This window comes from Nycticebus coucang, chromosome 9 (assembly GCF_027406575.1).
Source record: "Nycticebus coucang isolate mNycCou1 chromosome 9, mNycCou1.pri, whole genome shotgun sequence".
Classification (NCBI taxonomy): domain Eukaryota; kingdom Metazoa; phylum Chordata; class Mammalia; order Primates; family Lorisidae; genus Nycticebus; species Nycticebus coucang.
This window is the reverse complement of record NC_069788.1, coordinates 43,184,697-43,292,832: the sequence shown is the minus strand read 5'-3', so window position 1 is coordinate 43,292,832 and position 108,136 is coordinate 43,184,697. Positions and strand designations below refer to the sequence as shown.

General features: G+C 46.1%; 3 protein-coding genes, 1 long non-coding RNA gene and 1 other non-coding gene across 13 annotated transcripts; 1 reads left to right on the top strand and 4 right to left on the bottom strand.

Annotated features, from left to right (window-relative positions):
- Positions 1–10,147: 10,147 nt before the first annotated feature.
- On the bottom strand, positions 10,148–31,398 carry BNIP5 (BCL2 interacting protein 5). Of its 4 annotated transcripts, none has more exons than XM_053603693.1 (12): positions 31,038–31,398; positions 23,970–24,568; positions 22,980–23,099; positions 21,386–21,450; positions 20,891–21,140; positions 19,753–19,884; positions 18,597–18,658; positions 18,020–18,269; positions 16,990–17,121; positions 15,771–15,835; positions 13,867–14,121; positions 10,148–12,012 (listed from the first exon to the last, which is right to left on the bottom strand). In XM_053603693.1, the coding sequence occupies exons 2-12, from the start codon at positions 24,562–24,564 to the stop codon at positions 11,986–11,988; spliced, it is 1,953 nt and encodes a 650-aa protein (XP_053459668.1). In that variant the 5' UTR covers positions 24,565–24,568; positions 31,038–31,398; the 3' UTR covers positions 10,148–11,985. The 4 variants fall into 4 exon arrangements, with proteins under 4 accessions (XP_053459668.1, XP_053459669.1, XP_053459671.1 ...); XM_053603694.1 differs by having other exon boundaries at positions 18,597–18,655; XM_053603696.1 differs by lacking the exon at positions 13,867–14,121.
- On the top strand, positions 14,132–36,627 carry LOC128594845 (uncharacterized). Its single transcript, XR_008382637.1, has 3 exons — positions 14,132–15,171; positions 18,220–18,325; positions 36,199–36,627. It is a non-coding gene; the product is annotated as an uncharacterized LOC128594845 (long non-coding RNA).
- A 1,041-nt stretch (positions 36,628–37,668) lies between these two features.
- Positions 37,669–87,365, bottom strand: ETV7 (ETS variant transcription factor 7). Of its 5 annotated transcripts, XR_008382594.1 has the most exons (9): positions 86,971–87,365; positions 85,084–85,219; positions 69,723–69,887; positions 66,752–66,877; positions 64,113–64,187; positions 61,826–61,968; positions 59,547–59,647; positions 38,909–39,032; positions 37,669–38,079 (listed from the first exon to the last, which is right to left on the bottom strand). XR_008382594.1 is itself a non-coding variant. In XM_053603492.1 (8 exons), exons 2-8 carry the CDS (start codon positions 85,184–85,186, stop codon positions 39,008–39,010), a joined length of 738 nt encoding a protein of 245 aa, XP_053459467.1. In that variant the 5' UTR covers positions 85,187–85,219; positions 86,971–87,365; the 3' UTR covers positions 37,669–39,007. The 5 variants fall into 5 exon arrangements, 4 of the variants coding, with proteins under 4 accessions (XP_053459467.1, XP_053459466.1, XP_053459465.1 ...); XM_053603492.1 differs by having other exon boundaries at positions 37,669–39,032; XM_053603491.1 differs by lacking the exon at positions 38,909–39,032.
- Positions 47,019–47,082, bottom strand: LOC128595130 (U7 small nuclear RNA). Its single transcript, XR_008382799.1, has one exon. It is a non-coding gene; the product is annotated as a U7 small nuclear RNA (small nuclear RNA).
- A 2,902-nt stretch (positions 87,366–90,267) lies between the features above and the next one.
- On the bottom strand, positions 90,268–104,370 carry PXT1 (peroxisomal testis enriched protein 1). 2 transcript variants are annotated; one of them, XM_053602734.1, is made up of 3 exons: positions 104,202–104,370; positions 97,308–97,435; positions 90,268–91,522 (listed from the first exon to the last, which is right to left on the bottom strand). In XM_053602734.1, the coding sequence occupies exons 1-3, from the start codon at positions 104,368–104,370 to the stop codon at positions 91,418–91,420; spliced, it is 402 nt and encodes a 133-aa protein (XP_053458709.1). In that variant the 3' UTR covers positions 90,268–91,417. The 2 variants fall into 2 exon arrangements, 1 of the variants encoding a protein (XP_053458709.1); XR_008382512.1 differs by lacking the exons at positions 90,268–91,522; positions 104,202–104,370 and adding an exon at positions 102,003–102,084 and having other exon boundaries at positions 97,307–97,435.
- Between the last annotated feature and the right edge of the window lie 3,766 nt (positions 104,371–108,136).

Genomic DNA, 108,136 nt, shown 5'->3' with positions numbered 1-108,136 from the left:
AATGACAGGCTCAAACACAAACCAACCAGAGTATCATCTACAATTATTTCATTGGATTATGAAAGTATTCTCTGAATGGAACAGATCTACACTGTTTTTTAATTTGTTTGAAGCCTTTGTTGGTCAGAAAAATCTCTAATCATTCTAAGCAACATCCCTCCCTCCAGCTTGCTCTTGTTCCAAGTGGAGGTCCCTGGTAGGCACAGGGATTTATCAGATATACAAGGGTCAGAGGCTTACCCTGGTGGCCAAAGGCCCACCTCGAATTTGGGCAACTGCACACATGGTGGAGGGAAGCAGTACGGTGGGGGAAGAGCTTCTCAGAGCTGCTGCAGGAGGGGGGACAAACCCCATGAGACCCTTTCTGGACTGAAGGTGGAAAGGGGGGGTGTAGCATCTAGCGGCCAGTTGGAGGTCCCCAAGGACATGGTATCAATAATCCCATCCTGGGATATTTTTACTCTATTCCTTGGTGTCCAGCCCCAGGACTTCCCTTGACCTCTGAGTGTACATTTCTCTGTCTCTAGGAGCTCAGGGTCAAATTCATCCATGGGCAGCTAGGCAGGCCTACAGCAGGTGTGGGGAGCCTCCCTGGGACTAGGCGTGCTATCTGGGATCCAGGGCCAGATTCAGGTCCCTTAGTTCCAGAGCCAGTTCTCTTCCCACTACAGCAGGGCAGTAGGAACTCTGCAATTCAGCCACAGCCACCTTCCTTGATGAACCATCTAGAAATAAAGGTGCTCAATAAAGAAGCAGGGATTAATAAATTGTGGTATATGTACACCATGGAATATTATGCAGCCTTAAAGAAAGATGGAGACTTTACCTCTTTCATGTTTACATGGATGGAGCTGGAACATATTCTTCTTAGTGAAGTATCTCAAGAATGGAAGAAAAAGTACCCAATGTACTCAGCCCTACTATGAAACTAATTTAGGGTTTTCATATGAAAGCTATAACCCAGTTACAACCTAAGAATAGGGGGAAGGGGGAGAGGGAGTGGAGGGAGAGGGAAGGATGGGCAGAGGGAGGGAGATTGGTGGGATTATACCTGCGGTGCATCTTACAAGGGTACATGTGAAACTTAGTAAATGTAGAATATAAATGTCTTAACACAATAACTAAGAAAATGCCAGGAAGGCTATGTTAACCAGTGTGATGAAAATGTGTCAAAATGTTTATAAAACCAGTGTATGGTGCCCCATGATCGCATTAATGTACACAGTTATGATTTAACAATAAAAAAAAAGAAAGAAAAAAATAAAGAAGCAGGCTGTGATGAAAACAAACAATAAAACATTCATAAGCTATAGGAAACACTGTTGCCAGTGGGTCACACCTCTTGCACCAGGCAGGTGGTTGTCTGAGTGTTCTTTTATGGAACAGATGATGAGACTGCCTGAAGGCAATTTACCAACTGATGGTATTAAGCAATTCCAGGCTTTGAGCTTCAAAGGCCAGAGTAAGGGGTAGAAAAGAGAATCTCAAAAATATTAGGGATGGAGAAGGAGGCGTGATCCAGAAAGAGGAGAAATCTGCTCGTTTCCTCCCAAACTGAGGAACAATGTTGAGAGACATTGAGAGACAATGTCATGTCCATGTCCTGTGCAAACTCCTGGTCCCCAGCTGGTATCCCTGCCAACAAGAGGAGAGAAGCTAGAACAACAGCTGGATAACAAGGCAAGTCAGGACCTAATGACTGGTGTCCAGGCCTGTGTGGGACATTTGGGAAGGTTCTGGGATAGCTTGCAGGACTGGAACATCCAGAGAAAGGAGCAGAGGGGTTCTCTGAATGCATGGAGGAGGGACACCAAGAAGTCACCTCCTGTGATTCTGGATGGGGTAATTCCTGCATTAGCCCAGTGTACATATCACTTGAAAGAGATGTCATCGATATATTTTTGTTTTATACTTGCACTCTTTATAGAATGAGCAATTTTATTGCTTTTTCCAGCTTTAAAACCAATGTGCACATTAGAAAAAGTTCTTAAAATTTAAAAGGCATAAATAGAAAATAAATTCTCCAACACCCAGGTATCAATATTTGGGTGAATACCCTTCCATATTTTCCAAATATACATGTCCTTCTAAAAAATTTTTATGAAAATGGCATCATACACTTCATAAAAATACTGTTTTTTAGCCTGTTTTTTAACTTTAAATAGTATATTACGGGGGCAGCACCTGTGGCTCAGTGAGTAGGGCGCTGGCCCCATACACTGAAGGTGGCGGGTTTAAACCCGGCCCTGGCCAAACGGCAACAAAAAATAGCCGGGCGTTGTGGCATGCACCTGTAGTCCCAGCTACTGGGGAGGCTGAGGCAAGAGAATAGCCTAAGCCCAGGAAAAGGTTGCTGTAAGCTGTGACACCACGGCACTCTACCATGGGCAATAAAGTGAAGTGAGACTCTGTCTCTAAAAAATAAATAATAAATAAATAAATAGTATATTACAACTTCTTTCCGTGGCAAATACAGATTTATTGAATTTGTAATGGATCCATAATACTCTATTAGTGCAGATTTCATTTGTCCTTTATTCATGGACGTTTAGGTTTTTCCGATTTTTTACTACTGTCAACACTGCTAAGATAAATATCCTCGTTACTGGGCACAATGGCCCACACCTGTCGTCCCAGCTACACTAGAGGCTAAGGCAGAAAGACCACTTGGGGCCAGGGCACAACGATCCTGCCTGCCCTCCAGCCCGGGCAGCACAGTGAGACCTTGTCAGTATATTAAAATAAACAATTAAATAAATATCCTCATAAACACATCCTTGTGTACATATCCAGTTGTCTCCTTGGCATACATTTCCAGAACCAGAGTTTCTGGGTCACAAGGTCTGTCAGAGAAAAGTTTTGATACATGTTGCCAAATTGTCCTCAGGGGCCCAGCTACTCGGGAGGCTGAGGCAAGAGAATCGCTTAAGCCCAGGAGTTGGAGGTTGCTGTGAGCTGTGTGAGGCCACTGCACTCTACCGAGGGCCATAAAGTGAGACTCTGTCTCTACAAAAAAAAAAAAAATTGTCCTCACGGGGATTACAATGCTCTGCGCTCCTACCAGCAAATGAACTGGGGGGTGGGGGTGGAGTTCTGCCCACCACACACTCACCAACACGAAGCATCACAGGCTCCGCGTCCCTTGTCTGCAATGCTGAAACCGAAGCAGCTCTTAAAAAAGCAAAAATGTAAGGCTACTCACCTGTACAGACATGAGTTAAATAAACATGGGTTTATTTATGTCATTATTTATCCCTAGTATGAATTTTCATATACTTTCTTGCAGAAATGGTAATGCATTTCATTGCAGGGTGCTCCCCACACCCCACTGGGGGAAGTTACAAAACATGTGACAAAAGCATTAGCGTTATCTTTCTAAAATCTGAAACATTCTGGATTCAAGACACATCTGCCTCCAAGGGCAGATAAAAGATTGTGGGCCTATCTCAATCCTTTTATTTCAAACTGATTGGTGAGAACTAACATGCTTGCATTTTCCCTAAAATAGCCAGCCAGTCTTCTTGACATAATTTATTAAATAATCCACCCTTCCCCTGCTAATTTTAAATACTACCTGTATTATATACAAACTTTTCACTGCCATGTTCCATTGACCTGGCCATCCATTCCTTCATAAGTAGAGCAGAGATTTTGATTTTTTCATTTTTATTATTATCTTTTCAATGCCCTCCCTCCCTTGTAGAGGCATAGTATTTGAACCACTGAACTTTTTCTATGCTCTAATGTCTGGTAGGTCAGGTAACGTATTTCTGGTAGGATTAGGATTCAGAAAAAAATTTCTGAACTAATACCATGAGCCACAGCTCTGTTTCACATTTATTTTTTATTTTTATTTATTTATTATTTTTTTTTTTTTGGCCGGGGCTGGGTTTGAACCCGCCACCTCCGGCATATGGGAACCGGTGCCCTACTCCTTGAGCCACAGGTGCCGCCCTTATTTTTTATTTTTGAGACAGAGCCTCAAGCTGTCACCCTGGGTAGAGTGCTGTGGCATCACAGCTCACAGCAACCTCCAACTCCTAGGATTAAGCAATTCTCTTACCTCAGCTTCCCAAGTAGCTGGGACTACAGGCACCTGCCACAACACCTGGCTATTTTTTGGTTGTAGTTGTCATTGTTGTTTGGCAGGCCCGGGCTGTATTCGAACCCGCCAGCTCTGGTGTATGTGGCTGGTTGAGCTACAGGCGCTGAGCCTTCTACCATTTCTGCAAGAAAGTATATGAAAGATTTAATTATCTTTAAACCCTATGAGGTAGGCTCAGAGAAGTGAAGGCACTAATAAAATCACACAGCAAAGCCTCGTGTGCAGTAAAACATTCCAGGACATTGCTTCCTTCTGAACTAGGTTAGATGACACCCACAAGTACAAACATCGAGCTTGACAGGTGGTAGATACCCAGTTTTATCTTTGATTCAGGTCAAAAGTTGACTTTGACCTCCTGAATATATAATACCTTATATTTATTTTTCTTTCATAGCACACTTCTGTTCATTAAGCTTTAAATTTTTTAGAGTATTAAAGATGTATACACATTTTAATTACATAATTTGCTTTTGTACATTTTCAATCAAAGTTGTAAGTGTGTCCTTTGCCCAGAAAATGTGCATTGTACCAGTTAGGTATGAATTTACCCTACCCCTCCTCCCCATTCCCTATATTCATTAACTTGTATTTACTTAACCAACTTTCACTTAGTCCCTATTTTTTTTTTCTTTGAGACAGAACCTCAAGCTGTCCCCCTGAGTAGAGTGCTGTGGCATCATAGCTCACAGCAACCTCAAACTCCTGGGCTTAAGCAATTCTCTTGCCTCAGCCTCCCAAGTAGCTGGGACCACAGGCTATGGTGGTTGCAGTTGTCATTGTTGTTTGGCAGGCCCGGGCTGGATTTGAACCCGCCAGCTCTGGTGTATGTGGCTGGCGCCTTAGCCGCTTGAGCCACAGGCACCAAGCCTAGTCCCTGTTTTTTGATAGGCACTGGGGATACAACAGCCTTTAGTTTGCTTTGGAAGCAGAATGACATGTACACAGATCAGTTACGGAGATCTGCCTGGGTCAGTGGTTCACTAAATGTGATCCCAGGTGACTGGGAGCTTGTTAGGAATGCTAATTCTTGGGCCCACCCCCCAACCCACTGGATCAGAAACTTGGGCTGGGTCTTAGCAATGTGTATTTCTTTCTTTTTTTTTTTTTTTTTTTTTTTGGTTTTTTGGCCAGGGCTGGGTTTGAACCCGCCACCTCCGGCATATGGGACCGGCGCCCTACTCCTTGAGCCACAGGCGCCGCCAGCAATGTGTATTTCATAGCCCACCAGGTGACTGATGATGCTGGACTCTGAGAACCACTGGCTTAGGATAGGATAGAAGTACAGAGGACAGGCAGCCACTTTCCATCAGCTGGAGGGTCTTGGAAGATTTCCTGGAGGAGGGGAGGAGGATGAACAGAAGTTACTCAGACTGGCAATGGGAATACAGGAGGATATGCCAGGCATGTGGGATGGCCTAGAACCAGGAAATAGCAATCTATGCAAGCAGTTACTGCCATTGCAAAGATGGAGGTAGGAAGAGGCCTGGAGGTGAACTTGAAGACATGGCAGAAGGCAGGTGAGGCTGGTTTGGGTGCCCTGCTAATGAAGTTGGACTTGCTGTGCAGTGCCAGGGAGTCATCAGAGCTTAAGCAACAGATTGACAGATTTGAAAATTATGGAGATTTGAGAATTATCTAAGAATGTACAAGTCCACATACAGCATTTCTCTGAGGAAGGCTCTGTGGGTGACTTCCTCCAATTTCCCAGAGAGAGCAAGTGACTTGCCCAGGGTCACATGGTCAGGGATTAGAACTGAGGCTGAGATTTCCCTTTGTCTCCTTTCTCCTTTCACGAGCTTCCTCATTTTCTCCCATCCAGGTATGTTCCTCACCCAGTTGACTTCCCTCTGCATTCTACTTCCAAGACAGTTTGGGTCACCTATAGACCTCACCCCAGCCCAATCCAGGAATACAGCTGCCCTGAGGTGTGGAATTCCCTAGAATGTCTCTGGAGGGGACATACTACCTGTTCTAAGGATGCTGAGGTGACCCCTGGGTCAATTGGCAATTCGGCTCCATTTCTTCTCTCACTCTTCCCTTCCTGATCACAGTCAAGGTCAACACTAGGCTGTCCAGCACCTTGTATACTAAGAAAATAGCACCCCATCCTGGGGAACTTGACAGTCAGTAGCTGGAAATTGGTTATAATATACTGATTTTATTGACTGGCAGCTACTAGCAAACTGTACAAATAACATATAAAGACACACATAAGTCTGTGAATTACCTACCCCTGTCTTACGGCACCACACGCTGGTGTAGTGTACAATCTGCACAACTGCACTGGGCAATCTGGAGACCACTCTACTCCTACACCCTTCCTAAGAAAAACAAGTATCAATTGAACTTTTATAAACTAATGTTTCCAACATGCCTTTATCACCTCCCAGTGGAGAATTCCATTTGCTGAGCTGCAAAGGACCCTTGCATAGTAAAGTGAATCCCCTACCTCGCTTTTGGTACAAATCAAGATTTCCAATCTGCATGCATCAGTTTGGCTATAAAGGGGCCTGGCTACCTTCCCAAACCATGTGAAGTCATAAAGGACATCCTGAGTGGAACTGCGTGAGGGAGGCCCTAGATAAGGGACTCAGAAATGATGAATCTATGTCCTTTTCTAGGAAGCTGTGAGCCAAAGGGGAAAACCTGAGCTGGAACAAAAGAGACCCTGAGGCCAAGCCTGCTCCCCACTGCCCTCGGACATCCTCCCCTGACCCAACGCCAGGGGTGACATCCACTGCCAGTCCTGTTGATGCAGAGAGTTTCCTTGTAAAAACAGTCCAGTCTCTCCACTTCCCCACAATCCTTTCCACCCTTCCACTGCCCTGCCCTGGACAGACAGACAGACATCAATGCTGACCAGCACTGATGGGCCGTCCTCCCAAGCTTGGCCTGAGTTTGCTTCTTCAAGATGAGCCAGATCTTCCCTAGTCTTCCGGGGATCCAGTACACAGGCCAAAACTCTTGAGGCCCCACAGGACTGAGCCAAGGACAGTTTCCTATTTCCTTGATGTCAGGAGCCCAAGCTCTCCCACTTCTGTTTTGTTTTTAACTCTTCCAGGGTATAAAGGTGGACCTGGAACCACTGGATCACTCCTCAGTTGGTCACCGCACTCAACTGGTGGAGTTGGTGTGGCATTGGGGCAGCGGGATCTCTAAGAGCTCACAGGGACTGCGTGGCGTGGCCCCCATGTGTTGAGACAAGCTGAGCTTCCCCAGTCCTGGTGTGGATGTAGTGGGACGTAGAGGAAATGGAGGCCAAATGTCCCTTCTCCCCACTAGCACGAGTGAGGGCAGACTCTCTGTCTGCTGTTCACACCTCAGCAAAAAAACGTTCCATGAGAAAGACACCTTCAGCCTCAGATTTTCTAGCCTATCCAGAAAAATACTGCTGCTCCGCACCCCACAGAGCAGACACCCTCCTGCCCCAGCCAGAATGAGTGAGGAGGCCAGGGCTGCCGTGGGCCTTAGGCACATTTGCTTACCAAATGCTTCCATGCAAAACCCCAGGGGGGATGGGTTAAAAACACCACAACCCTGGACTCCAAGCCAGAGGAGGCCATATGCAAATTTAACGCCTGAGGTTGCAGGAGGGGGCTGCAGCAACAGGCCTGTGGAGCCTACATCTGACAGGGGCTTTCAGGGAACAAAACGTACCTTTGAGGGGCCTGAGAAGGACCAAAGTCCCAAATACCTCGCATTCTTTGCCCTTTCTGGTTGATTCTGTAGCCCAGATCAGTCAAGGGAGGAAAGCAGCTAGAGGTTGCGTGATGGGAAAGAGTTGGCCCTAAGAGGCCAAGTGGCTATGGGTCTTTTTCCCAACAGTGGTCCTCATGTTTGCAGAGGCCCAAGGCATATGGATCAGGACAGGGAGGGTTTCTCTCTTGCTTATTTCCTGGTACCCAAGGCAGACTCAAGCTTGATGATAATTACTCTTTTAACTCAAAGCTTGTATTTAGAGCCCAGATGCTCTTTTTTTTTTTTGGCCGGGGCTGGGTTTGAACCCGCCACCTCTGGCATATGGGACCGGCGCCCTACCCGCTGAGCCACAGGCGCCGCCCCTGAGCCCAGATGCTCTTAACGTTAGTTCTGCTACATTATCGATAAATTCCCTTGTGTATTCTCTTTCATCGGTTGCTTTCTCTTTTTCTCATTTTGATGTAATTAAAAGAATTGTTTTTACATTAGTTTCAGAGTTGCCAGATAAAATACAGGACATCTTGTTAAATGTGAATTTCAGATAAACAATGAATAATTATTTAGTAGGAATTTGTTGCCAATGTTGCAATTATTTATTGTTTATCTGAAATTCACATTTAACTGGGTATTCTGTATTTTTATTTTATAAATCTGGCAACCCTAAATTAGGTCCTTTTGCCATTTTTTTTCTCTCTCTCCCCTCCCCACTTCTCTCTCTCCCTGTTTAATCAGCACTAATGGATTATTTTTAGCGTGCCAAAATAAATTTGGCACCGCGCTTTGAAATTGGGAGTCTCCCATATGCCAAGGGCAAGGCCAGATCCCTCTCTTGCCTTCCAAACAAATGTATCTGAATGATGACAGCGTAGCCCTCCCTGTAACCTGGCAGGCACCTCCAACTCAACTGGTTCTGACCTCATTAGCTCTGACTCACCCACCTGGCTCCAGACTTCTCAGAGGGAGGGAATGAGGTTAATTATGTCCTGATGTCACTTGCCTACCTTTTAAAAGCCTTATAAAGCAGTAGGATCTCCAAGCACCTCAGTGTTCTAGAAAAGCGTCTGTGGTAGGAGTTAAGGGGGGTCTACCCTTACACACCCTCACATGGTGTCCCCTCGTATTCCTATCAACAAAAAAGCCCCACAATCAATGGGATCTATGAGCATCCTGAGGGCGGGGCTGTGTCTTTTGCATTTGTGTGTTTTATAGAGTTGGCATCATGCCTGGTACACAGTAAGTACTTAATAGATATTGGTTGAATTAGACAATAAGGGGCTGGGTCACTGGAAGAGGACTTCCCAGAGCCCAGTCCTGGCCTGGTGCTCTCTATAGCTGGCTGTGTAATCTTGAAGAAGGCACTTCCCCACTCTGAGCCTGGGTCTCCTCCTTTGTGAGAGAAGGGTAATAACACTGCCTTTCTGCTTTCTAAGGGGAGCATTGCAGTGGGCCCTCAAGGGTTGGGAAAGGATGCATTCCATATCTTTCCATGGAGAACACATTCTATGGGCTGAAAACCCAGCACTGCATTCTGAAAATTTTTACCCTGGTCGTAAGCGACAGAATTTGGGCACCAGAGTGTAGAGACTAATAAGAAATTATGCAGACGGCTCAGCGCCTGTAGCTCAGTGGTTACAGCACCAGCCACATACATGGGGCTGGCCAGTTTGAGCCCAGCCTGGGCCTGCTAAACAACAATAACAAGTACAATAAAAAAATAAAAAAAATAGGGAGGCACCTGTGGCCCAAAGGAGTAGGATGTTGGCCCCATATGCTGGAGGTGGCGGGTTCAAACCCAGCCCCTGCCAAAAACTACAAAAAAACAGAAAGAAAATAGCCAGGCATTGTGGGCTCCTGTAGTCCCAGCTGCTTGGGAGGCTGAAGCAAGAGAATTGCTTAAGCCCAAGAGTTTGAGGTTGCTGTGAGCTGTGATGTCACAGCACTCTACCAAGGGTAATATAGTGAGACTCTGTCTCAAAAAAAATAAATGATGCAAAATCAGGACTGGCCCAGATTTTTTCTAAGACCTATAATGAACTATCACCTTGAGAGTCAGAATTATAGGATGTCAATTCTGGAGGGTAGATATCTTGTTCCCAAGGTCACCAACCCAGGCCTCCTGATACTCAGCCCAGGACACGTTTTTAAACTGCCTCAGTGAGTTGGCACTCTCTACATCCCAAGTTCAGGTGTCCCCCCTGGAGAAAAACCAGACAGGAGCCCCAGGCCGAGACAAGAAGGCTGACCCCCAAAGCCTCGCAGGCACCAGACTCTCCTAGACGTGGCAGGAAGGCATCTGTACTGCTTCCATGGTGAATAAACCAGATCACATCTTTGTGCCAGTCAATTTCTTTATTTGTTCAAATGATACAGTACAAAATGAGACTCAGATGCCAGCATCGGGGACTCATACCAAATACTCATACAATTGAAAGAACATTATTCCAAATAAGAAACTGTGTACAAAAGGTTCCTGACCTTCGTTTCCAAACTTATTCCAATTCTTCACATTTTGGTGCTATGTTCCTGAATACTGCCTATAATAAATCCATAAATAACTCACCTCTCCCCCACTTCTCAGAAGCAGCAATAAAAACTAAATGACTTTCAGAATATGTTTAGGTGAGCTTCCTGAAACTTTGCTCTTGTTGGAGGACAGTCCCATCTAAGTGCCCAGCCTCTCTAACCTGGGCTTCTCCTCCTCTCCAGTGCTGACCACAGGTTCAGCATGGTAGCACCATACCCACCACGGGTAACATGATTTAGTTTGCCATCCACATTTTAACATCCTCTCCCCTATGACCACAAGTTCCAGGCAAAGTCCAAAGAAGTTGGACTGTCTATTTGCACTCTTGTCAGGCCTCCATGTAGATATGGACATGTGGTAAATTGTCCACCTGAGTCCAGCTGTTGAAACTGTTCAGCTATGTGGGAGGCGGAGCCTCTAGCACCCCGTACCTCACCTTTGTGCAAATACAAAAAAGAGCCCCTTTCTCAAGATACTTTGTTTCCATCAGCTGGAAAATTATCATCATAAATCTAGAAATCCACAGTGCCTAGAATGTGAATAGCACCCCCCCACCATCTGGTGCTCTTGAGCAGTGCACATCTGTGCAACCATCCATGGCAGTCCAGCCTGAAGACCTCCTCTACTTCCTGAAAACCATCCAGATGTAGCTATAATAAGAATTCCAACTGGCTGGGCATGGTGGCTCATACCTGCACTCTGGGGAGGCTAAGGCAGGAGTATCCCTTGATCTCAGAAGTCCAAGACCAGCCCAAGCAAGAATAAAGGCACATCTCTAGTAAAAATAGAAAACTAGCCAGGTGTGGCAATCCTGTAGTCCCAGCTACTTGGGAGGTGGAGGCAAGACGATCTTGAGCTCAAGAGTCTGAGGTTGCTGTGAGATGTGATGCCATAGCACTTTACCCGAAGGGCAACAAAGTGAGACTCTGTTTAAAAACATTAAAAACAAACAAAAAAAATACATGGAAATGATGCTAAGTAATTTTCAGAATTCTTCACATTCATTTTTTTAACTGACTAAGCAAACCCCACACAATGGGAGAGATGAAAGCTATCAGCTTCATTTCTCTGGTCATAGAATTACAGGACACGGAGTTAGAAGGATTCTGAGAGACCAAGGGTCCACAATCTGTAAATTGTTCCCAACCAGGACCTGCAGAGGTCCTGAGAGGCACCTGTAAACTGTGTGAGCATTAAGCGCTATTGACCATTTGAATAAATGATGCATTGTACATAGATGCAGATCAGTTTGTGTGTAGATGTTCTGGTTAGAGACTAAATAAAAGATTATTTTTAAAACTAGACTCAGTTAAAACAGCTGGAAAAATGTCAGTAGGCCTTCTGAATGATACCTAGAATCCAAGGTCTAGAGGGGAGAGCAGACATGAATGGCATCTTGCAGCATGTTTGGGGAGGGTGGAGCCCTGGTCTCTTCATTCCTAGTCCAGGGAGAGATGTCCCCTGGCACAGCCTCATGGAATAATGTGTTGTGCTTTCTCAGACAATGGTGCGTGGACACAGAATAGCTGTCCACTCTTGTCTTCAGTCATGTTGTGAAGCATGGTAATGGGACATCATGGAACGTCTTCATGGTCTCCTGGGTAAAGCTGCCAATTGTTTGGCCAGTTCAAGGGAACTTGAGCACGGGGCACAACTTTCAATCTGGACTTTGACTCGTGATATTCTGGGAGGAGGAAAATAACATAGGTGTTAGCCACAGCCAGTAGTTTGTGTGTCCCATTCCCCCACAACACCCCACACTAGCCCTGACCTCTGTTCATGCAGCATCTCCTGCTGACATCACTCTCCCAAACACTCCTCCCCACCAAATCGGTGTCTGCCACCTCCTCGAGGGCTCTTGGGCCCACCTTGCTTCATTGTCCTCAGCTACCACTTGCCTGGCATTGGATGGCTGTTTTTTTGTTGTTTTTTTGAGACAGAGTCTCACTATGTCGCCTTTGGTAGAGTGCTGTGGCACAGCTCACAGCAATCTCAAACTCTTGGGCTTAAGTGATTCTCTTGCCTCAGCCTCCCAAGTATCTAGGACTACAGGCGCCTGCCACACCTGGCTATTTTTTTTGTTGCAGTTGTTTAGCTGGCCTGGGCTGAGTTTGAACCCACTACCCTTGGTGTATATGGCTGGCACTGTAACCACTGTACTATGAGCGCTGAGCCATTGATGGCTGTTTAATTTGTCATTGGTAAACTGTTGTCTTTTCTATTAGCAGATGAAGCGTCTGAAAGCAAAACCTTCCACAAAGCCTCACTGCACTTTGCCCAGCTAAGAACATGGGAGGCTGTCACTATCTACCAATTGAGTGAACATGTAAGCGCGTGAATGAATGGTTAGTAAAACCAGAGATGGAGTTAGAGCACCTGCGATGCCAGGTGTTTCTGTGATATTTTTTGCAAAGAATTCAGATCACTCTGGAAGTTATTACTTAACCTACCCTAGAGGGCAAATTCTCCATAACTTTCCTGTTCTCCAGGAGAACAGAAAGTGGCTAAGAAAAGAGAGGTCTGTGGTCATGAGAAGTTCCCACCAGGAAAACAAGCCAAGGTGAAACAGAACATTTGAATGCCAAGGCAAAACTATCCTGAAATAAGACCAGTTTTCTTGAGAGACTTCTCAAATGGTTTGGAAAAGTAACTCCAGGAGAGGAAGACAGAAGTACTTTGGTGATAGTAACCTCACTGCAAAAAGGGTCTGGCTTCCCAGGGGACCACTTAGATGCAGAATCCTGGTCTTGTTTGTCCAACACCAGCAAACAGAACATTTCATTTCCTTAAAGTCACACTTTCATTCAGTAGCTTCTACACTATAGATCTGGGCCAAATGTTTGCAAGCAGCTTATCTCAAGTGAGTTTGAGAAGGATGGGGAAATCTTTTTATCAGAGACCACCAGAAAACATAAAAGCACAGAATTTAAAAGCAATCAGTGACAAGTATCATGTCTAAAGAGAATAGCTTAGAGCCTTAGGGGAGGGAGGATTATTATTAGGAAAAGTGTGCAAGCAACTGGAACAGTGAGTGTGACGGCAGGGGTGTGGCTGATCTAGCTCACCAAGACAAGGTCAGTGAAGGAGCACCGCCTGCAGGCCTGCCAGGACCAAACAGCCCATGGAGCCTTCTTGTCTACCTCAGCCACTTCTTACTTGATAAATAACTTTACTTTGTTACTTAGATTTTATGACAGCTTAGAATTGGGAAGCCAACCAGCAGAACCCACGAAATAATAGCAAGGCAAACTAAGATAGTAGGCAGTCCAAAGAAGATGGAATTAGAAACCAAAGCTGAATAAAGAGGATGGTATGATAATAATGGAGTAAAATCAGTGAGGTTTTTGAAAAGAAAATAATCACTGTGGTATAGAATTGTCTCAGAAGGCCTCAGCAAGGAGGTGGCATTTGAGTGGGCCCCAGAAAATTCTGTCCTAAGCAGGGTATGGGAGAGGACAGTAAGTAGACCCCACCGGAGACCGATCGTGAGCCTTGGTCACTGTGTCACACTGCCATTGCCCTTCCCGACCTCTCTCACCAGCTGGGACTCCCTGTATAGGAACTGGGTGGAACTGTAGTGGCTTCTTAGGCCCATGAGGATGGAGATGGCGTGGCTCTTGTGGCTGGCAAATTTGTTAGTCATGCCAAAGCCAAACTGGTAGGGTCTCTTGGCGAGGTTCCTATCCAACTCAGAGGAGTGGGCCACCTGGCTGCACAGGGTGGCTACCAGCTTACTGAGGGAGGAGTCGGAGAATTCGTAAAAAAATCTCTTAAAGCTGGGGTGTCGCCTGATCTGGAAGCAGAAATGAAGGCAGGTCATTAGTGCTGCTGGCAAGTTCCCCTCCCCCAACTCCTTGTCCCTTGTTAAATTCTTCCACCATCACTCCCGTGCCCCAGCCTCACAGAGTCTGTTCTGCAAGATCCAGCCCAAGTCAGGGTGAAGGGAGTGGGGGAGAGGAGCAGGTCTTCAGGCTGATAACTCAGAAACAAACAGCCCGCAGGGTCTTCTTTTCTCCCTCAGCCACCCCTTAGTTGATGCATAACCTGACTTTGCTATTTACATTTGTGACAGTGGAGAATCTGGACACTATCACTAGCTGTGTCACTTCCCTGAGCTTCTGTTTGACCACCTGTAAAATGGAGTAATAATATCCACCCACCCCAAAGATTGTTGGCAGGGGTGGGGTGGGGATTAAGTGTAAAATGTTTCATGTAGAGCAGATGGTAGATAAATTGGTTCCCACTTTAAGTCTCTTTAAGGGAGCTCCGTCCTCTTAATACCTAAATGTGTTACACTGTGTTTCCTCAGAGGCAGACCCAGACACAAGAACCTGGGTATGGTAGTTTACTTGTTAAGTGAGCCCAGGAAGCACTGCTGAGGGAATGCAGAGCTTTGGCAAAGATAGCACAGCAACCTCTGTAGGGTGGTGATTGGAGTTTAACCCCTTGAGGCACGCTGGGAGGCAGCCCAGAGCACCCTGCTCAGAGTTATGCTCCTAAGCATGCTAGGTCTTTATACACCAACTCCCTTTGGCCATTGGTTGAGGGCTTCTTTGGGGGAAGTGGAGGGTGTCAGTTCCACCTACCACTGAATGGAAAATGGCTCTGGCTCCACAGGCAGCAGGATTAGCCACACTGATTACTCATCTGTGACCCTGCCCTCTTCACATGTGATCTGTGTTTGTTCCTCCAAGGAGACTATGTTTTTCAAGGGCAAGGAACCTTGTGTTACAAGCTATCTAGCAGAGGAGGAAAATCAACAAACTTGACAGAATTGGAGACCAGAAAAATGCTGAAATGTGTGGCCAAGACTGAGAGTAAACAGGGAGACAGCAGAGGACAGGTGGCCAGACCTGGGCAGAGGAGGCCTCCAGGGAAGGGGAAAAGAGCTGAATTTCAATGGTGGGCTAGAAAGGGGGAGGTCCTGATTGGCGGACGGACCCTCATGCACACTACATTATTTTACTTATTTATTTTTTTAGAGACAGAGTCTCACTTTATCACCCTCAGTAAAGTACCATGGCGTTACAGCTCACAGCAACCTCCAGCTCTTGGGCTTAGGCAATTCTCTTGCCTCAGCCTCCCGAGTAGCTGGGACCACAGGCACCCACCACAACGCCCGGCTGTTTTTTTGTTGCAGTTTGGCCGGGGCTGGGTTTGAACTTGCCACCCTCGGTATATGGGGCCGGCGCCCTACTCACCGAGCCACAGGCGCTACTCATCACTACATTATTTTAAATTAACAGTTACCCCATCTGCTACATGGCTGGCATTTTCTACACATGCACTAAACTTGGTCAAGTAGATAATTATCCCTCATATTGCAAAAGAGGAAGCCAAGGCTCAGAGAGGGTTACAGGACATGCCCAAAGTCACCCAGGGATGCAGACTTGGCCAGATGAGTCCCCGCCTTTGGCCTGGGGAGGATGGCACAGTGCTTACCTGCTGCCCCAGTTGGCCATCCACTTCTTGGAGAAGCACCACCAGCTTCTGGATGATGACCTCCTCTAAGGGAGATAAAGAAAGACTGAGCCACAGTGATGGGGTGACACCTAGTCCCCTGTCAATGACAGAGTGCCACGATGACACATCCATCAATTAGACAGTTTTTTATCTCGCAGATTACTTATATGGACCAAGAAAAAAATCTTTCCTTAAACTGGAGCTGGAGAGCTTTGTTTGCTTTATAGAAACAGAAAGAACTGAGGCTTGTGTGCCTCACCTGAACCACATTCATCTCCATTTGACAGGTGAAAAACTGAGGCCTCCCGATGTCCCTTATCCAGGCCACCATGGGGTCCCATAGTCAGAAATGGGAGTTTGGACTCCCATTTGGACTAGAAGTAGCTAATTAGAATGCAAGGAGGGAGGCAGCACCCATAGCTCAGTGGGTAGGGCGCTGGCCACATACACCAAGGCTGGCAGGTTTGAGCCTGGCCTGGGCCTGCTAAACAACAATGACAACTGCAACCAACAGGCATTGTGGCAGGTGCCTGTAGTTCCAACTACTTGGGAGGCTGAGGCAAGAGAATCGCTTGAGCCCAGGAGTTGGAGGTTGTGATGTTCATGGCACTCTAGAGCAACATAGTGAGACTCTGTCTCAAAAAAAAGAATGCAAGGAGGGGACACAGCATGGCTAATGACACAGCAGGAAGGAACCCATCCACCTAGGTTATAAAGAGTGGTGTGCTGGGACTGGCTCAGACTAAGTTCCTTCTCAGGAAACTTGTAAACCTGTTGTTGTAAACTGTTGGCAGCTTGAAATAGACCAATGTAGAAATACTCATACCCCATAGAAATCTGCAAACAGTGTAGAGCAAGGCTTCCCCCACCTGTTAGCCAGCACACCAATAGCTAGGAGACCCAGTGCACACTAGGAATTTGATATGCAAAGTAATGGGGCAGGGGAGTCAATTTACATCCCACAGAATAGACCAGGTGTCCTCTGCCTGAAGGAGGCTCTCCACCTGCAACTCTATCCCCAACAGCCCTAGGTCAAAGGCCAAGCCTACCCCATCCCACCCCATTCTGAGTCTCCTGGGGTATTTGCAAACTCCCTTCCCAGGTCCCTCCCCAGAATCGTTCCCTATTCAGCCTGTGAAACCAGGAGGAAAAGAAGCACCCAGGGAGCCATCCAGGTAGGAGCAGGGGCAGTACTGACTGGCTTCACTTGCTCCATCCGGCTGAGGTCCCCCTTCTGGCTTGTGGCTTCTGGTCTTGGAAGGTGCTTCTGAGATCCCAACTGGTCCCCCTTCTGCAGGTGAGGGCTCTTGGAACTCGGAACATTCTGGATCTGAGGGCAAAAAAGAGTTGATGTGTTTTGCACCAGTCTCTAATCCCCTGGCACAGAGCTGAATCCAGGTCCCCATGAGAAGCTGTTCAAAGGCCTGAACCCCAGAGGGTCCTTGTCTCCAGGCTCCTCAGGGAGTTCCCCACCCAGCTCAGCCTCAGGAGAGTTCTCAGTGTTCTCACAGCCTTCTCCACAAACCTAACTCTGCTTTCGTCCACCACCCACCTCGCCTCTTCACCGGCTAGGAGAGGGGCAGGTAAAAAACAAGTATTCCAAAGGCCCTGCCAAGTGACCCCCCTCTCCCCTTTAACCCTTTGAGGCTTTCCAAGTCTTAGCCTGTCTGAACTTCACTCTTCCTACCTATCAAATGGGAGTAATAAGACTGCCCTCATAGGGTTGTGAGTTGGTTAAACAAGATAATACGTGCACTCCGCAAATGTCAAGGGAATTACTGCACACCAGGGTTTCAGCTTTAGTGTAGTAAAAAGACAGGCCCAGGGCAGTACCTGTGGCTCAAAGGAGTAGGGCGCCAGCCGGTATGCCGGAGGTGGTGGGTTCAAACCCAGCCCCAGCCAAAAACTGCCAAAAAAAAAAGAAAACCAGGCCCAGGCCATAGCCTACTTCTTTTCTCTTAGCTTTTCGGGCAACTATAACGCACAGATGCTCTGAACTCACAACACAGTTGTTTTTAAATGTTTATGTTTCTGGGTGGGGGTGTAGGGGGAGGGACAAGTGTTATAATTGGAGGGGTCCTGGTGGCAACCAGTTTCTCACCTCTCCCCGCCCTACCTCACATCCTACCCTGCTTCGAGGGGAAACCCATAGTCAGGGACATATCACACAGCAGCCACCCTAGCCCAGAGGAAGCCTCCGTTACCACGGCAACACCAGGCCTGCTTACCAAGGCTGCTGGAGGTAGAGGGCCGATGGCCACTGACACACGTGGGTAGATAGCTAGGCCTCTTAGGCCGCCGGGCCTCTGGGCTGGCAGCCCCTGCAGCCCCTACAGCCCCTGCCTTTTGGTGCTCCTTGGAGCTGTGTTTCTTGTAGGAAAAGCCTCTCTTGAAGCTGGACTTTTTCTCCTGGGATTTCCTCCTGCAGGGTGGGGCCACGCTTTCCACAGCTGCTTCTACCTCCTGGATGTGAGTTTGCTGTGGGGGAGATAAGAAAAACTGGATCAGGGCTCCTGACCTTGAGGAGATTGCAGGTGAGCTGGGGAAAGATACCCACCGAGGGCTAGTGCATGTGGCCGGGGGGTGGGGGTGGGCGCAGGGAGTGGAAGAGCGGCTGATGCTCAGGGCTGGGAAAATTTGTGTGGTCTGGAGCTGGTTGGGGCAGCTCCAGGGAGGAAGAGGAGGAAGACCTGGGCCAGGCTTTGGCAAGATGCAGAATTGGGGGTGGGGAAGGGCAGTGATTCCACCAGGCAGGGTGGGGGATCCATAGTGAGGTCAGGGTACACGGGGCAACATCTTCCTCACCTTCTCTCCCCTCTGTTCCTCTGCATCATGGAGTAGTGCGACAATCTTCTGGATGAATTCTTCTAAAAAAGATCAAAGTGTTGGCTTACATTCCAGTGCTTAGAAAAGCTCTGCTATGGTCACTCTTCATTCCTAAGGTGGCTCCCTGACCAGAGCTATGCACCCAGCCCCTCCAGAGTGCTGATGAGCTGTCAGAGGGGGCCTGAGGGCAGAGCTGGTTCCCTGGGACCCACATTCACCTAACTGTTCATCTACAAGGGCACACAGACACGAGGCCCCTAACTCCAGCAGAAGCTCCCTCAAAGCCACCCGGGGAAGGCCCAGGTCCCATAGATCCCTCCGCTGCCCCTTCTTCCTGTCTAAGTAGAACAGGCCCCTCCCCATTCCCCTTCAAGACATGTATTCTATAAAAGCAAACGAGGCAGAGTGGGGGCAGGGAGCAGAGACCAGACGCACAGAGCTGACAGGAGTACTTGATTCTAGGCCTGGCTCGGCCTCTTCCTATGCTCTGTACTTCCCTTGGGTTCTGTCCACAAGTGGGCCACCTAACAAGAATAATGACAACAAATACAGCTAACATGTCTCAGCTGCTGACAAGTCCTGCTCTGAATGCTGCATAGGTATTCATTCCTTTAGAGCCACCAACAATTCTAGAAAGTGGGTACTATTTTCACCCCCATTTTATAATTACACTTTTGTTTTTTTGGTTTTTGGCCAGGGCTGGGTTTGAACCCGCCGCCTCTGGCATGTGGGACCGGCGCCCTACCCCTTGAGCCACAGGTGCCGCCCTCACCCCCATTTTATAGATGAGGAAACTGAGACTACAGATGACGTAACTTGCCCAAGTTATACAGCTTGGAGGTGTCAGAGCTCAGATTCAAGCCCAGGCCCTAAAGATCACACCAGCCCCTACGGTGGGTCAGTGCCTTCCTTCCATGGCCTCATGTTGCCTCATGGGGGCAGGCACAGACAGAGTGGGTAACTGGTAGCCTGGCTCAGCCGGGCCCTGGGCCCCATGCTGCCTCCCAAGCCTGCTATACCCAGAGGGAGGTCTGGACAGGTCACAGCCTCTCTCTGGCTCAGTTTTTCTCCTGCAATTGGAGAGTCAGACCAGAAGTTTTCCAAGGGTCTCTGAGAAGAGGAGAGGGGTACTGACTGGATTCTGCGGCTCTGTCCAGCTGCAGCTCCTCCCAGGGTCCCTGGCTTCCTGGTTGGGTGGAAGGCTCAAAGGGACTGGGGCCCCCACCATCTGTAGACAGGACTTCTTGGACTTCAGGTTCTTCCAAGCCTGAGAAGCAAAATGAAATGGTGGTGTGTTATGCCGATGTGAGAATGTTGGCTGCACAGAAGCTAGCAGGCTCTATAGGGTCATCACGGCCGGATCACGCTAAGGCCTGGGAAGACTGGAAGTGAGCTGCTGGGCTAGGGCCTGTCTCCGATTTACTGCTCCAGACCTATCCCTTTGTATGTCCATAGAACTGGCTTTCCTGCTCTCCACCCTCCCTAGGGGACCCATCCCTCCAATATTTTGGCTTGATCCACAAAATAGTTAAAGAATAGATGCCTGATTCCATTGCATGAATTAATGGATCATGGCCAGAATCCCCTGGCATGAAAATATATCCCTGTGTAGCCTGAAATGCTACCACTGGAGACCTGCTTTTTGGTGTTAAGCACTGTGCCCTCCTTTATAAGCTGTAAATGCCCCTGTCCAGGATAATCAATTAGACTGCTCCTTCCTCTCTGATGCCCAAGAAGAAACTATTTGATCCTTTTTCCCTCTAGCTCTGGCTCCATCACTGATGGGCCATGTGACCTTGAAAACATTGTTTTACTTCCTGAAGCCTCAGTTCCCTCATCTGTAAGTGGGGATAATAATTGTACTTCATAAGATGGCTATGAGGGAAATGTCTTATTTTATAGGTGAGGACACTGAAGCACAGGGACAAGAAATGACAGGCAGGTCTCCTGCTTATTGGGTTCCAGTTCTTTCCTGCATACCTACCCTCCTCCTTGTGAAGAACATGTAACTACAGAGAGAGGTGGACGACTGGGGGAGCCCTGAACACAGTTTCCACCTAGGGCTTAGCTGGGCTGCCCAGACCTCAGTGAGGTTTTGTGTGTGGAGGTGACCTGCTGGCATTCTTTCTCTCTGCCCACAGCCCTCTTCACACTCAGGCCTGAGTGCAAAAGTCAGACCAAGTGGCAGCCTTTAAAATGGTCAAATCCAGCTCTGGGGAAGGTTCCAAAGCTAGAGGCAGCTGCAGTTGCTAGCAACTGAGGGGCTTGCTCACCAAGAGTGCTGGAGATGGAAGGCCGATGGCCACCCACACACTGGGGCAGGTGCAGAGGCAGAAAGCTGGGCCTCTTGGGTGGCCGGGCCTCTGGGGTGGAAACATCTGTAGCTCCCGCCCTCTTGGGCTCCTCAGAGCTGTGTTTCTTAGAAAAGGCTCTCTTGGGGCTGGACTTTTTCTCTTGGGATTTCTTCCTAGAGGCTGGTACTGGGTTTTGCATGGCCACCTCTGGCTGAGGGGCTCGAAGTTGCTGTGAGGGAGAGGAGAGAAACTGAGTCAGACCCCTGACCTTGATGAGAGGGGAAAGCTCCCAGAGAAGCAACTGAAGAATAGCCGAACTGTAGGGCGGCCCCAGAGTGGGGAGGGCTGAGCTCTGGAGCAGCAGAAGAGGGCTTCAGGGAGGGGAGGGACTGGAGCCAGGCCTGCAAGGACAGAGGGGCTTGACAGGGGGGAAGGTGTGAGCCCCAGGACCGACACGGGTAGTTTCCTCCTCACCTCTTCTTCCCACTGGTCTCCCACTTTTTTGAGCAATTCCACTATCATCTTGATGATAGCATCCTCTGGAAGAAAGCAAGGTACTCGGTTACTCTTTCTAAATACACTGACATTCTTTCTAAATGTTGGTCTTGGACTTCTCTTAAAACAGCTCCTTGGGCTATGCAAGGGCAGAAAAGCACCACATCCCAGGGACTGGTCTTCCTGGAGAGGAAGATCTGCATGGAAAGGGTTCTAAGTTAAAGCATGACATTTTATGCAGAAAGTTCCAGGTCAGCCCTTCAGACATCCAACTTGTGCGCCACTATTTCCTTTAAACTTCACAGATGGGTGAATATTCACTTGGGTTCAGTAGGCTGTGTGAACTTGGGGAAGTCTCTTACCCTCTCTGGGTTTTCATCTCTTTCCCTGTGAAATGTGAATCCTAATTCTTGTCCTGCCTCCCTCGGAAGACTGTCAGGACATCAAATAAGGGACAAGGCTTGGAAACACTTTGCAAGACTAGTGCTCATCTTTCAACCTGCAAAATTCCACCAGGAAAAATGGCGGATGGCCAGCTTGACTAAGGTAGAGGACAGAAGGACCTTGGCAGGCATGACACAGAGAGAGCCTGCCCTTGCCTCAACCACACTCCAAAGCATCACAGAGAAGCCACAAACAACAGAAATGGTTTCCTGTGACCTAGTCAAGGACAGTGTGCTCAGACTTGCCTCCCACTTAGAAATCGTCTGTCTTTTGCTCCTTGACTCAGTCTGCAAGCTGCTTCCCTCTTGTGTGAAAAAATGATTAGCTGTAAAATAACTAAACATCCTGAAGAATAACTGCATAGCTCCTCCATTTCATGTCTTCAAATATAAACCATTCTTGGTCGGGTGCAGCGGCTTGCACCTGTAATCCTAGCACTCTGGGAGGCCGAGGAAGGTGGATTGCCTGAGCTCAGAAGTTCGAGACAAGCCTGAGAAAAAGCAAGACACTGTCTCTACTAAAAATAGAAAAAACTAGCTGAGGGTCATAGCAGGCACCTATAGTCCCAGCTGTTCGAGAAGCTGAAGCAAGAGGATCACCTGAGCCCAAGAGTTTCCAGTTGCTGTGAGCTATGACATCATAGCACTCTACCCAGGGCAGCAGCGTCTCAAATAAATAAATAGCCATCTTTTTTACAGGGAATTAGATGAATAGGGTATTATTCATTCATTCTCATTCTCTTTCTCTCTCTCTGTTTTTTAGAGACAGGGTCTTGCTATGTTGCCCAGGCTGGTCTCAAATCCCTGACCTCAAGCAATCTTCCACCTCAGTGTCCAAAGTTAGCTGGGACTACAAGCATGCACCACCATGCTCAGCTAAAATAAATTAAAAAAAAAACTAAAAACAATAGTCCCATCCTCTTAACACATAAGGCAGGAGCATTTGCCAGCAGCCTTTCTAATTCCTAAGACTCCCTTCTGGGAAACTCTAAAACAAGTAAACATGGCCAGAAGCATCAGAAGAGGATAAAAGATCAAAGTATATATTTTGAGAGCCACTGTCCAAGGTCTCTGTCATCATGCAGAGCAATTTATCTCCTACCACCCCAGCTGTAGGCAAAAAGACTCACGGTCAGGCATTTTGATCTCCTCTTCTCTCTGGTGATCTGAGGCTTGGGGAGAAACATTCAAGGCTATAGCACCACCCTCTTCAACAACCAAGGGCTGGTGGAGATCAGAATCTTCCCTGCCTAGAAAACAGATGAAAGCCAGTGGGTATGTGGGTGTGTATGTGGGGTGTCAGTGACATTCTTCTAATTTTGTTGATCAACATAAGAAAACAACACAGAATTCACAGCACAACAGCCAGTGCTGTAGCCAGCTCTAGACTTAACCAAAGAGTCAGAAACCCACCAAGGTTTTTATTTGAAAAGAGGCTGCCTCAAGCTAGATGCCCCTCTTGGTCTCCCAGCCCTCATCCCGGATCTTTCTTGGGTCTCTTCTCCCCCATCAAAAGCACAGTGAGTTTTGAGTGCTATAGGGCAAAGCTCTATCCCCCTCCCAGGGCCATAGTGGCACCCAGCTCCAGGCAGAATAGGAAAGCACCCTGGGGAGCAGCTCCCTCATTTATGTAGAAGGAATCCAAGGTTCCAGAGGGGGCTGCTCAAACTCAAGGTCAGTTATTGGCCAATGGAGCAAAGAGTAGATCACTAGCACCCCAGCTGCCCTGGGGACCAGTGTGGGGGGCTTCCCCTTCCCTGCTCCCTGACTCCCCTTTCTCCTAGGTATGTGTTAAATCACAGCTACCTCCCTCCCCCAACTGAGCACATTCCATCTGGGCTATGGCCTCCCCAAGAGATGGAAATGGTTTTATCTTCATTTTATTCAGGAAAGATGGAGGCTCAAGGAGGAAAGTTTCAGGCCTCAGGCTACACAGTCAGTGAATAATGGAGCCTCAGGTGGTTTAACCTGGAGCTCTCAGCTATGGGGCTGTTCTGCCTCAGAGAGGTGTCACAGTGATGGTGTCCCCTCTGTTGAGAGGTGTGCACAGTGGGCTTATCACACTCTAGCCTTGGGGTAGGGCAGTGGGGTCCCCTCAGGAACGGGCATGGTCTGCTCACCCCTGCGAGCTGGGCCCAGGTCCACCTCCTCAGAGTGCAGGGCAGCAGCTGTCTTGGACAGCCCTGCCTCTGGGCCTTCAGCGTCCTCATCGGGAGCCCCCTTGGGTTCCTCAGCCATGTATTTCTTATGCCCATGTTTCTTCCGGCCAGCCTTCTTGTCGTGGGCTCTCTTCTTGAGGTCTGGCTCCCGTGGGGACTCTGGGGGGTGAAGGGGGCCCTCCTTCCCCTTTGTCTGCCTGCTGGCTTTTTCTCTGGGCTCCTCAGGGCCTGTCCTCAGGAAGAAGGTCAGCATTCTCTTTAACCAGCCCTGCTGGGCCTTGTCCTTCTTGGTGTCTTGAGGGGGACTCTGCTCACTGGAGAGAAACTCCCTGGTCTCCTCCGGAGTAAGGACTGCAGACGCAGGGCCCTGAGCCTCTGCAGAACGTCTGGCCCCATCGCTGGCCCTCCGACGGGGTGTCTTCCTGGAGGAGGCGGTGGCCACACTGAGGCACTGGCAGTCCCATGACTCTGAGTCCTTCCTGGGGGCTTGTAACCTGTCCAGAGACTTGGTTCTCCTATTGGCCACAGGCTTTCTTGGGTGCCTCGGATTCTCCATGGGGCTACAATCAAAACAAATAGTTCCTTTAGGAGAGGCCTATCAGAAACTGCCACAGTTGGCTACCAGTGCTGAGCAATGGGCTCTTTCATCCTGTCCACTAATGTGAAAAATGTCGAATTCTTGTGTTGGCACCCTCTCAAAGCTGTTGTCTAAATTGTCTAACAGCCCTGAGGTAAAGGGGGTGTCATTGTCCTCACTCTCCAGAGAATGAAACTGAACCACAGGGAAATTGTACTGCAATCTCACAGCCAGTTGGCGGCATGTCCGGAGCCTCTGGAAGGCACACAGCCCTGCCCACATGGAGGTTTTAGTCCACTGAGACAGACTCTGGACTTCTGATGTCTAGGACTGTAAAATAATCATTCATGTTGTCTCACGGCCTCTGCGCTAGTGGTATTTTGTTACAGCAGCAGTAGGGAATGAATAAGGTCCAGCTGGAGCCTGAGGCCAGAGCCTCCCTCTTCCTGGCCTGGGAACTTCAGCAGCTCTCAACACCTTTTCTGGCCTCTTGTTCCCATCCGAAATATGTCTGAGCCCTCTCCTGTCTACCTTGCAGGCTGTTAGGAATATTTCACGAGGGTGTCTGTAAATGGCAACTCTCGTTATCCCAGCTGCTCAGGCCAAAACTGCAGAGTGGTACCTGACTCCTTTGTTTCTCTCACTCCCACTTCTGAACCACTAGCAGAGCCTGCTGGCCTCACTTCCGCTGACCCTGGCTGCATCCAGGTCCCGCGCTCGCTCACCTGCGCTGTCCCCATCACCTCCTAAGTAGCCTCCCTGCTCTCCACTTGCCTTCCTTACAGTAAGCTGCCCCCCAAAATTTTGTTTCAAAAGTCCCCTTTGTCGGCTTGGCACCCCTAGCACAGTGGTTACAGCGCCCGTCACATACACCGAGGGTGGCTATTTCAAACCCGACCCGGGCCAGCTAATCAACTACAACAAAAAAATAGCCAAGCGTTGTAGTGGGCACCTGTATTCTCAGCTACTTGGGAGGCTGAGGCAAGAGAGTCGCTTAAGCCCAAGGGTTTGAGGTTGCTGTGAGCTGTGACGCCACGGCACTCTACCCAGGGCGACATAGTGAGACTCTGTCTCAAAAAAAAAAAGTCCCCTTTGTCTGTTTTGCTAGCTCTTGTATCCTGAGTGCCCTAGAACAATGTCCGGCACATCACCGGCATTCCGTGAGTACTTATTAAACGGGTGAGTAGATATGTAACACCAGCATTTACTGAACTGTACAGTGGGTAAGGTATCTTTGGATGTGTAGTTAACAGGGGCCCCTCATTCTCCATCCAGGGTGAAGCAGCTGCCAGTGGAAAAGGCAAAAGAACGACCTTCCCCGGGTAGCACTTTAAGCAGGCCTGGGTGTGGGCCGTGCAGTTGATTGGTATGGCTTTAATCTGAAACTCTTGGGGCTTTCCAATTTTTCCAAAGTTGTCAGAGACCTTTCGCCCTTTGGTGGATGGAAAAAGAAAAACAAAAGGTGGCTTTGAATCCTAAGTCTGAGTTCCCAGAGAATCTTACCAAGTTTAGGAATGTGGGCTGCCTACTCTAATTTGTCATTACAGGTTTAGCCCGCCTTGACTAAGTATTATTTAGCGGCATGAAATGTAAGTTACGCATTTCCGTCCTATCTCCTACCTTTACCAACTGATTCATTGACCCTAAAATGTATTCTGTTGCTATGTTCATCTTAAAGGCAGAAATAATCCATGATTGTGATTTCATGTGTATGGAATCCGTGGGAATGTGAAGAAGATAGAAGAAAAGACACGGGGACACAAAGAAAGATTTGACGGTGACAGTAACATTCGGGGTATGAGGGAGGACTGGACAACATTGCAGCCCCAGGTCACCAACACCAAAGGCTACTCGGTATCACCAGCTCAGCTGGGTGCCCACAGGCAGACAACCTTGGAGGAAATGAGAAGGGGCCAGGGAGGAGGCAGGCAATTCAAAAGGCTTTATTTGTTGTTTAATATTCCTTACGAGGAACATCTGGGCCACATGGAAACTTTTAGTGACACATGCTTGTACCTTATATGGAAATTCACTAGTGTTCTTGAAAGCCCCAGAGGCTGATTGTGCTTCTGAAGCAGGGTTTGGGGCGGAAGAAATCATAATGGTAAATATATGTGTTTGTTTTTATTTATTTCAACAAACATTTAATAAGCACCTGCTATGCACCATCATGCTTGGTGCTAGGGATATAATCATGAACAAGATGCAGTGTGCAGACCCAAAGAGAAAATTCTGGTCCTCTTCAGACACGCGGGAGTGGGGATATGCGGATGTGGTGATGACAGTAACACTCCACTACCCTGTGTCTGTTTTCTCTTTAGCACTTGGTCTTAGGAGAAGATAAATTTAGGTTGAAGGTCTCTCTGATTTTAAGACCAAAGTAAGCTGAGCCAGAAAAATTTACTGAACGGTGTCAGGGCTCTCTCTGCTGTTTCCGTATGTTCCTGTGGTCAGAGCAAATTGAATGTGGTTGGCAGAGAAACTGTTCAATAACAAAACCACAAAACCAGCTGAACCCACAGGACACCCTCGTTCAGCTCAGCCCCTCTTCTTCCTGTGCTAACTCAGCTCCAGAGGACCCATTGCACAGAGGCCCAGAGCATCCTTACCCAGTTAATGGGAAGAGAGGTGCGACGATCTTTTTAAAAGCTGTTGTTGCTATGGAAACGGTTTTCTACCATGCTGACGGTTGCAGTGTCCTCCTACTACATCTGAAGAACACACTGCTACTTCTCAGTCGTAACATCAATACAGTTCCACCAGCAAAAGGTTTTCCTTCCTGATGTTTTCTTAAGGAAATTGCCTTGATTTGGCCATCCCCTCTGTGGAATAACCATGGCCCTTGCCCAGGGGGAGGTGAGGGAAACTAAGGAAAGGAGCCAGCCACACAGCTTCTGCGACAGCCAGAGCAGGGAGGCGGCTGGGGACGGGCAGCCTCCGCCGTGCTAGAGTTCCCCCAGGAAAGAGAGATTCTAGTATCTCCCAAGGCCCCTAAGTCCAAATCCAGTGGCCTCTTTTCATTCTTCATCCTCCCTCAAGGTGGCTGCAGCATTTGATATGACCATAGATCATTATGAAAGTTTTGAGATACACAAAAATAAAGAAACGTAAAGTCTGTGTGGACAGAAACAAATACGCTCTCCCGGCAATATCGATAAGCCAAGCAAGTTGAAACTTGCTCACTAAATCAAAGGACGCTGTCAACTAGGTTTCTTGGAAGTGAAATAATGGACCATAACACAATCCGTCTCAAGACTTTCATAGTGACCCATATATATCCACTTCCTTCTTCTGTAAGTCTGTCCTCTCTGGGGAACCGGGGCTGCGCTCAGTCACCTCCTTCTTTGCCTCCCCTTCCCTCTCTGACTGCTCTTCCTCCTCTGGAATATTCCAAAGAGTGAGGGAGTGTGAGTGGCCAGGGAGGGCGAACCCACCACCCTCAGGAAGACTCCTGGAGAACCCTGTGGATGGTGTGTCCTTAGGCTTTTAAAATCTCTAAGCCCTGGGAAGATTGTGTTTTAATATTAACAACCTCCCCCATTCTATATGTGCCAAATTGAATCCTTCAAGACTTTTTTGAAGTGTAAAATTCTGCTTAACTGGGCGGCTCCTGTGGCTCAAAGAAGTAGGGTGCTGGCCCCACATGCCAGAGGTGACAGGTTCAAACCCAGCCCTGGCCAAAAACTGCAAAAAAAAAAATTCTGCTTCACTGGAATTCATCCAAATAAGACTTTCTTTTCCTTTCCTCTTTTTCCTTGTTTTATACCCAAGGTGCTCACTTACATGTGGCCAGACTGTCAGGAAGCCTCCCTCTGCCAGGTCATGCTCCCAGGCCAGTAACCTTAAGACTGAAGCAGGCTCTCACTACATGGAAATCCAGCTGCTCTCATAAACTTGTTTATTGCCTTGGTAGAGAGTGGATTTCAGAGCAAAGTCCAAATGAGCTTAGAAATATCTGAGTGATCTTCAGATCACAGGACTTCTGATAAGTTATGACAGCCAGCAGTGACGTGTCTAACAACAACACACACCCAGGGAAAGCCCACAGAGCTGGCCCTGGAGAGGGAAGTTTGCCTGTTTTTCTCAAGCATGCTGCTGTGTTTGGTTTATTTTCTTCTTATCTTTACCCACTGTTGCCCTGGCTAGAGCACCACGGTATCATCATAACTCAATGCAGCCTCAAATGATCTTCCTGCCTCCACCTCTGGAGTAGCCGGGACTATAGGCATGTGCCACCACACCCGGCTAATTGTGTTTGTTTTATTTTCTAAATTGTACCTGACCTAAGCTATATACCGTCCTCTAATTTATTCATCTGGTCAGTTATTCTGTAACTGCTCTGGTGCCATTTCATAGGGATATTTTGCATTCCCCCTATTCAGGCCTGTACTTCACACAATAGGTGTTTAGCACAGAGCCACGTGCACACACCCACTCCAACACTCTGAGGGAGAGTGTGCGGCACACACGTGTGAACCCACAGTCGACACCACAGATATCCGTGCACCACAGCTACACACTCGTGCGTGCCATAGACCTACATGGACTCAGGACACGTGAATTTGCTGTCCCAAGTACAAGGAAATAATTACACGATGGAGCTCCCTGCTTGCCAGGGCCTTCCCCATCCAATCCTAAGTTCCATGGTTGGTGTCTGTGGAGCAAATAAACAATACACAGACATGCACAAACACAAGCTCACCTTCTGCTGCCACAAGGCATCCAGAGATCCCTTTCACTTACATTACATTATTAATTTTCCATGGGCCTGTGACCCAAAAAGGCTAGTAGTGGGGGAGCCGAGCCTCTGAGCCATGAGATGTGCCCAAAGCCCCTAGCTAGAAGCGGAGAATGGAGACTTAAATCCACTTCTCCAGCTTCTAAATCCTGCCTTGTCTCTCCTGCGTCAAATAAATGGTCTCATGTCAGTACAGACACACATGTGTGCACACACCAACTTAGAGGGGAGCATGTCTGCTATTTCACATTCATACACATGCCTGCCATGAGCTGTGCACACAAGGTCCCACCCCATGTCCACATTACCCAGATATAGACACCGTACCCCTCACCACATCTTATCCTCTATCCCAAACCACTGGATAGGGTGGCGCCTGTGGCTCAGTGAGTAGGGCGCCAGCCCCATATACCAAGGGTGGTAGGTTCAAACCCGGCCCTGGCCAAACCACAACAACAAAAAAAAAAATACTGGATACAACATTGCATGAGCAGTGGGTCAGGGCAATGGGTTATACTCCCCCAGCCCCTTAAATCCTCATCAGAGAGAGAATTAGGACACCAGAATTCTTTTCTCCTTGTCATTGGACTAACTTCCAAAAACCTCAAAAATCAGATCTTTAATCCAACTATAGTAATAATAACACCTCTCATTTACATGGAGGTTCCCGTTACCATGACTTCATGTACAGTCTGTAACTCTGTAATGTCCTACAGGGAAGCTAGCAGGTGAGGTAGATAATGCAGCCTTCATTCTATAGATAAGGAAACTGAGGCCCAAAGAAATAAAATTCCTTGCTCAGGGTGGCAGCGAATCAGCTGATAAGCAGGATCATGACTGCAGTACACAACTTTTTTTTTTAATTTGGAAATGAATTTTAATTCACAATTTAGACCAATGAATCAATCCACAATTTCATAAACCTAGAGCACAAGTAAGAGCTTGGAAACCTTTTCTCCTTTGATTTTGAGGACTACGTAAACATTCAGAATGACCTTCCTATCCCTTCCACACATATACATATATTTCTAATAATAGAAATAAAAGTTATTGGAGTATCTTAGTTTGCTAGGACTTCCCTGACAAAATATGACTGAACAGACAAAAATCCATTTTCTCACAGTTCTGAAGACTAGAATTCCACAACCAAAGTGTTGGCAGAGTTGGCTTCTTTTTAGAATTGCCTCCTTGCCCAGTAGAAAGAGGTACAGTGCTTTTAAGACCAAGTTAGTTCAGAGCTCTTCAAGTAGCACTTAGCTGAGATCATGTCATTGAATCCCGCTCCATCTTTTTAGAGATAAGAAAACAGGAGGCCCGGGCGGCGCCTGTGGCTCAGTCGGTAAGGCGCCGGCCCCATATGCCAAGGGTGGCGGGTTTGAACCCGGCCCCAGCCAAACTGCAACCAAAAAATAGCCGGGCGTTGTGGTGGGCGCCTGTAGTCCCAGCTACTCAGGAGGCTGAGGCAAGAGAATCGCTTAAGCCCAGGAGTTGGAGGTTGCTGTGAGCTGTGTGAAGCCACGGCACTCTACCGAGGGCCATAAAGTGAGACTCTGTCTCTACAAAAAAAAAAAAAGAAAACAGGAGGCCCGGGGTGGACCCAGAAAGAACTGGGACTGGACTCAGCATCTGATCCCCAGGACTATCCTCCTTTGAAGAGCCTAAGGTACCTTACTTACTGCCCCAGAGCCCAAAGGAGAGCTATTATTCAACCAACCTCAGACCATGGAAGTTACTCCCGTCCTGGGACACTGGGGCTGAGATCTCTGTGTCAGGCACTGCTCCCAGTTGGCTAGAAGTCGAGTCTGATGAGGGATCAGAACCACTTTCCCAAAGAGCAGATGCTGCTATTTGCTATTGGCACTTTTCAGAGTGTCTCAGAAGATACTTTGGTCATATATAAATATCCTCCAAGGAGCTGAGCTCATAAACAACCAATCCAGAGAGCCAGGGGCGGGCCCACCTGCTTCCACCTGCTGAGCTTCTCCCTCCTCCAGTGATAGGAGGCTTAGCTCACCTACCCTGGAAAAAACAGTTTCACTGAACAACTTCCTCATTGCACTTAAACCCCAATAAGAAACCAATGCTCAGAAAAACAATCTCAGGCCTGGCTGGGGGAAGGCCAGTCTGTGGAATTGAAAACAAGCCTTTATGGGGAAAGCAGATGGATTGGAAAAGGAGGTAGAGAGAGTTTTATCACCTCCATACTCTCCCTCAGCTCTCACTGAAGACTGCGGGGGAGGGGAGGGAAGGATCTAGAAAGAAATGTCTGTGATGTAATAGAGACATTTCTTGACCTAGAGACAAAACCTGGAAGGAAAAGCTGGAAAAGGGCCATGTTTTCCAGATTCTGCTCCCCCTAGGTAGGGTTGCTATAGATATTGAGAGAACATTCTAAGAAGTGTTAAAAAGTTGCACTTCCACTTTCTGTGTAGTGCCTGATTGTTTTTGTCATAGAGAGCAAACACACATTTATAATCAGAAAAGATAAATTTGTTTTGTTTAAATGAAAGCAAAAAATGGGCAGTGCCTGTGGCTCCACAGAGTGGGGCACTGGCCCCATATACCAGAGGTGGTGGGTTCAAACCCAGCCCCGGCCAAAAACTGCAAAAAACAAAAATAAAAAAATAAACTAAAAAAAAATGTCAGAAATCTTACTTTGGTTCGTTATGATAGAGAGCCATTGAAAAATCACTATGGAAGCACTAAGCTTTGGAGTCTCCCAGACTGGCACTGTCTGCCAGCTATGTGACTTCTGGGAGGGGATGAGATGTCTCTAAGCTTATTTCTCATTAAGGAAAAGAATAGTCACCTCTGAGGGTAATTGTAGGGCCAAGTGAGATAATGCTTAGAAAGAAAAAAAGAAAATACATTGAGTGCCAGATACTTTTCCAGGTTCTTTCTGTGTACTGACAGCCCTGGCCCTTGGTAAGTGTTTAATAAAGGACCAGTATTTTATTATTGGTAGCAGAGTCATTAATGCTTCTGTCAAAAAACAGGTTTGGGGCCCACCTGTGTGTTAGACACTGCCTCAGTGCTGAATTTAGAGAACTTATCAGCCCAAGAGGTGACCCAGCTTTCAAGCAAGAGTTAAACAATATTCCATATTTTTCATATATCTCATGAAACTGTATTTTGTCAGCCGCCTCCTCCAGACCTTACGTGAACCATATGTGTTCTTTCTTATTCAGAGATGTCTAGGCCCAGCCTGGTCTGACCCTCATGGAGTCCATAGAACAGTTAGGAAGAAAGGAAAAAAACACACAGAAGAAATCATGAAAAGCAAATGGAAGGAAATGGGAAGTTATAGTTTAACGGGTACAGAGTTTCACTTTGGGAGGATGGAAAAGTTTTGGAGATGGTTGAATAGTGGAGGGGGTTGTACAGAAATGTGAATGTACTTTATGCCACTGGAGTGCACACTTAAAAATGGTAAATTTTGTGCCATGTCTATTTTATCACAATTTTTAAAAAAGCAAATGGAAGGAGTGGGGGCAGAGAGCCCCGTGGGACATTGTGTGGACACCTGCCTGGGACCCAGCATTCCCGTCCTCAGGCACATGTGTTTCCAGGTCTTCACAGCAGGGACAACCATCGTGGGCTGCTGTGGACATTCCATACCTTGGCCTAGCAGGGGTCCGGAAGGGTAACCTAACCCTGCCCTCAGTGCCTATCAAGGACCCTATCTGGGGCTGGAGATCTGGGGATAAAGTGATAGCTGCCTAGCCAAGAGACTAGGGCCGGCTACAAAGTACCCCTTGTTCAAGAAGTATTAAGAATTTCTGCATCTTACAAGGGTACATTGGAAACTTAGTAAATGTAGAATATAATTGTCTTAACACAATAACTAAGAAAATGCCAGGAAGGCTATGTTAACCCCTGTGATGAAAATGTATCAAACTGTTTATAAAACCAATGTATGGTGCCCCATGATCCCATTAATGTACACAGCTATGATTTAATATTAATTTTAAAAAAAAGAATTTCCAGACATACAGCAGAGCATTAAACCGAGTACCAGGCCCTTCTGAGTGCAGGACCTGTGCAATTGTCCAGGTCACGTGGCCATGAGAGGAACTCTGATGAGGACAGTTTCCAGACACACTCTGAAAGGGAAGAGGCAGAAGGAGGAAGAAACGGAGACTGAGAGGGGATGGTTTCTGAAATTTTTATTTAAGTATAATATGTAGAAAAGTGCACAGGTCAGGGCAGTGCCTGTGGCTCAGTGGGTAGGGTGCCGGCCCCATATACCGAGGGTGGCAGGTTCAAACCCGGCCCGGCCAAACTGCAACACCAACAGCAAAAAAAAAAAATAGCCGGGTGCTGTGGCAGGCGCCTGTAGTCCCAGCTACTCGGGAGGCTGAGGCAAGAGAATCGCCTAAGCCCAAGAGCTGGAGGTTGCTGTGAGCTGTGATACCATAGCACTGAGGGCAAAAAGTGCACAGGTCATAAGCATAGAACCTGATCAATTTCACAAAGGGAATAAACCTATGTAACCGACACCCAGATCAAGAAACAGAACATCTGGGCAGCACCCACAGCTCAGTGGTTAGGGTGCCGGCCACATACACCGGGGCTGGCAGGTTCGAACCCGGCCTGGGCCAGCTAAAACAACAATGGAAACAACAACAAAAAAATAGCTGAGGGTTGTGGCAGGCGCCAGCTACTTGGGAGGCTGAAGCAAGAGAATCGCTTAAGCCCAAGAGTTGAAGGTTGCTGTGAGCTGTGACACCCCGGCACTCTACCCAGAGCAACAGCTTGAGACTCTGTCTCAAAAAAAAAAAAAAGAAAGAAAGAAAGAAACAGAACATCTCCAGCACCCCCAGGCCCCTTGCCTATTTTTAAGCCACATATGAATGGGAACCAGACTGCATGTTTTCTGTTATGTCTGGTAGTTCTCACTCTACATCTCATGGGTGATATTCAGCCATACCCCTGTGTGTCGCTACACGTTTAATTCTCATACTGACAACACCAAGTGTCACAGAGGGAACTAGGCAACCAGAACTGTCATACCCTGGTAGGAGTAGAAAATGGTACAATGACTTTGAAAAATGGGGCAGCTGCTCTCTACAAAAGCTGAACAGGCACCTACCCCCCCGTGACCCAGCAACCCCAGTCCTAGTTATGCACACAACAGAAAGACAAACACATGCTCTGCTTAGACAACACTCATGAATGTTTACACCAGTGCCGTTTGTGATAGCCAAACACTCAGAAACTTACAACTACCCAAATGCTCATTAACAGGAAAATGAAAAAGCATGGCATATTTGCGAAATAGTGAGAATTCTTTTTTCCCTGAGAGTCCATATACTTGTTTAGAACAACCATTTACCATTTACCTTCTTGTGTGGCCTGGGTATACAACCCAGGGAGACAGAAGATAACCTTGCCCTTGAGTGAGAATGAAGGTTTCAAATGGGGACGAGTGGGTGGAAGAGAGGGCCCCTGTCTCAGGAGTGCTGGCTGTGGCAGTTCTGAGTGGCAAATCTAAGAGAATTTTCACTAGGGACACTCAAACCTCTCTGAGTATGGAATCCTGCTTCCCAGAAATGTGCCCTTGTCCTGGCAAAACAGTTTGCATATGGAAATGAGGCTCGGTCTTCGGTGACTCCCAGACCAAAGAGCAAGTTGGTGAACATTCCCTCTTTCCAGGGCCCACCCTCTGTCTAAAACCTGCCAGTTCAAGGTCCAGCCCCCACCAGAGTTTGTGGTTCCAACACCAAGCTTCCTGGAGCTTTCTCCTCTCCCCAGTGAGTAGCGTCTTAAAGACTGTGACTTCACCCTTTGCCAGTCCCTGTCTAGACTGAGGACCAAAGTCCCTAACCCAAAAGTAGTCTCAGAATATTCTTTCAGTTGCTGCTTAAATGACTGATTTAAGTCTCATGCCTGACGTGCACGATGGATCACAATTCCCTTCCAGGATTCCCTGCCTCATGACTCTTCCTATCTCTCCAGTGGCTTCCAATAGCTCCCCAAATCTCCCCTCCTTCAGTTGGTCCTGGGTCCCCACTGCAAGTGGGCTACTCAGGTGACCGTCCTGATGGAGTGGAAAAGCTGTGGCTTTGATACTGGGCAGAGCTGCAGGGCAACCCCAGCTGCTCCCTGCAGTGGGTGTACTCACCGAGATGGTGATAACAACCACCATTTGGGAAATGGCCCATGCTAAGAACTTCTACAATACCTATAATACCTATCTATTTTTACCCCTACAATAATGTTTATAAAGAATATGTTGTTATCTTACAGATCAGGAAATTGAGGCTCAAAAAGGTAAAATAAAATGCTTAAATGATACTGCTAGTAAATGGCAGGTTGAAAACTGCCAGTCAGTCTCCAAAGTGCCATTAACCATGACATGGGGGACATCTTGTGTACTGTGGAATGTTTAGCTGCATCCCTGACCTCTCCTCCCTAAAGGACAGTAGTACCCCTCCCAGTGGTGGAAAACATGTTGCCAAATGGTCCCTTAGGGCAGAATCACCCAGATGAGAAAGATTGGCTTCACCAATAATGACTTGTAATGATCTCGTGTAACTCAGAGTCCCCAAAAGTAGGCAGTTCCAGGCTTGGTACAGCAGCTCAGTGGTGTCAAGGACCAGTTTTATCCTGATGCTCCCCACCTCACACTCACAGACAGCTGCCACAGATCCCACCGTCAACGACTGCCATCACATTCAAGGGCAGGCAAGAGGGGGAACATGAGGGTGGGTTTCCCAGACATTGCTCAGCAGATCTCTGTGTCTCACTGGCCAAAACTGAGCTAGGGCCATGCCCTGCTTGGAAAATGACTAGGTGTCAGGGGGACATGGGCAGAACAGACACTCTTCATGCTTTTGGAAATGATTTTTCTACCTGTCTGCTTTTCTCACCAGACTATGAGCACCTTCAGGACATGGACCTTCACGTTCTCCTCTGTGAACTTAGTCTTGTGCTCAGCACTGAGAGGTGCTCAATCAATGCTTGTTGAAAGAAAGAATGAATAAATGAATGATCTAACCTCCCCCTTCCTTGTTATCACTGAGCTGTAAACAGCCAATTATTTACTCACATGCCAATTAACTTATCTAAATACAAACAAGCCTATGTCACAAGTGATAACGCAACATCTCCCAGTTTCTCTAACAAGCTCGAATCCCTCTGGCCACTGGATATGATGTTCTACTTGCATGGAACATTCTTCCTGGACCTCCAACCTCCCTCAACCTCTCTTCATCTGGCCAGCTCCTTCTCCCTCTCTAGGTCTCAGCTAGGACAGCCCTGCCTCCGGGGAGCCATCCCCAACCTCCCCAGAGTGGCTCAGAGTCTCCTGCGCGCTTCCTCCCAGCACTCATCACCCCGTGTTACGACTATCTGCCAGTAAATGTTCATGGGGACAGAACAATTTGTTTTTCATCAGTGGGCTCTACATAAACTTTATCATTTATATCAGGGGTTGGCAAAGCTCTTCTGCCAGGGACCAGATAGTATTTTCAGCTTTACAGGCTAACTACTCAACTCTGCGCTGAGAGCAAGAAAACAGCCATAGATAATACTTAAACAAATGAGCATGCGTTCCAATAAAACTCTATTAAGGGGCACCGAAATTTGAGTTTCATATAAATTTTACATGTCACGAAATATTTTCTTTAAGAAAAAGTTTGAAGCAGGGTACAGTGGCTCATAACTGTAATCCTGGCACTTTAGGAGGCTGAGGTAGGAGGATTGATTGAGCCAAGATATGGACGACATAGTGAGACCCCTGTCTTTTGCAACATATAAGAAAAATTAGCTGGGCATGGTGGTGAACGCCTATAGTCTTAGCTACTCAGGAGGCAGGAGAGTAAATTGAGCCTGTGAGTTTGAGGTGCTGTGAGCTATGGGTCTTGCCACTACACTCCAGCCTGGGTGACAGGTTAGAGCGAGACCTTATCTCAAAAAGGAAAGTTTTTTTTTTTCAACCATCTAAAAATGTAAAAACAATTCTTAAGGACTCTTGGGACATAGAAAAACAAAAAACATACAGACCATAGCATATTGATCCTGATTAATACTGAGAGTCACATGCTTTAGGTCAGTGGTTCTCAACCTTCCTAATGCCGCAACCCTTTAATACAGTTCCTCATGTTGTGGTGACCCCCAACCATAAAATTATTTCGTCAAGGAATCACATGAGGAACTGTATTAAAGAGTCACGGCATCAGGAAGAGCCACTGCTTTAGGTTTTCCAGGTCATTCTCAGGGATGCCGCGGGATCACCTACAGCAGTAATGCGCAGTATTTCTTAAAATCAAGAAGGAAGTTAAACTTGAAAGCACATTAAATGACTTAGCCATCCACAACCCAAAAGACTACATCTTAGGAAATTAAGATTTATTTAAGATGAGGAAACCGTTACTATCAGGAATCACATCAATAGCTTTAAACAAAAATGCTTCACAATTTCTATATGTAGTCTTGGTGGAAATTTTTAAAACTAGACATAGAAGGACATTTCTTGTCCATGATAGAAATTATTTACCTTAAATAATGTGCAAAGATTATTTAGATTGGCAAAAGTAACTTCTGGAAAGACTGAAAATATTAACTGAGACTGGTTGCCCTCGTGGACCGGGAGTGAGGGTGGGTTTCCTGTAATGCAGTTTCCAGGTTTTTTTTTTACCAGGTTTCATGTATTGCTGTGATGTGCTGACCAGCCATCCATGAGGACTTATGACCTTCCATGCAGTGCCGGGGGGCAGAGGGAGGGAATGAACATAAAGCCTGGTGCAGCCATTCTGGAAAACAATCAGGCACCGTTAGTCAAAATCGGTGGATACATTCCCAGGATCCAGCAACCCCACTCCTAGACATATGTTCCAAAGAAATTCTTATTTCCTGAAGAGCACTTGCACAAAAGTGACCACAGCAGCACTATTGTGGCCACAGGGAGTTGAAAGATCCTAGAGGTAGTGGATGAGCACCCACACATTAGAGGCGTCCAACTGGATAAACACACAACAATGTGGAAGTATCCTAAAAACATAATGTTTAACGAAAAAAAAGTAAGAAACAGAATGAGATGTACCCAATAACATCTATGTAAACTAAAAATACAAACTTGCAAAACAGCACTGTCCTGATGGTAAGAACACACTGGAAGATACACATGAAGCGGGTTACTTGGGGAGAGGAAGACACGTGATAAACATACACATAACACCCACGAGAGGGGCCTTCACGGGCCACGGATGCCGGACAAGGAACTGCACCAGAGGTTCTCCAAAAAAACTCAAAAACATGCAAAACAAAAGCAAACAAGAAAATGATAAATCGAGCAGTGCCTGTGGCTCAAGGAGTAGGGCACTGGCCCCATATACCAGAGGTGGTGGGTTCAAACCCAGCCCTGGCCAAAAAAAACTGCAACAAAAAAAAAAAAAGAAAAGAAAATGATAAATCATTTAAAATAACAAACATACACAATAGTGAAATACCAGAGGTATTCCAATGGAAAAGAAGAAAGCCAATTATCTCATAATAAGTTAACATGGTTATGGGACTATAAAATGGGGCAGCCACCATGGAAAATAGTATGGAAACTCCTCAAAAAAATGAAGAGAGAATTACTACGTGACTCAGCAATCCTATGTCTGGTGTTTACCAAAAGAATTGAAATAAGGATCTCAAAGAGACAACCTCACTCCCATGTTGATTGCAGCATTATTTTCAACAGCCAAGATGTGGAAACAACCTGAATGATAAAGAGAGATTAAAAAAAGATCTTACATATATACAACATAATGTTAAATGAAAAAGAAAGAAATCCTACCATGTGTAAGAACATGGATAAATGAGAACTAAATGAAACTAGCCAGTCACAAGAAGGACAAATACTTCATGGTTCCATGTAACTAAAATAGTTGAACTCACAAAAACAGAAAGTGCAATGGTGGTTGCCAGGGGTTAGGAAGGGGGAGGAGGACATGGGAAGTTATTCTTCAACAGATACAAAATTCCAACTGTAAAAGATGAATTAAGTTCAAGATATCTGATGTACAAAATTATACTCAATACTTTAATACAGTTAATACTTTACTGTACTGCACACTTAAAAGTTTGTTAAGAAGACAGATCTCATGTCATTTGTTCTAACCACAATTAAAAAAAGATAGGTAGATAGAGGTAGATGTAGCAATAAAGGCAGAATTATTATCATAAGCAAAAATATAATTACGCATCCAGAAAATTGGGATCAACAGAAAACATTTAGAGTCGGTAACACAAAAAGCCTGCCTGGAAAAGAAATATACCCCAAAAGTCAAATTTTTCTATTTACTGTTATTTACTAATAGTTTCTATTTACTTTATTTCTATATAATCAGTTAGAAGGTGTGATGGCAAAAAATATTCCAGCCACAGTAGCAATTTAAAAACATGCCAAATACTTCTAAAAACAAATGTGTGAGATCTACAAGAGATTAAAAAGAAGATTTCAGGAAATATTTTAAAAATTCATTTTCTTTTCTTTTCTTTCTTTTTTTTTTTTATATATATAGAGACAGAGTCTCACTTTATGGCCCTCGGTAGAGTGCCGTGGCGTCACACAGCTCACAGCAACCTCCAGCGCCTGGGCTTAAGCGATTCTCTTGCCTCAGCCTCCCGAGCAGCTGGGACTACAGGCGCCCGCCACAACGCCTGGCTATTTTTTGGTTGCAGTTTGGCCGGGGCTGGGTTTGACCCCGCCACCCTCGGCATATGGGGCTGGCACCCTACTCACCGAGCCACAGGCGCCGCCCCAAAATTCATTTTCTTGAATGGAAATCTTGGGGAAAAATGTTCAATTCTTTCCTGGTTAATTTATGGTTTAGCATACTTCCAATTGAAATTCTACTAGAATTTAACACAATTAGAATTGAGAAATTGATAAGATTTCCTTGGCTATATTTTACCTGGAAAATTAACAAGTAAGATTATTAAAAATATTTTTGGAAAAAAATAATTGGGATAAGGAAGGGGCACTTTCTGTGCTAGATAGTTAATGTATTATAAAGCTAAGGAAGTAAAAATGTTATATTAAGAGTTAATGGGGGGACGGGCGGTGCCTGTGGCTCAGCGGGTAGGGTGCCGGCCCCATATGCCGAGGGTGGCGGGTTCAAACCCAGCCCTGGCCAAACTGCAACAAAAAAATAGCCGGGCGTTGTGGCAGGCGCCTGTAGTCCCAGATACTTGGGAGGCTGAGGCAAGAGAATCGCCTAAGCCCAGGGATTTGGAGGTTGCTGTGAGCTGTGTGACGCCACGGCACTCTACCGAGGGCGATAAGGTGAGACTCTGTCTCTACAAAAAAAAAAAAAAAAAAAAAGAGTTAATGGGGGGAGAGAGAGGGGAGAGGGGAGGATGGGCAGAGGGAGGGTATTTGGTGGGATTACACCTGCGGTGCATCTTACAAGGGTACATGTGAAACTTAGTAAATGTAGAATATAATTGTCTTAACACAATAACTAAGAAAATGCCAGGAAGGCTATGTTAATCAGTGTGATGAAAATGTGTCAAAATGTTTATAAAACCAATATATGGTGCCCATGATCACAATAATGTACACAGCTATGATTTAATATTAATAAAAAAAGAGTTAATGGACAAATTGATGGGGAAAATAGCTCTGAAATAATTTCTTTTCTTTTCTGCCTTTTTTTTTTTTTTGTAGAGACAGAGTCTCACTTTATGGCCCTCGGTAGAGTGCCGTGGCCTCACACAGCTCACAGCAACCTCCAACTCCTGGGCTTCAGCGATTCTCCTGCCTCAGCCTCCCGAGTAGCTGGGACCACAGGCGCCCGCCACAACGCCCAGCTATTTTTTGGTTGCAGTTCAGCCAGGGCCGGGTTTGAACCTGCCACCCTCGGTATATGGGGCCAGCACCTTACAGACTGAGCCACAGGCACCGCCCTTTTCTTTTTTTTTTTTTTTTTGAGACAGAGTCTTACTTTGTTGCCCTCAGTAGAGTACGGTGGTGTCGTAGCTCACGGCAACCTCAAACTCTTGGGCTCAAGTGATTCTCTTGCCTCAGCCTCCTAAGTAGCTGGGACTACAGGCGCCCACCACAACACCTGGCTATTTTTTAGAGACAGGGGTCTCACTCTTGCTCAGGCTGGTCTTGAACCTGTGAGCTCAGGCAATCCATCCGCATCAGCCTCCCAGAGTGCTGGGATTACAGGCGTGAGCCACTGCGCCCAGCCCTGAAATCATTTCAAATATTATAAGAATTTCATGTATGAGAAAGAAAGTGCAAACCAAAAAGAAGAGGTAAATTATGCAGTAAATGGTGTTGGAGAAATTGGCTGGAGGGTGAGAGAGGATCAATTTAGATCCACAATTTTTATATGTATGGTGCCAAAAAAATAATTTCTAGATGGATTAAAGCATATGTGTAAAAAAATGCTACTTAAAACTTTAACAACGAGTAAATAACTAAATTTCAGTGAAGGATTTCTAAAAATAATAATGAAATCACAGAAGAAAAATGATAGATTTGACTAAGTCAAAATTACAGACTTGCTCACATAAAAACTCTATAAAAGGTTAAAAGTCAAACTACTAAACTAGGAACAATTATTTGCTACAAGTAATACAGGCAAAAGGTTATGCTTCTTATTTTATGAGGGACTCAAAAATAAATACAAAAATAAATTTAAATCTTGAAAATAGGCTCTGTGCCTGTAGCACAGTGCTTATGGCGCCAGCCATATACAATGAAGGTGTTGGGTTCAAACCTGGCCCCGGCCAGCTAAACAATAATGACAATTGCAACAAAAAAATAGCCAGGGCTTGTGGCAGGCGACTGTAGTCCCAGCTACTTGGGAGTCTGAGGCAAGAGAATCACTTAAGCCCAAGAGTTGGACATTGCTGTGAGCTGTGACGCAACAGCACTCTACCCAGGGCGACATAGTGAGACTCTGTCTCAAAAAAAAGAAGAAAAAATTGAAAATAAACACACAAAAAATATTTAACTTTATGATTAATGTATAATCACACATCATACACGTATACACAGTTTACTTCCCTGGGTAAGTGCTGTGACATAATGTTAAATAGAAACATCAGGATATAAAATTGCCTGTGATATTAAATGACATCAAATGAATGATATTAAAACATACAGACATCTTTTTGTTGTTATTGTTGAGACAGAGTCCCACCCTATGCCCTGAGCAGAGAGCAATGTTACCGTAGCTCACTGCAACAGGCTGTGGCCACCCCATTGCCTCAGCCTCCGAAGCTGCTGGGATTACAGGCACCCGGCTGGGTTTTTCCATTTTCTTAGGAGTCGAGGTCTAACTCTCACTCAGGCAAGTCTCGAACTCCTGAGCTCAAGCAATTCTCCCTCCTCAGCCTCCCACAGTGCTGGGATTACAGGCGTGAGCCACTGCACCAGCACACAAATCTTAAATATTTTAAATGACTAAATTTAAACACACCTAAATATTTTAAATGACTTTCATTTAGAATAGAATTACAGGTGATTTTTATTTATTTTATTTTGTATTCTTTGCCAAATGTTCCAGATTTTCCATAACCAATCTATATTATTTCTACATCCAGTTTTTGAAAATTAGTTAATAGTGTTTCTTTGGCTTGGCCCTCAACCAGGTAAATTATAGAAATAAGCGCTTTGTCAAAGGGGCCTTGAGGGGAGGATTTTTGGAGTACTTCTCATAGTGACAGCTGCCAGGTGACTGTGCCCCATGGAAAGCTTCTTCCCCATCCACAAAGGGCTTCAAAGGGCCCTCCAGTTTCAGAGAAGCCCCAGCTGCCAGGCCAGGCCTTCCTTATCATTAAGAGAGTGCCCAGCAGCGGCTCCAGCTCCCTGGACACTGGGCAAATCTGAATCAAGCCCTCCCTCTGAATTGGAAGATTCAAAGGCTGAGTGCTAGAATCATCTGAAAGTGTGTTCACTCATTTGTCTGACAGTTGATATCTGATAGTTTGATTTTTGCTAAGGGCCTAGCTGAGACTATTGGCCAGTGACGAAAGATCGTGTCCCTGGGCAACTTCTAGTTAGGTTCCTCTGAACTCTTCTCAACTAGGCCCTGACTTCTGGCCGTCCATGTCCATCTCTGCATTGTCCAGTTTTAGCAAGAGTCCTGCTGAGTCAGCTTAGTGAAAATCTCCCACTGTTGATATCTGATCAAATTCCTCATCTCTCACCCTCAATCACTGATCACCCCAGCCTGCCTTCAGCAAAAATTCTGTTAGGACAGTTTTAGCAAAGAATTACACTTCCTCTTGTTAATTTTTCATCTACTGACCTCTATCCTACTCCTTGGCTATAAATCTCACTTGTTATTCCTGTATTTGGAGTTGAGATTAAGCTCTGTCCTCTTCTGCAAACCCCATTGCAGTAGTCACTCCTGAATAAAGTCTTCCATATTGTTTTTTAAAAAAAATAAAAATAAAAAAAAAAAATCAAGCCCTCCCACTGGGGAGTGTAGGAGGTCTTCTTGGCACAGGCCAGGGAGAGACTCCAAGCAGAGAGTTCAAGAAGGCCCTTCCTCCCCAGGAGATAACCATCACCCAAAGGCCCACTATTTCTCCTTCCACTGAGTGCCTCAGTTTCATCTGCAAATGGCCCCATTGTGCCACCCTCTAGCCAGGTCTAGAGGATACAATTTAGGCCGCAGGTTCTGGGGCCTCTTTTACAGGTATGAGGTTATGCAAATGATTAGGTGGGGAGAGATTCTGACCACCTCTCCACAATGCCCTAGGACTAGTTAACTGAATAGCAAGGAGAGCAGCAGCTGAGGCTAAGTCAGGTCCCCCTTTGTAGTAGGCTGAACTATAGCCCCAAAAGGGTATGTCCAAGTCATACTGCCCAGAGCCTGAGAATGTGACCTCATTTGGAAAAAGGGTCTTGTAAGACATAATTAAGTTAATGATCTCAAGATGAGATCGTCTTGGATTTGCAGTGAGTCTTAAATCCAATGACAGGTGTCCTTATGTAAAACAAGCAGAAGGAGAACTGCAATTCAGAGACACCGAGAGGGAAGTGCCCATGTGAAGATGGAGGCAGACATTGGAGTGATGGGTCCACAAGCCAAGGAATGCCAAGGATTGCCAGCAAACCCCAGAAGCTCAAAGAGGGAAAGAGGGAGGCTCAGAGCCTCCAGAGGGAACCAACCTCTGACAACACCTTGATTTGGGGCCTCTGGACTCCTGTAAAATAATAAATTTCTATTGTTTTAAGCCCCCAAGTTTGTAGTAACTTTCTATGGCAGCCCCAGGAAATTCACACATTCTCTGTCATACACAGCCTCTCTGCAGAGTGGGTGTCCAGGCCCTGGTCTCCCCACCCAGCTCACTCCACTCCAGGCTGGTAGTTTGGCTGCCTGTTCCAAGTTAGAACCCCACCAGCATAGCCCCCTTCTGCTAGAGCACTCGCTTTGATGGCCCTAACTGTCCTGCAGTGAACATCTTCCACTCTGTCACTTTCAAAGTATTCTCTTCCTGGCCCTAAAAAATAAGCAAATAATATAACACAAAATGGAAAGCAATTGGTCTTGAAGTAAAAAATTGAAAACTATTATCTGGGAAACTGAAGCCAAGGCTGACCCCTAGAAACCCTTCTTGCCCCTTTCCCTGCCCTTGTGACTTTCATTCTCAGTCAGCTCTGAGCTTCTCATTAAATCCAGGGCAAGAAGTGGCTTCCACTAGCAGAGATTTCCCAGAAGGTGAAACTTGAGGGCCAGGCCTTCCTGAGCTAATGAACTGCAGTTCCCAGGGCATGTGATCAGAGGGGAGCTGGGAAGGGAGGCCAAGCTAGAAGGAGCCTGGTTTCAGGGAAGGGGTGGACCTTCACATTAACAAGTGACTGACCTCTAAGCTGATAAGTAGGAACTCCCCACAAACCAGAAAATGAGCTGTCTGGGACAGACTTTGAAGGTCTTATCAAAACAAGAACCTATTGACAAGCAGGCTGCCTGTCCGGACACATTACATGTGCCTGTGAATGGCTTTTGAATAAGCTCTTCTGGGATCCTTTATCTGTGCACACAGCATCATACATTATTTGCATAGCCAGAAGCATTCAATAGTACTGTTCCAAAACACACTCTTTTTCTTTTTCCCTGTTTTTTTCTTGGGGGGGGGGATTTTTTTGTGTGTGTGTTTGGGTTTGGGTTTATTAGTGGTAATCCCCCCAATAACATTGTTGTAAAGGAGTTTTTGGCTACAGAGCAGGGGAGACTCCCTTCTCCCTCCTAAATCTGAAATGTTTCTTTTTTTTCAAGTTAGTGAGCAAAAAGTTTCAGAATTCCAAGAGATCATCAATCCTCAGGAGGGACAGTGTTAGCAAAGTCCTTACATTTTCCACATGAGGTAACATTGAAGAACAATTGTATTTTACCCCCATAGGCTTCTCAACCATCAGCTGATAACCTTTCTTCTGGAAACTTTCCAAAGCAGGGGTGGAACTTGCAGCCTCTGCTCCACTATCACTTCCACTTAGTCTAACAGGGAGGGGGGAGGTGAACTCAAATCAAATCCCCAGGAAGGTCACTGCCTCCTTCCCCAAGGAGACGCCCTCCCTCTGTAAACCCAAGACGGTTGACAATTAAGTCCAACTTTTCCTTCCTTTCTTGGGATGCTGAGATAAATAAATTCTCGTGACATATGGAAGACACAAAGACCGGACAATATCCCACACTTTCATTCTAATTCCTTAAAATAATTTATAGAAATCATCTTCTAAAACAAGACTATGCCTTGCTGCGCCATGTTCTCCACATGTCATTTTTACCAATTCCAGATGTTCACAGACAAGGGTAGCATCACCACGTGGCCCAGACACCTGAGCCCTGCACTTGCGGGAGCATTCCCGTGCCCTCCCTGTCACTTCTTACAGCTCTTCTGTTCACGTTAGCTGCTGGGTATTTCATGTGCTTATTCACTCAAAATCCTTTGCTTGATATTTAGTTTCCCCCCATGTTTTGTAACTATAACTAGTGCTTCAGAGATCTCTCTATATAATTTTTGTGCACACGTGAGAACATTTCTGAAAGGTGTATTCTCAGAAATAGAACATCTGAGTACAGGGGAGACACATTTAAAATGTTTGTAGGCCCTGCCAAATTTCCTTCTGAAAGTTTGTACCTCTCTGCACCTCCAGTCAGCGAGTGTGGCTGCTTCTTCACACTTGCACCTGTGTGGGCACTGTGGTGCCTAATTGTTGCCTACCAGGTGAGCCACTCTTGTTTTAATTTGCCTTTATTTAGTAGTGAAGTTAAGCATCCTCTCAAATGCTGCTTGGGCTCTGAGTTTATTCTTGAGCAGTTGATTCTTTATTGAAAAAGAAATTTCCAATTACAAGTTCTATTGTTTCCTTCTGGAAGTGCTCACTATACCCAAGAAAATACACAGAGGCTCTTTCTTCCTCTAACACACAGATCTTTCTCACCTCCTGTCAAAAAGGAGACTATTCATGTCAGCATCACCCAAACACCAGGTACCAAGAGCCAGATCTGGGGGACTTCTCAATAGGAAACCAGTTCTCCAGCTTTCAAAGGCACATATGTTCAGAGATGGGACTTCAGAAGTAAATTTATAGACCCTACCAAAAGGAAAATGCCATCTGACACCATAAATAAAATTTGTGTATAGGCAACAATAAAAGAATTATCAGTAATTTCAAGTAAGTATTGAACCAAAATTAATGTCAAAATCTTCATTTAAAAAATTTTTTTTTCATGGGGGCCTCTTCTGGTGAGGACCAGAAAACCTACTAGACAAACTCTAAAAGAGCTGTAACACTGAATATTAAAATCTTGATGGAAGAAGGCCCGTCCTGGTGGATTGGCTCATTCACATCCATCCTAACCTCCTACAAGGGCCCCTTCCTCTCCCTGTGAGGCTGGAAAGCTGAAAAGTACTCATTTCCCAGACTCCTTAAGCAGCTGAAGTTTCAGATGTGGATTGGGGCCTGGCAATTAGATGCCCAGGCCCATGTTTGGGAGGAGTGAAACGGGTCATTTTCCTGTGGATCCAGCAGCTGGTATACAAGCAAGATCAAGAAGCTGTGCACGTTCAGCCTTGCGCCAGCTTGCTGGCTCCTCTGGCGGGGCAGCGTGGCTCCCTGCTGTCTGCACACAGCTACAGGGGCAGTGTGCTCATTCCTGGAGGCCCCACCTGGAACCCACTGCTCGACCCAACGACTTTGTAAGCCTCTGATTCCTTTTCTGCTAAAATTAGCTGGCGCAGTTTCATTTCCTCTGACTGAACCCTTACTGATATAGCCCACAAATAACTCTTTATCTTGACCGAGCCATGTGCCATATGAGAAAGAAAAGCCTAGACAAAGGGTCAACACAGTCATGAATCATGCTTATTACAGCTTTCCTAGTAGCACTTTAACCAGATACCTTGTTTATCCATAGACAGTTTGGAAAGGCACAGAGAACGAAATAAAAACCATTTATTATTCCAAAAGAATCAAATATTGATGAGAAGAAAACATTCAGCCCCACTGAGATGTCGGCCTCGTCGATCAGCTGCTGTTGGTCATCTGAATGCAGAATTACCAAGGAGCACCTGTGCTAATTTAGGGGTTCACACCTAATACCTCATGCGAGACTTCAGAGTAGCTCCCAGCTTCTTTCCAGGAGGCAAGGGAGAAAAGTTGTAGCAACAAAATGTGATGATAATAACTTAGCCCATTTGTTTCCTAGCAGACAATTCAAATACCAAAGTGTCTAGTTCTGATCCACAGATCTGGCAACACTAGAGGCTGAGTGTGTCTGCATTCTTTGGGCTTCCAGTCACCTTCTGAAACCACACTGACCACCTGCCACGTCTGCAGAGGCTCTTCCGGATCCCTCTAGCCAAAACTACAACCTAAAATCTATATGTCTACTTAATGAAGCTGGGCTATTCTGCCCACCCTTAGTCTAAGATCAAAGCTGCCCTCTCAAGGCCTCTTTCCCCTGTGTCTAAGAGAAAATAATAATAAAAATACCTATCATTTACTGAATACTCCAAGCTATCAAGCAGTTAATCTTCATAAGAAGCCCACGAAGTAGGAATTATTCTCATTTTACAGATGAGAGGCTCAGAGAGGTTGAGTCAATTTTCCAACATTCCATAACTCCTAAGACGTGGAAGCAAGATCCAGACTCACACCACCAAGATGCAAAGCCTGCGCTCTTAATCCTTATGCTGCATCCCATTCTCCCAGTTCTAGGGAAGTGCCCTGGCCTGCTCCCACTCCAGGTAGAGGCTCTGTTTACTCATAGATTCGTTCTGTTTTGTTTAGATAATAACTTTACTGAGATCTAATCCACAGGCCATAAAGTTCACTCTTTTTAAAAGTATACAGTTCAGTGGTGTTTTGAGTCTGTTCACAGAATTGTGCATCATTCCCCACTATCTACTTCCAGAACGTTTTTATCACCCTGAAAAGAAACCCCATCCTATTAGCAGTCATTCCCCATCCTTCTTCCCCCAACCCCCGGCAGCCATTCATCTGGTGTTTGTGTGGATTTGTCTATCTGGACATTTCATATAGACGGAACCACACAATGTGTGGCCTTTTTGGTTTTGTGTCTGTATTTTTTTTTTTTTTTTTGTAGAGACAGAGTCTCACTTTACCGCCTTCAGTAGAGTGCCGTGATGTCACAGGACTCACAGCAACCTCTAGCTCTTGGGCTTCCGCGATTCTCCTGCCTCAGCCTCCCGAGCAGCTGGGACTACAGGTGCCCGCCACAACGCCCGGCTGTTTTTTGGTTGCAGTTCAGCCGGGGCTGGTTTGAACCCGCCACCCTCGGTATATGGGGCCGGCGCCCTACTCACTGAGCCACAGGCGCCACCCGTGTCTGGATTCTTAAACTCAGCAAAATGTTTTTCAAGTTCATCCATGTTATTATGTTTCAGCATGTATTCAACTTTATTCCTTATTTTTAGAGACAGGGTCTTGTTCTGTCACCCAGGCTGGAGTGCAGTGGCCCAATCATAGCTCACTGCAGCCTTTAACTCCTGGTTTCAAGGGATCCTCCTGCCTCAGCCTTCTGAGTAGCTAGGACTACAGGCACATGCTACCACTCCCAGATAATTTTTATTTTATTTTTATTTTTTAGAGTTAGATGTCTTGCTGTGTTGCCCAGACTAGTTTCAAACTCCAGGCCTTTAAGTGATCCTCCAGCTCTTGCCTCCCAAATTGCTGGGATTACAGGAGTGAGCCACCATGTCCAGCATTATTCTCTTTTATGACTGAATAATATTCCATTGTGTGGATATATCACATTTTGTTTTATTTTTTATTCAGCAGTTGATGGTCATTTGTTTTGGGGGGATATTGTTTACTTTTGGCTACTGTGAATAATGCACCTTTTCATGTGCTTATTGGCTGTTTTTTGTTTGTTTGTTTGTTTTTTTGAGACAGAGTCCCATTATGTCACCCTTGGTAGAGAGCCATGGTGCTCACAGCAACCTCAAACTCTGGGGCCCAAGTGATTCTCTTGCCTCAACCTCCCAAGTAGCTGGAACCACAGGCACCCACCACAACGACTGGCTATTTTTTGTTGTTGTTGCAGTTGTCATTGTTGCTTAGCTGGCCCAGACCAGGTTCGAACCTGTCACCCTGAGTGTATGTGGCTGGCGCCGTAACCACTGTGCTACAGGTGCCGAGCTGCTTATTGGCTATTTAATGTTTTTTTGGAGAAATGTCTATTTATGTCCTTTGCCCATTTTTCAATTGGGTTATTTATCATTTTATCATTGAGGTAAGGGTTCTTTTTATTTTTATTTTTTGAGACTGAGTCTCATTCTGTTTCCTTGGGTACAGTGCCATGGTGGCACAGCTCACAGCAACCTCTAACTCCTGGGCTCAAGTGATCCTCCTGCCTCATCCTCCCAAGAAGTTGGGACTAGGGGCATGAGCCACCATGCCTGGCTGAGTTGTAAGAGTTCTTTATAAATCCTGGATACAAATCTGGTATAAGATACATGACTTAGAGATACTTTCTCCCATTCTATGGGTAGTCTTTTCGTTTTCTTGATGGTGTCCTTTGAAGAACATCCTCCAAACCCAAATGTCCATCAACTGCTGAATAGATAAACAAAATTTTGGTTAAATTCAATTTATCTATTTTTTTCTTTTTGTTTCTGCTTTCAGAGTTCTATTTAAGAAATGATTGCCTAATTCAAGATCACAAAGATTTACTACTTTATTCTAACAGTTTTATAGTCTTAGCTCTTATGTTTATATCTGTGTTATATTTTGAATTAATTTGCATATATATGGTATAGGATAAATATGCAATTTTATTCTTTTGAATATGGGTCCCCAGTTGTCCCAACACCATTTTTTGAAGAAACTGTTCTTTCCCTATTGATTGGTCATCAAAAATTAATTGCTATAGTTGTTATATGTTTTGTTTATTTAAGGACTCTCAATCCCATACCACTGATCTGTACCCTTTTGTTGGTTTCATACTGTCTTGATTACTATAGGTTTGTAGTAAGTTTTGAAATCAGGAAATGTGAATCCTCCGTCTTTGTTTTTCTTTTTAAGATTGTTTTTGCTATTTGGGGTCATTTCAGTTTCATGTTGCCGAGATCAAGGGAACAGCTCGAGCCCTGAAATATGGGTAGAAGGGCTTATATCCCTTATCACAGAGGGAAACCCTCTGTGGGGGTCATGAGAGGAAAATTCCTCTTTCCCACTGATTCTTCAGAGGAGATGGACACCAGTGCTGTTCTACTCCACAGTGAAATAGTGGGGATTAACACCCCCCCTAGGAATCTGTGTGTGTGACCACAGATAGGAGGCTGCCCCCACACAAGGCTCAGGTTCCAGATTTCTCAAAACTGCTCAGACCTTTAAAGTTAATGATTATAGAAACAATAAAAGCTAATATGCTTGCTCAGAGAAACTGCTGACATCTTTGTTCCCTTCCTCAGCTTACCCTCTGGGCTAATGAGCAAACAGCCTTCAATAAAAGCTGAGTAGAGGGCGGCGCCTGTGGCTCAAGAAGTAGGGCGCCGGTCCCATATGCCAGAGGTGGTGAGTTCAAACCCAGCCCCGGCCAAAAAAAAAAAGCTGAGTAGAACAAACCCTCTGGGCCACCTGCCAGAACCCCACAAATGAGCAGGGTGTTCCCACCTTTGAAAATTCTATTCTGGGCTTGACGCCTGTAGCACAATGGTGACAGCCACATACACTGAAGCTGGCAGTTTCAAACCCGGCCCAGGCCTGCTAAACAACAGTGCAACTGCAACAAAAATATAGCTGGGTGTTGTGGCAGGTGCCTATAGTCCTGGTCACTTGGGAGGCTGAGGCAAGAGAATCACTTAAGCCCAGGAGTTGGAGGTTGCTGTGAGCTGTGATGCCACAGCACTCTACGTGAGACTGTCTCAGAAAAAAAAGGAAAATTCTTTTCTGTGTGTCCTGTCTCTTTGTCTCTTATTGTGCTCATGTCTAACTTTACATTTCCTTAGTAGACCACCGCCAGATCCACAGGTCTTAGTGGACCCTGTCCCCAAAGCGGGATTCCAGCACATGTGAATATTAAGAACAGCTTGTCCATTTTTGCGAAAACAGTTGGAATTTTTAAAAGGATAGCAGAGAGGAGGTCAGAGTGGATGGGCCGGAGACATGTAGGGATCCACCTGAGGCTCCTTCCACAGAGTGGGAAGTGGCTGCCCAGGCTGGGACTACATCCCTAGCCCCCATGTATATCTGTCAGGGTCACAGCAGGGAAAACGGGGTACACTCACTGAGCTTAATAACCAAACCATTTATAAGGATGCAGGCAGCTGTAAGGAAAGCAACATATGAGGGTGCAGTTTCCTGGGGCTGTTAATGGGTGGGGGCTGTTACCACTTCTCAGCCTAAAAGATTAAGAGAAAGAAGCAGTGATACAACTTAGAATCACCACCCGGACAGCCCGGTGGACAGAAACCATGGCCTTTCCTAGAGGAACACAGCCAACCTATAGGAGTCAACAGGGGAAATAAACATCGTAAGGGCAGAAAGTCATTCAGAAGGAGCAAGGAGGGTGGGAGGTTTCTGGTGTGTGACACACCTCTTGGGGGCAGGACACAATTTTAAGAGAGATATTACCTAATAAATGCAATCAGCGTAACCTGGTTCTTTGTACCCTCAATTAATTCCCTAAAAAAAAAAGAGAGCGAAGCAAGGAACACATCTTGCATCCCACATGCCTGAGTTCTGGTGACAAATGTGAGTAGAAGTGACACATGCCTCCCCCCAGGAAAACCCCTACCCAATCCTCTTCCCACACCTGGTGACTGGATGTCACCCCCCGACACATACACACACACTCACGGAAGGCACAGGAAGAAGATAGTAAGGTCCTTATCAGCCAGGGTCCCCTCCCTGCCCCACCAACCAAATTTTATGTGAGTGAGAAACAAATGTCTACCATGGTAAGCCACTGAGAGATCAGTTTATAGGCTGCAGCCAGCATTGCCCTGATGGACTAGAAACAAGTTGATGAGGGCTGGCGTCCTTAGAGAAGGAGCTGGATTTCAGTCTGGGCAGGTCTCTCTCACTGTAAAGTCAGATTGATGAATTTATATTATCAGAAAGGCACTTTGTCTAGCTCAAAATAAAGATGTGGTGCAGCCGAAAGCTTTTGTTTCTGTTAGTTCACTGCTGTTATCTCTAGTTTGGGTCTCTTGCTTTGTCAAAGGACCTTTTTTTTCATGCTGATCAAGACCTAAGTTGGTGAAATATTTACTAGTCAGCCAAGAAAACATGTTCTTCATTTCAAATCACTCTTGACTTTGTAGGGGGTTAGGGTTGCACAATCTGGTCCAGAGTTTGAAAGGGGGTCTAAGTGAAAGCGGAGACCCTGCCCTCTCAAGCTCACCTTGTCTGCTCTGATCTTCAGTCTCCCTATCAATAGAACTGGGCCAGCTCCCTGATGTGTGTGGGTGCTGGTGAGGAGGAAGTACCTTTGTCAGCTGCTCAGAAGCTCTCTGGAGATTTGCATGCTGTGTCCAGCCCCACCCCCACCAGCCATCCCATGAGAATCTCACGAGCATTTCCACCCACCCCATATCTCACATCGAGAACCTGAGCTTGTCACTGGGTGGAGCGTGTGATCATGTGACTGAGAAGAGCTCTCTTCCTGCTCAGAATTTCTGGGATTTCAAGAGACACATTTACAACTCCGGGGTTTTCCAGCCAGAGCACATGAGTTGGGGTGTTTAAATGGGCATGACGTGGAGAAGCAAGTCTACTCTGAAGACGTAGCCACCTCACCAGTCTTGGCTTGTGGGTCCCTAAAGGAAGGGATAGAGGGTCAGCTCTGAGCCAAGTGGTCTTTCCTCCCAGCTTTTCTGTCTCCATCCTTCATACCTGTTAGGATTGCATCGGATCGCAGTGTTCATCTACATTGTACTACTTTGTAACATTATTGTACTACATTGTAACTACAATGTTCATCTTTCACAGTGGGCCCCACAGGCCAAATGGAAAGGAGATAGGTCACAGGAGAGAAAGTAATGTGGGTGAAGATGATTTGCTCTGACTTTTGCTTTTCGTGTCTCTGACAGATCATTTTAAAGCTGGCCCCTCCCTTGGCTCTATTTTATTTTCCTTCACATCATTCTCACCACCTGACATCATAGTCTGTACTGGTTTGTTCCCTTAGCCGTGTGGTCACCCTATATCCCCCAGTTTCTAGAACAGTGCCTAGGCAGATTCTCAGTAAATATTTGTTAAATAAATGGCTATATCATTTCACTGAAATTCCTCAACAACTTCAGTGGCACACAGGACAGAAGGTGCTGTTATTCATTCTACAGAAGTGGAAACTGAGGCCCAGAAGGTTGGCTTCGCTAAAGCCACTAGAAAACTAGGAAAGCCTCAGTCCCCTCAATTCCTGATCAGGGCTGCACATGTGGAGAAAGGGTAGGGAGGCTGTGACATGGCCCTGGCGTAAGTCTCAGACCTGTAAGAGGTCTCACTGAGGCCCCTGCTTAGAAGTTTGATAATCTACTCAAGGATAAAGTGATCATAAGAAAAGGCAGTGTTAAGTTACTCTTAACAGAGAGACTGGGAAGATAAGAATTTCAGAAACTAATGGTCTCTAAGTTGCAAGAGAAAGGGTGATACTACCACTGAGCCAGTGGCTTGTTGTTGCCCCTCAATTCCACCCCCACCCCTGCCACTTACTCTATCCCTGGAGGTGTGAGTTCCCCGTCACTGGCAGTATTCAAGCAGGGGCTGGATGTCTACTTACAGAGCGTGCTTGAGCGGCGCGCTCTACCCACGTACCAGAGCTACTTGGGAGGCTGAGTCAAGAGAATTGCTTAAGACCAAGAGTTGGAGGTTGCAGTGAGCTGTGACGCCACAGCACTCTACCGAGGGCAACATAGTGAGACTGTCTCAAAAAAAAAAAGAAAAGTGGGAGAAACAGACGTAGCTGATGCGCAAACCGTTGCAGTCCTCAGGGAGGGGGTGACATGCATGCCCGCTGGGTGGTGCAGGTGAATTCTGCTTGGGAGGCACCAGAGAGGGCAGGCTCGCCGCGCCACTGAACAGACCGGCAGCTCAGCCCCGATGCCAACGCAAAGAGGGGCTTTTGCGCCACCTAGTGGATATATCTTTAAACTGCAGGCCTTTCACAGAGAAGCCCACACACCTGAGTCTTCCCAGAATCCCATTTCCCCTGCATTCCCCAAACTCTCAAGGATCAGAAGGCCCACAGCCCCACTATACCTCCACACCTCAGCCCTCCGAACGCAAAGGGGGAAAGAGAGACGATCCTGTATGATTCTCTGGAGAGATACTCTCTCTGGTGTCTCCCAAGCAGAATTCACCTGCACCACCCAGCGGGCATGCATGTCACTCCCTCCCTGGGGACTGCAATGGTTTGCGCATCAGCTGCGTCTGTTTCTCCCACTTTTTTTTTTTTTTTGAGACAGAGTCTCACTATGTTGCCCTCTGTAGAGTGCTGTGGCGTCACAGCTCACTGCAACCTCCAACTCTTGGTCTTAAGCAATTCTCTTGCCTCACCCTTCCCAGTAGCGGGGACTACAGGCGCCTGCCACAATGCCTGGCTATTTTTTGTTGAAGTTGTCATTGTTGTGTAGCTGGCCTGGGCCAGCTCGAACCCACCACCCTGGGTATAGCTGGCTGGCACTGTAACCACTGTGTATGGGCCCCGATCCTGTTTCTCCCACTTATGTGTGAACTTTCCAAGGCCAGGGCCTCTTCTCCCTTTGTACACTTGTCACCACCAAGTTCACTGGGCAAGTTCACTGTATGAGCAATTAACTCACAAGGATTTTAGCTTTTTTTTATTTCAGCGTTTTAAAAATTAAGATCATGATTAAAATATTTCTTAAATATTTCTGATTTGTGTGTTAATAATTTCAGAACAATTATGCATATTCTGATTTCAGAACAACCTGCTTTATACTCCCTACCCACATATTGGGGTTGTCCCAGGAGCAACTTAGTTTAGAGGTCCCCCTGAGCGACTAAGCCCACAGGGGCCCCTCCACACACAGACACCATCCCATTCACCACCAGATACTGGGCCCTTCCCAGGCAGAGGACCTTGTCCTGTAAATGTATTATTTTCTGTGTGTCTCCATAAAACTTTCATGAGAACACTTGAGTAGAGAATGTAGATTAACATCCTGGCAAAGGACCAGAAGAAGCAGCTGAGGAAGGCTGTCACCACCAGGATCCTCCCCAACAAAGACAATGAGTCACCAGCTTCAGTCCACGCTTCCTGCAGTAAAAGCCCAAGACACAGCACAGCCACCAGGACTAAAACAAGTGCTAGACCTAGAACTTCCTTGTGAGGGAAAAAGACTTTGTTGATAAGAATCCACATCATAGAGGTGATGGAGAAGGACGGCACACATCCTCATGGGTAAATGCAGTAAATGGCTTGGTGAGACCAAGATAGTGGCTTATAACATTTGTTTCTTTTCCTTTTTTTTTTTTTATAAGACAGAGTCTCACTATGTCACCCTGGGTAGAGTGCTATGGTGTCGCAGCTCACAGCAACCTTCAACTCTTGGGCTTAAGCAATTCTCTTGCCTCAGCCTCCCAAGTAGCTGGGACTACAGGCACCCACCACAATGCCTGGCTGTTTTTTGGTTGCAGTTGTCATTGTTGTTTAGCTGGCCCAGGCCAGGTTCGAACCCCCCAGCCTCAGTGTATGTGGCTGGAGCTGTAACCACTGTGCTACAGGCTATGAGACCTTTTGTTTCATTAATAAATCTCTTAATATATTCAATTTTTTGAGAAACTACAGTAGAATGTCTATAAGTTGACCACCCAAGGGATTGCAACAAACTAGTCAACAGACAGAGGTGGTGAACGTAAGCACCCAGACGTGTGGTGTATGTCCCGTCCATGAAAATTAGGTCAACTTAAGGAGGTAGTCAGTGTAGGGAGGTGGTGAATTATGGAGGCTCTGCTGTATTTACAGAGTAGAAAAGGACATGTCTGTCTACTTTTTCAAACCATTATAATGTATCTCCTGCTTTTTAAATTCTCTGTGCCCAAGTGCAGTGACTCACGCCTATAATCTCAGCACTTTGGGAGGCCAAGGTGGGAGGACTGCTTGAGGCCAGGAGCTCAAGACCAGCCTGGGAAACAAACATATCAAGACTCTGGGGCGGCACCTGTGGCTCAGTGGGTAGGGCACCGGCCCCATGTACCAAGGGTGGCGGGTTCAAGCCCAGCCCCAGCCAAACTGCAACAACAACAAAGGACTGTCTCTATAAGATATAAAAAAATAATCGGGCATGGTGGTGCACACCCATAGTCCCAGCTACTCTGGAGGCAAGCTGGGAGGATCACTTGAGTCCATGAATTAGAGTTTATAGTGAGGTGTGATCAAGCCACTGCACTCTAGTCTGGGTGACAGAGAGAGACCTTGTCTCAAAAAAATAAAATAAAATTCTTTATGAGAAAGTTCATTTTGACAGATGTTGTTTTCAGGGACCCTTCACTTTTCAGGACCCTTTGTGAAAGTAAGATGTAAGGTGCCAGGTACATAGCAGATACTCAGTTAATGCTTGTGGAATGAAGACCCAAACAAAACCACTTATTACTGGAATTCAGGGAGCCATCTCCAGAGAAGGACCTAATGTGTCTGGGCAAGAAGAAGGATGGAGCTCACCCCACAGCCCAGTGGACAGCTCCAGAATCTGGGGGGCTGGGGCAGTGAACTTGCCCACACCTGCCCTCCCAGCTTTCCAATCCTGGCCCTGATGGTCCCAATGTTGGGCAAGACCCATCACCCTGGGGTAAGGCATAGCCCCTGGGAAGGCAGTTGTTGACTACCATCAACACACAAGCAGGCAAATGCCACTGTAGTAACTGGAAGGAGGGAGCTAGGAATCCATCCTGTTGTTAAAACTCTTCATCTTGGACCCATGAGCATGGCAGTGAGACAAGATGAAATGCGGCGGCGCTGGCAGCCCGGACATTGGCCCAGTGGGGCTCTGTGATCTCAGCAAGTTACTTCCCTCCAGCCTCAGTGCCCTTATCTACAGATGAGGCCCAGACAACTGGATTTCAAGTTTCTCCCAGTGCAGCTAGGTAGCTCTGAGTTGAGCAGGTGATAAGAAAAGCTCTGACATGGGGCGGCACCTGTGGCTCAAGGAGTAGGGTACCGGTCCCATATGCCAGAGGTGGCTGGTTCAAACCTAGCCCCGGCCAAAAAAAAAAGAAAAGCTCTGACACATGCATTCCTCCTGGAGCGAAGTCAAGGGGATGGAACAGTTTCAGAGGAAAAGTGAAGGGGTCAAGCCTTTTCCCACTGAAGCTTTCTGTACAGACCGGACTCAGCCAGGAGTTTCCCTGTTCATGAGCTGTCACTGCTTTGAGTCCCGAAGTCTAAGAGTCCTTATCAACTTCTCTTGTACAGGGGCTCAAGGCCAGGGCAGCCTCGGTCAGAGACCAGGGGATTTCCTGACCTGCTGAGAGCAAAAGGCAGAAGTGGCTTCCTCCTTCTGAGAAAGATGTGAATCCAAGAAGTTCTGTTTTTATTTCAATGAAAATACTCCCTACTCTTTCTCCCCCATCCTTACTTGGGGGTCTGTAAGGGCACAGGATCCCCTTAGTACTGGGGTTGGAGAGCAAAGGGAAGAAGCTGAACCCACAGAACAAAGGTGTTTTCATGCTTTAGAGCAGCTTTTGGTTTGCAGCTAACACAGATGAAGTGCTCCCTACAGACCAAGCATATATTAAGCACTTCACTAATCCTGCCTTATTGGAGTTTCCTGGTAACCCTGTGAGGTCAGGTCAGGGGAAGCATCCCCACCTTACAGAGAAGAAACCTGAGGCTGCAGAGAGGCAGAGCATCTTCCCCAGGATCACAAGGCAGATGGAGGCACAGGAGCATAGAGAGTGAAGAGGCCGAGAGCAGAGAGGGAATACCAAGGCCTCTGTCTGAGAAGCACCCAGATACATTCAGAGGCGCTAAAAGCAAATGGCCACAGCGCTGCGTTCCAGAGAGGCATGCCAGCTCTGCAAGCCTCTACCTTTATTTCCTCATCTTTAAGCCTGAGGGGGTTGGCATGGGAATTAAAGGAGATAAAATGTGTGTAAGGCCTTTAGCACAGACCTGGCTCATAGTAAGCACTTAAGAAACGTCAGCTACCATTATGGTTATTATTACGATAAAGGCTGCTAAAGCACTAATTCTGTCTCCCATTTCACGCAGCAGCCCCTGAGGATGGGTTTTTATGAGCATGCCCCTTTTATGGATGACAGAGTCAAAGATCCAGTGAGGGACCTCCATTCCCTTCTTCTGTAAACCAAAGAGGTTGGGCTGGATGCCCTATCCACACCTGGCTTCCTCTTGGAGCTGGCCGGGTAATAAGGGGTGGGGTGAATTACCCAAAGGATGACTCCCACTGCCAATGTCCTAGGTGTGAGACCTCCCAGATCCCGGGCCCAAGGCCACAGCTGTGATCCCATGGGTACAAAACCTGGCTGGGGATTCCTGCTGCCCTGGGAGGAGGAAGGAGACTGTCTTCATGGGGGAGACAGTCTCTGTCCCTCTGGTACCAGGTGCTGGGAGTCCTCCCCTTTATAGAGAGGCTTCTGGAATCTCATCCTTGAACTCCTGGCTCTCCAGCTGTTCCAGACAGCTGTTCTTGTCCTGAGACATCCTTCCTGGAGTCTTTAGAAATCTGGAATTGAGCCCCCAAGTGAAAATCAGCCCCTGTCCCAACTGTAGGGGGCTTCCGGCCCACCCACCTCAGCCCCTAGGCTGCTCACCTGAACAGGAGTTTCTGCCCTGGCTCCTTCTTAATGATGTTCAGCTTATAATAGTGGCGCAGAGCACGGGACATCTTCTCATAGGTCATGTTTACCTGGTTCTAGAATGCAAAGCAACCCCACATCAGCCCCCCACACACACTCCACCCCTGCTTCTTTTAGGCCTCATTTTCCACATCTGGAAGGAAGTAGGTTGGACTGGGTGGCTTCTTGAGCCCCTGAGCCCAGGATTTTGTGAGGGTTTATGAGTGCTTGCTAGAGTTTGAAAGGAGAAAGGCAGAGGAAGGTTGGGGAAGAAATAACAGGACATTCCCTCACCTACCTAGCTAAGACTGTGGGCCAGGAATGAACTGTATGTCACTTACCAAATATCACAAGCAGTAACAAATAAGTATGTGTGTGTGTATATATAATGCATTACATATGTACGTGTGTATGTATATACATGCATACATACTTATTTGTTGCATTACATACATATATAATGCAATATAGAGAATATATATGGGGATAGGCAATGTGCGTATATATATATATATGAGGGGATATGCAATTAGAGATATAGCATGGTGGGGTGGCACAGATGGCCTTAACACCAGCCATGTGACTTTGTCCAAGTCTTTTCTCCTGTCTATGGAGTGTAGGCAGGGCAGGGTCAGAGCAAAGATCCCGGGCTTTGGCATCGATTGAAGCCCAGCTCCACCACTTTGCAGCTGTGTGACCTTGGACAAGTTCCCTTACCTCTCTGAGTCTGTTTTCCCAGCTATCTAAGGAGCATGAGAACATCTGTCTTTCGGGTTTCTTGTGAGGACTGACCTAGCTAATCCATGAAGTCTCTTAGCACAGTGTTTGGCATGTCCTGTGTGCTTATTAAATGGAATCGCTGCTCTCTGGGCATCTCCCTCCCTGGACTATGTGGGGATAGGACCACATTAGTTACCCAAACTTCAGTTACTTACATCCTTCGGCCACCAGCGTTGCTAAGAGCAATGTAATATAATGGAGTACAGGGTCACACAGCCTGAAGTCAAATCCCTCATGAGGGAAAGGGGAAGTAAACTCTGCAGCAAGTTGTCAATCCTCACTGTGCCTCAGTTTCCACATCCAATAACTCCTACCTCACAAGGTTGTTGGGAGGATTAAATGAGTTAATACAGGTGAAGCCTTTGGAGCAGTGCCTGGCAATCAGGCACTGATTCCTATTGCATTTAGGAAATGCTATAGATTGCCAATTATCATTATTGTTAATGGATGTCTTTAAAAGACCCATTTTTTATTTAATCTTATTTGTATTTTTAAAAGGGCATATTCTTTATATTACTAATGTAAATCATAAAACAGGCATGGTAGTAACATTTATAAATCCCAATTCAAAAATAAATACTTAATTGGCTTGACATGGTGGCTCATGCCTATAATCCTAACACTATGGGAGGCTAAGGAGAGTGAATTGCTTGAGCTCAAGATTTCAAGACCAGCCTGAGGAAAAGCGAGACCCCTGTCTCTACCAAATATAGAAAAATTCTAGCCGAGTATTGTGGTGGACACCTGTAGTCCCAGCTACTCAGGAGGCTAAGGCAAAAGGATTGCTCAAACCTAGGAGTTTGAGATTGCTGTGAGCTATGATACTATGGCACTCTACCGAGGGCAACAGAGTGAGAGTCTATCTAAAAAATAAATAAATAAATACTTAATTATGAGGATAATCATAATTTGGAGTCAGACTACCTGGCTCCAAAACTCTACCAGGGCTGTGTGGTCTTGGGGAAGTCACTTAACCTCTGTGTGCCTCAGTTTCCTTACTGTAATTAAGCTACCTAAGATCACCTCACAGTTATCCATTTAGGTGTTGCCATTCATCATAATAAAAATGCTGGCCCCAGTCATTCCCATGCCTTTCCAGCTCTGACATCTGACACTGCTGTGGGGCCTGAGATTTGAGTTTCTGTCCCAGCTTTCCCCAGGAAGCCACCTTCCTCATCTGACTCAACAGCCCCACAGCATTCACTGCACGATTCTTGTAAACATGCTCTGAAAGGCTCAATTCTGAGCAAAAGCAAGATTAAGCAATTAGAAGGCACAACTGTTGAGTTTCAGGAACATTTTCCACACATAAGTGATAACTGCCTATCCCTCAGTATCTTCTGGCATTTCTGGGGCTAGTGGTGGAGGCCCCATCAGTTGAAGAAGGTCTCCTAATTTTGAGGGGTCTACTCTGACCCCCTGCTTGTCCTCTTTTGGGTATGTTGAGACCATTTCTCCTGCTGGCTGAGATTCACCTTGTGGTTTCCCCAGAGTCTGGCGAGCCCATTTGGATCCACAACTCGAAAGATCTTGGCGTCCTTGTCTTCCCACCTGATGTAGGGCTCATACCTGGTGTCAAGGAGCAGCTGATACACGTAATCCCACAGTAGCTGGCAGTCTGCAATTTAGCACAGGGGGTGCAGACAGCCTTACTGGAGCTATGAGGACAGGTGTTAGAAAGGTGCTCTTGGGGACCTGGTGGCCAGGGTCCTGGGAACACCAGCAGGTGGTAAAGATAATGGTCTTAATAAAAATAGCCATTTATGGGGTCTCCTTATTCACTGCCTCCTTCAGGCCTCATAACTCTAGGAAGCGGCTACCTTCATCCCCAGGAAAAGGTGAGGAAATGGGCTCAGAGAGGTCCAGATGTGTCTCAAGATGCCAAGCCCCTAAGTGGCAGGCAGGGCACGGAGTCTAGCCCACCAAAGCCAGGGCTCCTTTGTCACAGAGCAAGTGGGGGACCCACATGGCCAGGCCTCAGACCCCAGGTCCTTCTCTTCCGCTGACATAGTCACTTGGGCCCTTGAAGTCTATTAATTATAACTCCCATCCTCTCAAGCCCCTTAAAGATGAGGCTCAAGAATACCAACGTGCCACTATGGAAGGTGTGTGGGCAGAGGGACCTGGGAGCAACTGTGTGATCTTAAATCTCAGTACCTGTACCTAGGCCTGGTGGCTGGGTCCCTTCAGGCAAGTTAACTCATAACTCTAGGAAGCGGCTACCTTCCAACCTCTTCTGAGCCACAATCTCCTTGTACGATGCAGTGTGAGGATTAGGTAACACGATAGACAAAACAAAACCCTTAACATAGGGTGGTGCCTGTGGCTCAAAGGAGTAGGGCGCCAGCCCCATATACTGGAGGTGGCGGGTTCGAACCTGCCCCAGGCCAAAAACTGGAAAAAAACAAACAAATAAACAAAAAAACCCCTTAGCATAATGCCTGGTATAGAGTAAGTGCTCTAGACCAGAATTAAATAAAGACCTTGAAACCAAGAATGTTAAGCATTGTAATTAAAAACGTCCAATAATTATGGTTTTGTTTATTTGTTTTGCAGTTTTTGGCCGGAGCCAGTTTTGAACCCACCACCTCTGGTACGTGGGGCCGGCACCGTACTCTTTTGAGCCACAGGCACAACCCTGTTTGTTTGTTTTTTGAGACAGAGTCTCAAGCTGTCACCCTGGGTAAAGTGCCATGGCATCATAGCTCACAGCAACCTCAAACTCTTGGGCTTAAGTGATTCTCTTGCCTCAGCCTCCCAAGTAGCTGGGACTATAGGCGCCCACCACAATGCCCAGCTATTTTTTGGTTGTAGTTGTCATTGTCATTTGGCAGGCCCAGGCTGGGTTCAAACCGGCCAGCTCCAGTCTGTGTGGCTGGTGCCCTAGCTGCTGAGCTATAGGAGCTGAGCCAATAATTGTGGTTTTTATTGATACATAATATTTGTACATATTTGTGGGAGATATGTGATACTTTGTCACATCCATAGAATGTGTAACGATCAAGTCAGGGTTTTTAGGGCATCCATCACCTACAGTATTCATCATTTTTATGTGTTGGGCCAATAATTGTGTTTTCAGTGACATCCAGTAATTTTCAACCCAGATGCCAGACTCCTATTCCTCTGTGGGGGCCCCACCATGGCTAGAAAACATTTTTCAGAAAAGTTAAGTAGCTCATGTGTCAGTCTATCTGGTTGTCCATCTGTTAAGCAATCCTTTAATAATAAATGCAAAGTGGAAGTGTAAAACTTGGTTAGAGCTCAGGCTTTGGAGTCAGACTGCCTGGGTCCAAAACTCTACCAGTGCTGTGTGATCTTGGAAAGTTACTTAACCTCTCTGTGCCTCAGTTTCCTTACTGTGAAATGGAGCTAGTTACCGTACTGACCATAAAGGGCTTTTGAGGGATTAAATAAAGGCCTTGAAACCATGACAGGCACAAATAAATGCTCAATCATTGTAAAATAAATAACATTTTAAAAGGTAAGGGGGCTACTCCATGCCAATCTGAGTGTCTGACTATGACTGGGTAACCTGTAAATTGTCCGTGCCCTGGAGATAGGGTAGGCTTGGTGATCTGAGCAGCACTGCCCAGACTGTGGGCAGCACACAGGGCAGTCAACCCCTGCACCCAGCCCTTCAACAAAAAGACCCCATCATCAAGGTCAAAACAACCCTGGTCCTTATCACCCACGACCCCTCTGGAACTTGGCCTTGACACACCTCCCACCGAACCCCTGCCAGAGAAAAAGCTTCCTACTCACTGGTAATCCTGCCATCGATGGGGGCCTGTGGCAACGTGCGAAATGAGCAGATCCCTTCGGTCCTGCAGCCAAGCTCTGCACAGGGAGATAAGTTGAGGGATGCCTCCCTGCTAAGGGGTCACCAGGCCAGGCCGGGGACATCCAGGTGGCTGAGGGAGCTGGCAAGCCCTGGGCTGCTGCAGGAGGCCCCTCCGGTGGGCCGCCTGAAAGAGCCCAGTCCCCTCTGCAAGGAGATGAGCATGTTGATCCTGTGGCCCCTACCCTAACCCCAACCCCAACCCCAAACCCTTCAGCAAAAAGTCTGGGAGGCCTGAGAGGTAGCACTGCTAATGTTTACTTCACCCAGCCCCTGGTTAAGGGGCAGGCTATGAGGCCCAGGAGCCCATGTGTGAACTGTGGCCCCCAGACAAGTAACAACCTATCGAGCCTGTTTCCTCATCTGTAAAGTTGGTTGTAAAGCCAGCTGGCGACAGACCTGACTCGAGAACCCAGGTGCCCTATATGCAGTTTCTTCTCTATTTGCCCCATACATATTTACTGAGAACCTGCTATGAACCAGGTGTTTTTCTGAAAATCTTGAAGATACATCGCTGAGCCCCAAAGAGCATTTCTCCCTGAGAGTGCTTATATTCTAGTAGGTGGACAGATGATTAAAGTAAAAAGGAAATAGTGGCCAGGTGCAATGGTTCACGCCTGGAATCCAGCACTTTGGAGGGGATGAGGTGGGTGGATTGCCTGATCTCAGGAGTTCAAGACCATCCTGAGCAAGAGTGAGACCCCATCTCTACTAAAAATAGCCGAGCATTGGTGTGAGAGCCTATATTCCAAGGTCGGGAGGCTCAGGCAAGATGTTCACTTGAGCCCAAGAGTTTGAGGTTGCTGTGAGCTATGACACTATAGCACTCTACTGAGGGTGACAAAGTAAGACTCTGTCTCAAAAAAAAAAAAGAAAAATGGAAACAGTATATAATATGGGGAGAAAAAATAAAGCACCATTGGGCAGATAGAGAAATCTGGAAAAGAAGCAGGGTTGCAATTTTGGAGAGGTTGGTCAGGCCTCACTAACATGTTCACATTTGAACAGAGACCTGTAGGAGGCCGAGGCGTGAGCCCTGTGGGTATCCAGTGCAGAGAGGACAAAGCCAGGCAGACCGAGCGAACAGCAAGTACAAAGGCCCCAAGGCAGGCGTGTCTCAGGCTTGTTCAGTGAACAGGGAGGCCTGGGAGGCTGGATCAGCATGAGTGAGGAGGAGAGGAGGGCAGGGGCAGGATGTCATTGTAAGGGCTACGGCTCTAACTCCAGGTGAGAAGGGAGCCACTGACGATTCTAAGCAGGGGAGTGACTGGACCTGACCTATGAATGTCTCTGGCTGCTCTGTTGAGGAGATCACAGAAAGTCAAGAGCAGAAGTGAGTAGACCAGTGAGGAAGTTCTACAGAGGTGATGGGGGCTGGACCAGGGGCAGCAGTGGAGGAGCCGAAGAGACTGGATTGTGAATGATTTTGAAGGTAGAGCCGAAAAGGATTTGTGGACAATTGGGATGAGGGTAAGGGAGAAGAAGAATTAAAGATGACGTCTACTGCCTTGGCTTGAGCAACCAGAAGGATGGAATCAGGGTTTGCTGGGATGGGGAAACGAGGACAGGAGTAGAGCCTCTGGTTTAGAGCATTTGGGGTCCCTCAGTGGAAATGTGAGGCAGGCAGCGTGGGGTGTGCACATGTGGAATTTGGAGAAGTTGAGGCATATATGGGCATTGCTGGCACCACACGGTGTTAACACCAGGACTAGATGAGATAGAGAATAGGAGAGGCCTCTGGGCCCCGGGGTACCTCGGCAAGTAGAAGTGGGGGAGAAATCAGAAAAGGAGATTGAGAAGGGAAGACGGGTGGCTAGAGGAAAATGAGATGAGTGGAGTGTCCTGGAAGCCAAGAGAAGAAAGAGTTTTGGGGGTAGGAGAAATGGTCCACTAGGTCAAAGACTGTGAGAGGTCACAGTGAATAAGGACTGGGAGTGAGGACATGGACAACCCTATGTTCACATCCCTGAAGACCCTGATGAGAATGGTTTCCATGGAGAGATCAGGAGAGGGAGCTGAGACACCATACAAACAACTCTTTTTTTTTTTTTGGAGACAGAGCCTCAAGCTGTCGCCCTGGCAAGAGTGCCGTGGCATCACAGCTCACAGCAACCTCAAACTCCTGGACTCAAACGATTCTCTTGCCTCTGCCTCCCAAGTAGCTGGGACTACAGGCGCCCGCCACAACACCCGGCTATTTTTTGGTTGCAGCCATCACTGTTGTTTGGCAGGTCCGGGCTGTATTCGAACCCACCAGCTCAGGTGTATGTGGCTGGCACCTTAGCCACTTGAGCCACAGGCACCGAGACAATACAAATAACTCTTTGCTGGACAGAAGAGCAGAGAAATGGGCAGGGGACAGGACCCTCACCTGAATGCTGTGGCAAAAGGACTGCCAGTAGTGTCTCCAGTGTGGGAAGAGAGGGCCTGGGGCATGGCTGGGAGGGAGGAAAGCTCAGCCCACACCAGCCCTCTCTCATTGCTTCACCTGGAGGAAGCCAAGCCCTGCCCTCTCAATGCGGCTGATTTAAGGGGCTCAGAGCTCCATGAAGAGTTTCCTCACCTTCCAGGGGGCGGGAATGGAGCTGAGTGAACATCTTCTGCCAGTAGGCCTCTCCAAAAAAGGGCCCACACACCAGGGAGTGCCTCTGGGTCTTGATGTACTGGAGCAGCTCATACAGCACGTCACCTGTATGGGTGCATGGGAGGGCAGGCTGCTGACCAGGCTGGAAGGGGAGGGCCAGCCTCCTTCCAGTGCAGTCACCTGCCTCTCAGGGTGAGGGTAGGCGTGCTGATGCAGCCAGGGCTCCTGCTGCAGCTGACAGGAGGCTGGGCTGGTGATGGGCAGGGCCACCATCGCCTCCTGGTGGGTACATTTTAAAAAGCCATCTCTTCCTGCTGCTGGGTGCCCATGCAGTTTACAAAGTCAAGTTGCTACTCAGCTCCCATACACCCCAGGCTGCATTTTGTGCAACTGTATTTTTTTTCTTTTCTTTTGAGACTGAGTCTCAAGCTCTTGCCCTGGGTAGAGTGCCATAGTGTCCTGGCTCACAGTGACCTCCAACTCAGGCTCAAGCAATCCTTTAGCCTCAAGTGATCAGTTTTTTTTTATTTTTAGTAGAGACAAGGTTTCGCTTTTGTTCAGGCTTGTCTTGAACTCGTGAGCTCAAGCAATCCACCCACCTGAGCCTCCCAGAGTGCTAGGATTATAGGCATGAGCCATCATACCCAGCTGTGCAACTGTATTTCATGTCCCTAAGGGCATCAACAGTTCTTCAAAGGCTCATGGGATTCCCAGCTTCATTAAAAGATCGCCCCTGCTTTCTAAGGAGCAAAACAGTCCTAGCCTCTGCCTACAATGCAGAAATGGGCCCTGTCTGTGGTCCCAGAAATCTCTGACTTACACTTTGGGGCTAAAGTGCTGAAGGTAGGGCAGGAAAGAGTGGGAATCCTTGGACGGACAGCCCTCCTGGGGATCCCTGGCAGACAGAGGGGTAAGGTATAGGCGGTAGCCTCTCGAAGACTGGGGGGCTGATGGGGAGCAGGAGAGATAGACATGGGCATGATGGGACCAAACCCACACTCACCTGCTCCCCAGCTTTGTCTCTGTGCAGACTGTCACAGATGTCGGGGACACCTGAAGCCTTGTCTCTCTGCCCTTTCCAATTCTCCACCATGACCCAAAGCTCTTAAATCCAAGGACTAAAGGGACTAAAGTCCCAACAGCCACTGGAGGAGGCTCATAGGGAAAAGTGAGTGACAGGATTTGGGATGTGACATGAGACTAGATGTGGGTGTGTTAAGAGAAAAAGAGAATATTTAAAGAAAATATTTTTGCCACAAACACCATGGGTTTGTTTGACCAAAAGAAGGGCTACAGAAAACATGAATGTATTCTTAAGAAAAAGAGGCAGCGGGCAGTGCCTGTGGCTCAAAGGGATAGGGTGCCAGCCCCATATGCCGGAGGTGGTGGGTTCAAACCCAGCCCCAGCCAAAAACTGCAAAAAAAAAAAAGAAAAAGAGGCAGCGCCTGTAGCTCAGTGGGTAGGGCGCCGGCCACATACACCCAGCTGGCAGGTTTGAACCCAGCCCAGGCCTGCTAAACAACAATGACAACTGCAACAAAAAAAATAGCCAGGCATTGTGGCGGGTGCCTGTAGTGCCAGCTACTTGGGAGGCTGAGGCAAGAGAATCACTTAAGCCCAAGAGTTGGAGGTTGCTGTGAGCTGTGACACCATAGCACTCTACTGAGGGTGACATAGTGAGACTCTGTCTAAAAAAAAAAGAAAAAGAAAAGAAAGGAAAGAAAGAAAGAGATACTAGACCGGGCATGGTGGCTCACGCCTTTAATCCTAGCACTCTGGGAGGCTGAGGCCACTGGTAGATTGTCTGAGCATACGAGTTTGAGACCAGCTTGAGCCAGAGCAAGACTCTGTCTCTAAAAAAATAGCAGGGTGTTGTGGCAGGCGCCTGTAGTCCCAGGTACTTGGGAGATTGAGGCAAGAGAATCCCTTAAGCCCAAGAGTCTGAGGTTGCTGTGAGCGATGATGTCACAGCACTTTACCAAGGGCAAGGACAAAGTGAGACATTGTCTCAAAAAAAAAGATACCAGGGTGGTGCCTGTGGCTCACCAGAGGTGGCCGGTTCAAACCCAGCCCTGGCCAAAAATCACAAAAAAAAAAAAAAAAAAAAAGATACCAAATCAGCAAACATTTTCAACCCTGAAAATAAGTGAAGTGAGAATCAGATGTGATTCCAGAGATTCCTGAAAGGCTCCTCTGCGGCCACCACTTGCACCCCGCACCCGACTCTGCGCTGCCATACCATCACTAGACATCCATCCCTTTGACCTCAGACCTACTTTCTGGTTAAAATCAAAACTCACACTGGGAGTTAAGGCTTTTGCTATTTCGTATGCCTCAGTGTGAATGAAATTTGGATATTTCTCTAGCTGCTGTTTGTTTTGTTTTGTAGAGACAGAGTCTCACTTTACCACCCCCGGTAGAGTGCCATGACGTCACAGGACTCACAGCAACCTCAAACTCTTGGCCTCAGGCGATTCTCTTGCTTCAGCCTCCCGAGCAGCTGGGACTACAGGCGCCCGCCACAAAGCCCCGCTATTTTTTGTTGCAGTTTGGCCGGGGCCGGGTTTGAACCCGCCACCCTCAATATATGGGGCCCGCGCCCTACTCACTGGGCCACAGGCGCCGCCCGCTGCTGCTGTTTTTAATAGATGTTGGGGCATGGGAGGTGAGAGGGTGGTAACCGGAGAGGAAACAGGGCCGAAGGTAAGGGGAGGGGACAGTGAGAGCGCAGAACAGGCCCCCACAGCTCTGAAAACAAGCCGCCAAACCCACGCCTTTGCTGAAGACCTGCTCGATCTGGGAAATACCAGGCGAACGTTTAAAGGGAGGGGCTGGTTAGAGAGCGCGATTCCCCCGGGAAGCCCCGCGATCTCCCCACCCCCGGACCCCCACTGGCCTACCCGGGTTCCCATCCAAACGTTGGGAGGAAGGCCAGCGAGTTTCCCTGACCTGAACCTGGCGCACGGCGCCGGAAGTCGTCCTTGGTGAGGATGCAGAGCGCGCGGCCGTTCATCGCAAACGCGTGCTCCCGGGTGCGCTGCAGAGCGTACTCCCGCTCGGCCCAGCGCAGCCAGTGCAGTACGTCCGCCCTGCTCCAGAGCGCCGGCTGGATGCCTGCAACACGCAAGGACACTGGCTGGGGGAAGCCGGCGGCCCGGACCGCTCCCTGTCAATCTCGCCTCAGCCCCTGCTGGCCCTGAAAGCGCCTTTTGACCAGACGCGCTCCTGTCCTGCTCCCCAGCCCCTGACATTTTTCTGTCACTGTGTCCCGATCGTTTAATTCCTGGAACCTTACTTTCTTTGTAATTACATTTCACATGTGATATATGTTCGTGTTTATCATTGTATACATACACACAGTATGTATTCACTGATTTATTGGTGGCACTCTCTCCGATGTTTTCCAATCATTCATTCAACAAATGTGTAATCAGGACCTACTGTGTGCCAGCCACTGGACAGGTGTGCTGGGGTGCACTGTTATATGAATTCAACACCCCGAAGAGTGCCTGGAATACAGCAGGTGGTTAACAAACACGTATTGGATGATCTCTTGGATGACCGGCAGTCCTGTAAATGGGATGTTATTATTCCTGTTTCCCAAATGGAATGAGGCTCCCAGAGGTTAAGTGACTAGCCCACAGGTAGCAGGTATAGCCAGTCCTGGAAGCTGGGTCTATCTGGCTGTTGTACTTTCCTGCTCCACTGTGCCAACTCAAAACTGGGTTTCCAGGGCGGTGCCTGTGGCTCAGAGGGTAGGGGCCCCCGCCCCGAGGGTGGCAGGTTCAAACCCGGCCCCAGCCAAACAGCAACAAAAAATAACCCGGCATTGTGGTGGGTGCCTGTAGTCCCAGCTACTTGGGAGGCTGAGGCAAGAGAATCGCCTAAGCCCAGGAGTTGGAGGTTGCTATGAGCTGTGACGTCACAGCACTCTACCGAGGATGACAAAGTGAGACTCTGTCTCTAAAAAAAAAAAAAAAAACTGGGTTTCCTCAGGGAACATCCCAGAGGACAGGGAGTCTCCTACAGCCATCTTCAGTTTATGTATTTTCCTTTTTTTTTTCAGTTCCTTGCTTATTTTTTTATCTTTATTTCTTTGCTTTTTGTTGTTGTTGTTGTTGAGATAGAGTCCCACCCTATGCCCTGAGCAGAGTGCAATGGCATCATAGCTCACTGCAACCTCAGACTCAGGCTGTGGGCATCCCACTGCCTCAGCCCCTGGGATTACAGGCGCTCGCCACAGTGCCTGGCTGGGTTTTTCCATTTTTTAAGGAGTCAGGGTCTCACTCTCGCTCAGGGAAGTCTTGAACTCCTGAGTTCAAGCAATTCTCCCTCCTCAGCCTCCCACAGTGCTGGGATTACAGGTGTGAGCCACGGCGCCCGGCTATTTTTCCTTCCTTCCTTCCTTCCTTCTTCTCACTGTGTCACCCTAGCTAGAATACCATGTCACCGTTATTAGCTCACTACAACCTCAGATTCCTGGGTTCAAGTGATCCTCTTCCCTCTGCCTTTTAAACAGCTGGGACTACAGGCACCCTCTACACCACCAGCTAATTTTTTCTATTTTTAGTAGAGACAGGGTCTTGCTCTTGCTCAGACTGGTCTTGAACCTCTGACGTTAAGCTATCCTCCCACCTTCCAGAGTGCTAGGATTACAGGCATGATCCACTACCCCTGGCCTGTATGTCCTTATTTTTGGCAATACCCAGTCGAGTGGTTATTTCAACTTTGCCTGGGCCTCTTAAGCTCTTGATGCCAGTTATTTCCTTCACTAGTTTGGGTTGTGTTTAACAGGGCCACGTTATGACTTTTATGGACCCTTGGCACATTTACCTTGGTGGGTACCTTCCTGCATTAAAAAAAATGTAAAATTGGGGCGGCGCCTGTGGCTCAGTCGGTAAGGCGCCGGCCCCATATACCGAGGGTGGCGCGTTCAAACCCGGCCCCGGCTGAACTGCAACCAAAAAATAGCTGGGCGTTGTGGCGGGCGCCTGTAGTCCCAGCTACTCGGGAGGCTGAGGCAAGAGAATCGCTTAAGCCCAGGAGTTGGAGGTTGCTGTGAGCTGTGCGATGCCACGGCACTCTACTGAGGGCCATAAAGTGAGACTCTGTCTCTACAAAAAAAAAAAAAAAAAATGTAAAATTGGCTCATCGCCTGTAGCTCAAGCGGCTAAGGTTTCAGCCACATATACCAGAGCTGGCGGGTTCGAATCCAGTCCAGGCCTGTCAAACAACAATGACAACTACAACCAAAAAATAGCCGGGCATTGTGGCAGGCGCCTGTAGTCCCAGCTACTTGGGAGGCTGAGGCAAGAGACTCGCTTAAGCCCAGGAGTTGGAGGTTGCTGTGAGCTGTGTGAGGCCACGGCACTCTACCGAGGGCCATAAAGTGAGACTCTGTCTCTACAAAAAAAAAAAAAAAGAGAGAGGCCTTCCTTACTTCTATTTGGGAAACTAAGAATGAAAAAGAGGAGAGAAATGTCTGAAATTGCAAGAAATAATTTTTTTTTTTTCTGAGACAGAGTCTCACTTTGTCACCCTTTGTAGAGTTCCAGGGCATCATAACTCACAGCAACCTCAAACTTTTGGGCTCAAGCAATTCTCTCTCTCTCTCTCTTTTTTTTTTTTTTGATACAGAGCCTCAAGCTGTCGCCCTGGGTAGAGTGCCATGGCATTGGAGTTCACAACAACCTCCAACTCCTGGGCTCAAGCAATTCTCCTGCCTCTGCCTCCCAAGTAGCTGGGACTACAGGCACCCACCACAACACCGGCTATATTTTGGTTGCAGCCATCATTGTTGTTTGGCGGGCCCGGGCTGGATGCAAACCCACCAGCTCAGGTGTTTGTGGCTGGCGCCTTAGCAGCTCGAGCCACAGGTGCTGAGCCTCAAGCAATTCTCTCTCTTTTTTTTTTTTTTGTAGAGACAGAGTCTCACTTTGGTAGAGTGCCGTGATGTCACAGGACTCACAGCAACCTCCAGTTTTTGGGCTTCCGTGATTCTCCTGCCTCAGCCTCCCGAGCAGCTGGGACTACAGGCACCTGCCACAATGCCCGGCTATTTTTTGGTTGCAGTGCTGCCGGGACTGGGTTTGAACCCGCCACCCTGGGTATATGGGGCCGGGGCCCTACTCACTGAGCCACAGGCACCGCCCTCAAGCAATTCTCTTACCTCAGCCTCCCTAGTAACTGGGACTACAGGTGCCCACTACAAGGGCTATTTTTTTGTTTGTTTTGGTTAGCAGGCATGGGCTGGGTTCAAACCCACCAGCCCCTGTGCATGTGACTGGCATCCTAACCACTGAACTCCAGGCACCCAGCCCAGAAATAATATTTAGAAGGTAAAAAATAGATGTAAGAACTGGCCTCTGTGGTTCTACATACCACAAAGTTATGTAATGAAGATCTAATGGTCTGAAAAGCTCAGGTTGAAGTTTTCATTGGAAAGAAGAAAGAGCCCAGAAATAAGTAAGTGTGCACATTCATGTGTATGAGTAAAGCTAATACGTGACAGAGGAGGGATTTTAATTCAGTGCTAAGATACAGTAAAAACACAACAGGCTCTCTGCCTGGAAAAAAATAGTTAGAACCTCACCTCCCACCATTCACAAAAGTCAATTCCAGGTATATTAAATGCCTAAAGAATAGAACAATATAAATCTTAATAGAAGTAAAAATAGAAAATTATATGTATTACGCAAGGGTAGGGGACACCTTAACTATGACGGGAAACTCAGAGGCTAAAATAAAAATGAAAGACACATTTGACTACATTAATTTTTGTGTGTGTGACAAAAGATACCATAAACAAAACTAAAATAAGATAGATTTCAGGGAAATCATTGTAATGCAGATGAGAGATAAAGAGCTATTGCCTATCATAGGTCAAGAGCCTTTCAAATTGATTTTTTTAAGGCAAAAAAACATTACCAGGCATGGCATCCATAGCTCAGTGGCTAGGGCACCGGCCACATACACTGGGGCTGACCGGTTTGAACCCAGCCAGGGCCTGCTAAATAATGACAACTACAACAAAAAAATAGCCGGGCGTTGTGGCAGGCACCTGTAGTCCCAGCTACTCGGGAGGCTGAGGCAAGAGAATCGCTTAAGCCCAGGAGTTGGAGGTTGCTGTGAGCTGTGTGAGGCCACGGCACTCTACCGAGGGCCATAAAGTGAGACTCTGTCTCTACAAAAAAAAAAAAGAGTTTGAGGTTGCTGTGAGCTGTGATGTCATAGCACTCCACTGAGGGCGACAGCTTGAGACTCTGTCTCAAAAAAAATTACCAATAATTCACAGTGGAGTGAGATTTCTCAACATTGGCACCACTGACACTTTGAACCTGATCATTCATTGCTTTAGGAAGTTGTCCTGTGCATTGTAGAATGTTTATCACCATCCTTGGTCTATCCACTCCTTGCCAGCCCAGATCCAACAACCAAAAATGTCTCTAGACATGACCAAATGTCCCAAGGTGGAGTGGAGGGGCAAAATTGTTGCCAAGTGAAAACCCTGCAGTACAGCTAATTCATCAATAAACAAGTGACAAGACATGTCACTTCAATGGTCAGGGAAAGACACAATCAGCGAAGAATGAGCTATCGTCTTAATAGGAGTGCAGGGGAAAAGATGCCTTGCTAGTGAAAATAGGAATTTAGAGTCTGCATGGGAGATCAGTCTGGGGATTCATAAATGAGACACAAAAGCTGAAAACTGTAAAATGTAGAGATCACATAATGGGAGACTTTTGAGGGGTTAATGGCAGGTTTCCACAGCCAGCCAGGGCTCCTGGGGCTAAGGGGCCAACTGCCAATTGCATGATATCTGAATTCACATTTTTTTGCCCAGTTCCCTAGTTCACTAGATTTGATGCTGTCAGCCTAAAAATTCAAAACTCTGATTCCTGAGTCAAAGATGTATGTTTTCCTGGGTTTGGCAAGAGGGTGTGGGTGGATTACACGCCCACCTGGCTGTTCCTCCTTCCTGAAAATATTAACACTGCACCAAGAGGGGAAAACCCTGAACTTTGCAGACATCATCAACCACAGATGCAGTTCTGCTTTCCAGGTCCAGAGAGATGGGCAGGGGACTTCCCAAGATGTCTCCAGGAGACCCTGAGGTCACACCTAGCCTACAGTAGCACCTTGCACCTCATCTGTCATCACTTTGCTACCGTCAGTCCAAAAGTAAAGAAGACCCTCTTATTTCCCATGTTTTCAAAGAATACTAAGGTCAAAAGGCTTTCTAATAGGACTGAGCCCCCAGGAAATGACCAGGTCCCAACCAATGGGTCGGTCACCACAGTCTCAATCAAGCCTAGCAGTGGCTAAAAGGCCCTGACACCTGTAGAATTGCCACTCATGGGTCAGCTACCCAGGGCTGGGCCAAATCCCCAAGCTCAAAGTCCAGGCTCCAGCTCAGGTCCCTTTACTGGCCACATGTCTAGTCCATTTTCATTGGTTAAAACAAAATACCCAAAACTACATGATTCATAAAGAAAAGGAATTTATTTCTAGCAGTTATTAAGGTTGGGAAGTCCAAGGTTGAGGGGCTGCATCTAGAGAGATTCTTCTTGCTGGTGGGGACTCTGTTGAGACCCAAGGCAGTGCAGGGCATCACATGAGGTTGCTGTGAGCTGACCATCCTAATGAGTTAGCTCAGGTCTCTCCTCCTCTTCTTATAAGGCTTCCAGTTTCCATCCCATGATCACCCACCAACTCATGAACCCATTCATCTCTTTATCTATGATTAATCCATTCATAAGCACAGCACCCTCCTGACCCAATCATGTCTTAAAATCTCACCCCTCAATACTGTGACACTGGGGATTGAGTTTCAACATGAGTTTTGGAGGGGACATTTATTTTATTGCTTTTTGGTTTTTTTTTTGAGATAGAGTCTCACTATGACACCCTTGGTAGAGTGTTGTGGCGTCACAGCTCACAGCAACCTCCAACTCTTGGGCTTAAGCGATTCTCTTGCTTCAGCCTCCCAAGTAGCTGGGACTACAGGCACCCGCTACAACTGCCACACACAACACATGGATGAAGTTCAAAGACATTATGTTGAGGAGGAAAAAGCCAGACATAAAACTAAAACTATGATCAAAAACAAACAATGCTGGTTTGGCGCCTGTAGCACAGTGGTTATGGCGCCAGCCACATGCACCAAGGCTGGTGGGTTCAAACCCAGCCAGGGCCAGCTAAACAATGACAAATGACAACTGCAACAAAATAATAGTCAGGCATTATGGTGGGCGCCTGTAATCCCAGCTACTTGGGAGGCTGAGGCAAGAGAATTGCTTAAGCCCAAGAGTTGGGGGTTGCTGTGAGCTGTGACACCACTATACTCTACCAAGGGTGACAAAGTGAGACTCTGTCTCAGAAAAAAAAAAGTAAAAACAATGATAACAACAAAAGCACAGACGACAGTGCCAGGCCAGCTATAAACTGTGACCTAAGACGTTGCCTAAGTTTCCACATCTATAAAATGAGGATGATGACATAACTATACTGGCCACACATAGCTGGCACAAGGATGCTAGGAGAAAATAAAAAAAATTTTTTTGAGACAGTCTCACTCAGTCACCTTGGGGTTGAATGCCGTGGCATCATAGCTCACAGCAACCCCAAACTCTTGGGCTCAAGCGATCTTCATGCCTCAGCCTCCTGAGTAGCTGGGACTACAGGTGCCTGTCATAGAGACAATCAATTTAAAGAGAAGTGCCTGGCAAGTGGTATGTGTTTTCTGAGATAAAAGGAGCCATGAATGTCAGATGAGGCAATATGTGTAAAATGCTGGCACTCATTTAAAAAGGTGGAGATTTTACATCTTTCATATTAACCTGGATAGAGTTGGAGAACATTCTCTTTAGTAAAGTATCACAAGAATGGAAAAGCAAGTCTCCAATGTACTCAATGTAGTCAGTACTAACATGAAGCCAGTAGACCAGGCGTCCTCAAACTGCGGCCCGCAGGTCACATGAAGTGGTGTGAATTGTATGTGTTCCCGTTTTGTTTTTTACTTCAAAATAAGATATGTGCAGTGTGCATAGGAATTTGTTCATAGTTTGTTTTTTTTTTATATTTACATAGTTTTTTTTTTTTAACTATAGTCCGGCCCTCCAATGGTCTGAGGGACAGTGAACTGGCCACCTGTTTAAAAAGTTTGAGGACGCCTGCAGTAGACAAACTAATACATGGCCACACAAGAGAACAACTCAATTAAATTCAAGTTGGGGGGAAAGGGAAAGAGGGAGGAGAAGTGAGGAGGGAGGGGGATTGGTGTGCTCCCACCTACTGGGCATAATGTAAGGGTATATGGCATGTGGGATACAACTACAACAGGAACCCTACCTAACAAAGGCAAGCACTGTAACCTAATTGTTTGTACCCTCACATTAATCTGAAAAAAACCTAATAGCTACTTGTAAAAAATAAAATAAAATAAAATAAAATGCCTGGCACTGGGTCTGGCACACCTAAGAGCTCAATAAATGCTGGCGAGTATTATGTAACATATCAATTATTCTCAAGAAGTCTCCCTGATATAGTTGCCAGGATGAGCATAACTAGGACTCCCCTTAACAATCTAACCAAGTTAAACTCTGGAGCTTCATCTGCAGAACAGCCCTCTCCCTCTCTCAGCAGTAATCCACTGCTTTTTCACTTCCTTCCCATTAACCATCTTTGTCTCTCAAGACTCCAGCCGAGTACCGAGTACCCTGTCGCCTTACTCTCCCTGCATGGTGACCTGCTCACTGGGGATTTCCAGCTTGGCTAGCTCCCAGCTCCCAAGACAGATCTGGACAGAGCCCCCAGCTGGGCGGCTAGAGGAGCTGCCTGTCCAGGGCACAAAACAGGTCTGGATGTGGGGACTCTCCCTACCCTGCACTCAGCTGTATGGCCCTCCACCGCCCCTCTCCCGGGACATGTGTTTGGCAAGTCAGCCCGAGGCCCCCTGGCCAGCCCCCTCTTTAGGCCCACACCCTACCCCTATCAGACCTCTCTTCCCACAGCATCCCTTTCACTCTCTTGCTCAAGAAGTTAAATTGCTCCCAATTCTCAAGCCCATCAAGTCAAAACTTCTCTGTCCTAGTTTTAAGACCCCCTCAAGCTGCCCCTCCCCACCTGATCAAAGCTATCTCCCCCCAACTCCTCACCACATCCATGCAATGTATTTATTTATTTACTTTTGTTTTTGGAGACAGAGTCTCATTTTTGTCATCCCCTGGTAGAGTGCTATGGCATCATAGCTCACAGCAACCTCAAACTCTTGGGCTCAAGCGATTCTCTTGCCTCAGCCTCCCTAGTAGTTGGGACTACAGGTGCCCGCTACAACGCCCGGCTATTTTTTTCTGTTGCAGTTGTCATTGTTGTGTAGCAGGCCTGGGCCAGGTTCAAACCCGCCTGCCTCAGTGTCTGTGGCCAGCGTCCAAACAACTGAGCTACGGGCGTTGAGCCGCACACCCATGCAGTTTACTAGGAGCATGTAACCTAGTAACCTCCAGGAGCAACAGAGCTGGACCCACCTTTAGCAACCAAATCAGAACAAACAGCTAGTTTCTACCTACCTTGTAGGGTTCTTATAAGAAGAATGCAAGAGACAGTTAAAGTACTTGGCCAGCACCCTGAAAATGGGAGCTATTCTCACCTGATGTGCTAGAAGTTGTTGCTCAAAGTAAATGACACTGTGGAGTCTGAGGAATGTGGGTTCGAAACTCACTCCACCATTCTACCGATGGGTAACTTTGGACAAGATAATTCACCTCACTCTAAGGCTTAGTTTCCATACCTGTAACGTAGGGATAATAAAAGGAGCTACTTCTGAGTATATTCAATCAGACAATAATAAATACAACAGCACAATATGTCAAGAGTACAAGCTCAGCAAACGGCCTTTATTACGATCACCAGCATCCTCACTGGTGGACTCTGGCCTGAAAACAGAGGGACTAGCTTGTTACTCTGCCATGATGACTGTGGTTTATCACTTATGTTCTCCATTTATTGTGTCTTCAGAGACCCCTCAAATCTGTCACCCCATTGCCTGGCTCCATTTTCTCAGCCGATAATCCTTTTTTGGGAAGCACACTAAACTTTATGGTCGTCACCAGCCTGTGGGGGCAGGGCCAACACATACAGTTGTGTCTGTGTCCTGCACAAAGGCACCATCTGAGGGGAGGAATGAGAGAGTGGGGGTAAAATCCAGCTGGGGAGCATCTCCTGGGCTCTTTCCAAATGAAGAATCTTTTCAATTTATGCAAAAAGGCATATGGTCCAGGTCCTGCATTTAGGGAAGAGGGAGGTTTCTTATCCTCAAATTAATAATTTTTGCAATTTCCCATCTGTTTGCTCTTTGCCATATTCCTTTTCATTGTCAGGTGGTGACATCACTGTCAATACTCACAGCTTCCAGAACATTCACTTCTAATCCCCACTCCACCTCACACCTGTCTTGTATACCTGCATCCATCTAATTTCCTGCTTCTATTATGCCATAATCTAGGGTAGCATTTCTCAAACCATCTTGACCTCAACCCAAGGCAAACGAGTACATTTTATATCATGACCCACCCACATATGAATAAATAGCCTAAACAAAGTATCCCTGAAGTCACAGGTACCTTTACTATTTACAATGTACTCTGGTATATTCTATTTCATTTTTAAACAATACTTATCCTACCCAAGCATGGTGGCTCGTGCCTGAATGAGGATTGCTTGAGCTCAAGAGTTCAAGACCAGCCTGAGCAAAAGCAAGAACAAGACCCTGTCTCTATAAAATATAGAAAAATTAGCTGGGCATTGTGATGAGTACCTGAAGTCTCTCCTACTGAGGCAGGAGGATCACTTGAGCCTAGGAGTTTGAGGTTGCTGTGAGCTGTGATGATGATGCTACTGCACTCTACCCAGGGTGACAGATTGAGACTCTGTCTCTAAATAAATAAATAAATAAAAATACTTATTTTCATCCATTAAGTTGATTTTACTTGCTTAGCGATTCGTTTGTTTGTTTGTTTGTTTGTTTGTTTTGAGACAGAGCCTCAAGCTGTCGCCCTGGGTAGAGTACCGTGGTGTCACAGCTCACTGCAACCTCCAACTCTTGCGCTTAAGCGATTCTCTTGCCTCAGCCTCCCAGGTAGCTGGGACTACAGACGCCCACCACAATGCCTGGCCATTTTTTTTGTTGTTGCAATTGTCATTGTTGTTTAGCTGGCCTGGGCTGGGTTCAAACCTGGCTCCCTTGGTGTATGTGGCTGGTACCATAACCACTGTGCTATGGGCGCTGAGCTGTGCTTAGTGATTCTTGACCAACATTTTGAAAACAAACTGTGGTCCTCAAACCAGCACTATCAGCATCACCCAGATTTCACTGGAAATGCAGAATCTCAGGCCTCACCCCAGGACTACTGAATCAGAATCTGCATTTTAACAAAAATATACACATAAAATTCATATACACAAAAAATCTGGGATTCCTTGGTCTGGGATACCAGGAAACCACAAGTATTAGAGCTGATCTATTCAATTAAGTGCCTGGGAACTCTCTTACAAGGGAAAGGTGTGAACTTGACATGGGCGTCTAAAATCTGTTTGAGCTCCCCAAAGGCCCTTTTCTCTTGCTTTACACTTCAGGGAGTTGCAGAGAGGTGTCATCCCTCTCCCTGTGACTCTGAATACAGGAGGTAGTGCTATATGTCTCTTCCCATGGCTTATTCACAAGAAGGAGCTTTGAAAGTCAAGTTCAAAATACAAAGGTATCTCAATTCCTCCCCCATCTGAAGAGGGAAATTTACAACCTTTCCTTAGGGAAATAAGCTCCAGGGAAATGAAGAGACTCAAGACCAAGAACTAAGAGTCCTGGGTTTGAGGCCCAGTCTGGCTATTTGCATCACAAATGACTCTCTTGGTCTCACTGAGTCTCAGCTTCTCTGTCATTAAATGAGGTGGTGGTGGTGACCATCTCTAAACTGCCTCCTCTCAAAATTCCCCCATGGTGTCCCTTGAGGGTGCATTACTTCCTCCCAGACTCACTCCCCTGTGACTTTAGCAGGTACTGCACACAGTCCTAAGGCCTGCTCTGCCAGCTGTTCCTGTCTTGCAACTGTGTCCCATCATAGCTCCTGACTCACCCCAGCCTTGGGCAGACCCCCTTGGCCATAGACCAGGGATGAGCAGTGAGAATCCTCTTTCATCTCCCCTTCCTTCCAGAGAAGCACCAACTCAAATCCCACTCCTTGGCTGGGCTCAGTGGCTCACACCTGTAATCCCACCACTTGAGAGGCCTAGGTGGGAGGATTGCCTGAGCTTACAGGTTTAAGACCAGCCTGAGCCAGAGCATGACCTCACCTCTAAAAATAGGCAGGCAATGAGGTGGCCTATAGTCCCAGCTACTTGGGAGGTTGAGGCAAGAGGATCGCTTGAGCCCAAGAGTTTCAGGTTGCTGTGAGCTAAGACGCCACAGCACTCTACCAAGGGTGACAAAGTGAGACTGTCTCCAAAAAAAAAAAAAAAAAAATCCCACTCCTTCACCCAGCTTACCTCTTGTCACTTGGCACAACCCACTTGTCCTCGGGGCAGCCTTGCTCCTGCTCTACAGCACAGCTTTGTTTGTTAGGCAAATAAACACAGAAGAGTGAGCTTGTGAGCCCCACATGGTGCTGACTCACAAAGCTAGGCAAGATTTGTTTTGTTTGTTAAGTTCCCGATGAGGCAAATCAGCCCCAATTATTATGATGGAGGCTGGAGGAGAAGGAGGGAACATGGTGGGTGACTGGGAATAAACGTCAGAGAGGTGCTCAGATCTGAAGATCCAGTTTCCAGACCTGTGGGAATAGGAGGTTGATACCTCCCCAGACATCTGAAAAGTCAAACCCTCATTTGACATCAGCAGTTTACTTATTTGGGATGTTCTTGACAGGAAAATGAGTCATTTAGCACACTTTATTTTTTAAAAACTGTTAGATATTTACTAAGGGCCAGAACTATGTTGTCTGAATACTTTCAGAAGTTCCAATAGATATGAGTCATGGAATCTAAGGGGAAAGATACAGAAGACAGTCTTGGGGCCCCACCATCAGCCACTGGCTCTCCCCACTGCACTCTATGCCAGCACCTGACTCTACCTTGGGGCTTTTTCTTGGCTACAGGAGCCCCCTCAGCCAGTATAGAGGGTAACTTGGAAATGCTAGTGAGTCAGCAACCCTGGAAGCAGCGCTCCCTGCATCAGGGATGGAGAGTAGTGGATAAAGCCCCAGCTTCCTCACCCCTTGGTCAAGCTAATTCAGGGTATGCTCTACACTGTCCCCAGTGATCACCATCGGGCTTGAGCTTCAGTTGCCTGCAGTGACTGGTCTGAATGAACATTGTTTTAGATTTTCTTCTCTTCTCTTTCTTCCCCTCTCCTCACCAGTATTTCAGGGTCTGCTTCTGGGGAAATCTAACCCAGACAATAGGACTAGTACTTCAGCTCTAATCTAGGGGAAAAAGAGGCCACAGTAGCCTGTACAACCAGGGAACAGGCTGCCCTAAGAAGGAGGAATTCCTGTCACTAGACGTGGGCAAGACCTGGTGACCATCTCAGAGGAGTTCTGCATAGGTTGGAACTCATGTCCTTGATCAAGATCTCTAGTCTATCATTCGCTCATTTGACAAATATTTAGTGAGCTCCTATGCTTGAGGAGTTTGACCCTATGTGGAAATATGATTTCCCAGTGCTCCAAGGAGACTTATAGATCTTGTATTCAAACTTCATTATTAGGAAGTGTTTCTTAGAAGTCATGTTAAATTTTCTATCCTTAGATCTTTAGTTAATAGACAGGTATGTATCTTAAAATATATTAAGTTGTTCTTTTTTATTGTTTTCTAACCAAGATTCAGAGGAAAAAAGAACTCCAGAAGTCTTTTCTCAAAGTATCTGAAAGGGTAATCATGCCCTTAAACTTCTACAGTATTATCAATTCTTACCCACTCCCTGTCCCAGATCTGATTCCTCCATCACCTCCTAGACTTACCTTCAACCTCACACCATCCCCGCCACATGCCGAATGAACACACAACTGGGTCCCCATGACAAACTTACGGACAAAAAAAATGCACTCATTTTTTTCTGAGACAGAGTCTCACTCTGTGGCCCTCAGTAGAGTGCTGTTGGGTCACACTTGGGCTTAAGTGATCCTCTTGCCTCAGCCTCCCAAGTAGCTGGGACTACAGGTGCCCACCACAACACCTGGTTATTTTTTAGAGATGAGGTCTCGCTCTTGCTCAGGCTGGTCTCAAACTCGTGAGTTCAGGCAATCCACCTACTGGCCTCCCAAGTGCTGGTATTACAGGCATGAGCCACCACACCAGGCCTAGAAAATGCACTCTTCAAAAAATTAAAAGGCTTGCAGATTTGTATTTACCAAGGTGATGACTAAACTTTCTAAATCCTCACTTCTCCTATACCCTCTCACCAAGTAACCTTGAGCTAGGCACCCAGTGGAAGGGAGGAAACTGAAAGTTACATAATCTAGGGCAAAACATGGCCTCCTGGGCCTTGATTTCCTTATTTGGAAAAAAAAAGGGAGTTATATGCCACAACAACAAGAGTCTGTACCAGCACAGACTTTGTAGGACTTGGTGACAGAAGCAACAGACGGTCCTTGTAGAATTCCCCAGACCCTCCCCAAGTGGAGCTGGGGCTTCCATCCACCACTGCCCTGTGGCACTAGGCCATCCTCCACACTCATCTCCCTCCAGAGACTGCTCCTGCTCAAGTCAGTCCCAACTTCCCTGTAACCGTGGAAAGACAGGCTCTGTTCCCCATTAAAAGGTTGCCAGGCCAGGCGGCGCCTGGGCTCAAAGGAGTAGGGCACTCACCCCATATGCCGGAGGTGGTGGGTTCAAACCCAGCCCCGGCCAAAAACTGCAAAAAAAAAAAAAAAGGTTGCCAGGCTGTGGATGGCAGAGGTATGTGGGTGCCAGCAGGCTCTTCCCAAGGCCATATTTTGCTCAACTCTTAGCTCAGTCCTATCAGTGGCTCAATTAAGCAGGGTGTGGCTAGGAAATCAGTAGGGTGTGAGGTGAGTAAAACAGAGTTCCAGGCACCGGGCCAGCTGGGCAGGAAATGTCCAAGAGAATTCATGTGGTATATAGTTGTGCCTACAACTCAATGTGCCTACCCACAGTTGCCCCAAAACTCCCAACTAGATCAAAGATCCCAGTCAACCAGCTGCCCATCTGATGATTTCCCTGGCTTGGGAAGTACATTTTTAAATCTCTTAGGTTACCAAGGTCTGGCTTTAGCATCCATCAAAAGCCTGTGTGCTCTTGAGCAGTCACTTAGCTTTTCTGCCTCTCAGCTTTGCCACTTGAAACATAGGCATAAATACACTAATTTACAGCCTGTTCTGTGGTTGTAAGTTTCCTCAGGTAAGAGCTTATTTAGGAAAAGAAAACGAAGATACGGCAAATATGTTTCCCATGCTTTTCCCTGGGTAGATTTGACTATTCTATATATTTTTCTTATACTTCTTTGCCATTGCCCAATTTCCAAAAATAAGCATGTCAATTTTATAACCATAAAAATTAATGATTTAAAAGAGGGTTCTAAATACATAAACATACCCAGTTTAGCCTCATCTGGTTTCCTCACTGGCAATGTCCCCAATTCTTTGTTTTAGGTTGGCAGGGACCTCAATGGCTCATTTGATCCTGACCCTCATCTTACCAGTGAGGAAACTGTCTGCCCCTCACACGTGGCCATGTCAACTATATACCTTCTCTGACTTCCTCACCAAGGAAAAGTTAAAGAAAACGTAGGAAAGAAATAGCAAACAGAGGGAAGGTAATTCTTTAAACAAAAAAAGTCTGTGTATCACATTTATGTCCCTTAAAACATTTAGCTTTTCTATTTGCGACAACACATATGAATCTGAAAGACATTATGCTAAATTAAATAAGCGAGGCACAGAAGGACAAATACCACATGTTCTCACTTACGTGTAGAATCAAATACAATAGAACTTACAGAGGCAGAGAGTAGAACAGTGGTTATCAGACGCAGGGAGTGGGGACACTGGGGAGATGTTAGTCAAAGGATACAGAGTTGCAATTAGAGAGGAAGAATAAATGAAATGTATTGCAGGTGATGGATACATTAATTAGCTTGATTCAGTCAGTCTACACTATAAATAAATATGTGGTATATATATGTGGTATAAATATATATCATAACATCACTTTGTATCCCATAAATACAGACACTCATAATGTATAATTTTCACTTAAAAGTTAATTTTAAAAATCAGCTTTCCTCCTCCCATCTACTTACGGAGTCGTCCTGGCAGCTTGCAGATGCCCGCCTCACCCAGCAGGTTCAGTTGAGCTTCATGTCTGGCTTGGACCTGGGTGCCTTGGAGTGGCGTGGCTGCCATGAGGCTAACAGGAGAACCAGTCAATGCTCCCTCCTAGAGACAGGAAAAACCAGGACAGTCAAAGAAGAGTATCTTGGTGAAAGCTCAGCCATCTTTAAATTATTAAGAAGTTTTGGGGAGAGAAAGAGCGTTCATTTCTGCCAAAAGACTGCATCAACCTTAAAGATAACCTTAACCATATATATCTTCAACTTGGTACCATCAATGTCTTGTTACAGAGTGGATCCTTGATAAATTTCATCCTTTTGAGTCAAGCTTTCTGTGCATGTCCCTAACTCTACCAGAGTGATCCCTGCTAAGACTTGACTTGAAAGACTGAAATCTGAGGGCCTATACTCATTGAAACCTTGGTGAGAGACCCCAGGTTAAAATGCCTTTAATCAGAAATAAACAAGCAAATATTATTTTCAAAAGAGAAAAAGAAAGGATAAATTTCTGAACCCCAAGGTCTCAGCAAGAGAAGTTTGTATCTTTACAATTTTACAAAGAGCAAAGACCCCAGAGGTGATTTGGTTCATCTTTCAGGGTAAGAGAATTTTTAAAGTGACAAGATTTTATGGAAACAGGGTCTCATGCCCAGCCACAGTCTGCCATACCATGGAAAGGAAAAGTAAAACCAGTTCCAACAAGAGTCATTTTTCATTCTAGCGTCTTCAAGAGCTTTATATTCAGTCTGAAGACAGCAATCTTCAGAGAAAGATCTTTGGAGCTGGAGCTGGCAAAGCAAACCCCAGAAGACTTGGCTGCCACAAAAGGTGATTCAACACCTTTTTGGGTAGCTCCCATTTCAGTTCTGGCTGGCCCTTCCTTCCTGACCCATCGGTGCTGTTCCCCAGGTTACCTTTCTCCTGGGAGGGAGAAAGGGGAGTTCCTTGCTGGAGAAGGGGCTCAAGGCCAGAGACTTTGCCTAGGATTTGCAGGAGGCTCCTTGTCTACTCCTCTGTTCTCTTCCAAGAAAGAGGAAAGGGGAATTCCCGGGCTGTAACTGCCTGGGAAATGTCAGCCAGGAAGCTGCTGAGGGTCAGACCTCTGGGTTTCAGCAAGAAGGTCAGGCAGGGTCTGATACATGGTTATGGGTCATGGACAGAGATGAGTGTAGAAAGGGCATGGTTTCAACTTCCCTGATGTAAACACAAAAAAGAAAAAGAAAGAAAGGATGCAGAGGTGGGACTGGTCCCAGCTCCAAGGGAAGTTCCAAAGCTCCTGGGGAAAGCCACAAGTGGGGAGGGTCTGCCAAGGGAGGTGGGGCCCCTGCATAAGTGCATTTGCCGCTGTGGGGACCTGACTTATGCAGAAACTTCCAGGGATCTCACAACTGGTTGGGATAGGGGTGATGATCAGGTAAGAAGCCCACAGAAAGTATCTGCAGGCACTGTGTCTGATGCCTTCCAAGTTCCAGGTGGACACCTGGGTGGGGACTGGGTGTTATATACGACTTGGAACTTGGAAGACATCAGACCACCTCCCCGCAATAACCACCCCCCTATTCTGACCACTTCCCCACCTCCCTGCTCTGACCATCTCCATGCTGCGGCCACCTCCCCAATCTGACCACTTGCCTGCAATATCCACCACCCTGATCTGAGTCAGGGTGACCTGTGTCTGGAAGTAGTGGGGTAGGTTGGTGAGGAATGGATAGTGAGGTTTAGGAATGTGATGGAAAGTGAGGTTCCAACCAGGAAAAAAAGTCTGATAAATCGTATTTGGAAATTGAGGTGCTGGAGAGAGAATAGGGGGCAGATGGTATCCTGAGCGCACTGCGTGTTCAGCCACTGGGGTCTTACCTGGAGGTGAGGGAATCACCCGGCTTTCTGTTGTGTGCTCCCCTGGCTGTAGCTGCCGGGGCCCTAGACCTGCGCCCTGTGAGACCTCCTCCCGCAAACCCCTAGCCTGACCCTGAGAACTGGCAGGTTGAGTGGGAGGAAATCTCTTTCGAGAAGCGCCAGGGCGTGTGTGCTCCGGTCCCTGCGAGCAGGTGGTGCGATGCACTAGGTAATCGCTATCCTTCCAGGAAACGAAAATGAAAGAGAGGGATGCGGCTTCCACTCCCGCCCCTGCCGTCTACCCGAGCTCTGGAGAGCGCAGCCGCCAGGCGATGCTCGCTCGCCAGCCCGGGAGGGGTGGGTGCTGCAAGCATCTTCCGGTGACACCAGCAGCCTGGCCTTGGCTCCAGGGGAACAGAAGTGGGATTCTGCGGGATCTGAGAAACCAGGTAAACACTGGTCCTGAGCTGACTAGACAGGCCAACTTCAGGTCGCCCCTATGCGCAGATGGATGGGAGGATTCCCTCCATGGGGTCTCCCCGGACCAGGTGCCTCTCCCCTTAGGAGTGGGGTCCCCACAGTCCCCATCTGTAACGCTACGGTCAGGGAGACTGTGGTACTCCTCTTGCATCAGTGGCCCCTATTGATGCTTCTCCCAGGCATCTGGCTGCTCCAGGAGTGGTGCCCTCTCATCCATCACCATGTTCACCTGCCTCCTCTCCCCCTGCTTGAGAGGAAGCTGAGCGAAGTTGTAAACACAAAAGCAAACCAACATATGCCAAATATATTAACAACGTTCTGCTGAAAATCTGAGGGTGTAGGCACAGTTATAAGAAAAGTTTAGGGGCGGCGCCTGTGGCTCAGTCGGTAAGGCGCCGGCCCCATATACCGAGGGTGGCGGGTTCAAGCCCGCCCCGGCCAAACTGCAACCAAAAAAAATAGCCGGGCGTTGTGGCGGGCGCCTGTAGTCCCGGAGGCTGAGGCAAGAGAATCGCTTACACCCAGGAGTTGGAGGTTGCTGTGAGCTATGTGATGCCATGGCACTCTACCTAGGGCCATAAAGTGAGACTCTGTCTCTACAAAAAAAAAAAAAGAAAGAAAAAGATGCTCAGACTAATTATCTTAAATGTGCAAATTAAAGTTTTTCTGAGATATCTTTTTTTACCCACAAATTTCACAAAAAATTAAAAGTTTAATACATAATCTGCTGGAGAGGTTGAGAGGAACATGCATTCCACTGGGAATACAAAGTGGTGCCATCTCACCAAGGATCTCACCAAGTTACAAATGCATTTACCCTTGACCCAGCAATCACCAGAAAAGTATTCAACAAATATCCAAAATATATATGGTTACTTATTTCACCATGGTTTATAATAGCAAATGATTAGAAATAACTCAGCTGTTCATAAGATGGAGCTAATGAAATAAATTATGGTTATCAATACATCCATTTTAACAGAATATTGTGCAGAATGTGATGACACTATGGACCACAGCAAGCTCTCCAAGAGGCAGTACAGCATAGCAGTTAAGAATCTGGACTCAGGACAGCCCACCCAGCTTGGAATGTCAGCCATGTCATTCCTGCCCTTAGGCCTTTGAGCATGTTAGTACACTTAATCTACTGCCTCTCTAAATTAACTACTGTCTCAGTTTTCTTAATGGTAAAATAAAGCTAATAATAATACCTATCTCATAAGGTTGTTATAAATGAGTTAACATTTGTAAAACACCTAGAATAGTGCCTGATCATCATGCTAAACAAAAAAATCAAGGTACAATATAATGTGTATTACATGATTCATTCATTATGTGTGTAACTAGTATTTAACGAAGAAACTCTAGAAGAATACATAAATAATATGCGATTTTAATTCAGGATAGAAAATAAAAGACAAGCTTTTCACTATAAGCATATATATAAAAATCTCATTTTGTCAGTCTCACTTTATCTCACCCTGGGTAGAGTGCTATGGCATCACAGCTCACAGCAACCTCAAACTCTTGGGTTTAACGGATTCTCTTGCCTCAGCCTCCCAAGTGGCTGGGACTACAGGCCCCCACCACAATGCCCGGCTATTTTTTTTTTTTTTTTTTTTGAGACAGGGTCTTCCTCCTGCTCAGGCTGGTCTCCAACTCCAGAGCTCAGGTGATCCACCCACCTGGGTCTCTGAAGTGCTGGGATTATAGGCGTGAGCCACTGCACCTGGCCTTTCTATATATTTTATTTTTATTGAGACAAAGTAGAGTGCAGTGACATCATAGCTCACAGCAATCTCCAACTCTTGGGCTCAAGTGATTCTCTTGCCTCAACCTCCCAAGTAGCTGGGACTATAGGTACCTGCCACACCACCGGTTTTTGTTTTTGTAGAAACAGGGGTCTCACTCTGGCTCATACTGGTCTCAAACTCCTGAGCTCAGGGCAATCCACCTGCCTCAGCCTCCCAGAGTGCTAGAATTACAGGCATGAGCCACCACGCCCAGCCAGGCCTTTTTATATTGATTTTTTTTTTTTGAGTCTCATTCTGTTGCCTTGGGTAGAGTGGAGTGGTATCATCATAGCTCACTGCGACCTCAAACTCCTGGGCTCAAGTGATCCACCTGCCTCAGCCTACTAAGTAACTAACTTGCCCACCTAATTATTTTCTATTTTTTGTAGGGATTGTCTTGCTCAGGCTGGTCTCAAACTTCTAATCTCAAGTGATCCTCCTGCCTTGGCCTCCCAGAGTGCCAGGATTTCAGGTGTGAGTGACTACACCCTGCCTGTTTTGATCTTCAAACTAAAAAATAAATACCTATTCAAGGCCAGGCACAGGAGCCTCATGCCTGTTTTCTTAGCACTCAGGGAGGCCAAGGCTGGTAGACTGCCTGAGTGCAGGAGTTTGAAACGAGCCTGAGCAAGAGCTAGACTCCCATCCCTACTAAAAATAGAAAAATTAGTGGGGCTTGGTGACGGCTGCCTGTGGTCCCAGCTACTTGGGAGGCTGAGGCAAGAGAATCACTGGAGCCCAAAAGCTTGAGTTGCTGTGACACCACAGCAATCTAGCGTGGACAACAGAGACTGTCTCAAAAATAAGTATCTATTCAAAAGAATAAAAAATAAATAAAAAGGAAGAATCAGGTTCTCTTCTATGCCAGCCAAACATAACCTCAGTGATGATGGGGGCATCTCTTGACAAAGACTTAAAAAACGGGGATATTTTCCATCGGAAAGCAATGCTACTACGTATGACCAAAGTTCACAAACCAATATGAACAGGAATAAGTGTAATCCCTTTTTCACAAAAGAAATATGCACAGGTGTTTCATGCTTAATAACAATATTTATTTCATTAAAAAAAATTTTAAATAACATTTTTTCTATGAAGTCAAGATACAAAGAACTTTTAATTTGTAACAACAAACTTTCTTAATACTTGGAATTCTTTCAAAAGGAGGGAATTTGAGGTAGACTAAAAGGAAAAGAATAAAAGTGAAAGAACTCTGTAAGAGAGGACAGAAAAGAATGAGCAAAATAAATTCAACCAGCAAAGGGCCCACCAACCAATAATAGCAAAGCCATTTAGCAATAGGAAAATAGTTACACGTTTTTGCTTTGTGATGAATTCATAACTCATTTTGGTCTAGTACTTCTCTGGAAGGCAGGACTGTTGGCCAAAGACTATGCACTACTGATATTAAGCAGACAAGCCTAAAGGAAGATGGCCCAACAGTGAAAGATACCTTCCTGCAGGGTCAAATAATAATAAAAAGAAAATCCAGTTGGTTAAGGAAGATTGAAGGGGGTCACAGAGGAGTTAGAGAATAAAAATTTTAAAAAAAAAAGAAAAGAAAAAATAAGAAAAGAATCAAAACCTGAGAAATGTTTAGAAATACCCAGTATTGGTGGTGGTAATGGTAGTGGACATGGAACTGGGAATACAGATAATGGTAGTGGGCATGGAACTAGGAATACAGATGGGCCATGTTAGATTTGAGTTTGAGAGATAGTTTTCCTTCCATTTTCCAGGTACATAGGAGTTGGAATTGGAATTGGGGTTGCTAGAAGTAGGGAAGTGTGGCTGAGGAGAAGCTGGCACAGCAGATCTGGACATGAGTAACAAAAGTGGGGCCAGCAGGTCATTGGAAAGCATTGTACACCCAGGGAGAGGCCCAGGAGAAAATACCCATTTCTACGACCTCTCCTTTGATGAGGTTCTATTTCATTCATGGAAAGAAATGCTCAAGGCTTCCTGGGTTCCAAATTACTTCTTGGGCTTGGGCTACTACAATGAGGCACCACAGACATAGCTTGTTGCTCTGAACAAATGGTGAGTGAGTCTGCAGTTCTCCAACAAACAGGCAAAAACCAACAGTGATATACAAAAACAGAGGAAGATAGAGAAGGGTATCTTCCCATCTGTCTCAGTGGGATTCATGCTTTTTAGAGGTAGAAAGAAAATAGAACTTGACATTTATATTCCTTTTACAGCAAATGGTTATTCAAAAAAAAGCGCAGCAACATCTGAAGTCTTCTAAAGAAAAATATGATAAGACGAGCCAGTGCATTTCTGCCATCCTGCTGAAAATCCTGTTTAAAAAGAGAAAGAGGTTTAAAAAAAGTGATAGAATAATCCAAAGTTAGAAGTTAACACAAAAATAAAATATTAATTCAATTAACTCTGCAAATAAGCTTCATGGCTTGCTTTGTGAACTGTATGAGCTGAAGGAGAATCCCTAGGTTTGTTCCATATACCCATATCCTCCACATCACCTTAGAAGCTTTCTGCTGGACATACTTTCCCACCTTGACCATCAGCAAGTAGGGCATTATTTTCAGGGCTGATAACTTGTTTCTGGCTTCCCTGAACACTTTCCTAGTCCTCTCAAAGAAGCGTGACATTTGCTTTGGGGATAGAAGAATGGATAGGACTTACATGGGCCAAGAGGTGAAGTGAATATTAACAAAACTAGAGGTTACAAATTGCTCACCAGGTTTATGGAGCATTAAGTCAATGCCAATGTTTATGTAAACTTCAGGAAAAGGAGGCAGACACAAACGGTCTCCTTGTCCCTGCCCCCTCCAGTCTGTCCTCTACACAGCTGCCTCAGAGGACTGTTGAAATGTGTTCTGCTCAATGCTCTCCAATGGCTCCACTTTACTCATAAAAAGAAAAGTCTTTATGCTGTCCTCAAGGCCCCATGTAATCTGTCTACCATTGTATCACCACCTGACAGTATCTTTTACTTTCTTCCTCATTACCTTCAGGCACACTGGCCTCCTAGCTATTCTTCAAATATCTAGACACACACCTGCCTCAAGGTCTCCTGCCTCCAATCCTCCATCCCTGCCTGCCAAAGCTGGCTCTCCAATCTCTTTCAAGGTTTTGCTCCAGTCATCTTCTCAGTGAGGCCTTCCCTAGACATCTCTACTGCAAATTGCACGCCCCCTCCAAACACTCTTCAGCCCCTCTACTTGTTTTATTTTTCTCCAAAACATTTGTCACTATCTGATAAACTACATACCTCACTTGATAATTTTTGCTTGTCTCTCATATACACTAACTATGTGAGATCAGGGATCTTGTCTCTTTAGATCACTGCCTTATCTCCAATACTTAAACAGAGCCTCACATACAGCAGGTGCTCAATAAATGCTAGTTGAATAAATGAACGAACAGATGTATGATAAACCATTAGCAGCAGGCTAAGGAATTTAGACTTTTTCCTGTTAGTAACTAGAAATTATTAAAGGATTTTTCCCTTTTTATAGTTGATATCATTTAGAAAAACTGAATGAATTTCATTCCAGCATGGCAGACAAGAAAGTCAGATGCACATATATTTAAATTCCACTCAGAAGCTGAATAAACCTAAGATAATGTACGTATCAAACTCTCTGAAATTCAACTGCTTCTCTTGAAATACTTATGATAATGATTTACAGGACTATTGGGAGAATTAAATAAAACATGTAAAAGTGTCTCAAAGAGTACCTGGAAGAAATTATTTAATATACATTACTTTCCCTCTCCACCTTCTAACAAATTAAGAAATTCTCTATGCATTTCTGTATCAGTCAGAGTACCAAAGGAGACAGATGCACACCCAAATTAGGCTAATTTGGTCTATTTAGACTATGGAAATATCTAACAAAGGGAAGATAGTGGGAAACCATAAGGAATAGCACAGCACTCCTGTTTGGTAACAACAGTATGTCACCACTCCTAGGCCTATAGGGTCATAGAGGAAACAGTTTCCAGAACCCAGAAGGAGAGAATCTTGTGAAGAAAAATTTCAAAGGCACATTTAAGCCCCTGAAAGTAGTAAGAAGCTTACTTTATTATTTTTTGTTTTTTGAGACAGAGTCTCACTGCATCGCCCTGGGTAGAGTGCTATGGTGTCACAGCTCACAGCAACCTCAAACTCCTGGACTTAAATGATTCTCTTGCCTCAGCCTCCCAAATAGCTGGAACCACAGGCTCCTGCCACAACGCCAGGCTATTTTTTGGTTGTAGTTGTCACTGTTGTTTGACAGGCCTGGGCTGGATTCCAACCTGCCAGCTCCAGTGTATGTGGCTGACGCCCTAGTGGCTGCAACCAGGTACTTGAACCAAAGCCCCACACAACTAAATGGCAAAATAGAATATATTATTCTGAGAAACACAGAACGTTTTTGAAAACACAGAACGCAGCAGCACCCGTAGCTCAGTAGGGAGGGTGCCGGCCACATACACGCAGGCTGGCGGGTTTAAACCCAGCCCCGGCTAGCTAAAACAACAATGACAACTGCTACAACAACAAAAAATAGCCGGGCGCTGTGGTGGGCGCCTGTAGTCCCAGCTACTTGGGAGGCTGAAGCAATTCTCTTGCTTCAGAAGAAGCACACAAGAGAATTGCTTCAGCCCAAGAGTTTGAGGTTGCTCTGAGGTGTGACGCCATGTCACTCTACTGAGGACAACAGAGCAAGACTGTCTCAAAAGAAAAAAACACAGAGTGCTTGCTTAAGTAAAAAGAACAAGAGAGCAAGAAATGTGGCAACTCAAGAACAATGGGTTCAGCAGACAAAAATGTAACTTGAGGAGCTCTTCGCTAGGTAGTTCCAAAAGCAAGAATAGAATTTTCTATAAATATATCCACAGCAGGAAAGTGGTCTAGAGAAACAATGTGACTACTTGACTAAACAAAGTATGAAAGGTAAATAAACCATGACTACATGTGAAAGAAATGTGCTATGCCAGATTTGAAATTCTGTTAAAATTATTTTAAACAATGTCTTTTTTTTTTTTTTGGCTGGGGCTGGGTTTGAACCCGCCACCTCTGGCATATGGGATCGGCGCCCTACTCCTTGAGCCACAGGCGCTGCCCATGTTAAAATTATTTTGAAGCAGCAAAGGCTTCACCAATTTAGAAACAAACTTAGGGGGAATTTTTTTTTTTTTTTTTTAATTTGGCCGGGGCTGGGTTTGAACCCACCACCTCCGGCATATGGGACCGGCGCCCTACCCGCTGAGCCACAGGTGCTGTGGTTTATGTAAAGGTATTTTGGAATGCAACTTTGTAGTACAGGACAAGGTATATTTAAAAGTCTATATCAAAGCCAGATTTGTAAAATGCTGCAAGAAAAGCTGGGTCAGGCATAAGGATAGATTCAGATCAATGGAATACCTTTGAGAGTCCAGAAATAAACCTCACATTTACAGTCAATTGATTTTTAACAAGGGTGCCAAGACAAACCATAGAGAAAGAACAGTATTTTCAACAAATGGTGTTGGGACAACTGGGTACTCACATCAAAAAAATGAAGATGGATTCAACCAAAATGTATATAAAAATTAACTCCAAATGGGTCAAAGACCTAAATTTAACAGCTAAAATTAGAAGGCTTTTAAAAGTATAAATCTTCTAAGTATAAATCTTCATGACCTTGGATTAGGCAATCATTTCTTAGATATGACACAAAAAGCACTAGCAACAAAAGAAAAAAAACAGATAAATTGAACTTGTTCAAAACTTAAAATTTAAACTTTAAAACTTTGTGTACTTCAAAGAACACAATCAAGAAAGTGAAAGGACAACCTATAGATTTCAAAAAAAATTTGCAAATCATATATCTGATAATGAACTGACATCTAGAATATTAAAGGTACGCCTACAACTCAATGATAAAAAAGATAAGCCAGTTAAAGAAAAAAACGTGGACAAAGGACATGAATGAACATTTCTCCAAAGACATAAATAAATGACCAATAAGCACACGGAAAGATACACATTGGGGTGGCGCCTGTGGCTCAAGGAGTAGGGCGCCTGTCCCATATGCTGGAGGTGGCGGGTTCAAACCCAGCCCCGGCCAAAAACCACAAAAAAAAAAAAAAAAAAAAGAAAGAAAGATACACATTGGCCATCAGGGAAAAACAAATCAAAACCACAATGAGGTACTACTTCACACTGGCTAGAAGAGCTAGAATCAAAATGACAGTTAATAACAAATGTTATGAAGGAAGTAAAGAAACTGGAACCCTTACACACTGCTAGTATGCCACAATGTAAAATGGTACAACCAGTTTTCTAAACAGTCTGAAAGGTTCTCAAAATATGAAATTAGAGTTGCCATTATTACCTAGCAATTCCATTCCTCATTATGTACCCAAAAGAATTAAAAACACATGTCTATACAAAAACTTATACACATGGCTTGGTGCCCATAGCACAGTGGTTATGGCACCAGCCACATAAACTGAGGGTGGCAGGTTCGAACCCATCCCAGGCCAGCTAAAAACAGCAATGACTACTGCAACAAAAATAGCCAGGCATTGTGGTGGGCGCCTGTAGTCCCCAGCTACTTGACAAGAGAATCACTTAAACCCAAGCGTTTGAGGTTGCTGTGAGCTATGACGCCACTCTACCAAGGGTAACATAGTGAGACTGTCTCAAAACAAACAAACAAAAAAAAAAACAACTTATACGCAATTGTTCATACCATTATTACTTATACGCAATTGTTCATACCATCATTATTCATAATAGCCAAAAAGTGAAAATAAGCCCAATGTCCATCCACTGTTGAATAAACAAAACTTAGTATATACATACAAAGGATATTCAGCCATAAAAAGAAATGAAGTACTAATGCACATTACGACGCATGAAACCTTGAAAAAACAGTGTGTTAGTAATTGAAAGAAGTCAAACTCAAAAAGCTCCATATTATTTTATGTCCAGAATAAGCAAATCTGTAAAGACAGAAAGTAGACTGGTTCAGTGGTGCCCATAGCTCAGTGGGTAGGGCGCTGACCACAACACCTGGCTATCATGGCCCACAACAAGAACTAAAACAATGACAACTGCAACAACAACAACAACAAAAAATAGCTGGGCGCCTGTAGTCCCAGCTACTTGGGAGGCTGAGGCAAGAGAATTGCTTAAGCCCAAGAGTTTGAGATCTCTGTGAGCTGTGACACCATAAACGTGAAATATTCATTCATGTCCTTTGCCCATATTTTTTTTTTTGTCTACTCAGGGCAACAAAGTGAGACTATCTCAAAAAAACAAAAAAAAAACAAAAAAAACAAATAGCCGGGCGTTGTGGTGGGCAGCCTCCCAGCTGCTCGGGAGGCTGAGGCAAGAGAATGGCGTAAGCCCAAAAGTTAGAGGTTGCTGTGAGCCGTGTGACGCCACGGCAGTCTACCCGAGGGTGGTACAGTGAGACTCTGTCTCTACAAAAAAAAAGGAAGAAAGAAAGAAGGTTCAGCGGCTAGGGCGCCAGCCACATACACCAGAGCTGGTGGGTTCAAAACCAGCCTGGGCCTGCCAAACAACGACAACTACAACCAAAAAATAGCCGGGCATTGTGGCGGGCGCCTGTAGTCCTAACTACTCGGGAGGCTGAGGCAAGAAAATCGCTTAAGCTCAGTAGTTTGAGGTTGCTGTGAGCTGTAACGCCATGGCACTCTACCCAGGTCAACAGCTTGGGACTGTCTCGAAAAAGAAAAAGAAAAAAGGGAGAGAGGGATGGAGGTGAGAAGGGAGGAAGGGAGAAAGGGAGGGAGTGAAGTAGACTGGTAGAAGCCAGGCTTTATACTCTTGCTGTTCCCTCTGCCTAGAACACTTTACCTCCAGTGCTCCATGGCTAGCTCCTTCATTTCCACTACTGTGCTCAAGGATCACCTCCACAGAGACGCCTTCCCTTACCACCTATCCAAAGTCACTGTCCATCACTCAGCTTTACAACTTTTAAATCTAACATTTGGTAAACCAGGTAGTATTAATCCATGAGTTCTGGTAATTGCTGAGCATCCCAGCCACTTGGCAGCCACTGTTCTGTTTCTTCTTTCCTCCCACCTGGCAGGCCCTTGCTGAGAAAAATGAAGTCTCACCTCTTGCACCATTAGATGATCGATGCTGTCCCCAATGTGTCTCAGCTGCATGGCCAACTTCTGGACTACTTCCTCCTGGTGATGCTTCTGAGCGTTATTCTCCTGGGGCTTAGGAGGTAGACTGTGATCTGCACTGACATGAGTTCAAAAGAGATTAACTCCATTTAACTGTAAAATTACCACTAGTTACTAAAAAACTGTCTTAGATGACGAGTAAGTTGAAGTCCAGTCATTGTAATATTCATCAAAAAGCATAGCCTAAAAATAAGATAAAGATAAATTTAAAAAAACAAAAATTGGAATAGATCAGCTCTCCCCAACAGAAATATAATTCAAGCCACATATGTAATTTTTAATTTCCTAGCAGTGAAATTAGGTAAAAGTAATTTGAGTAATTTATTTAAGCCAATATACCCAAAATATTATTAAATTTTAATAAATAATATAGAATTTTTATTTTAAGACAGAGGTCTCACTCTGTTGCCCTCTGTAGTGTCCTAGCGTCACAGTTCACAGCAACCTCAAACTCTTGGGCTTAAGCAATTCTCTTGCCTCAGCCTTCCAAGTAGCTGAGACTATAGGCACTCGCCACAATGCCCCACTATTTTTTGGTTGTAGTTGTCATTGTTTGGCAGGCCCGGGCTGGATTCAAACCCACCAGCTCTGGTGTATGTGGCTGGCGTCCTAGCCACTAAGCTATAGGCGTAGAGCAAATATGGAATTATTTAAAAATTTTTTTGAGATAGTCTCACTTTGTTGCTCTTGGTAGAGTGCCATGGTGTCATAGCTCACAGCAATCTCAAACTCTTGGACTCAAGCAACCCTCTTGCCTCAGTCTTCTAAGTAGCTGGGACTACAGGCCCCTGCCACAATGCCCAGCTATTTTTACAGACAGAGTCTCGCTCTTGCTCAGAGTGGTCTCCAACTCCTGAGTTCAGGCAATCCACCCACCTCAGCCTCCCAGTGTGCTAGGATTATAGGTGTAAGCCCCCGTGCCCAGCCTAGTTTTTGTTTTGTTTTGAGACAGAGTCTCACTCTGTCACCCCTAGTAGAGTGCAGTGGCATCACAACTCACAGCAACCTCAAACTCTTGGCCTTAAGCAATTCTCTTGCCTCAGTCTCTCAAGTAGCTGGGACTATAGGTGCCCACCACAAGGCCCAGCTAATTTTTGTTGCAGTTGTCATTGTTTTTTAACAGGCCTGGGCCAGGTTCGAAAGCACCAGCTTTGGTGTATGTAGCCAGCACCCTAACCACTGAGCTATGGGTACCAAAACCCAGACTATAATTTTTAATAATATATTTTACACTTGGGCGGCGCCTGTGGCTCAGTCGGTAAGGCGCCGGCCCCATATACCGAGGGTGGCGGGTTCAAACCCGGCCCCGGCCAAAGTGCAACCAAAAAAAAATAGCCGGGCGTTGTGGCGGGCGCCTGTAGTCCCAGCTACTCGGGAGGCTGAGGCTGGAGAATCGCTTGGGCCCAGGAGTTGGAGGTTGTTGTGAGCCGTGTGAGGCCACGGCACTCTACCGAGGGCCAGAAAGTGAGACTCTGTCTCTACAAAAAAAAAAATATATATATTTTACACTTAAAGAAATTGTACCGGGGCAGCGCCTGTGGCTCAAAGGAGTAGGGCGCCAGTCCCATATGCCGGAGGTGGCGGGTTCAAACCCAGCCCCGGCCAAAAACTGCAAAAAAAAAAAAAAAAAAAAGGTAAAGAAATTGTACCTAAGTCTTTGAAATCTAGAGTTTATTTTATACTTATAGCACATCTCAAGTGCTAACTTTTCTCTGGAAAACCCTAATCTGTAGTTAGATTCCATGAAGTTGATAATTAAAGAAGTAGAGTCGCATATCCAAGTTGTTTCAAACATACTTAAAAGTTTTCCAACAATTAAAAAATAAAAAAATTAAAATTAAAATAAAAAAAAGTTTTCCAACAATTAAATCAAGTATCAGTTTTTACATTTAATTAAAATTAAACTTGAATTCGGTTCCTCAATTGCACTAGCCACACTTCAACTGCTCCATAACCTAATGTGGTTAGTAGCTATTGCATGTATTATAGAGGACTAGATACTTAAAATTTTTTAAAAACAGATTATCCTGGCTTAGCACCTGTGGCTCAAGCGGCTAAGGCACCAGCCATATACACCTGAGCTGGTGGGTTCGAATTCAGCCTGGGGCCTGGCAAACAACAATGATGGCTGCAACCAAAAAACAGCTAGGGGTTATGGCAGGCTCCTGTAGTCCCAGCTACTTGGAAGGCTGAGGCAAGAGAATCACTTCAACCGAAGAGTTTGAGGTTGCTGTAAGCTGTGAAGCTATGGCACTCTATGGATGGTGACATAGTGAGATTCTCTCAAAAAAAAAAAAAAATTACTTTCTATAAAATGCCTTTTGAGCCTTCCAAAATCACATTTTGGTATAACCATTGATTATCTTTCTTATGTAAAACAGAGATGATACACATAGATAGGTGTATTTTTAATGTATGTTATAGATGTATATTGATATATATTAGATATTCTCATCTATTGGGTATGTACTGACTTTAACATAATCATTGTAGATAAAGTACATTGAGATACTCTACAAGTACTTGGAATGAAAAGAAAAAAAATTGTTGGGGTGGCGCCTGTGGCTCAGTGAGTAGGGCGCCAGCCCCATATACCGAGGATAGCGGGTTCAAACCCGGCCTCGGCCAAACTGCAACCAAAAAATAGCCAGGCGTTGTGGCGGGCGCCTAGAGTCCCAGCTGCTCAGAGGCTGAGAAAAGAGAAGAGAATCGTGTAAGCCCAAAAGCTGGAGGTTGCTGTGAGCCGTGTGACGTCATCGCACTCTACTGAGGGCGGCAAAGTAAGACTGTCTCTCCAAAAAAAACCAAACAAACAAAGAAAAAACTGTCGACTCGGCACCCAGAGTGGCAGGTTCAAAGCGGTCCTGGGCCAGCTAAAACAACAACTACAACAAAAAATAGCCAGGCAGGGTGTTGAGGCAGGCACCTGTAGTCCCAGCTACTTGGGAGGCTGAGGCAAGAGAATTGCTTGAGCCAAAGACTTCAAGGTTGCTGTGAGCTGTGACGCCATAGCACTCTACCAAGGACGACAGAGTGAGACTGTCTCAAAATTAAAAACAACAACAAAAAAAACTGTCTTCTGAGACAGGGGAAATCAATGGATGTACAGTGGAAATGGATGAGATGGGCAATCATTGGAAGGGGAGGCTCTCAGCTCTCCCTTGAACCACACTCTCTCCCTGCCTACAACCTACAGGTCTCAAGCCCAGAGTTGCCTTTTGGCCAAAGCCTTCTTTGATCTCCCTGTTAGATGCAATTCTGCATTATGGTATCTGCAACTCTTTTTGGTACTTATCACATTATATTTAATATGTATATGTGTAATTAACTACCTGCTTCCTTTACCAGAACTATGCTCCACGAGGAGGACGGACGGGGATAGTCACTGTTTTTGCCTACCATTGTCACCCCTGTACCTATTTAGCACACTGCCCAGAATATTGTAGGTCCTAGTATTTTTCGAATCAAAGAAATGAAAAGAGGGTGGCGCCTGTGGCTCAAGGAGTAGGGCGCCAGTCCCATATGCCGGAGGTGGTGGGTTCAAACCTAGCCCCGGCCAAAAAAAAAAAAAAAAAACAAAGAAATGAAAAGAAGGCGGTGCCTGTGGCTCAGTCGGTAGGGCGCCGGCCCCATATACCGAGGATGGCGGGTTCAAACCCGGCCCCGGCCAAACTGCAACCAAAAAATAGCCGGGCGTTGTGGCGGGCGCCTGTAGTCCCGGCTACTTGGGAGGCTGAGGCAAGAGAATCGCTTACGCCCAGTTGCTGTGAGCTGTGTGAGGCCACGGCACTCTACCGAGGGCCATAAAGTGAGACTCTGTCTCTACAAAGAAAAAACAAAAAAAAGAAAAGAAAAGAAAACGTACACGTATCGAAGAAGTTGGTCAGCCTTAAAAGCAAATTAAAGGGGAAAAAAAAAAGCAAAAGAAGCATCTAAACACTCTGAAAGGGGCCGGGCTCACCGGTGGCCTCAGGCCTGTAATCCCAGCACTTTGGAGGCCGAGGTGGGCGGATGGTCTGAGCCAGAGGGAGACCTCGTCTCTAGGGCGCTGTGGCGGGCGCCTGTAGTCCCACCTACTTGGGAGGCTGAGGCAAGAGAATCGCTTGAGCCTAAGAGTTGGAGGTTGCTGTGAGCTGTGACGGCACAGCACTCTACTACCCAGGGCGACAGCTTGAGACTATCTCAAAAAAAAAAAAAAATCACTACATTTTGTCCTTTATCAAATCAAGTCATCCCCTTATAATGGTGGGCAGGACCTCCTTTATCTTTTACTCATGTTTGTTTCCCTTAAATGAAGTATCAGGATGGTTGCCCCCGACTGCCCATGACCTATCCACCCCTCAACTCTTCTAAGAAAGTGGCTTTAAATAGTGCAGTGTATTCTTCCCCAAAGTAACAGAGGATGAATCTAGGCTTCACGGAGTCACTTTCCAGCCAGTTGAATGGCTTGTGATTTCCATTTTCAGTGTGTGTCACAGCCCGGGGCAAACGCCACTGAGGGGAAAGGTGAAACTCCTCAATAATCAGTTTCCTCAAAAGAGTTTTCCTTTGGGACGTACCTAAAGATTTTCTTTTTGTTTTAAGGTTCCGCGGTTTAAAAAAAAAAAAACCCTCCCGTACCTTAGCTGGGCAGGAAAGCTCGGCGACACGACCCGCTCTCTGTTCCAGCCACTGGCGTTCTGTAGTAGGAAAAGCGCGCGCTGGGGTTCTTCTGTAGGGTCACGTGGACGACTGTGGCCAATGGGGAGCTCACACCGCGCCGCGGCCTCCAGAGACTGAACTGCGCCGGCAGCTGCGCATGCGTAGCTTTTTCCTGGCCGGTAGCGGGATGTGGGAGGCCGGGGAGCCGGGAGCTGCTGAAGCAGTTAATACAGCCCAGCGTAATTCTGTTCGTGCTTCGTTGCTCCCGCGTTCTTCACGCCGTATTAACAATTCCCTGCCCCTCTCACACCGCTCCCTCTGTCCGCGCATCCCTCATTTCTTAAGCAATATCATAAAATACAAGCGGAGACGCACACTAGTGCCTGAACATCCGGGCAACCTAACTGCCCCGAGACGGTAAAGGTGAAGGGAGGAAATGGGAGGCCCCTCTAAGTGGGGATCCCCTGTTACTGTTTGGCAGTCCGGCGCACACTAGTGGCCCACCAAACTAAAACACGGGTATGATTTTACGTACGGTGTACTGCAAAACGAGACTGGTAGGCAAACATGTAGATGATTAGGTGTGGACTGTTATTCTATAAATCAAAAGTAGTAGCTTCACTCTCCACCTAGCCCCAGCTTCTAAAATGGAACTGTAATCAGAAAAGCCTTTGAGGGGGTAGCGCCCACAGGGCACCTCAAAAGATTACGATTAGCTTCACAGGAACCTCTGAGGATCGCGTGGTAGAGGGAGTGTAGAAACATTGAGAAAAGTTTAGAATAAAGTATATTAAGTTCTAGAATAGTGGTGATGATTGCCCAACTTTGTATTCTAAAAACCATTGTATGCTGAATTTTTAAAAGTATGGGCCAGTGTGGTGTGAGACCCTGTCTCTACAAAACAGAAAAATTAGCTGAACGGTGGTGATCCTACCTGCCTCTGTAGTCCCAGCTACTTGGGAGGCTGAGGCAGGAGTATTGCTTGAGCCCAGGAGATCAAGGTTGCAGTGAACTATGATGCCACTGCCCTCCATCCTGGGTGACAGTGATACCCTCTCTCTTAAAAAAAAAAAATGTTCTTTTAAAGTGTGTTAACTTTATAGCGTACAAATTATATCTCCATTTAAAACAAAAGATGTAAGTTATAGAAGGTGTTCGTAGGTGATAGAATCTCAGGCTTTGAGAAATTATTGCTGAAGCTTGCACAAATAAAAAAATTTAAAATTTTAGTCAGTTGAGTCTTTCCTAAAAAATGAATACCGTATCTGGTGTGTTGGCAAGCAATTATCAGGATGCTTGAAATTTTCACTCTCTGCAGCATGTAATTATTTTCAAATTAAATGATAGTTTGAAATTAATGCTAATTCAGGTATCTAGCATATTTTTAATCTAAAAGCCTAAGACTCCATAAATTTAATCTCAACTGTTCTTCAAAATATAAGACTTTAATTTTACAGCATTTTGCAACATTTAAGAACTACACATTTGGCTTTGCGCCTGTGAAACTGTGGTTACAGCACCAGCCACATACAACCAAAGTTGGGTTTAAACCCAGCCTGGGCCAGCTAAAACAACAATGACAACTGCAACCAAAAAATAGCTGGGCATTGTGGCAGGTGCCTGTAGTCCCAGCTACTTGGGAGGCTGAGGCAAGAGAATTGCTCAAGCCCAAGAGTTTGAGGTTGCTGTGAGTTGTGATGCCAGGGCACTCTATTGAGGGCAACGTAGTAGGACTCTGTCTCAAAAAAAAAAAAAAAGAAAGAACCACACATTTTTGCAAACAAATTTTCAAATTTACCTTTCCTTCATGTTGTCTCCTGTGTTGGCAAAATCAAGAAGGAACCTAATCTAAATGTTCTCTACTTTAGCAATGCAAACATTCATCAGGTCAGGTTATAAGACAAATTTTTATTAAAAGATAAGTATCATCTATTTTAGCTCATTTGGGATGGTTTTAATTGGTTGTTACACCAGTGATTCAGGGCTAATAGAAACTAAGAGATTTAATACCATGAAACAAAATGAGTTTTAGATTTTTACCACCTACAAAGTTAGATTTACCACTATCTTCTTACAGTTAATTTTTAAATATTTAGTGCCTAATTTTATGTATTTAATATCAAGAAAAATAAAGCTGAGTAGGATATTTATCTTAGTTTAATCCAAATAAGATCTTACCTGGGTTCCTTGACATGGCTGGAACTGGCTGGGAGCTGACAAGTTGGGTCATGTATGCCTCCTGAAAACTGTATTTTACCCACAGCGATTTGTAACAATTTGTTACTTTGGGTGTTGGATTCAGAACTTCTTTAGGATCATAAACAATACCATCATGTTTCTTCTTCATGTTTTTTCCCTGTTGAAAAGTATATTTTCAGAGAATTTTCCTCATATCTCAGTAGATAATTTGGTATATTAGATGAATATTGATGTTTTAACAACACCAGAAGCCTTTTATTCCATATATAAAATGATTATGTATTTGGGCAGAAGTGATCTGTAAGGTCTTTTTCCATTTAGTTAAACACCTTTCTAGGCTGCTTGGTCTTTAGATCTGCTATACCACCCCACATCCTCAACTCTCCTTAGTTTTCCATCATCTTTCAATAACCACATTCTATTGAGGAAAGAGTCTAAATTGGTATACACAGAAAAAGAGAGACAAATCAGTGTAACCAGACAAAAAAATAGATCAAAACCTAGAAAAATGGGAAGGAGTAGAGGTGAATACAGGGAGATTGTCCTAATGTCCTCTGTGTGTATTTCCTCCCCAGAACCATTGTTATAGTATGGCTTTAATTGTCCATCTATACAGACAGTCCATTTCTACAAACACTGATGGTTATTCTTCTGCTTCCTCCCCTTTTACCCCTAAAATGGTATTACCAATCCAATAAGATGAAGAATTCAATTAAGAATTTCATTGTTGGGCAGCACCTGTGGCTCAGTGAGTGGGGCACCGACCCCATATACTGAGGGTGGTGGGATCAAACCCGACCTGGGCCAAACTGCAACAAAAAATAGCCAGGCGTTGTGGCCAGCGCCTGTGGTCCCAGCTACTGGGGAGGCTGAGGCAGGAGAATCGCCTAGGCCCAGGAGCTGGAGGTTGCTGTGAGCTGAGATGGCACAGCACTCTACCAAGGGCAATAAAGTGAGACTCTGTCTCTACAAAAAAAAAAAAAAAAAGAATTTCATTGTTGGGCCGGGCGTGGTGGCTCACACCTGTAGTCCCAGCGCTGTGGGAGGCCAAGGTGGGTGGATTGCCGGAGCTCAGAGGTTTGAGACCAGTATGAGCAGCAGTGAGCCAGAGTAAGACTCCGTCTCTACTAACATCAAAGAGCTGGACATTGTGGTGGGCGTCTGTAATCCCAGCTACTGGGGAGGCAACAGGAAAGAGTGTCGCCACAGGAAGAAGAAAATGAACAACAAAAAAGAGTACTTCAAGTGAAGAAGAATGAACAAGCAAGCTGAAATTTAAAAAAAAAAAAAAAAAGGAATTTCATTGTCTGAGTGGCACCTGTAGCTCAGTGAGGGGGGTGGGTTCAAACTCAGCCCTGGCCAAACTGCAACAAAAAAATAGCTGGGTGTTGTGGCAGGCGCCTGTAGTCCCAGCTACTCAGGAGGCTGAGGCAAGAGAATCGCCTAAACCCAGGAGTTGGAGGTTGCTGTGAGCTGTGATGCTATAGCACTCTACCAAGGGTCATAAAGTAAGACTCTGTCTCTAAAAAAAAAAAAAAAAAAAGAATTTCATTGTCTTCTTGGGCATTTAATTCTCTTGACTTAAAGTCACAGAGTTCAGCTTTCTTCCTTTTTTTTTGAGACAGAGTCTCACTTTGTCACCCTCAGTAGAGTGCCATGGTGTCATAGCTCACAGCAACCTCAAACTCTTGGGCTCCAGCATTTCTCGTGTCTCAGCCTCCCAGGTAGCTGGGACTACAGGTGCCTGCCACAACGCCCAGCTATTTTTAGAGACAGATCTTGGTCTGGCTCAGGCTGGTCTTGAATCGGTGAGCTCAGTCCATCCACCTGCCTCGGCCTCCCAGAGTGCTCGGATTACAGCCATGGTGGCCTATATTAGGTATCTTATAATATTATTTCAATACATATTTATGAAATTTTTCACTTAATAAAATAATTTGTTTAATCTACTTTGTGGATTATTCTGATAGAAAGTTTAAAATATGTAGGAGTAACATTTTTCTCATTTCTTGAAATAATTAATTCATTTCTCAGTCCACTTTTTACTGCTTATGTGTGGTGGGCTGAATAATGCCCCCTCCCCAAGATGTCCACTGCCTGTGAATATGTTTCCTTACTTGGCAAATTGTACTTTGCAGATATAATTATATGAAGGCTCTTGAGATAAGGAAATTATTCTCAATTATCTGGGCCCAACCTAATCCCATAGCTTCTTATAGAGCAGTGGTTCTCAACCTTCCTAATGCCATGACCCTTAGATACAATTCCTCATGTTGTGATGACCCCCAACCATAAAATTTTTTTCGTTGCTACTTCCTAACTGTAATTTTGCTACTGTTATGAATTGTAATGTAAATATCTGATATGCAGGATGGTCTTAGGGGACCCCTGTGAAAGGGTTACTTGACCCCCGAAGAGGTCTCGACCCACAGGTTGAGAATCGCTGTTATAGAGGGAGGCAGGAGGGTCAGGGTCAGAGAAGGAACTGTGACAATGGAAGCAGAGGAAAGAATGATATGAGAAGGGATCTATGAGCCAAGAAAGCAGGCAGCCTCTGGAACTTGAAAAAGGCAAGGATATGGACTCTTTCCTGAAGCCTCCAGAAGGAATGCAGCCCTGCCAATCATTTACACTTCTAACCTTCAGAACCGTAAGATAATAAGTTTGTGTTGTTTTAAGCCACTTAGTTTTTTGATTATTTGTTATAGCAGCAATAGAAAATTTATACACTATGGGCTCAGCACCCATAGTGCAGTGAGTAGGGCGCCAGCCATATACGCCCAGGCTGGCGGGTTTGAGCCCAACATGGGCCTGCTAAAGAACAATGACAACAGGCGGCGCCTATGCTCAGTGGTTAGGGCACTGACCCCATATCCTGTGGGTGGCGGGTTCAAACCCATCCCTGGCCAAACTGCAACAAAAAATAGCCGGGTGTTGTGGTGGGTGCCTGTAGTCCCAGCTACTCGGGAGGCTGAGGCAAGAGAAACACTTAAGCCCAGGAGATGGAGGTTGCTGTGAGCTGTGACGCCACAGCACTCTACCCAGGGTGACATAGTGTTAATCTGAGTGCATAATAGATTACTATCAGTACATTATAATTTTAAAAGTATTCATTGTAAAATAAATTTGGAAATGTAATTAAGGAACACTGTGCTATGAGATGGGCTCTTGTAGGTAACAAGAAATAATCATAATAACTAGGAATACTAAAATCTACACATTATATATTAGTGATGGTAACTGTAAACTAAGTTACAAATCTTTATAGCAAGTAATATATGTTGATTGACAATGGATAATATATATTGGTCCCCTACTGAATGCCAAGCGCTGCAATGGCCCCCGGAGATACAGTAGCAAAGAAGATAGACATGGTCCCATCCTTCGTGGAGCTCACAGTCTAGCAGGGAAAATAGGCATATATATTTTTTTAGAGTCATGTTAGGTGTTACGAGAATATAGCATGACGGGGTTGGACTTAACCTAGTCTGGGTGGTCAAAAAAGAGTCGTCTAGTTTAAGTAGGGACCTAAAAGATGATTTTGGGCTGGGCACAGTGGCTCATGCCTATAAGCTGAGGTGAGAGGATTGCTTGAGGCCAGGAGTTCAAGGTCTCTATAAAAATGAAAAGGATGGGCTCGGCGCCTGTAGCTCAGCGGCTAGGGCACCAGCCACATAAACCAGAGCCGGGAGATTGGAACCCAGTCTGGGCCTGCCAAACAACAATGACAACTACAACAACAAAATAGCATTGGGCAGCGCCCGTAGCTCAGTGAGTAGGGCGCCGGCCACATACACCCAGCCTGGCAGGTTCGAACCCAGCCTGGGCCAGCTAAACGGCAATGACAACTGCAACAAAAAAATAGGCGGGCATTGTGGTGGGTGCCTGTAGTCCCAGCTACTTGGGAGGCTGAG

Bases quoted from the DNA above. Each gene is read 5' to 3' on its own strand.
- PXT1 (XM_053602734.1), bottom strand. From the start codon at position 104,370: ATGAAGAAGAAACATGATGGTATTGTTTATGATCCTAAAGAAGTTCTG. The intron at 97,436-104,201 runs GTAAGATCTTAT...ATGTCAGTGCAG, and splicing joins AGCCATGTCAAGGAACCCAG to ATCACAGTCTACCTCCTAAG. The intron at 91,523-97,307 runs GTGAGACTTCAT...CTTTTTAAACAG, and splicing joins ATCATCTAATGGTGCAAGAG to GATTTTCAGCAGGATGGCAG.
- ETV7 (XM_053603490.1), bottom strand. From the start codon at position 85,186: ATGGCAGCCACGCCACTCCAAGGCACCCAGGTCCAAGCCAGACATGAA. The intron at 69,888-85,083 runs GTAAGTAGATGG...TGCGTGTTGCAG, and splicing joins CAAGCTGCCAGGACGACTCC to GCATCCAGCCGGCGCTCTGG. The intron at 61,969-64,112 runs GTGAGTAGGAAG...GCTAAATTGCAG, and splicing joins CATCGATGGCAGGATTACCA to ACTGCCAGCTACTGTGGGAT.
- BNIP5 (XM_053603693.1), bottom strand. From the start codon at position 24,564: ATGGAGAATCCGAGGCACCCAAGAAAGCCTGTGGCCAATAGGAGAACC. The intron at 18,270-18,596 runs GTGAGGAAGATG...TCTCCCCCACAG, and splicing joins AGGAACAGAGGGGAGAGAAG to CAAACTCACATCCAGGAGGT. The intron at 14,122-15,770 runs GTAAGCACTGTG...TTCTGCTTCCAG, and splicing joins ATGGCCAACTGGGGCAGCAG to ATCAGGCGACACCCCAGCTT.